At 41.5% G+C, this 144,179-nt stretch overlaps 5 protein-coding genes and 1 pseudogene across 6 annotated transcripts in view; 2 read left to right on the plus strand and 4 right to left on the minus strand.

The window, feature by feature from the left end:
• Positions 1-15,775: 15,775 nt before the first annotated feature.
• LOC117448267 (tripartite motif-containing protein 16-like) lies at positions 15,776-17,574 on the plus strand. The gene has a single exon (XM_034085475.2). It carries the CDS (start codon positions 15,791-15,793, stop codon positions 17,462-17,464), a length of 1,674 nt encoding a protein of 557 aa, XP_033941366.1. The 5' UTR covers positions 15,776-15,790; the 3' UTR covers positions 17,465-17,574.
• A 510-nt stretch (positions 17,575-18,084) lies between these two features.
• Positions 18,085-21,248, minus strand: LOC117448506 (RING finger protein 223-like; annotated as a pseudogene).
• Positions 21,249-25,111: 3,863 nt separating this feature from the next.
• On the minus strand, positions 25,112-34,180 carry LOC117447556 (overexpressed in colon carcinoma 1 protein). The gene is made up of 5 exons (XM_034084287.2): positions 33,833-34,180; positions 31,213-31,237; positions 29,970-30,005; positions 29,512-29,591; positions 25,112-28,272 (listed from the first exon to the last, which is right to left on the minus strand). Exons 1-4 carry the CDS (start codon positions 33,873-33,875, stop codon positions 29,516-29,518), a joined length of 180 nt encoding a protein of 59 aa, XP_033940178.1. The 5' UTR covers positions 33,876-34,180; the 3' UTR covers positions 25,112-28,272; positions 29,512-29,515.
• Positions 34,181-38,880: 4,700 nt separating this feature from the next.
• On the plus strand, positions 38,881-63,673 carry appl2 (adaptor protein, phosphotyrosine interaction, PH domain and leucine zipper containing 2). Its single transcript, XM_034084941.2, is given in 22 exon segments — positions 38,881-39,024; positions 40,826-40,924; positions 46,111-46,170; positions 47,346-47,417; positions 48,256-48,343; positions 48,628-48,669; positions 48,758-48,816; positions 49,191-49,337; positions 50,089-50,171; positions 50,425-50,577; positions 53,502-53,592; positions 53,594-53,691; positions 53,783-53,825; positions 54,056-54,112; positions 56,130-56,224; positions 57,365-57,517; positions 57,682-57,734; positions 57,905-58,079; positions 58,906-58,942; positions 60,383-60,538; positions 60,633-60,680; positions 61,198-63,673. Coding segments are annotated over 22 exon segments (1,995 nt in total). The 5' UTR covers positions 38,881-38,967; the 3' UTR covers positions 61,327-63,673.
• Positions 63,674-63,831: 158 nt separating this feature from the next.
• Positions 63,832-96,713, minus strand: tubgcp6 (tubulin gamma complex component 6). Its single transcript, XM_034085517.2, has 25 exons — positions 96,471-96,713; positions 94,990-95,828; positions 94,644-94,807; positions 93,906-94,119; positions 91,639-91,797; positions 90,265-90,386; positions 90,068-90,131; positions 89,857-89,966; positions 89,240-89,331; positions 87,325-87,464; positions 84,605-84,754; positions 83,716-83,797; positions 83,147-83,235; positions 82,551-82,666; positions 79,871-80,009; positions 79,658-79,756; positions 77,749-79,558; positions 77,098-77,223; positions 72,787-72,955; positions 71,618-71,759; positions 69,638-69,832; positions 68,914-69,046; positions 68,318-68,531; positions 66,574-66,767; positions 63,832-64,665 (listed from the first exon to the last, which is right to left on the minus strand). Exons 2-25 carry the CDS (start codon positions 95,806-95,808, stop codon positions 64,574-64,576), a joined length of 5,634 nt encoding a protein of 1,877 aa, XP_033941408.1. The 5' UTR covers positions 95,809-95,828; positions 96,471-96,713; the 3' UTR covers positions 63,832-64,573.
• Positions 96,714-99,796: 3,083 nt separating this feature from the next.
• Positions 99,797-144,179, minus strand: part of plxnb2b (plexin b2b) — a 123,974-nt gene continuing 79,591 nt past the window's right edge. For both annotated transcript variants that reach the window (XM_071203565.1, XM_034084681.1), the window contains exons 4-38: positions 144,068-144,179; positions 143,180-143,368; positions 142,695-142,820; positions 141,048-141,148; positions 139,779-139,905; positions 138,895-139,054; positions 136,125-136,236; positions 135,491-135,602; positions 135,028-135,129; positions 134,463-134,558; positions 133,780-133,867; positions 133,025-133,194; positions 131,584-131,732; positions 127,678-127,786; positions 126,414-126,550; positions 125,788-125,970; positions 124,297-124,390; positions 122,202-122,399; positions 120,806-120,985; positions 119,461-119,597; positions 118,359-118,459; positions 117,764-117,993; positions 116,372-116,553; positions 113,126-113,192; positions 112,353-112,499; positions 110,854-111,010; positions 109,868-109,968; positions 108,448-108,532; positions 107,898-108,049; positions 107,455-107,615; positions 105,005-105,152; positions 104,730-104,794; positions 104,527-104,602; positions 103,298-103,372; positions 99,797-102,764 (exon numbers count right to left, since the gene is read on the minus strand). The exon at positions 144,068-144,179 is cut by the window's right edge and continues 1,012 nt beyond it. In XM_071203565.1, the coding sequence (XP_071059666.1) occupies positions 102,660-102,764; positions 103,298-103,372; positions 104,527-104,602; positions 104,730-104,794; positions 105,005-105,152; positions 107,455-107,615; positions 107,898-108,049; positions 108,448-108,532; positions 109,868-109,968; positions 110,854-111,010; positions 112,353-112,499; positions 113,126-113,192; positions 116,372-116,553; positions 117,764-117,993; positions 118,359-118,459; positions 119,461-119,597; positions 120,806-120,985; positions 122,202-122,399; positions 124,297-124,390; positions 125,788-125,970; positions 126,414-126,550; positions 127,678-127,786; positions 131,584-131,732; positions 133,025-133,194; positions 133,780-133,867; positions 134,463-134,558; positions 135,028-135,129; positions 135,491-135,602; positions 136,125-136,236; positions 138,895-139,054; positions 139,779-139,905; positions 141,048-141,148; positions 142,695-142,820; positions 143,180-143,368; positions 144,068-144,179 (4,534 nt within the window). In that variant the 3' untranslated portion in view covers positions 99,797-102,659. The remainder of the gene's footprint in view (positions 102,765-103,297; positions 103,373-104,526; positions 104,603-104,729; positions 104,795-105,004; positions 105,153-107,454; positions 107,616-107,897; positions 108,050-108,447; positions 108,533-109,867; positions 109,969-110,853; positions 111,011-112,352; positions 112,500-113,125; positions 113,193-116,371; positions 116,554-117,763; positions 117,994-118,358; positions 118,460-119,460; positions 119,598-120,805; positions 120,986-122,201; positions 122,400-124,296; positions 124,391-125,787; positions 125,971-126,413; positions 126,551-127,677; positions 127,787-131,583; positions 131,733-133,024; positions 133,195-133,779; positions 133,868-134,462; positions 134,559-135,027; positions 135,130-135,490; positions 135,603-136,124; positions 136,237-138,894; positions 139,055-139,778; positions 139,906-141,047; positions 141,149-142,694; positions 142,821-143,179; positions 143,369-144,067) is intronic.

Genomic DNA, 144,179 nt, shown 5'->3' on the forward strand with positions numbered 1-144,179 from the left:
ACAACATAGTGGTAAGAGTGAACCAAGACAGTTAAATTACTGGGCAGATAACCAAGACACCGACATGAAAAATGCTATAAACGTCTGTAAAGCTGAGGTATAGCCGGAGTCAGGCACTAATTATCTGTGCATTCCTGACTTCTTGTGTATTCTATTTGTCTCCTTCCCACAAAAAGCTAAGAGACAGAAATATAGCAAACCTATGATTTGTTTTTCAATTTGGGTTAATTTACCTTTCAAGTTTGTTTTGTTAAACTCAAAAGAGTGGAGACATCCTCTTGAGTTTATACAATCTAACTTGATATACTGTACAAATGACAAATTTTAGTCTGTGATATTAGTATTTCTGTCTGTAAACGCCGGAAACATTTGAGAAACTACTCCTAAACAAAAGTTCAACAGGCCTTGATTGAAATGAGTCCAACACCAGATTGATGAAGAAGCCTAATCATCACATCTCATCAGGAAAATGTGCATCTGATAACTGTTAGACACACATCAAGACTGCATTCAGGAAATAGGAAGTGATCGTTTAGGGCAGCTGTGAACGGCAAATTGATTTTCTCCTTGGAACAAAAGCGTAACCAGGCTGCTTGCAAATGTATCACTCCACCATTTCCGTTAACAAAGAGCAGATTAAATGCTTACAACTGCACGTACACGCTTAAACACACACTGAGAGCTAATTGCATACGTATGCATGTGTGTGTTCACACCACCATTCTCCTCCGTCAGCTTGACTTGATTAGCTGGTGCGGTGTGTGCAGCCGCTCTGCTCATGAAAGACAAGGAGCCTGATCTGTCACTGCTGCATGGGCATTACATGCACACCAGTTTACACAACAATGGAGCACCAACGTTGGTCTTCATTAGAGGGATTATAGTCCTAATCTAAACCACTGCTCAAGTCTCTCATCCCAAACCCTAAACAGCCTCTCTAGGGGGGCCCTTACCTCCTACACCAACCATAACATCTCAGACTTCAAACACTCCATCTGTAACCCCAACCTCTGGGTGCTATCCACTCTCTCATCGACCCCTATCTCAGAGCGAGGGCTTGCAAAGGGTGATGGACCCCATGTGATGGCGCAGCTGTGGAATGATTTATTGCTGGGTTAATTGTCGGATGAACGGGAATTTCGCCCATAGGCTGTTAGCTGTGGTTTGATTACGGGTTCACCTGCTATCAGATGGAAGCTTACAGTTCATTAGCCTACGACTGAGGGCCAAGGAGGGAAAGGTTAGAGTCTGGGGAAGAGAAGCTTTGCTATTGCTGTAGTTAAGGGTCATTCGTTTTGGACTTCCTGTTTTGACCAGCTGCGTGGATCATGTTGTCTGCATCATAAAGCTGCAATGATCAACTGGCCTTGAACAGCCTTCTGATGACTGTGACCCTCAAGCTTATTGTTCTGTCTCTCATGTGGCAAAAAAAAAAAGTTTTGCTTATTTACCGTTCTTGCTATTTGAACATGCGAATAGTTTTGATTTTATGCTCTGAAGGTGCTTGAGGTTTGGAGATTTTTGTTTTTACTGCTGCAAACACCAGAAGAATGAGGTGGTTGGAATTGTATTTGTGTGGCACCAAACTTAACTACATATACAACTCAAGAGGCTGTCAAGAGCCAACCAATTCAACAATTATTAAGGAAAATAATTGTGCATTTAATTACTACAGCACTTTGAACTACAGTGGCTCGCCCAGACAGATCAAAACAAAAAACAAACCACATCAAAACAATAAAATGATCAGTTAACCGCTGGAAAGCTGATTAAATAATGTGGGTTTTCAAACGTGATTTAAAGGTTAAACCAAGTCCAAAAAGATAGTGGTGTGGTACACCATTACATCTCGGGACACTCTCAAGAAACAAACTGTGGTGACCTTTGATGGAAATGTTGAAATAACCAACTACAGGCAGTCATATTGCAATATTATTGAGTATTTGAGAGGCTTTTATTGGTCATATGTCTTGGATGCTTCTTTATTAAGATATAATGAAAGAAACATTATTCAAAAACTTAAAAACAATATGTTTTTCATTTGAGTTCATGTATTGAGTTTCTTTTTTTGAATTGTGTGTTTCTGGTTATCTTCTGGTTTGTGAGTTTTTAAGTACTCTCTGAATGATATTAAGAATCTCTCATCTGTATCCCCATTTATCCTATCAACAAACATCACTAGATAAATGCGTAAATAGAACCGACTCATACAGACAAAAAAGGCAGTAAGCAGTAACGTCCATCCCGCAAGTAAATCAGCACCAAACTATCCACATGGCAACACCATCTAAAGCTGAAGAAACCCTTTTACAAAGAGATACTGTAGTAAGACAGAATGTATCAGCCTTACTTGAGACGGATAGAGAAAGTGACAGGCCGGATAGGCTGAGTAGAATAAGAGTTTGTATAATCGGCCCGGGACATAAAGCTAATGGACTGCAATCTTCTGTTTCCTGACATTAAGTACAATCAGCAGTCAACCAGCACTGCAATTCATGACCTTTATAAAAAACATTTCAGTACAGAACTTATAATGCAGTTTCTATTTCTAATTTGTAACCAATCCTGAAATTGATCTACACTAAATTGCCAGATTCAGGGTTATAGAAAAAGCAAATAAAGTATCTGCACTTCCTCTTGCTCATTAGCCCAAAATGCACTGAAGAAGTCATTAACGTCAACTCTGATTTATTTTGAAAACTTAAACCAGACAATGGAATCCAAGAGGGTGAGATAGAGACGGAGGTGAGCGTGCAAAGGATGGAAAATCAGCTGCAACACTTTTTAATGTGTAATTGGAAGGGTTTTGGCGTGGCCCTCATAACGCCACCCTGGAATTTATACATTTTAATTATTTCCCATAATGTGGGTACTGGCAGAAGCACACAGAAAAGGTATCCTTGTGAAACCATGCAATCTGTGAAGTAATCACCCAAATACGTCCTTGTTAGCCTGGAATCCAGTTGACACTCACTGGGCATTTATCCAAGCTAAAAATATGTCTCCTTTTCTTTTATCTTTCTTTCTGCATGTGCAAGCTTTACTGGGTGCTGCTGGTCCGTGGCCTAACTGAGGCCTAAAGCCCCCGTCCTGTAAAGTAGTGGGATGCCAAACATCCTCTGATTTACAGCTTGAAGCACACGCTATGCCTTAGCTCCTATGGGCTATTAAAAGGCAAATGAGAGTGTGATGTCCAGATCCCTCTTGCTATATTAACCTACATTCCTTCCAATGGAGTAGAGAGGCTGGAAGAACTGACTTTAACCACATGATGGAAACAAGCAAAGCTTCCAGGCCCCAACAGAGCGCTCACGTGAAGGACAGATGGAGGGTTGGAATAGCAGTCTGATCAAATCAGCTGCTTACTTGCTCTTGCATACTGCATACAGAGCAGTCAATAACATTCCTTTTCTGCATCACAACACTGACTCCACAGCCTTGTCTGGCCTCAAATCATATTCAATATTTCCTCAGGTGTTTAAGGCAGGAACACCTGGAGTCCTAAGTGATAAGAGGTCAAAAAGAAAAGTGCGAGTGGGATACATGTTCGGCACTTAATACGAACAAAACTAAAAGGATACAGTTATGCTAGCTGTTGTGCGAGGCTACTCCTAGCTTTGAGCTACATGCTAATATGCTACATAATGCTAACCCACGGATGTTTAGAAGTCATAATGTTCACTATTTTAGTACGTGTGTTAGATTGCTAACATTTGGTATTCAGCACTGCACAACGTTTAAGGAGATGGGTATACGTTGTATAGGTATTTAAAAAAACAAATAATTGGTCAAAATGATACGTATGTGCAGTTTGTAAAGCCCCTGATTTAACACATTTGCGACATACAGCAATATACAGTAAATATAATTGACTTGAGTTGAACGGATGATAGTTAACAGATCAGAGGAAAGTCAGTGGATCACTAAAGTCAGTAGTATACACCCTATTGTGACTACGCATGTTTGTAAAAAACTGAAATGCTTGTCTGTTGTTGAGATGTTCGCTTCAAGGAGCCATGTTGAGCCATGGCTCAAAATCAGGAACATTGGGGGAAAACAATAGAAATCTTAAATAAGGGGAAAATGAAGGGACATTTCTATCCGATCCTTGTAATCCTTTGATGCACAGCACATCGGGCCTCTGTTGAAGATGCCGCCAGGACCCTCAGCTGCCTTAACCCCACCCATTCCTCTCAGGATTAGCTTTGCTATGATTTAGCGTTCTTTCTCACTGGCCTCTGGAATGCGACGGATGACGGATCTATTTTCCTACATTGTTTCACCTGCTCTAAATGGAACCACATGCTGCACAGGACCGCCTCCCCTTTGTCTGTAATTGGAAGCACATGCACAGTGAAGCCAAGACTAAAGCGGGGCTGCCACAACCGACAGGCCCACTCCCTCCACCTCCACCTCTTACCCCCCTCCTCCCGGGTCTAGGGTGCCACATTTTGGTCCGGGCCAAGTGGCAGGCCACAGTGCAGACCCTGGAAGAATTCATTGAACTAACTGACCTGGCAACTCACGTCAAGTTCAGTTCAATGGGACGACTGTATCATATGTCCTGCGAGTCTTTCAAGCCCTTGGAGATTATTATGAGTGACAGTTGAGAGTCTGCTGAGGAAGGAGGCCTTGACATGGAGTCTGAGATGCTTTGAGAACGAAAGCAGATCTGTAGTGTTCATTCACCACGGTCTGTGATGTCTGGACGGGACAGGCCATGCATTCAGGGCAGCAGTATCACCAACTCTTACATCACTGCAAGATTGCCTAAGGGAAGAATGCACGATATTTATTAACCTCATCAGTCACGTTAATTTAACATGTCTGTCAATGATGTATGGGAGGAATTATTAAGATATCCAGAGGGAGACAAACATAACTCTTTATATTCAATGAAACCCAAGACTTGTTGACAGGGATTTTATAATATTATATAACGTATTTTCTGTATATTTTATATTCCAACATGAAGGACTCAATGCTTTTCTGCACATTTGTTTACCTGTCATGTCAAAATTGAAGTCCCATGTGCTTAAAAACATATTATTATTGAGTATAAATGACCTTGGCTGTTTTGAGCATGACTGTGCAGTGTGATGTATGAAAGTTACAAATATTTTCCTGTGCTATTTCTAGATTATGGATTGTTTCAATGAGGCAGATGAATAAAATGTAATATCAATTATTTGTGGAAAAAAACATATTAAGCACAAATCAATATTCACATTAATTGTATATGTCATAAATCATGTCTTGATGAGATTTGAAATATACTGAAGGAAAATATTCGTATCAAACAAAACACAAGGCTACTCAATCGAGACAGTAATCTCCGTCATGTTCTTAAACCCAGTAGAATTCCAATAAATAATACTTTCTGGTATATTAATAGATACATGTTAGCTACAGCCCTGCAGGTAGAATAATATTATGGTGAGTTTAATCATTAGCGAGGAAGAGTTTTTTCTGTGTCCTATTCTTTGTGAGCCAATTTGGAACATTAGATGAGAACAAAAGGCATGCAGTCAGGGGTTAGTACTTCTGTAAATACCGGTTGTCTCAGTACAAAGGCCAGATAAATCATTACCGGGAATAGTGGGCAAGCAAAACAACCTTTTTTGCAGGTTTTAGCCTCATTATTGTTGAAGCCATAAAGTAGTGTTTGTGATTGAGCCTGACATCAGCTGTAAACTCATCAGGGTAAAAAACTCAAGTGGGCCTCTAAGTGGCCTGATTGGCATGGAAAGCATGGCAATGTTTTTTCCCCCAAAACAGTGATTAGCACCCTGTTATAGTTATTGGGCCAGATTAGTGACTCCGGCGCCAAAGATTAGTGCGACCCAATTGGTTCAAAATGTGGTAAAGATTGTAAAAGCTGCTGGTGTTACTTTAACCATCGTATCACTCGGTGTGTGTGTGTGTGTGTGTGTGTGTGTGTGTGTGTGTGTGTGTACCTTAAAGCAGCTGTCGAGGCCATGGGTGCAGGAGAAGGACATGCTTCTCACTTTTCATGGATAACAGACGGAATGTAGATATCAACCAAACATGTTTGGGTGTCCTGAATCTTTCTCTCAGGCTGCAGAGTTAATGCCTGTGTTGGTGCTGCAGTGACACCTACTGGTGAGTGTGAGTCACAGCTACAGTTTTATGAGAGGAGCTAAGTTTCTGCACAAACTGCAGGTGGCTGAGAAGTGCAAACGAGAATTACACTTTAACAAACATTTTAATAAACAAAATTATATTAGCTAAACACAACAAAGAAAAACAATTTTATAAAACAAAATGACATTTTATAAAAACAAAATTACATTTTATAAAACAACAACAATTACAATTAGTGAAACACTTTTACGAGAACTGAGACAAATTTACAAGTCCCGAAACACTTTAACAGACTAGAGAATCAAATCGGAAAGGGAATGTCCATCATACCAGAAGTGACGTGCAAGTGATTGACACAAACTTAAGTTTGTTTTGGCTGATAGACCACCGGTACCTGGACGGTCACGGTACAAGTGTGTATATGGTCATTAAACATATTTTGTCCGTTCTGTGGAAACCATCTGGGCCAAGTAACATGGTTTTCCTCATCACGATATACTTTCTCGTGCGCACGAAAAAGTTACCGGTTCGCCAAGTAGGAAATGGAGCTGTGCCTTTGCACCGCCTTCGCTGTGTTTACCTTCATTAGAACAGCTAAAGAGCGACTGCAGGCTGCTTCGTTTTAACCACACACACACATACACACACACACACACACACACACACACACACACACACACACACACACACACACACACACACACACACACACACACACACACACACACACACACACACACACACACACACACACACACACACACACACACACACACACACACACCTCCCTGCTGAAAAAAACCCAGCATAGACCAGCATGACCAGTGGTGTGGTGGGCGTTGGACACGGGGTACGCTGTACCCTCACTTATTTGGAGCATGATCTTCTTTTAATAGTCTAATAAATATAAAATCATTGCCAGTGTTATTAGTTGCAAGTGTGTATTTATTGTAATAATGACAAAAACATAATACATTTTACAATATATATAAAAAACGATTTGCTTAAAAAATTATGATTCGTCATCGTGAGCTGGGGGTGTGTCAGTGACACACCCACGGCGAGTCAACTCGCCGCCCCCGCCGATTTTGCGGCAAATATTCCCCTCAAGAACGCCAACGAAAAAGCTCTATAATGGCAGGCAAACATTTTTTACTTGACTTCTTTTCTAAAAAGAATATAATTCACAAGAAGAAAGAGGCTAGCAGCACCGAAGCTACAAGTGAAGCTGCTAGTACTACCTAAAGATGTGGATAATGCTAGCACTAACGTTAACGTTAGCTGCGCTAGCAATGTTCCCCTGGCTAGCTCAAGCTCACCTTTCCCAGAGGTATGGACGGAGGAGATGTGGCGGAGGAAAGAAGAGGCATAATGGATACAGTGGCGCCTCCAGAAATGTTTCATAGGGGTGGCCAAATGGGGCCACTGAAAATCTCGGGGTGGCCCACCAAAACCAAGAATTTAATTGTTGTAAAAGTATAGACTAGATGAAAACAATGGCAAAGAGAATCACCTACTGATATACTTTGGTTTCTTATTTTACATTTTCTGATACTATTCATCTGAAGTGAATATAATACGGATAGTTAACATTTTACTTCAAACAACATTTAAAAGAACAAGAACCTTGTTTGTGTTATGTATACATGTGTTGGTGATTTATTGTTTTGTTTTTTATATATGCTAGTTGTTCTTTCCTTTTAAAAAGAGTATCAGAGTGGTGCGCGCGAGTATCAGAGTGATGCGCGCGAGTATCAGAGTGGTGCGCCGAGTATCAGAGTGTTACCATGGTAGCAGAGGGAGAGGGAGGGGCTGCAGTATGAGCGTTGGAAGCTCAAATCAAGCGACTCGCTGGCTGTGTATGTGTTGTTAAATATCAGATAAACTACTTGTTGTGTCTCGTCAGATCTGTTAGTATTATTTCTCTGTGAGTCTATATTGTCAAGTCCGTGTCTGCCATTTCCTGTTTTACTTTGTCATTTCTCATTTCAGGTAGTTCTTTTCCTACCTTGCCTGTTTGTCCACGGACCTGATTACCTGCCCCGCCCTTATTGTTTGCACCTGTGGAGTCCCTTGCTTTTGTATATATTCTGTGTGTTCCCTGTGCCAAGTGCCAGATCGTTTTGAACCTTGTGAATGGATTACCTTGCTTATCATCACAGTAAAACCTTTTTTTTTAATCATCTTTTGTCTAGAGTCGTGCATTTGGGTCCTATCAGTTTTTGTGTGCTCCAGTCGTAACATTACGATCTGGCCAACAAATGGACTCAGCCGACTCTCAAACCCTGAGGGCAGCCCTCTGCTCTCAGGCTCAACGTCTGCGGAAGCAGGAGGAAGAAATGAAGGACATAAACCAGGGAGTAATGACCCTGACTAGCAGCCAGAGTGAGTTTTGTGGCGTAGTTACAACACAAATTAATCACCTGGCTGAACAGCTCCATAATGTACTCACACGGTTGGATAGTGTGCCTGCCGCTCCTTCCAACGTGGCTGCCCCAGCCCCAGAGCCTACAGCTGTTTTTTCCATGCCAGCTTCCATGATTCGTCTTGCTCCTCCAGCGAAGTTTTCGGGCGAGTCCGGTAACTGCAGTCCATTCCTAACGCAGTGTGACCTACATTTTACCTGCCAGCCTGCTGCTTTCCCCAGTGATCTAGCCAAGGTGGCGTTTGTTGTGTCCCACCTCACGGGAAGAGCGGAAGCCTGGGCTACGGCGGAGTGGGCACGGGAGTCTCCGGTGTGTAAATCTCTCCAACTATTCACTGAGACTATAAAAAAGATCTTTGACCGAACCACACCGGGGAGAGAAGCTGCCAGAGCCCTGACACAGATCTCCCAGCAGAATCAGAGTGTGTCTGACTACGCCATTGATTTTCGTACTTTGGCCACGGACAGTGGTTGGAATGAAGACGCACTATACGATATGTTTTTGAGTGGACTCAGTGACTCTGTGCGGGATCTTCTTGTTCCTCTTGATCTTCCGCCGGATTTGGACAGTATGATCGCCTTGGCTATACGCACAGACACTCGGCTGCAAGAGCGACGGAGGGAGAAAGCCAGGAAAGCGCCACCTCCTGCACGATCTCCACTACGACCCGGATTTCGGACCCACAATTCCTCTACTACCGTGAAACCTGCTTCGGGGAACACAGAAGAGGAACCCATGCAGCTCGGAAGGGCCAGGCTGTCTCCAGAGGAAAAGCAGCGGCGCCTCCGGGAGCGTTTATGTTTCTACTGTGGGAAGCAGGGACATTTCCTGGGAGCCTGCCCGTTAAAAGACGGGGCTTACCAGTAAGACGGAGGGTGCTGGTGAGCCGACTGACAACCGCAGATTTCCCTTCACGATCCATGACCCAGGTTGAGGTTAGTAATAATGAGCACAGCATAGCTTTGAAAGTACTTGTAGATTCAGGGGCTGACGCTAATCTTATGGACTGGGGGTTAGCTAAACGGTTGAAAATTGCCTCCGTGCCATTGACTCAGACACTTGAAGCTAGCGCTCTGGACGGTACTCTCATGTGCAAAGTGACTCATAGAACCATGCCTCTTAAAATAACCATTGATCATGAACACTCAGAGTATATGACTTTTCATCTGTTTAATTCTGCACAGCATGCAGTGATTCTGGGATATCCCTGGTTGTGCAAACATAACCCTCACATTGATTGGCGGACTGGTAAGGTTTTGGGGTGGGGAAGCGAATGCTCTCATTCGTGTTTCAGGGGCAAGACTGCTGAAATTGTCAGAGAGCCCATAGACAATGACAGGGAACATGAAAATAATCAAGACTCAGACTTCCCTGACCTTTCGAACGTACCCAGCTGCTACCGAGATCTCAAGGAGGTGTTCAATAAAACTAAAGCGACATCCCTTCCTCCTCATCGCACCTATGGCTGCGCCGTCGATCTCCTGCCTGGGATCCCCCTTGCCCAAGGGAAGACTGTACTCTCTCTCAGCTCCAGAGAGAGAGTCTATGAGAGAGTACATAGACGGCTCTCTCAAAACGGGTCTTATCCGTCCCTCGTCATCTCCCGCCGGAGCTGGTTTTTTCTTCGTTGAGAAGAAAGATGGATCCCTAAGACCTTGCATCGACTACAGCCCCCTAAACGACATAACCATCAAGAACAGGTACCCCCTCCCCCTTATGACCTCAGCGTTTGAACTGTTGAAAGGAGCTAGAGTTTTTTCAAAACTTGACCTGCGTAACGCTTACCACTTGGTGAGGATACGGGAGGGGGACGAGTGGAAGACTGGTTTCAACACTCCAAGCGGACATTATGAGTATCTGGTAATGCCTTTTGGTCTAACAAATGCACCTGCCGTTTTTCAGGCTCTCATAAATGATGTGTTGAGGGAATTTTTGAATCATTTTGTTTTTGTCTATCTTGATGATATCCTGATTTTTTTCCCGTGATGAAGGTTCACACGTTTCGCATGTTCGGCTGAAAAATGTGAGTTCCACGTCAGTTCCACTTCATTTCTGGGTTTCATCCTGGGTCCTGACCAGATAATGATGGATCCTGCTAAAGTGAGCGCTGTGGCTGAATGGCCCACACCCTCTTCCAGGAAAAAAGTCCAACAATTCCTTGGATTTGCTAACTTCTACAGGAAGTTTGTTAGGAATTTTAGTTCTATTGCCGCTCCTATGCATGTACTCACCTCTCCTTCTGTTCAGTTTGTGTGGACCCCACAGGCAGACCAGGCCTTCCAGAAGTTGAAAAAAGTTTTCACTACAGCTCCAATACTTACCATCCCGGATTCCCAACGGCAGTTCACGGTGGAGGTGGATGCCTCCAACGAGGGCATCGGGGCGGTCCTCTCACAGAGGGCAGAGAAAGACAGTAAGCTCCATCCATGTGCCTACCTTTCCCGTAAGTTGACTGCGGCTGAACGGAACTATGACGTAGGCAATAGAGAGTTATTAGCCGTGAAGGTAGCACTGGATGAGTGGAGGCACTGGCTAGAAGGGGCAAAACAGCCATTTATTGTGTGGACAGACCACAAACATTTGGAGTACATACGCAAGGCTAAGAGGTTAAACTCCAGACAGGCACGATGGACCTTATTTTTCAATAGGTTTAACTTCACTCTCTCCTACCGTCCTGGCTCACAGAACGCCAAACCAGACGCGTTATCCAGGCTTTTTGACCCAGAGGCTCTTTCCAAGGAGACAGAGTCCATTTTACCGCCCACTCAGGTGATAGGAGGGGTGACATGGCCAATTGAGGCTAAGGTAAATCAAGCTTTAGAGGGAAAAACGGTACCCAGTGGTGGCCCCCCTAACCGTCTCTTTGTTCCCCCATCTGTCCGCTCTGATGTGATTCACTGGGCTCACACATCTGTATTAACATGTCATCCAGGTATCAGACGAACTATGTACATGATAAAGCAAAGGTTTTGGTGGCCTAAAATGGAGAAGGAGGTTGCTGAGTATGTGGCAGCCTGCACTACCTGTGCTCGGAATAAGACCTCGACCCAGTCTCCTATGGGTCTACTGCAACCTTTGTCCATTCCAAGCCGCCCATGGTCTGACATCTCGCTGGATTTTGTCACTGGACTGCCGCCCTCTGCAGGTAACACCACCATTTGCACTGTTGTTGACAGATTCACCAAAATGACTCACTTTATCCCCATGCCCAAATCTCCCTCTGCTAAAGAGACAGCAGAAGCGCTCTTATCTCATGTTTTCAGGCTGCATGGATTTCCTCGAGATGTGGTGTCAGACCGTGGGCCGCAGTTCGTTTCCCAGTTTTGGAAGGAGTTCTGCAGCCTGATAGGAGCCACTCCCAGCCTCACATCTGGTTACCACCCACAGGCTAATGGTCAATCAGAGAGGATCAACCAGGAACTGGAGACGTGTTTACGGTGTCTGGTGTCCCAGAATCCCACAACTTGGAGCAAGCAGCTGATATGGGTGGAGTATGCCCACAACACCCAACCTACATCTGCCACGGGTCTCTCCCCTTTTCACTGCGCCTATGGTTACCAACCTCCTCTGTTTCCAGAAGTAGAGAAGGAAGTGACTGTACCGTCAGCACATGCCCTGGTGAGGCGGTGTCACAGAGTCTGGGCAGGAGCTCGCCAGGTTCTCCTGAAGAGTGCTGCTCGCATGAAAAAGACAGCAGATCGACATCGTCGTCCGGCACTTGCCTACAAACCCGGGCAGAAGGTTTGGCTATCTACAAGAGATCTGCCCCTGTGTGTGGCCTCCAGGAAGCTGGCTCCGAGGTTTGTGGGTCCGTTTCCCATAACGAAAGTTGTTAACCCGGTGGCTGTTCGCCTGCGCCTGCCCAGGTCCTTGAGAGTCCATCCGACCTTTCATGTTGCCAAAGTCAAACCGGTTCGGGAGAGTCATTTGGTTCCTCCATCCAAGCCTCCTCCTCCCCCCCGGATGTTAGACGGCGGTCTGATATATGACGTCAAGAAACTGCTAGCAGTCAGGAAGAGAGGACGCGGCCGACAGTTCCTTGTAGACTGGAAAGGATACGGTCCAGAACACAGAGTGGTTCCTGTCTAAATACCTCGCTTACAAGAGGAGGAGTTATCTGCGCCTGCCTTCCAGACCTCCGTGATTGGCTGCCCAAATGATCATCAACACCTCACATCTTAAGTTCCCCAATCCCAGTAGCTCAGCTTCATTATCTCCTAGATCTGAATTGACTGCATGTTAACTCCTCACCTTCCCCCCTTCTTCCTTTGTCCTCAAAAAACCACATGTTCACAGGCCCAAAACCAGCTCAGTTTTCTACACAAATCATTTTCCCCTTTTAAGCTTCTTCATAGTTTACTAACATGAATACATACAAATATTTCCTTACAGCGTGTGTGTGTGTGTGTGTGTGTGTGTGTGTGTGTGTGTGTGTGTGTGTGTGTGTGTGTGTGTGTGTGTGTGTGTGTGTGTGTGTGTGTGTGTGTGTGTGTGTGTGTGTGTGTGTGTGTGTGTGTGTGTGTGTGTGTGTGTGTGTGTGTGTGTGTGTGTGTGTGTGTGTGTGTGTGTGTGTGTGTGTGTGTGTGTGTGTGTGTGAAGCAGCGCTGTCTGCTTATTTGCAATGTAGGCTAGGCCTAATCAGAATAATTTCAAGTCCAGATTCAATGTTGTTTGCATAAGTAGGCTATATTTTTCGTTTCGTTTATTTAATAAGTTAATTTCAGGACAATTTTGGGAATTTTGTTTGTTGGTTATGAGTTTTAAACAGATTTTGAAAGTGGAGATAGAGAGAGAGAGGCTGCTTAGTTGCAATACTGTAGCTCAGTGGGGGGCGGCATGACAGGGAGGGCACGAGAGCACACTTGCCAACCTTGAGACCTCAGAAATCGGGAGGATTTCAAAACTACCGCGGGGGGAGGGTTAGTTAATTCGTAACATTAACTAACATGCTTATTGTAGTTAAGTGCACTGCCTTGCGGCCTGTAGTTACATCCTTGATGGAGCATATGTGTGGGCTGGACCTGTATTTTACAGGAAAGGAGTGAGCAGAGGGTCGAGTTGTCCATTCTTGTTCTGTTTTCTGTGACTCTTCCTCACCCTCTCAGACTTTCAACTGCGCGGGCTACTAAAGAGACGCGCTACCATGGAAACCAAACAATGGTGTAGCTGTATTAAAGTCTGAGTGGAAACAGTCCTGAGTAAATCTGATTTTGTCAGAAATCGGGAGAAATTCGGGAGAAATATGACCCCGGGAGGAAACCGGGAGAGGGCAATGAAATCGGGAGTCTCCCGCGAAAATCGGGAGGGTTGGCAAGTATGCGCGAGAGACCAGGAGGAAAAATGGTTATTAAATTCGAAAATAATATGATACAGTACTATTACTTCTGGGTCTCTGTGTTTCATTAAAGCTCGGCTCTGTGTGTGTGTGTGAAACGAGCCATTTTGTGTGCGAGAGAGCGCACCGGTACCGGAGATCGTTGATGTTAGCTTCTGGTGCTAGTGAGCTACGCTAACGGATATAAGGAGTTTTTTTAACAACAAAGTGGAGGAGAGTCCTCTCCTGTCAGACTGAGAGGCTCAGTGAGCTAAAGGACCAGGCCCGGTTCTACGGGGGTGCATAAGGGTGCATTGCACCCTCAGTTGAGTCGTTATGCACCCTCATTTGAAAAATGAAAAGTAAAAAAAAAAAAAATGAAAAGTGAAAAATATTACATTTTGCCTACTATTACTAACAATAGTAGTAGTAATAATAATAATAATAATAATAATAATAATAAGAAGAAGAATTTAGTTGAAATAAAATAAATTGTAATTGTGGTTAGATAGCATTGTCTGCTGCATTTATTTGATCAATTTAAACGGTAAGTAACGTTATTATGTCAGGTGCGCGTGACCTGTGCCGCTGCGCATTCATCATCTGCAAGGTGCTTACACAGCAGTCAATGATGGATCAGAAAATGGTTAAAACAACCAGCCCTTATCCTCAGCATACACTGCATCTACTGCAGGTAATAACAGTTCAGATCATGGGGACATTACGTTACTGTCGTGGACACTAACGTCCTCCTGCCCGACTCGCCGGCTTTGCCCGCCTCGCCCACAGAGGCGGAGCAGCCACAGCTGTCTTCGTTGCCCCAAACACCGCCACCCCTCGGCGGCCCGCAAGTGCCAGAGGACCTCTGCAAAACAGAGCCTGCCCAGGTATATTGAAAAAAGTACCCAACTCGCCTGTACAGTGGGGTGAGGCGCTCATTTTGCAGCTCATGGTTTCAAAACAGAGATTGGCTGGAATATTCATGTAAAAAAGATGCCATCTTCTGCTATGCATGTAGACATTTCGGTTCAAGTAAGTCAGATGCCTTCACCACAACTGGCTACAACACCTGGCGCCATGCTCTTATAGGCTGCTACGTGATAAGGGACTGGGAAGGCATAATCAAGCAAAGAGCACATAGATCCATAGATCTCTTAATGTTGCTCTCAAAGTGCACCAGATTGATGGTTTTAACTTCAATATTTAAAAAAAAAAAAAATCTTCCCGGGGGAGCATGCCCCCGGACCCCCCTAGAGGAGGTGAGGACCCCACTAGAGGGTGTCAGGTACACTCCCCACTTATAAAAATAGCACTTTACCACTGCACCCTCTCTAATCTCAGATGCACCCTTAGTCATTTTGTTCTGGAACCGGGTCTGTAAAGGACTCTCTCAGTGTTATCTCAGTGGGTCTCAATCGTTTTGGTCACCATTAATGTAAACAATTATTTCCCCCCCCACACACACAAGTAAAATACTACTTTACAGTAAAAAACGACTTACTGTACAATACATTCAACTATCAATCAGCTATTTCAGGACATTGAGGCTATACATTTACAGTGGAGGAAAGAAGTATTTAACCCCCTTCAGATTTTGTAAGTTTACCAACTTATTTTACAACTAAAAGCTCTTTTCAAATGAAGAGGAGGTTGTAACCGAGGCTCTAGCTCAGAGTCTGAGCGCTGCTCCTCCTCCTGCATGAATCAGAGTTTGATAAGCCCTCCCTCTTCTTCCTGCTCTCAGACACAGCCAGCTCCACTCTGTATTTCCTGGTTCCTCCCCTTCAGATCCACACTGAGGAGGAGGGGTGTAACCAACATGTGGGTAAAGTACAAGAGCTGATAGGCCACATTCACTGCACACACACACTGTTCAGATCACAGCTCACATAGTTTCAGCTTTCAGGAAGTGAAACTCACACACTCACTGCTACTGAGAGGTGAAATGGCGCAGAAAGGAGTTCAGCTGGATCGGGAAACCTTCTCTTGTTCGATCTGTCTGAATCTACTGAAGGATCCGGTGACCACTTCCTGTGGACACAGCTACTGCATGAAGTGTATTAAAGTTTTCTGGGACGGAGAGGATGAGAAGGAGATCCACAGCTGCCCTCAGTGTAGGCAGAGCTTCACACCGAGGCCTGTCCTGCTGAAAAACACCATGTTAGCAGCTTTAGTGGAGGAGCTGAAGAAGACTGGACTCCAAGCTGCTCCTGCTGATCTCTGCTATGCTGGAGCTGGAGATGTGGCCTGTGATGTCTGCACTGGGAGAAAACTGAGAGCGTGTAAGTCCTGTCCGCAATGTCTGGCCTCTTACTGTGACCAACACCTCCAGCCTCATTACGAATTGCCTGTTTTTAAGAAACACAAGCTGGTAGAGCCCTCCAAGAAGCTCCAGGAGAACATCTGCTCTCGTCACGACGAGGTGATGAAGCTGTTCTGCCGCACTGATCAGCAGAGTATCTGTTATCTCTGCTCTGTGGACGAACACAAAGGCCACGACATGGTGTCAGCTGCAGCAGAGAGGACTGACAAGCAGAGAGAGCTGGAGGGAAGTCGACAAAACATCCAGCAGAGAATCCAGGACGGAGAGAAGGAGGTGAAGCGGCTTCAGCAGGAGGTGCAGGCCGTCAATGGCTCTGCTGATAAAGCAGTGGAGGACAGTGAGAAGACGTTCACTGAGCTGATCCGTCTCATGGAGAAGAGAGGCTCTGATGTGAAGCAGCAGCTCAGATCCCAGCAGAAGAGTGAAGTGAGTCGAGTCAGAGAGCTCCAGGAGAAGCTGGAGCAGGAGATGGCTGAGCTGAAGAGGAGAGACGCTGAGCTGAAGCTGCTGTCTCACACAGAGGATCACAACCAGTTTCTGCTCAGCTACCCCTCTCTGTCAGCCCTCAGTGAACCTACACACTCCTCCAGCACCAACATCCGTCCTCTGAGCTACTTTGAGGACGTGACGGCGGCCCTGTCAGCAGTCAGAGACAAACTACAGGACGTCCTGAGAGAGGAATGGACAAACGTCTCACCGACTGAAGTGGATGTTTTACTGTCAGCAGCAGAGCCCGCCACCAGAGCTGGGTTCTTACAATACTCACAGGAGATCACTCTGGATCCAAACACAGCAAACACATGGCTGGTATTATCTGAGGGGAGCAGAAAAGCAACATACATGACACAACAACAGTCTTATTCTAGTCACCCAGACAGATTCACTGGATATTATCGTCAGGTCCTGAGTAGAGAGAGTCTGACTGGACGTTGTTACTGGGAGGTGGAGTGGAGAGGGGGAGGAGTTTGTGTAGCAGTCGCATACAAGAATATCAGCAGAGCAGCAGGGGGGCTGCAAAGTGTATTTGGAAACAATGACAAATCTTGGTACTTAGCTTGTGGCAAAAACAGTTATTCATTTCGTTACAACAGTTTCCCCACTCCCGTCTCAGGTCCTCCGTCCTCCAGAGTAGGAGTGTACCTGGATCACAGAGCAGGTATTCTGTCCTTCTACAGCATCTCTGAAACCATGACTCTCCTCCACAGAGTCCAGACCACATTCACTCAGCCGCTACATGCTGGAGTTTGTCTTTATTCTAGTTATGGAGACACTGCTGAGTTTTGTAAACTCAAATAGCCTGAAGTCATTGGAGGAACTCTTCTACCTCTTAAACTCACCGTGTGTCCATCAGAGCTGATTGTCCATGTCTTCACTGCACAGATCAGCTGTCAATCAAACGTTATGGGATGTGCTTCAACATCTTCTCATGAGTTCTGTAGATGTTGGACTTTCTTCAGGCTCCTTCCTGTGTCTGTTTAGCCATGGAGGCTGTCACTGCTCAGGAGGATCCTTGTTAACCTGAACTGATATTTTAAACTTTGCTCTAAATATGTGTTGGATATTTCTTTTGATTCATGTTGTTGTTTCTCTTGTAATGCACGAGTCTTCAGAGAGAAAGCAGCAGAGCTTCTTTTATTGTACACATTTTATTCTGGCCACTTTCTAAAACAATAGAGACATTTATAGTCACATGTATTATTTTGACAGATTAAATGTTATTGTTGCCCAAATTAACTAACACATGAGTTCCCAGATGGTTATAACACTTATTTCATCATAACATGTTTATTTAAAATGATATTACTTACTGTCATGATCATAATCAATAAGTACATCATTTATTATTCTCCTGTAAATAGCTTAGAGTCTTTGCTTGGGAAATACATTGTAAAATATTACAGTTATTGTTTTGCACACTACTGTTGTTGTTGTTGTTGTTGTTGTTGTTGTTGTTGTTGTTGTTGTTGTTGTTGTTGTTGTTGTTGTTGTTGTTGTCCAAATAGAAGGTGGGTACTCTGATGTTTTATAGAACATACAACATTATCATGATGATAATCAATAAGGAAATCATGTATGATTCTGTTTGAAATAGCTGAGATTAAACACATTCATGGTGTGGATAAAGTGAAACTGATCATACAATCATTGAACAGACTTTACTGATGGGATGTGTGATCAAATTAAATGTTTGTATCATTAATAAAGGTTTGTCTTTCAAAAACAAAAAAAGGATGTTCTTCTTGTATTATGTCCAAGGTGCCATACGAAGCTGATGGAGAACATGTGGAAGTGATCTGAGACTAAATGAAGCTCAGCGCGAGTTCAACCAGGAAGACCGTCTTTACTCATGCATTTACTATTTCCATGTTACTTCTCTCTCTCCTCTCAATAAGTGATCGGGGGCGTCACTCCCCAGCTTAACCAATCACTTCGCTCTATTCTCACAAGCCTATCATAGCGCTCCGCTAACCCTTTTAAGTCTGCTCTCCCCCCTCTGACAGCTGTCATTTCAGGTGACTCTACGCAACCCTCCTCCAACCCTTTTCACCTCCTGTCCCTCTGAATCCAGGGTCAGGCTGAGCCACTCCCCTTCAGACCGAACCCAACTATCCCTTCACCACCACCAGTGTCTAGACCCCGGGGGTATGTTTTTATTCTTCTTGCATACATATTGCATTACAGCAGCACAATCTAGCGGCTCTTAGTATTGACAAATATGTATTGAAATGTGTTGCTGCACAGGTCACCTTTAGCTCTCTGAAGAGATGGGTGATGTCATGTGTGTACTTCATTATAACTAAGTACTTTGACTGTACTTACAGTAAACAGAATTCTAGGGTATCATGAGTACTTTCTGCTGTTTTATACTATATTTGAATTTGTTGGTCTGAACACCTTGTTTCTCTTGTGCATTAAGAACACTTGTGTTAGGGCATGATTTAACAATAAATAGGTTTTATATACAGTATAAAATACCACGTACTGTCCGCCCTCCCATGCCACCCTGGCATGACCTCTTGCCCCCCCTTTGCCACCCCATGTAAAATATTCTAGAACCGCCACTGCGTACACTGAACTTTAAAACAACTTACCACTATTTAGGAAAGGATCTGATCATAAGGGTTGACTAGTAGGACAGCGAAGAGGTGGGGAAGGTCTCTGTCATGTACAACCATTGGTAGATGTGACACCTGAAAGAAAGATAAGGAAATAAGAGAATGCAAACATCCTCTTAAGTAAAAGACCAAATCATGTCAAGCTTTAACTCTTTCCGTCTTTACAATGCGTTGTTGGAAATTACATTCCAAAGTCTAAATTCAACCTCAATACCATAAATAACTGGGTACCTGGGTGCTTTACCTGATAGAACACGTTCTACATGGAGCAGCAACCATCCGGCTGGGCCTTTTGCTGCATATCATCTCCTCCCTCTCCACTGTTTCCAGTAGATCTCTACTGCCTCTGTCCAATAAAGCAGAAATGCCCCAAAAAAATCATATTAAAAAAGTTAATAACATTAACTTGCTTTTGGCATTGAAATGGATTAGCATCTCACCTTTTTCCTGGATGTCAGGAAGGCCAGGAAGTCGTTCCCTTCAAGTCCACAATGTTTGTATTCTTCAGTTGTTGTCCTTTTTCTTCTGAACTGTAATCTATTTCCGATGAATGAATTTCATGGGTTTGTGTCTGTGTTTCTGAACCATCTTGCTCTGTGGATAATCTAGATTTTTATTGTATTTCACTTTGAGAATTTAGCGTGAATTGTCCTATCATCGATGCGTCACAGGTGAGGTAATTGGAAAACCCCCCAATCCAAACGTTTCCTTTATCTGACACACCTAAAGCAGGAATAAATATAAAGGCACTTCCTTCCTTCCAATCTGAAGGAGGGGTTGTCTTTTATGGTTTTTGGTTTAAGGGTCAGATCGGGAGGAAATAATAAACAGCGCTCTGGGAAATGGCACCTATTTTTGAATTTGAGACACCTGCTTATCATACAGATTAAACCACTACCTAACAAAGTGCCGAATGTCATGAAATGATCCTAATCTAAATAATGAGGCATCAAAGTCTCCTAGAAACATGATTCAAGTTAAAGTCTCCCTTTTTATTATGTTCTGTAAACAAGGCTATGACGAAAGGCACACTTTGAAGAGTTCATGGTGGCACATTGAGTTAACATTCATTTCCTGTTTTGGGACCTTACGGTAAACTTGACAATTTGTTGAAAAGAAATCCATATATTTACAAATCAATGTTCAAAATAATGTTACTTTTTCATTTGGAAATACCTGTTTGTATGCACATGCACATATCAACCCACTCGTGCTCTGTCATCTGATATCCAGTACGCTCTGTAAATGTGGATTCTGTCAATGTCTGTGTCACTGAACACAATTCAAGCCACAGGGCCTGTCAGATGTAATCTTGCACCACTGAGTTTCGAAGCCTAAATTCACATGTAATGACAGTTGATAAGGATAACATATTTTTTTATTTAAATACGACTCAGTATAAATAACACAACCACGAAGAGCAACAGGTAGAGCACCGGCAGCAAGCCCTGCAGCAGCAAGCCCTCCAGCCAGTTTGGCAGCCTGTTCCAGTCCGCCAGGCGGTCCTGCAGCCCATAAGTCCGGGGCCCCGTCTGGATCGGAGCGTCTATCGCCTTGCTGGCCCCAATGTCAATGCAGATGCAAAAGGCCGAGGGGCTTTCAGAGGAGCCCAAGCTGGGGTCTTGCTTGGCGCTTTTGTAGGACAGTTTCTTACCCTCCAGCCACACCGGCTCCTCTTGCTGCTGGTGGCTGAGCAGCTTGCAGAGGACCTCTCAGTTGGTGGTGAGGGTGGGGGGGCCCTGCTCAGGTAGCGTGGTGGGGTGGCGGCAGAAGGGGCATAAGAGGCGGGGGCTGCCGCCGCAATCCTCCTGGTCACTCAGCGAGACGGCCATGAGGCGGGAGAGGCACTTCAGGCAGAATGTGTGGGTGCAGTCCAGATGCTTGGGTGTTTTGAAGACATTGTCGTAGGTGTTGTAGCAGATGGAGCACTCAGGCAGGCTCATGATTGTCACCTTCTTTTTCATCTCTCCAGGAGAGATTTAAGGGGAAATCTGCGGTTCCATCTTCAGGAATATTTAACCCTCCTTTGTCGAGTCCCCTCTGGACGTGTCGGCTCTTTATTACCTTTTATTGATCTGTTCTTAACTTCTTAAGTTTTCATATCGAAGGAATTTTGCTGCTTTTATCATAAAAACGGCAACATAATCCCAACAATTAAACAAGATCTAGTCCATCATTGCACATGTTATGAAGCCCATTGTTACCCCCACATAGTTAACTAGAGAATTCAATTCCTGAAGAAATTGCTAGTGGGGATGCTTTATGCTGAAAAGCTGACGCTAAACTGCTATGCTGAAATGTAATGTGTAAAAAGAAAGTGAAGAATTTAGATTAGATTAGACATGAACACTGGGGGCTTGAATGTGTGATGAGAGAAGAAAAGAAACTAAAAAGGCTTGGAAAAGCAGCAGAATATTTGAACTGCAAACTTTTGAACTAACTTGATGGCGAATGATTTGTCGCCATGCCAACAGCATTTGATGACATCCCATAATACGCTTAGATGTGTTTATGGCTGCATCGTCACCAAACCTGTGAAGTTTTGGTCCGTTTGGAGCATTTTCACTGAAGTTGAAAACCGTGTTTCATGACGAGCATTGTGTTGCCATGGCAACGACATTTGAAGAAATCTCAAAACTGTGCCGTAGATGTCTTCACAGCTGGACTGTTAGCACACATGTGAAGTTTGAGCACTTTTTGAACATTTTCATAGGAGTTATAGCGACATCGTCTTTTATGGCGAGGGATGCGTTTCCATGGAAACGGCATATGATGAAACCCCATAATTGATGTAGGGCTGTTGAGGGCTGGACCGTTAACCATTATCTGAAGTGTGGTGCTGTTTTGAACCTTTTTCATAGGCGTTACGACAACATCGTGTTTTATGGCGAGGGATGCGTTTCCATGGAAACGGCATATGGTGAGATGTCAGATTTGACATAGAACTGTTGAGGCATTTAGAGGTGATATACAGGTGAAGATTGTGGGATGACCGGACCGTGTCCATTGGAGCTACAGTGACATTGTGTTTTATGGCGAGGGATGCGTTTCCATGGCAACAGCCTATGGTGAGATCTCAGATTTGGCGTAAAGCTGTTGAGGCATGGACCGGTGATATACAAGCGAAGTTTGGGGGACGATTAGACCGTGTCCATTGGAGTTACAGTGACATCATGTTTTATGGCGAGGGATGAGTTTCCATGGAAACGGCATATGATGACACCCCATAATTTACGTAGAGCTGTTGAGGACAGGACCATTAACCATTATCTGAAGTCTGCTGCTCTGAGCATGTCAGTTGGAGTTATGACATCATCGTGTTCCATGACACAGGTGTTTATATTTGAGCTAACGAGGTGTCCAGAGATCAAAGTTTTCCATGGTGATGTGCAGTAATCAGTGAGAGGAGAGCATTTTCATTGTTCTGAATGAGAGATAAACCTCTTACATGTGAACGTTTTGTTGAAGAACCGTAACAGATATCGGTGAAATTTCAAAGCGTGAAGCATGTCAAGGAACTTGAGCATCTGAAGTGTACTTTTTGTGTACTTTCGGGTTAATAATGTGGCCTTTTTTTGGCAACTAAACTAAAGGGCGAGGTGACGTCAACATTAACCTTTCTGTTGGTCACTTGTTAGCAGACAGTTCACGCCATGGCAGAGCGAACAGGTACAGGCAGGGCCCATAGTGATAGCCCTATAGTTTAAATCTACAACCCACAAATAAACATATGGACATGGGTTACTATTTAAAAAATGTATTTAGCACCAGCAAGACCATGCTGGTGTACCAGCCGATTATTCCCCCTATTACTCGTTTTATGAAGGAGATGTCCGGTCACACCAAGGTGTGTGTGTGTGTGTGTGTGTGTGTGTGTGTGTGTGTGTGTGTGTGTGTGTGTGTGTGTGTGTGTGTGTGTGTGTGTGTGTGTGTGTGTGTGTGTGTGTGTGTGTGTGTGTGTGTGTGTGTGTGTGTGTGTGTGTGTGTGTGTGTGTGTGTGTGTGTGTGTGTGTGTGTCTCTGCTCTGCGTATGGTTCGGTGTGTTTGTTTATGTCCGACATCGGCATTTGTTTTCAAATTACCATGAACAGTAATATACACACATCTGGCCAACTCCATAGGTATGTGTTCCCAAATGAAATAAATGTGTTTAATCTTAATCTCGATGTAGTGCTCAGTGCTGTCAGAGTGCACCGGAACGAACGACACTATTATAATATCTTCTGAAAACAAATTCCAGTGTCACACACACACACTTTTTATATCAAAGTTTTATAAAATGTTTTTGGTTTTATAAAATGTAAATTTGTCTCAAGCTTCGTTAAAGTGTTTCACACTTTGTAATTCTCGTTTGCACTTCTCAGCCAACGTAATTTTCCTCTGTCTACCAGAATCCACAAACACATGTCCTTCAAGGATTTTTGCTTTTTTTGTTGCTTTACGCTCTGTGAAAGTGGAACATATTCAAGTAAAATAGGAAAGATTAAAAAAATAAAGAAGAGGTACCATTTTATATTGGATGTAAGATCAATCTGGAAGAAGAAAAGTGCACATCTGTAAAAAAATAAAAATAAATGTCATTATATTATACATTTTGATGTGAACTGGGTTAAAGATGAAGCAGAGACAGGAAGAGAGGAGCAGATCAGTATCAAACGGCAATGTTGACTGACATGCTCAGCTGGAGAAAGAGCAGCTGTGATGTTGCTGTCGGCCAGATGCTCGGATGATCTGATTAAGGACGTGCTCTCTATCACGTAGCTCCCACAGTTCACACACACATTTATCCATCTCTAAGTGGCATGTTGTGGACATTTTAGTTTGCATGCTGTTGAGGGAGATGAGAACCATACTAATAGAATGATACTGTACATATCACACTCTTTGTATAGGAGCAAGTATCATTAAATATTAAAAACTGCATACCCTAGAAATTTGCATTGCTTAACGTCCATTTTCTTTAACATGTGTTCAGGTTTTTTTTATAATAAAATATAAATCTGTGTGTTTTCAACAGTCAATTGAGGGAGGCAAAAGCCCTGGATTCTTATCAATGGCATTTATTTAGGTGTATTTTTTCCCTTTAATGCCAATCCCACTTTAATATCTACGCATGGCAACTGTGGTTAAGCTTAGGGGAGGTTGTGGTTATGACAGAGCAAATATTATTAAAATGTGTTCAGGTTTAGGCATTACATCCCTTGAATGTGGTTATGGATAGATTGTCTTTACAGTTATTAAAAAGGACCAATGATTGGAGGTAAGGGTGGTTAATGCATTAAACCTTACCTTTAAACCCTGCTGTCTCCTTTGCATTATGGGGCATGTCACTTCCTGCATCGCCACTGAATGCTAGCATTGTAGGGTGTGTTTGTTATGGATGTTATCCCTGGGGACTGCAGATGGAAGCAGAGATCTGACCTGGACATACAAAACCACAAGAGGACGTTTTGATGATATGAATCTCGACATGCGACCCTCTGTCCCTTTTGACTTATTAGGAAAACTCTGATTTATATTTCTCAGTATGACATGAGCAGCCTATATTTTTCAGTCCTCACCCAACTCAAACAACTGCATAATCCGGGGTCACTAGAGGGGCTCAAACTGCTGCTGTGAAATGAGAGGAATAACATTAGTTAACATCTACATACCACCTCCTGTATCCTCCAGGCACTCCAGAGCTGTGATTGATCTAGCTGCAGGCGGACAAAGGGCCTCGGTTCAATAATGATAAATGTTCCCCTCAGCAATCCACACTTGATGTTGTCAGGCAGTCTGTCTATGAGACTCTCTAGGAACACATGTAATCCCTCAAGTCTCGGTTTATTGATTACAAAAGGCAGATACATTTCAACAAGGGCTGCAATCAATAAACACAGCAGTGCATGGATAATAATAATAATAATATAAGTCATACATAATAATTCATAACTGAATGAGATCATAATGAATGAGTTTCACTGAGGAAGTCACGTTTTCGTGTCCCAATTTGACTGTGTGTTTGAGAAGGAGTACATTATCACACATGAATTAACAACACAGAACATGTGAGATTGAAAATAGTCTATTAAATATGACTTTCATAGAACAAACTCAATCTCCTCTTGTATTACCTCTTTTATTATAACACAGCATTTTTAGAGACACAGGTGGGTTTTTAACGGCCACTCCATGTCTTTCCAGTGTGTGATAAGCATTTATATCATTACAACAATTCACAGCTATTCTGACCGCAAGTGGATTCTGTAATGTTCAGCAATAATGTGTACAAAACCTGAACGATCTGAACAAATATATAAAAGGACTTGTTTGACATTTAGCAGAGATATTGGCTTTCTTGCCAATAGTTAGATAAGATCAATAAGATTGATACCACTGTTATATCTGAATATGGTATCAATCTTCTTATTTAAGTTTGGGTAACTGATGTCTAACTGTTTCTTTAAAACATGTTACTTCTCTAAACACGACCAACCTCAAAAGACATGCTGTGTTGTACAGCTTTTTACAACTATCCAACATTGTGATTTTGTTATTCATCCACTTTCTGCCCTCTTGTCCTTGTAAGATTTATTGAATAGGGCAAAGGCAAATAAATCCATCATACAAAGGAGGAACAACCATAAAGGGCACAGAGAAGATGATAAAAGAGGGAGAGACACGCAGCACGACATGTCAAAAAAGCCAAAAGCCTCTGGTAGGAAAAATGAGGCAGCAGCAGAGAGGAAATGTAGACATAAAGGAAAAGGGACACCAATGTACTCTCTGGCTCGGTTCTACATTAACTTGGTGCTGTGGTGTAGGCATACTGCTATTTATATTATTGTGAACTACACTGTAGCAGCTCTTTGTATCTGCAGTATATAATGTCTCACCATACACTCTGTAAACAGTGAAAACACTGCGAAATTCAAGCAAAAAAAAAGGCTTAAAATTAAAATGCACTACACAAAATCCCTTATGTGGCGACACAGCTCCGCAGCTAGTGGGCGTCATTTTGACAAAAACTAACACGAACAGTAAACAGTAAGCTGGTGTTCTGGCATGGTGAAATAAGTCCCTATTTTTTTTACGTTAGTCCAGGCAGTCAAGGCTCCAAGCACAGGCAATTAAAGCGTTTTGTATAACACAGAGAGAACATCTCTTGAATCTCTATGGTCATGGTGAATGGAGGATGTTGTACATTCATTAGAAAGGAGAGATGTCAAGAGCCCGGTTGACAAATTACCTTGGCCCCAAATGCCCACCCAGCTGTAATGTGTTTTATGTGGACACTATGCTGGATATATTCTATAAGTGTCTTATTGTTGATCTCATGACGAACCCCCCACCCCCAATACAACAACATTGAATTAATCCTACTAAATATAGACAATCCTTAGTCAAAGCCTGATATAGCTTCTTCCTCCGTACCTCGGTCCTCCATTGTTGTTTGGAAACAGAATGAGTCACAGCGTATTGAATGGTGACATGTTCCTTCATTGTGATGAACGTTAGCAATATTTTCAGTCCCACATACACTGTACTGCTGCTGAAAAGAATCCCCAAATGTGTATTATTTTGAAGCCAGTATAGCCACCAAAATGCACTATTCACTGCTGTTAAAGTGACATTCGCTAAAAAAACCTAGCGCAGGTGTTTTAGGACATAACTGAGCCTATGTAAATGAAATTGTGTTTGTGAGATGTTTTCGGGCATTTTCATTTTCAGTAGGATACAAAGACCTTGGTGATGAGATGGACTCTTACATCTTGGCTTTTGAAGTAGCAGTTTGATTATTATATATGACAATTGAAACCTACCTGCTATTATGTGACCACAATTTCATACTTATCTCCATGACAACCAAACTACTCTATCAGCTACTGAAGGCCGCAAGATTAATTTGTCTTTTCATTGGATTTCATGACAATAAAAAAAGAAATACAGCACAGTACCAGCTTTGTCCTTCAAGGATTATACACATACGAATAATATTCACATATTGTGTGATGAATGACATAAAATAGATTGCAATAAATCACTTACAGATCAATGTAGATAAACTGTAAGAAGAAATGACTTCGACGTTTCCCTTTTCACAACTTTTTTGCCTCTGAACATAATTTAATAACATGTTTTTCTCCTACTCACTGGATCATACGTTATGTTGTGAGATGATAGGAAACTGTGTAACTATTCTGCTTATGATAAATATTCTAAGAGCTGTGTGAAGAATCTGAGCTCTTCAGCGGAAAAATGAAGATACTGCAGAAAGACAGAGAACGCAAGAGAGTTTGACCTTGGTTACACACACACATGCACGCACGCTCAGACGCACACACACACACATTCTTTTTATATATTTTGGATAACTTAATAACATGTTTTTCTCATTCCACTATTGAACAGTATGATCCTTGATGCTTGTACACCTCACATTCATTTAGAATCAGAATAATAATCAGCTAAATCAGTTTTCCAGACTCCTGTTGCCTCAGGTCCCTGATTGAAATCAATGCTATTTATTTTCTGTGACGTAGTAGCAGGAATGTGTCTCGTACTCTCTGTTCACACAATGAATCATTGATGGCTTCTAGAGACGTTACTGAGAAGTGATTATTATTGCAGAGGGCTTTCGGTATGTGTGTGTCTCAGACAGTTAGTGAGTTTAGTCCCCCGTCTCCTCCTGAGAAAGAAAGAGAAAGTTCCAGTGATGTGACCGTGGAGCCAAGACGGCTGTCACAAATCCCGTTGAGTGGGTGCTTGTCCGTTTCAATGTACATCTTTTCATTCACAAACTGAAGGGTGATGATGGATGGCGTATGTACACTTTCATTGTTCATCCCGTTGTCGCTGTGCCCCCCATGACCCCATGAAGCAGCGTCCTCAGATACCGGGAAAGCTGTCCACATATTCGCTTAATGACAGTGTTAAAGCCTGAGCACTTACATGCTCTCTGCTTGTAAGGTAAGTGTTTCTCTGGGAGGATGAAAATGCACGATCCTGTGGAGACAAAGAAGAGTAATTTGCTTTGATGTGAGTCTTTGTACACGCTTCAATTGATGAGACAGAAGTCAAGAGAGCAAGTGGTGTTAAAACACCTATGTTTGTTCCCTTTGGGATCTGCTATTCACAAAGGTGCAATGGTGGAAAGTAAGTCAATTTACTCAAGTATTGTAATTTTCTTCACATATTTGTACTTTACTTGAGTATTTCCATTTAATGCTACTTTATACTTTGACATTTCAGAGGCAAATATTGTACTTTTTATTCCATTATATGTATTTTAACACTCAGAGTTACTAGTTACTTTGAACATAGAGACATGAAAGGCTAACATGGTATAATAACATACGGTACTTCTAATCTAGACAGTATTTCAAGTATAAATATTAAAATGCTCCTACATGTTTGAAAACAGGATAACATAATAGCCATAATAATATAATACTGTGAAAAGATCCATTCTTCCATCACTGCAACGGTGGGAGTGAGACGTAATCAGTGATATTTATAGGACAATTGTTTGACAAGTTTCTTGTTTTTGTAATCCTGTCTCCTTGTCAAAACTGTGCTCAAAAAACAACCACGCACTCCACAGCAGCTTGAACTGGGAGACCTCAGTGAACAAAGAGCACGGACTTGCTGTGCCTGAGGACACGAACAAAACGAATCAATTCATTATCATGTTTAACCTCGATGAGCACAAGGACACATGAGAGGACCAAAACACAGAATGAACAGGGAGAGCCCTCAGGCCTGCAAAATACATCAGCAAGGTTCCAGGTGTTTTTATAAAACTGATAACCTTACAAAACATAATGCTAGTTTTTATATTGGTTCATAGCTCCAGACTGAGAGAACGAATAATGCTTTTGTAAGCAGTAACATGCAAAGGAATAGCAAGGCACAAATGAAGGCACATACTAACCCTAACCGTAAGCTAAAATAGGTGGAATAAAATACTACTTTGTCATGGTCAAAATACAGGTTGTGAACTATATTCATCTTCACACCTTTCAGTGTCTGAACTGTATAAGTAAAGGGAAAGCGTCTCATTGGGATTCAGTCAAAATAAAGGTCAAATATTCCAAGAATAGTTTAGGCAGAGAGGCCTGTGGTTCAACGGGAGGGGGCTCACTCCAGGGATTATTTCTCTCTACGCTCTGAGCTGCTTCACTACAAGATGCTCATTAATGTTCATGAATATAAAGAGAACAGTACATTGCTATGGCTGTTTACCTTTTCATGGGGTCTTTGACTGGCTGGCGGCCACATCGGCCATTTCTGCTGGTATGCCTACGTACACGCCACCATAGTTCCTGAGAACAGAGGAGAAGAATGTAACATTTAAAAGACAAAGGGATTGAGTTAGTGGTCGTTCTAAATTCAATACAGTTTCTCCTTTTAGCAATGCATTAGCTCTTTGAAGCTTTATAGCTGTTCTTGGAGGAAACCACATTACATTACGCTTTCCGTGATGTTGTCAGGCATTGATGAAGAATGCATGGATTCTGTTTGTCTGATTTTTTCCTCTTGATATAAAAAGTGACATTGAGGATGATTAAAAAATAGGAGTTGTAATCGTATTCTCACCGTACAAATATATTTATATGGTTAAAATGCACCCAACCGCAACCTCAAAAGCCTGAAAGAGGAATAAGACATTCGGAGGAAATTTGGAATTTTGATAAAATTACCTTCTTTTCTCATCGTCTACCGGGAGATCTTCTGTCCTGATTGAGAGAAGAAGCACAGGTCAGGTCAGCTCTTTTGGGGACACACAGATTACATAAAAGCAAACACACACACACACACACACACACACACACACACACACACACACACACACACACACACACACACACACACACACACACACACACACACACACACACACACACACACACACACACACACACACACACACACACACACACACACACACACACACACACACACACACACATTGAGAACTCAACTGAGAGAGTGCATTAGCTCAGTTGAAGAATATTGGATGTATCTTTTTGCAGGGGAATTCTGCTTATTCTCATCTGACAACTGAATTGACAACTTTAGTTTCATCCAACTTCCAAGAACCTCCCCAGCTTGAGAAAATAATTTATATAAAAAAAGATAATAATTGTGCGGATGTATTATTATCACCTGTTCACATACAGGTCAAGGGTGTGTCTTTGTGTCTCTGTGTTTGTGTGTGTGTGAGTAATATAACAAAGTACAGTCCTAGGAAGCTGTGATTAGCTTCAGTGAGTCAGTGTTGTGCTGCTGTCAGCTCTCATGGGTCCTGTGCTGGCTGCTCAGATGGTTATCAAGGACACACACACACACACACACACACACACACACACACACACACACACACACACACACACACACACACACACACACACACACACACACACACACACACACACACACACACACACACACACACACACACACACACACACACACACACACACACACACACACACACACACACAACAACAAAAACACACACGCAGATTCCAGGAAATGCTTTGGACATGCTGCCCCTCCCAAAGCTTTGATGAATGATAACTTTTTAAGGACAAACTGTCCTTCACATGACACTACGCAGAAACATGTTGGATTTGTATTTACTAAAGCAGGAACAAGCTCATACTGTATGGCCACGAAGCACAGCGGGGACCTGGTTGTATGGTTGAGTATCTTTGCTTTTTTCTTATTGACTAGTGAGGTCTTTTTTTTCGGTCAACTATGTATGACTACAAGCTTTAATTAATATATTTTCCAAGTCGGATTTTAGACACCTTGTTTGAGACACCGTGTTCACCTTGGATGATATAGTTATTTTCTTCATGCATTCTTCAAGTAATGCTTTGTAGAGCTGAAATAATACATTAATATAATACATTTGACTAATATGACTAATGTACTTACACATCTTTTGACACGTCTGCTGGCCCTGAAAACAGATGAAAAGGCCAATTAATTGTATGAAAATTATCTAAGGATGTATGCGATCATACTAATAAATGCCTTCATTCAACAGCCATAGGATGTGAATCATAGGCTTTTATGAATAAACAAAGACATATTAAGAGTGGTAATTTTATAATACATCACATTTCAAAAGAAAACGTATCTAGCAGCAGTCTGGTGAGGTTTTTTTTTTTGTGGTTTTCAGTATACAGAAACACTTTCAAAAAACATTTCACAACTTGTCTCTGAGGACATGTTGCAAACGGATAAAAGGCATGCTGTTTGAATGCCTCTAATTCCAAATTACAACAGCTCATCCCAATGCTGTTTGACACGTCTATGGTCCAACAACAGCTCATTCTTTGCTGAACCACATGCAGTCCACTAAGCAGGATTTTAATCTAAATGAGATCACAGTGCATTCAGTAGGAGGATAATCATCCTGCCTGTACAGTATCACAATGACAACAGCGGAGGAACAACCCCCTCAATAATACCCTTTATTGGGTTTTTAATGCCATTTTGTTTTAATGTAGACATGTACCTTCAAAAAGAACACTCCACATGTAAGATGTCTGGGCGGAAAGAGTAGAACATTTAAATTACTCAGAAAGTCAGTAAATGTGATCCTTGTTAAACCAAAGGAGGGCTTTTTCACAGTAAATGTTTAAGTCAGCTGACATGACACAGAGCCTATTCAGTAGCCTGACAAAAGCTCATTCATACCCACATCTGGGTGCATAAGACTAGGGATGAGCAATGTGATATAGAGGCGGCCATTTGAGCTTGGTAAGTTTTGAATTGAAACATTCTAGTATGAATTGGAAGCTTACAACTTAGAATAATCATATTTGACTTTAACCTTGCTATTTAGGATTTAAAAGGCTTTTTTATTTGAGTGCTCTCATTTTCACGTTTTAACATTGTATTAATGAGTGAGAGAAAGAGTGTTGTGACATGCAACGAAGGTTTAAAAAGTGGAAGCAAACACGGGATATTGCGGTTAAATGGCAACCACTCAGCTAAAAACACGCTCAAGGGAATTCTTCACCTTTTTAACATTTACTGTCTAAGCAATATTAAATCAGAACAACTGGGTAGTAACACCTTAAAGCCTTATAATCATACGGCAATTCCTCAGTATGGTGCTTACATCATAGTCTTAGATAGATATAACGATTTTTAAATGCTTTCAAATGTACAGTAATTGTTAACGATTATAACATGTCCGATTAAGTCATGTATTATATATATAAATACAAAATGTTAATTATATTGTTATCCAATATTATTCACACATAGGAAGACTTTTAGCTTTTTTTTTTAAATGCCTCAATTTTGCCTCACCTACATCATAATTAGTGTTAAAGGTTTAGTTACTTTGAGAGACAAATGTGAGGTTAATAGCAATTAAACACTTAAACATAAAACATAGATGAGTTGTGACATTTTCCTTTTATTGAATATAATCTTTACTACAGAAAATAACAGTGTGGGGAAACAATGTCCTTTGATTCTGGCCCGATGTCAACTGGCATTGACATATAAGTGCAACCATAAGTCAAAGTGACAGGATGTCACACGTTCTTGACATTGTGCCGACCGCTGACCCCTAAGAAGAAACGGAAAAAGACCAGCTGTACACAACTGACCACAGCTGGTGGATTCATGGACAAACAAGCCACACACACAACAAACTCAGACACCTTCTCGGGTGTTGTTTACAGAAATTGTAACCTGAAAGATGTATGTAAAGGAAAAAAACAACAACCCTGGATCACATTTCCCAGTAGCTGGCTGTGGCTCTGCTAACGTGCCTGGCAAGCACTAATTAGGTACCTGCACGCAAACACACCCATTTACACCAGCATGAACAGACACCCTACTGCTTTTAATGGCCTTTGGTGGTGAGGTAATCCTGCAGATACTTAAATCTAATTTTTGCCCCAATTTGACCATGGTCCCTAGAGATTTGTACAGTATAATTTAAAACAGGTATTCTATCAGGGTGAATCAACAGAGAGAGATGTGTGTTATTTGAGGACAAGACATCCAGACTTTATACAAGAAACCTGCTCAATGGTCAAAGGCACTAAAGCTGCTTGTCTTTCATACTGTAAATCCATGGAAACAAGGACAAACATACCAGAGAAAGAAACACAATTCAAAAAAAAATAAGTGAGAAAAACACATTAAAACCTGTTAGCTATGGAGGACATCCTTTGTGTGAATATAGACGTTAACATTATAATAACAGTATAGGGTCATAATCACTATCAAAGCGGGACATTCCTGAGGCTACTTCTCTGTTGTTCTGTCAATGGCTTTTTAAAAATACATATTTTTCACGATGAGACACACACATACATGAGGATGCAAAGGTTGTCGATTTTTTATGAATGAAATCAAGGCATTGAGAGCCACACACAGACACGGGCATCTCAAGACAAGGGTAACCCCCCACACACTTCATTTACATTCAAAACACTCTCTCTCCTTGGTGCAGATACAGTGACAACTCTCCCTCACACTCTCCCTCGTTTTCATACAAACACACATATTCCCTAAAAACACTCACCCCCTCCTGCCGTGTTGGTGCCTGCGGAATTGCCACAACCCATTTTGCATCGATGCCACGGTCCAACAATGTGTAGACGTTTAAGAAGAAGAAGAAGGAGAAGAACGAAAGAAGGGAACCCCAAAACACATTGGGGAGAGGGGGGAGAAAGTGAAAGAAGGTCAGAGAAATGTCTCCCACTGACTGTAACACAGGGATCTCCTATGGTCGTATCCCCTTCCTCTCTTTTCAGTCTTGTGCCTATCCTCTCTGCAAACCAATGGAGAGCTGAGAGTGAAGTGAAAGCATGGAGAGAGAGCCTTTTATACACACACACACACACACACACACACACACACACACACACACACACACACACACACACACACACACACACACACACACACACACACACACACACACACACACACACACACACACACACACACACACACACACACACACACACACACACACACACACACACACACACACATACAGTATACACACACACTACAAGAGACGATGAGAGAGAGAGGAGAGAGAGGAGAGAAAGATGCTATGCCCTCACATGATTTGCTCTTTTCCTCCACCCTGACAAGGTTGCCCGGGAAACCGGGGGAAAGTAGGCGGAGGGTGGGGAGACACTAAACCAATAGCAAGCTTCCTTTTTTTTATATAAAGGTATAGGGGAAAATGAAATACATTTAAGGGACATTAATATTTTGTGCCTTTGTTTGTTTGTGCGTATGTGTGTGTGGGAAATCTTGCAAAATCCTACATACCTTCAAAACATATAGGACCTTTATTCATGCTTTACACAAACACAGACACAGAAACGGCTCACTTTTTCGAGCAATTATAGATAGCAAGGAGCTGAAAACCCCTCTGTCTGTAATGTAACCATGAGGGTTAGCACAGGTCAGTTAAAAAGACCCCAACCAATATAAACTCAATCTCTTCTTCAATCGAGCCATTGTTTGCTCTTACAGGAAGAGGGGAGTCATATGGATGGAGTTTAGACGACAGGATGCATTGCATTATCACAACGTTGCAGGGGAAACAATTCTCACACTCAGTCAGTGGTCTTATGGTGTTACATAGGTGTGGCTGAGAGTCAAGATTTTTACATTGAAAAAAACATGCTTTTTCTCTTTCAAAGCCTTCAAACTAAAAATCTGAGTTTCCATGTAAGCCCTATTAAATTGTTCTCTCATAAAAGTCTGCGCACAACAGTAGACATAGCAACAGGAAAAGCATTTTCTAAAGGAAGTAATTTTTTTCACAGTATCAGATTAGACTATGTTTAATATGGAAGCCTGTTTGCGCCACAGGAAAAAAAAAAAGCTATCTCATTATATTGACTTAATATCTCATTATATTGACTTAGTTATCTCATTATATTGACTTAGTCATCTCATTATATTGACTTAATATCTCATTATATTGACTTAATATCTCATTATATTGACTTAGTTATCTCATTATATTGACTAAGTTATCTCATTATATTGACTTAATATCTCATTATATTGACTTAGTTATCTCATTATATTGACTTAGTTATCTCATTATATTGACTTAATATCTCAAATCCGGCCTCCCTCAGTAGACACACATTTAGGTGGCGCAGCGTATGTTTCGGAGAGATGTGGGAGTGGGATAGGCTTGACGTGTTATTGAGCTCAACCTTGTCTTCTAAGAAGGTAACAGTAAAAACGGAGCCTACTTCCAGTGGAGCCACGAGGGGTAGAGCGCTGGTTTGTCCTTGCTTCCTTTTTGTTTTGTTTTCTTTCATTTGAGCCACCGTGCCACATTAGACTCGAATAGTTTGCCATCTCCGTTCTCCACGAAATATCTTCAAAAAATGAGCTGATGTAGTTTAGCCAATTGTTTGCAAGTGTTTTGATCGAACAGGAAAAGTTGCCCTGTTGTAGATATTTGATAGTGTGTATGACGTACTATGCAAGAGGAAACAAGCCATCATCAATAGCCATAGTGTCCATTATCGCCCACCTCATTAAACTTTGTGGAGTCCTCCCTCTAAAAAGAAATTGCACCATATATTTGATTTCACATTTAGTTTTATGACATTTTTAAACTGAGGCGCAGTACAGTGTATGTAAATCAAGAAGTTTGTATATAGAGAATGAATGATTGTAACTGTATGATGGTCTGTAGGGCATTATACTGAAACACATTGCTTATCTGAAGACTTGAGACAAATCTCTCTTTTCTCTCTCCTGACGTTTGTTTGGCCTCTCAGTCAGACTCTTTCTTTTTTTTACGTTTCCTTGTACCTAGGCCTTCTCTCATATTTGGACATGTTATATATTGTATAATCTACACCTGAAGCACTATGATATAGCAAACTAACACAACAGCTGATCAATGTTATGTGTAATCTATTTAAAGAGGCATTTATAGACACTATATAATGAGATATTAAGTCAATATAATGAGATATTAAGTCAATATAATGAGATACTAAGTCAATATAATGAGATACTAAGTCAATATAATGAGATATTAAGTCAATATAATGAGATAACTATGTCAATATAATGAGATAACTAAGTCAATATAATGAGATATTAAGTCAATATAATGAGATAACTAAGTCATTATAATGAGATATTAAGTCAATATAAAGAGATAGTAAGTCAATATAATGAGATAACTAAGTCATTATAATGACTTACAGGATTTAAACAATGTTTTTCCTGTGGCGCAAACAGGCTTCCATAGTTTAACCTACCTTAAGGGACACTTATTAACTTTCTGGCAGAGAGTTGAATGAGTAGATTAATAAGCCTAATGCAACAGTATGTCAGTTAGCTTAGTTTAGCACAAAGACGGGAAACAGGGGGATACATGCCCAATAAAGCCCTGCCCACCAGCTCCTCTAAAGCACATATCACACATTATCTGTCACGTTATGTTTAATTTGTACAGAAAACAAAACCTAAATATTACTATTTTACCAGAGGTTGTGTGCAAGGCACAATGAGCAGAATGTAAACAACTGTAACAAATAAATGTTGGCATATTTCAAGTGGATGGATAAGCACAGAAGTTACCCCACAGGATGAATCCTACAAACTTTGATGACTTTACTATGAGTTCCACATTCAGTCTTTAACAACAACATGTTTCTACTTGTTGTCGTTAGGCCTACAGTAATTGACTTACATAATGTTCAGTACTGTCCCAGTCACAAGATGTTCACCCTAACAATTCTTTGAAAGTGTGTTTCCCTGGTCAGCTGAATCCCTGTTTTGTTTCAGAGTTAGTTCCACTGATGTTAATCATATCTTTTTATAGGCCAGACTTAGCCGAGCCAGCACACAATTAATTATAAGTCAGTACTGACAGGGCTTATCTAAATTAGAGCCAGAACTTACCCAATTAAAAAACACAAGCCCATTGGGGAGGAAAGAATGTTCTCCTGCTCAGGCTGCCTAGGAGCTTGATGATCAGGGACAATGCTTGTCACGGCTTGCCTATTATTGAGACACATAACAACAAGACATGACAATCCTAAAAAGTCAAATAAACCTAAAATGTCTTGGATCAAGTCAAATAAATTAGACAACTTCAAAGTTATGTCCCTGACAACAGGCTATTGTTGTTCTCATAATAGACCATATAACATGGGAAACCAATGAAGTTATATAGTTCAGTTCTGAGATTTTTTCATTTAATTGGATTACATTTTCATAATCAGTAGAACACATAACCACATTTGTATTGGAGTAGCGACTATGATAAGATAAGCTTTGCTCATCAAAGTTATGTAGCATTGGAGCATTGGAGGTGAATGTAACCATGGGTTCTTACAGGGCACTCTTTATGGTGGCAGGTACGAATTAGATGAAATGACATGAACGTAAAAGAGGAGGCATGACATTTAAAAACACAGTCTGTCAGAATATTTGACATTTCGAGAGGAAACTGCTTATTTTATCATCCAGCAAGGGATCAGTCAAGGAAGGGATTTTTCCCCCGGATGTGAGCAGCCTCTGCAGGAAGGGTGACATAATTAGAGAGCCAGTAGCTTTCAGTTTATTCAGTACATTACGTGCTCTGCCTTCAATGGACAAATCAAGACAAGAGGTTTTTGATAAATCCATTGCTCATTGTTAAAATAACAACATTATTATTCAACCTTTTGTTGAGAAAAGTTATCAAGATGCATAATAATCTACACAATAGGCTTATCTTTTGAAAGAGTCTCATTCTCAAGTGACAATATGTCATTTTTCTATCATTAAAGATTTGATTAAATTAATTTGCAGACACATCTCACTTAATTGGACTATACAGTACTCGAGAATACCCATTTGATATACTTAATGCTTGTATTAGTCAACATTTTAAAATGATTTTTATATGTGTGCTCGCACTGTATAATTTACTCTAGACTTTTCAACTGTATATTAAAATCTATTATCAGTATTACAAATATAACAATATAATATATAAAAAATATAACGAAATGTCTGCAATTTTACTATTTACACTATAAGTAAATGTTACTGCTGATATTTATTATATTCAATTTACATTTTGACTTGCAATGGAGTGTTTAGATTGGAAATGTAATAGCAGAGTATCATTTTAGTTAACACATCAGTAAAGATATGTAGTTTCACAGTCTTTCCACCACTGTAGGAATAGAGAGTTCCCACTCTTTTAAACCTTTGGTCAACCATTAACTTAAGATATATTTTACCTTGAAATAGTATTGTATTGTTGTGATGTTGTGCATTCAGTTATTTTGTAGAGTTTTTTCAAGGCAGTATTACATATTGCAATTCTTCAAATGTCCACAAGAGGTCCCTGTTGATACTGAAATTGTAAAAACGTTAACCTACAACTCCGTTATATTTTACGTAAACAACTACTATGAAGCTCTGCTATAAAACAGATCACATGGTAAGAAAAATAAGTAAGTCAAATATAAAACAATACAAGCATACACTAATCAAAGTTCACTGTTTTAAACTATTTCTCACTAGTTGCTCTCAACGGCTGTGTGGATGAGACTAGGGCCGCCTCCAACGTCTTCCACTCCCCCGCGCAGTGCTCTCTGGGAAACTGAGTCCACTCTAAATAATTCAAGCTCCCGTACCTTTTCTTCGACCGCTAACAAGATGCCGGCCGTACATCACAAACTGCTCCTGGAGGACGCTTTGCAAGACAGTCCTCAGGTAGGCCTGTGTGGGTATTATCACGTTTAAAGACACGACTGTCACACGACAAGACGTAACGAACAATGAAGCTAGCTTTCTAGCCCAAACAATATCATGTTTCCGGCGTAGCCTCTTTCCACTGGTCGATGACAGCTCCTAATTGACACTTTGTTGTTGAAATGTAATCCTCTCACAGTCGCCTTCCTGCTCTAAACAAAGTTCTAGTTTATACTGCTAATCTATATGATCGGTGTGTATGTGTCTTTGTTGTGTTTACAAAGCTACCGCTCGTCCCAGTGCTCTTCTCTACGATATGATGTTGTGCATTTACACACCTCAATATGTTAGATGTATGGGCCATAGCTGAACCAGAATCCCTCTATTGCAATACTTTTATTTTTCCGATGTCGTATGAGGTTGGATTTTGGGGCTAGACCCTGTAGTGGAGCCGAACTGGGCCTGATTTACAGGATGTGGGAGGGGTTTCCATTATCGGACTGCACTAGAATTAGTCAATAGCCTGCAACAGGGCAGCAGTGGTGGCTCTCAGTGGTAAATAGCATATGTTGTTTAAAGCCCAAAAGTCTAGGGTGCAATTTCAAAGTTACAATCCATTAAATCCAGAACAGTCCTTGCTTTAATGCACATCTAATGTAGCCCGTAATAAATGCTGTCTTTTGCATCATTCCTTCTCAAATAGTGCTACCCTGTTTGATGCTTAAGTGCAACCCATGCTGAAGGGTTATTTCCTTCTTCACGTTTTTTCAATTCCTACAAGAAATAGGCCTGGTGTCATTGCTACATTAAATGTAAACACAGCCAAAGTTGTCAATGTTCCAGGTAATCTGTTGTTGGTGTGAAATTGTTCACTATCTTTTTGTGGCAAAAGTCAGGTGGAGTAAACTGTAAACAGACTTTAGCCATGGGTGTGCTTCCTCTCAGCTGTATCTGCCCTGCCTTGCTGCACCTGTTTGGATATAAAACTACACCCAGACAGGATTTTCTCAGTTTGCATAAATTAAATTATGTTTAGTTTGACTTGGAAGCTTCACTTTCATAAGCCTCTGCATACTGCAGCTACTTCCCTCAGCCCTCTTTCCACCACCAGAAATATTGTATACATCTATTGTTTGTGTTTCCACCAAAACTCAAGTTGTGTTTTTTAATTAAGGTACTTAAGTACTACTTGTTAAGTACACTTCGAAAATATAAAAAGTAACACTTGACTCAATTTCAATATGCCCAGCTCAGCCTGAATTGTCCTGATGTAATAAACACATTTTGATTATCATTTTGTGGTTTTAACAGATGCTTAAACTCATTTGAATAATGAGTTGTTGGCATAATGCGACTTCACACCTCAGTATGATTTACGGTTAGGGCTGCAACTGACATTTATCTTAATTTTTGATTAATCTGCTGATTACTTTCCTAAATATTCAGTTAATTGATTAATCGTTTTTTAAATATTGGAAAAATGCTCAATTTTCTAGAGCCCTAGAGGACAACTTCAAGTTGCTTTCCTTTTGTGAAAATAGTCCCAAAGCCCAAAGATATTTGATTTGTAGGAGAAAGTTTTAAACAAATTCTTCTTACCCAAAATAACTAATACATTTGTGTTATCCCTCCAACTCAAGTTTGTTCTAAAATGTTTTATATCAGGAAGAAGACTTTTTAAAATCAGGCTGCTAAAGCCTCATATAAACACCAGATTGTATTTGTACATAGCATCCTTTTAATAATTAATTTAACTAACCACTCGTCTGTTCAACCTGTTGTCATATTTACCCAAAGAGTGTATGAATGTTTTGTTCCACAGACTCGCTCCTTGCTCAGCGTGTTTGAGGAAGATGCTGGGATGCTTACTGACTACACCAACCAGCTGCTGCAGTCCATGCAGCGTGTGTATGGAGCGCAGGTACTACACACACACACACACACACACACACACACACACACACACACACACACACACACACACACACACACACACACACACACACACACACACACACACACACACACACACACACACACACACACACACACACACACACACACACACACACACACACACACACACACACACACACACACACAGTAGGGGCTTGGACTGGGAGCTGTTCAAGTCCCAGAACAGACCTAAATATGCAGTGTGGACTGCTACTTGGAGAGGTCCCAGTTCACCTCCTGAGCCCTGCCGTGGTGCCCTTGAGCAAGGCACCGGGCAACCCCCCTCACCCCCATTGCCCCCCGGGCGCTGTACAATAGCTGCCCACTGCTCCTAGTACTAGACTCCTGGTACTAGGATGGGTTAAATGCAGAGGCCAAATGTCACTGTGTGCTGTGTGCTCTGCATGTGTGACCATTGAAGAGGGTTTCATCCCCCCCAGTCTATCTATCTATACACAGATACACAGACTCCGTTTCCTTAACTGTGTTTGGGTTGGTTAAACAACCACACATGTTCAAACATAATTTGTGACATAATACAATTGGGCGGGTGTATGTTGTTTTTTCTTAACGGGAGTCATAACATGTATTTGCTTGGCTGAAGAGCATTTGAGGTTAATAGTTAGCATTATAAAACTACAGTAGAGCATTGTATGGTTTACACTGAGGGGAAGATGCTGCTTCGGAATACACCAATGCCAAACTAGGATTATATATGCAGCTGCATGCAAACTGAAGAATAAAACGTCCTGAGAAACATTACAATTTAAGTGTTGTTGCTTTGACCAGGAAATAGGACATTTGCACACTTTCAGTGTAATGTGCAGTAAGTAATATTATTGTGCTGTTAGGTTGCAGATAGTTTTGAGCTCACTTCATTTCATTTCATTTCAAACCTTTATTTATACAGATAAAATCCCTCTTTTCCAAGGGAGACCTGTTCAAGTAGTTCCACATGAAACATAAAAGCATAAACAGAACAACAAAAGGACATCATACAGCATCATTTACAAAATTATCCATATAAACAGGTACCAATAGCTTCTGATTGATTAGCATCCAACCGAGCTTTAAAAATATTTAGTGGCACCAGATTGTTCAGTTTCCATTTAATTTGCAGACTATTCCAAGACAGAGGAGCTGCGCTTCTAAAAGCTGTCTTCCCTAAGACAGTCCTAGCAGTTGGCACATTTAATAAAACCACAGCATTCGATCTCAGGCAGTAGCCACTTACAATTCTCCGTGAGATCAGGGAGCAGATATAAGATGGAAGTTTCCCTAGCATGGCTTTGTATATAAAAATGTACCAGTGACTGAGCCTCCGTACAGTTAGTGAAAGCAAACCAGCCCTTGCATACAGGGTACAGTGATGGGTTAATGCTTTACAGTTTGTCACAAATCTCAGTGCACTGTGATACGCAGCATCTAACTTGACCAGGCAATTGGCAGGTGCATTCATATAGACCAGATCCCCATAGTCCAGCACAGGTAAAAAGGTCACAGTGACTAGCCTTTTCCTGGCCTCAAGCGAGAAACAGGACTTGTTTCTGAAAAAGAACCCTAGCCTAACCCTCAGCTTTTTAAGCAGGTTATTGACATGAAGTTTAAAAGAGAGACAATCATCAAGCCAGATACCAAGGTATTTGTAACAGGTAATAACTTAAAGTTTTGTTCCTTGCATAGTTACAATATCTAAAACAGGCTCTGGTGTCTTTTTTGCTTTAGAGAAGAGCATTACCTTGGTTTTATCCACATTTAAAAGAAGCTTTAATTCAGAGAACTGAGTCTGAATAATGTTAAAAACAGCCTGTAATTTAACAACAGCCTCCTTAATGGTGGGACCTGCACAATACATCACAGTATCATCCGCATACAAATGTAAAGTAGCTTCATCCACATTATCACCTACGCTGTTAATTTATATGGAGAATAAAAGTGGTCCTAAAACAGAACCTTGTGGTACACCATTAGAAATGTTTAACCACTCAGAAGAGAGCCCATCAAAATGAACACATTGGGACCTTTCAGAGAGGTAGTTCACAAACCACCCCACTGCAAGGCTGGATAGGCCAATACTGAGTAGCCTCTGCTTTAAGATGAGATGATCAACGGTGTCAAACGCTTTGGAAAGGTCAATAAACAGAGCTGCATATTATCTAAAATACTCGTAATGTCATTTACCACTTTCATTGTGGCAGTGATGGTGCTGTGTTTCTTTCTGAAGCCTGACTGATGTTTAGACAGGATGTCATTTGTACATAAAAACACCTTTACCTGTTCACTCACTAGGCGTTCAATAACCTTAGCCAGAACTGACAATTTAGAGATTGGCCTATAGTTATTTAAAATAGTTGCCTCCCCTTCTTTCAGTAAAGGCAAGACATAAGCAGACTTCCATACTTTTGGAATTGTATTTGTGCTGAGGGAGAGGTTAAAAAGAGAGGTAAGAGGTGGAGCTATAAAGTCTGCAGCTATCTTTAAAAAGAAAGGTTCTAAGTTGTCCGGGCCAGCCGGTTTCTTAGGATCTAGCTTAGATAAGGCTTCATGAACAACATCAACAGTAAAAGGGGTAAAACTGAAAGGGTTTTCCAGACCACGTTGTTCAGAGTCACAGACTGTGGTGTTTACAGAAGCAGAGTTAGTCACAGAATCAAATAGAGAACCACAGGACACAAAATGCTCATTAAAGCAATTTAGCATAGTGGCCCTGTCCGATATAGGGCCAGATGCTGTGGTAATGCACGGAGGTAGCTCATTACGGATCTCACCGGTTGATATCGATTTTATTGCTTTCCAAAATTTCCTAGGATTATTTAGGTTTTCTGTGGTAACTGACAAATAGTACTTCGACTTTTGACATTTGAAGTGAAGCTATTCCTTAGCTGCCTAAAACGCAGCCATTCTATCTCTGAGCCTGATTTCCTAGCCTTTGCCCAGGCCTTGTTTCTCTCATGAAGGAGACTAGACAGCTCAGCAGAAAACCAAGGATTGTCTCGTCCCTTTACTCTAAATTTACGCAGGGGTGCATGTCTATCAATGATCTCCATAAAACCAAGATAAAAATAAGACCATGCGGTTTCTACATCAGCACACAGATCGATTTTACCCCAATCAAAATCAAACAGATCATGAACAAAACCCTGCTCCACAAAATGTTTTATGTCTCTCTTGATGATAATGCGAGGTTTAACCTTTTGGACCTTAGTGTCCCTAATTGTGGCTACAACACAGTGATCGCTCAGATCATTTGCAAATACTCCCACAGAAGAATATTTATGGGGAACATTAGTTAAAATGAGATCAATTAGGGAGGATTTATTAGGGGACTTAATATTTGGGCGAGTAGGACTGTCCACAATCTGAGTAACATTCAATGAGATACAAAGGTTTTTAAAATCCTCTGACACTGCAGTTAACCAGTCCCAGTTAAAATCTCCAAGTAGCACCATTTCCTTGTAGTCGAGTTGTGATAAAAGATTTGCTAGTGAAGACAAGGAGTCTTTGACAGCTGAGGGGGGTCTGTAGCAGCCCACCACCATGACCTGTTGACCCTTTGCCACTTCTATATTTAAGGCTAAAAATTCAAATTGCTTACTGATCGATTTGGAAACTAATGTGGTTACACTGAACTTATTCTTAACATAAATTGCAACGCCACCACCTTTATTAGGCCGGTCGGTACGATACACATTAAAACCATTTAAGGCAATGTCAGAGGCCAAAATAGATTTATTTAGCCATGTTTCAGATAAGACAATGACGTCAGCGTCAGTCGATTTTGCCCAGATACGGAAAAAATCTAGTTTACCTAACAGACTGCGCACATTCAAGTGGATGAAACCCAACTCAGACTTAGCTTTAAAATCAGCAGGAGTAGCGATCTGACTATTACTACTGGGCGGACCAGGGTTAGGTTGTACATTTCCTGACAGTAATAACAAAAAAAAAAACAGGCATCTTTTCCTCTTAAATGACACACATACATTGTCATCTAATTTAGAAACACCGGAAAAGTCTGCGAGAGTGTGATTAGAGCTTAAGAAGCAGTCCTGAAGAACCATCATCGCAGGAAAATAAAAAAGACAAACATATTTTGTCGAGCAGATTGACTGTGACAAGGTAACCGGTAATTGTTTGAGCAACACATCCGAACCTTTGCAGGGGATGCCCACTGCAGATGGCAGAACAGACCTGAATCCAGTAGTCTTCTCAGAATAGATCTTCTCATAGTCCAAAACAGTTAACAGGCACAGCAGAATCCCGATATGGGCCATTTTCCCAGACCAGCAGAGCATCCGGATAGGCGTGCAAGCAGGCCCGAAATGTGGAGGCGCTCCGTTCTCCTCGCGATATCCCCGGTGCAGAACCTCCTCAGTACAGCAGGATAGGCGAAGCAGGACCAGCTCGAGGCGTAGAGGCGCTCCGGTCTCTCAGCGATATCCCCGTGGTAAAACGTCCTCGGCACCGTAGAGCACGACAGGTGGAGCAGGTGGATACAGGCCTCCGCTACAGCAGGTGTAAAGCAGGCCGCAGCCCGAACGCGAAGCCGCTCCGGTCTCTCCGTTACGCCCCCCGGGGTAACATCTCAGCCAGGACAGCAGCACACGACAAGTGGAAGCAGGTCCCTGCCACAGCACAACTGGGCAGGTGGAAAAAGGGGGCCCAAACAACAACGTGCAGCCGCTCCGTCTATCCGCGACTTCCCGGGAAAAACCTCCCCACAACAGCACAGGTAAACCTCCTATCCACGCCGACGGAAGAGAGGCAGCCCTGCCCCTCACTTTCCACGCTCCGTGAGGCGGATGAGAAAATGTGCTCCGCTCGCGAAAATGCGCTCCGCTCGCTCTGTCGACGAGTGTAGAGTAACAGACTGTCACTTAGACAATGATGCCTCATTGAACAAAACGCAGTCACAATAAATGCTTCATTCTTTTCACAGTAAACAGACACAACTTCTAACATGATGTAATACCTTCTCTGAACCAATAATGGCTCCCCGTCTGTAAAGCTGGCATTTATGTGACCCTTGTGCTTTTTAAAGGGATTTTTATTTTCAACCCTGGCTCACCTGTTGACAATTTATTTTCCTTAAAGGGCTTAAAGAAATCTTGTCAGTTTTAAAAATGTTTTCCCTTTATTTGCCCTTTACAGAGTGAGATGGGACTGGCCACAGAGCAGCTCTCAAGGCAGCTCATTGATTATGAGAAGAAAGTGAGTATTGTTATTATAATCAAGAGTATACTTTTCAATGGAGACAGGGGGTCATTGTTCCAGGTTTATTTTACTACTGCAGTCTCTTAAGACTGAATGATGTGTAATTGTTGTAAATGTAATTGTGCATGAGAATATTTCAGGAATTTTAGACTGGCCAGCCACCATTATCCAGAAGAAATAAGCGCATAAATGACAAAAAATAATGTTATATTTGTTTAACCACCCAATAATAGTATATATGTAATTTGATCTTTCTCTCCATGTGAGTTTGCATGTGTCTGCCACACCTAGTCTTTGCATGATCTGTGCATGAAAAAACCTTGAAGTAGAAGTGCCTCTCTGTTAGTTATGTATTATGGGTTCTAAATAATGCATCCAGCATGAACTCAAACATAGTGTATTTGTTGAAGTTGACGGAGCAGCTCCATTAAATAATAATGACAAATACAAGTATGTGCATCAGTCGCATATATGGATAAACGAATCTGGGTTGTGGTGTGGATTGATGGATTAGCATAGGGTTTAGTAAGGCAAGGCAAGGCAAGGCAAGGCAAGTTTATTTATATAGCACCTTTCAGCACCAGGCAATTCAAGGTGCTTTACAAAAATGAAAGACATTCAGACAAAGGCATTTAAAAACAGTAAAAGATAAAAGAAACATTAAAAGAAAAATGAAAGACATTAAGAAAATGGCATTTAAAATCAGTCATTAAAAAGAAAAGCTAATAAAATAAACATTAAAAGATAAAAGTTACAGTGCAGTCTAAGATATGAATAGTTCAATTATTTCGGTTCTTAATTTTTTATTTATTCACAGAACCTCCCTTTGGAAATCGGAACATTTCCGTTCCGATTGTTAATTTAGACTGATTGTTTTCACCATGTTATGCTCGCATGACATCCACAATCGGACCCTCAGGAGGGTGTACTAGCCCCCTACTCTGCTTTGCGTTCCATAACAAAGTCTTTAAGTGTTACCTGAACACCCCGTGTTACCAAAACACTATTCTTCACCCGTCGGTGCTGTGATACTTGTTCCTCAGTACAACTCACCTAAAAACTGATCGTAAACCCTAGTAGCCTATTTGGCTTAATTAGGAGCACTGTTTGCTAAATCTGCGCTATATAATGCAGTTTCATGGTATAAACTGTTTCCTCCTTCTTTCCTCTAGAATTTTGCCCTTGGGAAAGGTGATGAAGAGGTAGTGCTCACACTGAAGAGCTTCGCCAAAACTGTAGGAGAGGTGAGTTTCAGTTTTGTTGTTTTATGGCTGTGTATTTATATGCATGTGCTCACAGCAGCAGAGAGCTATGAATGCTCGGTTAGTAGTTGGTTATTTTATGATGTAACAATGGAGATTACACCTGTGCTCCCAGAGCATGCTGGTAAAAATGACCTTAAAGAAAAGAGCTGAGGTGGATACTGCGCCGCATGAATGGACAGCAGTGGGGGAATAGATTGATGGATGAAGGGGTGTGTGTAAGCTCAGGAATATAGATAAAACAGATGGGCCTGTTTCTGTCAGACACGGGGGTCCACAGGCATGCTCACTCGGCACTCAACAGGATTTAGAACACGGCAATCCACACGTACACGCATGCTGTTTGTTTAGAGGACACAGGTATATTGTGTGCTTGACCTTTACCTCCTGATTTCAGAAGAACACTTATGTCACAATGTCAATCAGGCATTTAGCATTTAGCCTTTAGCATTGGCTAAACTCAGATTAACCTGCATGTCCTCCTGTTAGACGCTGGAGTGCAGCTTGTTGATTAGCAAAGAGAATTATCGCAGGTTTGCTGGTGTGTGCGATGCGTGTTCATGTTTCCAATGCTAGAGTTAACAGCAGGTTTTATTATTCTCTTCAGGAAATGTACTGTTCCCCAATATGGGCTTGTTATGATTTAGCAGAGTCATTGTCTGCAGTTATGCACCCATTTAAAATATGACTTCTCAGCTTGCTGCAGGAACAACCGGGAGCAAATATCACTATTCATATTGAAATTAATTGAAATCCCTCAAGATGTTTGCGGAGAGAAAATTTTCTGTTTATGCATTTGTCCATACATTTTGTCATCCAGCTGAACTCCCTCCACTCGGAGCTCGCCCACCAGATGGCCGACAGCATGGTTTTCCCTTTGATCCAGTTTCGAGAGAAAGACCTTACAGGCAAGGCCACACGCACAAAAGACAGAACACTTTTCATATTTTATTTATTTGTCATGCCTGCCATCAACTGTCAAGAGATGAAAAAAGGGGAGATGGAATAACAGACAAAAAAGTTAATGGTCGGCGCCTTTACCACTAAACCACAAGACCCCATCATTGTCACGTTATGAGCGATAACTTATCTGGTCATTGCAGATGTATAGCTAGATGTATCATTTATTTTATTTGCTTCATTGTTATTTTTATATATTCTAACAAAACGTCCTTTGCTCTGAATGTTGCAGAGATAAGCACGCTGAAGGAAATATTTAGCATCGCCACTGATGGTGAGTACACATCCTGACCTACTTAAGAAACCAATAACACTGACCAGTTACTTTTTGATCCTCGTGTCCCTTCTCTACTCTCCTGCAGAGCACGAGGCAGCGATGGTCAAATATAGCCGATTGCCCAAGAAGAAGGAGAATGAGAAGGTAGAGTGACTGTGAAGTGCTTCCTCTCTTGAAAAAGCTTTTTCTCATTGAACTTCAGAAGGCCATACGGTGCATTAATGCTGTGGCAGTGCTTTGCTTTCATTCAAATATTCCTCTCCAGCCACACTGCAGTGTTTTAGTAAGAGTATTACAACACCATGCACTATAATGGCTGCTCAGATAACAGTCCTGTTATTGTCTCCCGTTGAATGTGTCAGCATGTCCTCTTGGACGTACAAGATAATGCATCTTTGTTGCTTATTTGTATGTGTGTGAGACGAGGAAAAGTGTTTGCATATGTATGAGTGTGTGTGCAGAGTTTGATAGTGAGTTTATATACACATTTGCATGCTTATCCTCTCCTTCCCGGACAGGTGAAGTCAGACTTGGTGAAGGAGGTGGCCTACACCCGGAGGAAGCAGCACTCGGCCTCGCTGCAGTATTACTGCGCCCTCAACGCCCTGCAGTATCGCAAGAGAGTCGCTATGCTGGAACCAATGCTAGGCTACACACAGGCACAGGTACTGCCCACGATCTGGGTCAACACACATTAGCATATCAGTATTCAAAGTCCTTGGGTATACATCTCCTCTTTGGAACTGATTAAGTTAATCAAGAACAATTGTTAGCGTGCAATATATAAACCACGGGGGGAATAAGTATGTTATTCTTTTTACGGAAAAAAATAGATTATCTACTTTTTCTGTTTCAGGCTTTTCAGTAGCTTTATTGTTTCATATTTGATATCAGACGAAATATCTTTGTTTATACAATATTTTCGTTCACTATTTCGCATTTTATAGTCAAAACAATTAATCTAGAAAATGAATGGCAGATTATCTTTCAATTACAATACTGTTAGTTGCAACCCTTCATGTGACCACATGCAATCTGTCTCTCTACATTTCTATTGCATACTAATCGAATTGTAAATGTTTAAAGGTCCCATGTCATGCTTTTCTGGTTATTACCCGTCCCCTTGTGTGTTATGTAGCTTTGCATGCATGTAAACGGTCTGCAGAGTCACAAACCCTCAAAGTACACCCTGTAGCGAGTACAACTCTAACACAGAACAGAGTAGGACAGAGAGTGAATACACATACTATACAGTACAGAGATGCTGTATGAGAAACCAATGTCAGTTTGGAACATTGAACAATGTAAATCTATTTTAGTAGACCTCAACAATGGAATTATGATCAGTAGAAATGGCACAACATGGGACCTTTAAGTAATTCAAGATGAGTAGCTCATTATTATCTCATCACGCAGATCCGCTTCTTCAAGAAAGGCATTGAGCTGGTGTCAAAGAAGATGGACAACTTCCTCTCCTCTGTGTCCAACATGACTCAAAAGTAAAGTCTATCTCATTAACAACCATGTTCCTGTGTACAGTAATGTGATGAACCAAAGCTTTAGTATCAACAGTGTGTGAATAGTTGTGTATAATCCTAATAGTTATACTCTGAACTTCTGCAACACTCATCACCCTTTTTAGGCATGGTTTTGCAGAATAACACTTAATAATGTTAAGCATCGAGTTTGTTTAAAAGAAACTTCTAAATGTTCTGATGGAAATGCTTGTATTGATACTTTGTCGGCCATTAGTATCCAGGCCCAGCTGGACTCGGAGGCGGAGGGCATGCGTGCGGCGCACAGGGAGCTTCTGTCTGTGGAGGACACGGTCTATATGCCAGACATGGACACCGAGCCTGTCAATCGCACGCTCATCCAGAAGGCCGGCTATCTCAACATTAGAAAGTAAGATTCATTGCCCTCATCATGGCGCTATCTTAAATCTGAGGACACCTCATATTCACTTAGCGTTCTTTTTTGGTCACAATGTAAATGTGTGTCTTGGTAGGAAAAAGTCTGAGAAACATGCTTTGGATGTGTACCATTTTAAACATGTGACAATTCAATGACTTGGTAGATGATTAAGTCTGGCACAATAGATCGTGCAATCAGTATACAGTGGATATATTAAAGGGGCCCGTTTTCCTTTCCTGCAGTATAGGTTTCTGTGCATGTGGTCTGCAAAGGCTAAAATACCAATTTCCCTCCAGAGGGAGTTTCTCTCCCACACACTCCCCCCTGCCTGAAACGCCTCAATTGGACTCTTTTGTTTACTTCCGGAACATGACTCATGCTTCCATGGATAGCGTTACAACAATTTGTACATGATAGGCTAAGGGAGCGGGACATCTCTAAGCGGTTGATCATTACAAAGCCGGCCAGCTAACCAATCAGAGCAGACTGGGCTCTGGTTTCAGACGGAGGGTGAAAAGAGGTGCTGCAGTACAGGCAGTATGAGAACAATAAAGAGCTTTTTGAACATTACATCATGTAAACATGTGACAGTAGAGGCACATGACAATAATAATATGAAGCAACACATTTGCAAGTTAATGGGCCCTTTAAAAGTGCAGTCAGCGATTCTGGAGAAAGTGTGTTTATATTTGAACCTCTATTTCTTGATTTGCAATTGTCAGAGCCAGGGCTGTGTATTAATGACATACTGTATGTCTTCTCAGTTCACACACAGAATGGATATCTATCTGTGAGATGTTTCACTGTATTCAACTAAAAAGTGTATTTGATTTGCTGACTTCACCTTGAAGTTAGAAATAATCAAACAAAAAATGATAAATATGACTGCAGTAAACATAAGTCAGTCACAGCCGACACGTCGGGTCAGGCAACATGTTGACAGTGTGCGCTGTCAGCCTTTTGCTGAGTGGATGTATGAGAAAGGAACGTCCGTAATGGCTCCGGGAGGTGGAACTGCAGCGATGTGATTTAGTGAAATGTCAGAGCTGTCAAACTCTGTCTCTCGCTCATATACATCCAAAGTGTTTGACAAATGTCTGTGACACCAGGGAAAAGGTTTCCGCAGAATGTCATTCTGTTTAATGACACACACCGCCAGGAGCCTTTTGAACGCTTGTCAAAAGCTGAGTCCACAGAACATTTATTTCTCTATATTTCTCAATATTAAGGGTCTGCGTCACCCACAGCAGCATGAGCCCTTCACTGTGATATGAATCAAAGGAAGTGTATCTGCAAATATTTTTCTAACAGGATGTAGAAGACGAAGGCCATTTCAATGAGTCATGCAAGTGTCTCTTTGTTTTGGTGAGTCAGAGTTAAAGGCCATTGTAGTCTACTTTGTTGTTTATGCACAGAAAGTGATAGCCAAAGCAAATTCAACCAAAACAAAACAGCTGTTCACCTTCACAAAAAATACATGTGAAGGAGAATACATGTTTCCAAGTGTGAGGAAAAAGGACAAAACTAAAGTATTGGTTTCTAAGCTGATTCTTTTCTTCAGCTCAATTGGTTGTGACATATAAATTCCCAAGCAATACCAAATACCTTTTATTATAAATTGTACTATTGCAGAAACATATATCTTACAAAAAAGAACATAACATAATATTGTCTTTATATTTTAAAGACGGCCCGTCAACACAGCGGCGTGCGTTGACGCTTGCCGGCGGGCGTGTCTGACACTCGACCAACAACCAATCACATGAATCTCCCGCCCCTGACACACAAGCAGCGGTTTGATTGGCTAGAGCTTGTACTGGCATATGATTCGATTGGCTGACGCCTCTGCCGAGGCGTCAAAAGTTGAACATTGCTCAACTTTTGCAGCGAGCCACGCCAGCAACGCTCCGCGTCGCTTCCCACGATGCAGTTCGGCTAAAAGTGACGTCACCCCATTCAAAGTGAATGGGCAGACGCATTGGAAGCTTCAACGCACGCCGCTGTGTGGATTGACTACACCAGGGGTGTCAAACTCAAGGCCCGGGGGCCACATTCGGCCCGCGACTTCATTTTATGTGGCCCCACAAGAGCTTGCAAAGAATATAATATGTTTATTATACGGTTACATGCTGCAGAAGCACGTTGCCCATAAACTACATGTCCCACAATGCATCTCAAATACGACTTTTTTCTCAGAATTTGCCTTTTTTTCTTCAAAATATGCATTTTTTCATAGAATTCCTTTTTCTCAGAATTAGATTTTTATTTCAAAATGTCACTTCTATTTATTTTTTCTTCAGAATTTGGCTTTTCTTTTTAAATCATTTTGGGACATACGCACTGAAAAGACTTGCAATTATTAGCCCTAGACTTCTGCTTTCAGACGTAGTTAATTATGAAGTTATTACCCTATCCGATGATAATCCAATGCAGAGGCAATAATATAATACATTATTTTGTATATTTATATATGTATTTTGATATAGTCTTAACGTTACAACCGGCCCTTTGAGTGCAACCATAATGCTGATGTGGCCCGCGATGAAATTGAGTTTGACACCCCTGGACTACACGTATATCATAATGACCTGGAGCAGTTTTTTTTGTACAAACGAAATCACCATTATTATTTATAAATTTTATATTTTTCCTAGTTCTGGTGAAATGTTTGTTTGTTTTAGTTTTAAAAACGTTAACAAAACTTTTTAAGGAGGAAGAATTAGAATCTACTTCTTGCATATCTTTATTTTGAACTCATTTTTAAGCCAGATCCTTAAATCCCTGCCATTCTTACTCCTTTATGAAGCCCTCGTCACTTATAGAACGTTCTATTATTCCACCAATAAACCTTTAGAAATGTCATATTTGTGCCGACTATTATCCACTCTTTCTCCCCCTGCTTTTCCGTGCTCCAGTAAAACCGGCCTCGTGACCACAGCCTGGGACCGACTGTACTTCTTCACCCAGGGAGGGAACCTGATGTGCCAGCCGCGGGGGGCGGTGGCAGGGGGGCATGGTGCTGGACCTGGACAACAGCTCCGTCATGGCTGTAGAGTGTGAGGACAGACGCTACTGCTTTCAGATCACCTCCCCCTCAGGAAAAACGTAGGGACACTTTTCCACATGTCCAACAATAAGAGTAACGTGAATGAGATGCTGGATGTTTAATTCTCTCCCTTTTCATCACTGCCTGCAGGTCAATGATTCTACAAGCTGAGAGCAAACGGGAATATGAAGAAGTAAGTTTGAAAGATGCCATTTAAAAAGCTGTGTGATCTTCCTTGTTGTTTTATATCTCCATTCAAAAGACATCTGCTGGTTCAAGTATCTGTCATATTGTACTGGAGGAGCTGTCAGGACCTATCTGCGTCATATTTCCTTTTGTGCTTTGCCACATCGGACTGGCCTGTCACAGCTGGTGTCAGTCTGGTTCAGAGGAAGCCCTAATGATCTCTTTGTTTCTTTTTAGTGGATTTGCACCGTGAACAACATTTCCAGACAGATCTACCTGACTGACAACCCAGAGGTAACACACACACACACACACCCCACACACACTGCAAGTTTAAAAAGGAACCAACTAAACCTACAACATCCTAACTTTAGTTGGTAATATATTGGTGGATTCAAAATAAACTTCATTGTAAAGTTTAAGAATCAGAAAACCTTTATTAGTCCCACAGAGGGGAAATGTGCAGCGTTACAGCAGGAAAGAGCCACAGACGGCTTAGTGTTGCATATCTTACATGCGTTAAAAAAGTACTAAGTTATAATAAACAAACAACACAACAATATGCTAAAACAAGTACTAAGTTATAATATAAGTTTAAGTTGAGATGAGAGATACTAATCCCCCCGGGGAAAGTCAGGAGTTTAAGCGGCCACAGAGTGAGATTGAAAAACATGACGGTACAGATTCACACAAGATTAATAAATTAAAGATTCAATTTAAATGAAAATGATATACAGGTAAATAACTGTTAAAATAAGAAATTAATTAAATGAACATAGAAAATGCATCTGCCCTTGCTCCTTCATCCCTTAATAAGAACAAATTAGAAACAACAACTATAAATTACATCTACAATAAGCATTCAATCTGTGAGTTATTGAAAGTGCTTATACATTATTTGTGTGTGCTCGCTGTTCAGTATTTGTACCACCTTGGGGTGTAAAACTGGTATATGAGGTGTTTGCACCGAGCTCTGATGCTTCGTAGGTGTATCCTGAGGGAAGGAACACAAACTGAACGTGTGCAATGGGACGGCCTGAGGTGTTCATCTGAATCTGTGGCGATGATGTCCGTATGCTTTTATTAATCTGTACTGGCTTAGCTGTGTTTGGACTGTCAGAAGTACGCTAACAGTAAGGATGCCCAAACGGGGAGAATTTGAGTTTTTGTGGACATTTCATATTTTTTGAAAGCATTTCAGAAAGTATACGGTTTTGATTTGATCTTGTGGAGAAAATCTATTTGTTGTTCTTCTCTGTTTCAGAGGCATAACATATACTGTAATGGTATTGTTCCAGTGTTGTCTCATGGACCCCCTCCCTCTCTGCTCTCACAGCTGTTGTTGCCTTAACTGCTTTTGAAGCAAAGCATCTTGCCTGTTTGCAGGGGGGTTGGCTCTGTGAAAATGTTTACTCAGACTGTCGCTGTGTCTGAAATATCTCAGTTTTTGTATTTTCCCTTCATGATAATCCCTAGGTTGTTTACCATAGAGTAAGTGATGATTACAGATTTCAGATACTAATCATCCTGTTGTGTTACTAGTGGAGCAAAACCGCAAATGACACGCTTGTCATCTCAAGATGTGTAGGAACCAGTTGTGTATCTGTACGCGCTATTAAAGCTACTGTTAATGTTTTGTTCCTTTCGTGGGGGATTTCAAATCTCTATAGAGCTGTGGTCTGATTTCTAGGTGCTACAGAAATCAGACAAAAGCTGGGAAGTAAATGTTGTGCACAAAACAACAAATCAAGAATGTTTTCAGACACCTTGTTTTGTTGTTGTGAAAGTTGTCAGTGCGGAGATGGCCCCCTGATGTGGGTGTTTGTGCAAAACTGCATAGACTCATCCTCATTTGCATACAAATATATACTTAATGATCTGTGTTCTTCCTCCTCGTCTCAGATATTCTCTTTCTGAACTCTGTTAATTGCTTTGTTGAAAAGATAATTGCGCATTCTTCTTGTTGCCTCTAATTAGATTAAAACCACGATATGCAGAGAGCAAACTTGCACCTCAATATATCACTGGGTTTTTTCTTGTTTTTTGAAATTTAAAGCATTAGTTAAAAATGAACTTAATGTATTCAAACTTCAGGTTCAGGTTATTTACTATTTATTTAAGGTTCTTCTCCCAAAATTACAACACAGGATATACTGTATTTGTTATTGCTAGTAAATCATTGTACACAGAGATCATGTAGAGAGTATGGGGGAGATAAGAGAACGGTTAACATTTTGTGATGGTTTTAACCTTTTAGGCACTTAATACTGCTCTGATTTGATAAATAAGCCAATTTCTTGTTTGTTTTTAGGCTGTGGCCATTCGACTGAACAAGAGTGCCATCCAGGCGGTCACCCCCATCACCAGCTTTGAGAAGAGACCGGAGGGCGAGGCCAACCCCGACAGGTCAGGCTCGTCTAACTTTCCAACCGGCATCCTCTTCTGGAGTTTATAATTAAGTTATTTAAAGGTGGCTTTTAAACTGCGCTGAACTGGGTTTTTGATTTGTATGCGACTTGCTTTTTGCATTTCTTATTGGATCTTTATGTCAGTATGTATCTCAAATGTTTATATTTGTGTCAGTGCAAAACGCAATATCTTTACATGTAAATTGTTCACGGTGTCAAAAGAGATTGAGAATGTGATTACATTTTCCCTCAGTAGGGAAGGAACAAAATGTCCGCCTATGATAACTGAGGTGAACCGACATTATGCATCTTGTCACTTTCTGCTAAGTTGCATACCGCTTAAATGTTCTCCACGCTGCGAATGAGCAATTATAGCTTGGCAACGGTAACTAGGCTTGTCAGGTTAGAAGAAGAAGAAGAAGACTTTATACACTTTATTAATCCCTTACAGGGACATTTATTTCCCCACTCTGTTGTGTTGAGGATATACATGCACTCACACAACCACATAGGAGAGGCTGCCAGGTACCCGGCGCCAAGGGAGCAGTTTCGAGGTTGGATAGTTGTTCAATTTTAAACCTAGATAAATGCTCAAGGGCACCTCGGCAGTGGCGTTGGAGGTGAACTGGCACCTCTCCAGCTCACTCCATCTTTTTTTAGTCCGATCGGGACGTGAACCGGCAACTCTTCAGTTCCATGACCAAGTCCCTACAGACTGAGCCACTGCCGCCTCAAAGATGGACTTTTATTAATCCCTCGTGGGGAAATGGTTTCTCTGCATTTGACCCATCCTGTGTTAGGAGGAGTGTGCTGCCATTTTGAACGGCGCCCGGGGAGCAGTGTAGGGAACGGTGCCTTGCTCAAGGACACCTCGGTAGCACTTGGTCTTGCCGGGACTTGAACTGGTGACCTTCCAGTTGCCAAGCCAACCCCCTATCGACTTCGCCACCACCGCCGCCGCCGTTAGGCTTTGAATGTATCAACATGTCGAAGTTGTGCCAATTGTTAAAAGAAATCCTAAAGCATCTGAACTCTGAAAGCATTATTGGTTTATGAAACTGTTCTTTTGAAGTTGAGTTTTCGGTGTTTTGTTTATTCAGTTTTTTCCAAATAACTGATCCGCTGTTTCTCCCTACAGAGCGAAGCCAGGAGGGGTCCATATCACCGGTGGTTCCCAGAAGACGGAGGCTGCTCCGGAAGCAGAAGACCTGATCGCCCCCGGGACCCCCATCCAGTTTGACATCATGCTGCCAGCCTCCGAGTTCCTGGACCAGAACAGAGGGGGGGGGAGGTGGGTGCATGTTAGTGAGAGCAGAGCAGGAGTGATTACAGCTGCTGGTGGATCATTTCCTGAAAGTCTATTATTTCATTTCCAGGAAGCAAAAATGTTCGTAATGGCTCGATGCAGAGGTTTAAATGCTTTTTTTCCGTGTGTGTGTGCTCCCTTCCTGGCAGACGCACAAATCCGTTTGGAGAAACGGACGATGACTGTTCTACAGAAAGCGACGGTAACCATTTCCCTCATCTGAATGCAACAAAATGCTTCTGCAAAGCCTGGCTTGACCTCGTTGTGTGCCTGTTTATGTCCCTTACCTTCATACCTGAACCAACGCTTCTGTTGCTGACGCGATTGTTTTATGCTGCTGACCTGTTTGTGATGATTGTATGTTTTCCGCAGACTCCCTCCTGCAGCAGGTGTTCGCCGTGCGCTTCCAGGGTTCGATGGCGGTGCGCTGCGGGAACAATCAGGAGGTGATCTACGAGGCCATGAGGCAGGTTCTGGCCGCCAGAGCCATTCACAACATCTTCAGGACCACAGAGTCACATCTCATGGTCACCAGCAGCAGCCTCAGGTACCGTGTACTGCATATTTGTCAAGTTGTACATGAATACCAGAGATTTGGACAAACCTTTCAGAAGTTTACTTCCAAAGAAAATAAAACCTTTTCTGCAGGTGGAAAATAAAATTGATAGTCCTGTACTGAAGGTAGAAATAAAAGTGATAGGTATTTAAAATGCTGTTTGTGTTTTCTCAGCAATCTTTTGGTCCTTTTTCTCTGTTGAAAACCCAATAGTACTCTTTAATCTTCCATCTGCCACACAGCCTCACAATCTTTTCTGCTACAAGTTATATTTCTTTTTTTGGTTGGGAACTGTTGCACTCTTGTTTGGAACTTGGTCACAGCTATATTAAATAGAACAGCCTCCTACACTGCACAACACAAAAAGCAACATCAATTTGAAAACAAAGCATCTGAAACGTATTTCCAGTTTTAAAGTTGTGTCGTGCTGCACAGGAAATTGTTTTGTAAAAGCCCGGCGTTGTCACTACAGCTGGTTGTGTACACATCTCGTCATTACTAGCAGGCGGCAGAGGAAAATGTGATGTCCCGTAAATCACTGCCTGAACAACAAAGACCTTGGAGCAAGAACATTCTACAGCACAAACAATCACAAATATCTACGACAAACAACTTTAGTGGATGCGAAACAAACACAGAGATGTCTGCAACAAGTTACATGTCATAAAGCTGTTGTATAATAATAACCCTTGGTGTATTTTCCCATTGATAAGAAGCGTCATCTCATGGAAGCATTGTTTCGAGCTGAAACGAAACAAGGACAAGGCTGTTTCATTGTCTTCATTATTCACAAGTGTCTCCTTTGTCTTCACAATAGGTTGATTGACCCTCAGACTCAGGTTACAAGAATCAGTGTGAGTATGAAAAGTGATTGAGTCTGTGTTAATCAAGGGCCCTTTCTCTTCTTTGTTCAGACGTGAAGATTTAGTCAAGGTTGCTAAAGTTCCGATAATATTTCGTAATTAACGAGACCACGGTGAAATAAAGAGTTGTTTTTCAAATCTCATACGGAGATTTCATTCATTTGCCTCACTAATGCCCCTGAACTGCAGTCAGTGATTTCTTTCTTTATACAGTACAGTCTAAAGTCAAGTGCACGGAAGTTTATGGAAACTCGTGGAATTTGAAATGGCACAAATAAATAATTTAATACCAAGATTTTAACCAAAAAGTTACTCGACAGGGTAAGTAATTATAATTTGAGTGGACAGTTTAATTTAGAGAATTATTTTCATACAACAGGTATATGGGGTATGTGTATTCAAATTAAGAAATAATGAGGTCATTAGGAAACTAAGATAATGCATATTTATAAGCATAGAACTATTACAATATATTTACTTTGTTAGGACTTTTTTAAGGTATACTTTACTATACTACTTAGACCACGTACTATACCATGACTCTTGATTTGTTTTCAATGATTTGCCGCACTTTGACTTGTTAGACATTTAGCTTAGGTGACTATATGCTGGTTAACGGAAGTATGGTAGGCTGTGGCTCAGTGGAGAGTGTGTTGGACTTTGAATCAGGGGATAGCAAGTTCAAACCCCACTGCAGTCAGCATGTCGTTGTGTCCCTGGCCAAGACACTTCACCCCAAATTGCTCCTGTGGGGATTGCCCACAGTATTGAGTATGTAAGTCGCTTTGGATAAAAGCGTCTAACAAGTGACACGTAATGTTATAAGGATAATAACATAATTGAGTGTTTTCATTCATTGCTGTTGAGATCTTCAGATAATGTACTTACATGTAATGTATGCAAAAACAATGTATAATCTATGAACTCAAGCAATATAGTCCAAACTTTCCGTAAAGCATGTCGTCCTTTGGTTCAGTGCTGCAGGGGGGGGGGGTATTGTGATGACTGCACATGTGATGAGAGGATGCACTGTGAATAGAGAGGGTGGTAATTCCACTGAAGTCTTATTTAGAAGACGTACTTTATTAATCCCTCGCAGGGAAGAGTGTATGCTTGTAAACCCGTCTGCACATGTGATGGAAGAGTGTGCCAGCGCGTGCAGTGAATGGGCACCATTTTAATAAATTGACATACTTGTAAAGTCAAAATAACCCATTAGACCTGGCATTGCTTTTTGATACGTATTTTCCCACTGAGAGGTTCACTGTTTAAGCAGTCAGGTACACATTTCATTCTGAAGCTGTACACAATGTTACAAAATGAACTTCCTTTGGCCATTTTTGTATCCTTTGCAACCCTAGCCATGTCTCCTGTAATCCACTCCGACCACGTGTTTCTAAATCTGTATTCCGCTCCCGTCTCTTCTCTCAGTTCCAGCTGGGGGAAGTGACTCAGTTTGCGGCGCACCAGGAGAACGGCCGGCTGATGGGCTTCGTGGTGGAGGACAGAGACTGGAGTGATGAAGACGAGGAGGGGGAGCCTTCGTTTAGCACCTTCGTCTTCGAGAGCAACACAGAGGGCGAGAAGGTAGATACTGATAAAGCTTTACCCTGTTTTAAGAAGGGTGAAATGATGCATATAATATGTGTATTAAAGTTGATGTTTGTGTCTTTATTCACAGATATGTTACACCATAAGTTTGGCGAAGGACATTGCCGAAGCTAAGAAGGTATCATCAATAACACAATCAGCTGATTTCTCCATTACCTCATTGATGCCTGTTTAAAGTTGGAAGTCATATTTTAAACAACCCGTAACTCTGGAACAGTCTCCCTGCAGTAAGCGTTAGAAAATGAAAACGTATTGCTCATCTCTTTAAATGTGTGTGTGATCATTTTATTTGGTTCTGTTTTACATCTCTGGAGGCCTTTCTTCTTTTTAATGTTCTCTAGTTACATCTGCCTTTTTATTTGTCTTATTTTATCTCCTGTGAAGCTCATTTTATTGCATATTTGTGTACAAAATGTGGTCTATCAACACATATTTATTATATTATTTATTTAGGTTTTATAGTTTCACAACACTAAATTAGAGTGGTATTTATGAAGAGAAATAAGAAAACAACTTCTACTGTACTTTCCATAGTTCATCATAACAAGTTTTATTGTCACGACTTGTGGATTTGAAAAACAAAACAAAAATCACGCTCAGGTGCAATAAGCATTCTGTTGCGTTTGTTTTCTCAGGACCCAGACGCCCTGGCCCAGCTGTTGAAGAACATGCCTCTCACCAACGACGGGAAGTTCCTGCTGCTGGAGCCGGAGACGGGCGACACGACCAACGGAGCGGAGGAAGACCTGGAGTCTGAAGCCTAGTCCCCATCAGGACCAAAGAACCACCACGGTCCATCCTTTGCCTCGGAGAGAAGTTTCTCCTTGAAGGTGACGCCATGACCAGCTAACCCTAACTCTGGTACTCTAACACCCATAATAGAGAGTGTCGGTCACTTCCACTCGCCCTCTGTCATAGAAGACCTGGAAGGAACAAAAAGCAGATCTGATGGGTTCTCTATCAGATCTGCTTTTCTGTTGTAGCACAAGTCTTTGGATTTGGAGTTGTATTTACACCCATGTGTGGTACTAAAAAGGGAACAACAGGTATCGATTGTGTTTCTAATATCTCTGGCCATCTAACAGAAGGTGGTGAATGACTTTGTTTTAGGTTTACATTCATTCTTAGGTTTACGTCGTTTGGAGAGTTCATTCCTTTGCTTTGTTTACACGTTAACTTGTACGTTATGCTCTTATGCAACTATTTTTGTGTTTATTTTGTTTGTTCGTGTACAAAAAAAGTTATTGCACTTCCAAAGTTAATATCAGTTTAGTAATGCTTGACGGCTACAGAATGCACTTATTAAGACATTTGAAGGATCTTAGACTTTTAAGACAACGAAGGACTTAAACATGGTTTAATTAATGTCAATTCCTTTAATCTTTAATCAATGACTGGTCAATTCCATATGATTAAAACTGTGTGGGCATGTGAGGCATGAGCGATTACATTAAGCATCTTTGTTCTTCATGCACTCTTACACATACGGTGGTCTTAAGCATTCCTACTAAACTGAATTAATGTCATGTTTTTTGTTATAACCACTACCTATACAAAGCAAGTCTTAAGATGATCTGTATGCAAGGTTCTCCTCAAGCAGCCAAATAACATGTAGTCAAATTAGTATGTGGGGCTAGGTTTCTTGAAGCCGTTTGTAAATACGAGCCGTGCGAGTGTCTACAGTATATGATGTTAAATCAGTCGGCTGCATTAAAAGCTTTCAGAGTCAATATGCTAGGACTGATGCGGTGCATGATTAAATGATGGCGTTCTCTCTCCGTCCCGTCGCAGAATATTAAAACTCTACACTGAGCGCTGAGCTGTAATACTAAAATAAATGTCACGGTGACGCATGTAGGCAGTGGGGTATAATGTACTTATACGTTTGAATACAGGATGATTAAAGGAAGGCAGACGACCCGTCCCCTTTGGATCCATGTTCAGTTTTAGTCCATTTCAGCCAATTTGAGCTGTTATGATATTAATGGGTGGTGGTGTTGAACGATGCAAGTGTTTTTGTACCTGTAATACAGACGGGGTCATAACCACTGACTTGACGTTGATCGTGAAAGTTACATTGTGTTGACCAGTGAGTGTCTGCTTGCTTTGTTTTTTACCCTTCATCAGATTTCTTGGCGTCATCACATATTAAACAAGGAATACGTGTGGATATTTCCTCAAGGACTTCTGTTCTTCTGGTGAAACCATTAATGATGAGTGTTTTGTCACTACTCATTGTAATCTACCGAATAGTTTGACATTTGGGGAATGGATACATTTGCTATGTGGTGTTAGAAGAAAAGATTGATATAACAAAAACTAAAAACAGGTGTTAAAAGCTTTTGAAGAGACATGGAGCGTTACAACATATTCCGATCAATAATGGAAATTGAAGTTTTTTTTATTTATCTCCTCAAACTCTTACTGTAAGTATAATGAAAGTGTCCCGCTTTAGTGCTGTTCTCGTGAAGGCAAGAGAGTACACCACTCTCACGGCACAATGGAGACATGTTCATATATTCAAGCCTCTCTCTGTGGTCTTTGCCTGAAGCTTTTGTGAAGCCTGCTCATTCTCATTATGTAACAGTAATTAACCTTGAACCACGTCTCAGACTATTTCCTATTGGGTCCTTCAATTTGAAAATAATTGGACCGGGGAGTCCTTGAAAAGTGAATACATTTGATGATTACGGTGGTGTGGTACTCTTAATGAAAATGTTGTTGTCAAAGGGTCACAGTATCCATCTTACTACACGAGAAAGATAATGAGCGTGTTTCCCTAAATGTCAAACCTTTGCTTTAAGGTTAACCATTTCTCTTCCTGTTGCCTGGATGCGTATTGGCAGGTCTTCTGATGCTTTAAAGAACAGTTTATCCATCCAGTATGTTTGCCCTGTTCTTCTTCAGGTGCTGGTTGACACGCTTCAATCACACCGTTAATAAAACTAAAGCTTTGCAAACTAACCTGCAGTCCACAAGAGCCTCAGAATTTCTTTCCTGTTCGACTTACACAAGCTTGTCCTATTCCTGATTTATGAATATGATAACGTTTTTTTAAACTAAACCATCCATTCAATAAAATAAATCCTCTTCTTGCTGCAGCCCATTAAACGTGTTACTGCCGTGCTGCTTATTCTTGTTGTATGTTTGCCCTTGAAAGTGAAAGCAACATCAGGAGAACTCTGGGTACTCATGGTGTAGAAAATACATTTCAGTTATACAGTAAATACTGCCCTCTACTTTTATGAATAGCCAAGGTTGACACAATCCATTACCCATAATGCTTTACACCTTATTTGTCCTTGTTTTCTTAAATACATGCTAACATGCGATCTTGAATAAATACAAGTAGCTTTTTTTACATAATGTGTTTTCTTCACAAAAGTACTTAAGCATCAAAACTAGCAAGAAAAAAAGTCATTTTGTTTGTGTATTTACATAATACATAATATATATGCACTTATATTCTATACAGCTGGAAGAACACCTGAGCGGAGACTTTACAGTCGGCATCTTTACAAACGTTGGCAGCATACAGAAGCAAAGCCATTAATCAAGCGCAGACATGTAGTTCAGATCCTGCACATTCATTACTTAAACTGGCTTTAATGTCATGCTCTAATATAAAGCACCGGTGGGTTTTGAATATATTTTGAACAGTGAAATGAAGGCCAGAGGAACTGCATTTATCACACACGTCTGATTATGTTTCCTTTTCCACATTTCAGGGATTCTAAAAATGTAAACACACGGTACACGAAGGTTCATTGGATAAGTAGCTATGCCTACAGCTCTCTCACACTCACTCACTCACTCACTCACTCACTCACTCACTCACTCACTCACTCACTCACACACTCTCACACACACACACACACACACACACACACACACACACACACACACACACACACACACACACACACACACACACACACACACACACACACACACACACACACACACACACACACACACACACACACACACACACACACACCAGAACAGAGCTCAGGAGTCTTTGTAGTAGTTGTTGAAGTTGATGCGCAGCAGGAAGTCCTCCAGATGAGGCTGGTAGCCCCGGTTCACCAGCTTGGTCACCACTGAGGAGAGAGGAAACATAAATCACTTAAAGGTTCGGTAGGTAAGAATGGAGAAACCAGCTCGAGTGCGCTAGAATTTGAAAGTACAAAAAATAAAAATCTGCCCCTTCCTTCAGACTTCCTTCCAGAGCCCCTCCTCCAACACACACGAACGCGCACATGACCAATGAGGGCACGAGACAAGTTTGTGCACAGATGGAAGGCTGACAGGCAGGTAGGCCATCCAGTTATTTTAGCCGGGCCGGTGAAAATGATTGGTCGTGCTTTTTACAGCGCCACGGCTTCTACAGATGAAATGTTTTTGTATTTATTGTCAAAGCATTTAATATATTCATTGCTATCGGGACGTTAAGAGCATTCCATGGAATATAACAAAAAGGGTTTCTGAAGTGAATTACCTACCCCACCTTTAATGCATATGTTCTATTTTTAACAAGAAGTTACCACTCCTCTGTGGTTCAGTTACAGAATGATTTGTGGGGATGTATAATGCGTCAGTATTATATACACGTAATGTCAGTGATGGGGGACAACATCCACTATGACTTACATTGCTTTAAGAAATAATCCTGTAATAACAAGCACGAACAGGAAAAATCATGAAGCCAGAAAAACTTAAAGAAACCGTAGATAAGCTTTTTGTTTGTTATATATTTATACAAATAAAAACTCTTATTGTTACTTATTTATCCTAATCATATGTCTCTCTCTCTCTCTCTCTCTCTCTCTCTCTCTCTCTCTCTCTCTCTCTCTCTCTCTCTCTCTCTCTCTCTCTCTCTCTCTCTCTCTCTCTCTCTCTCTCTCTCTCTCTCTCTCTCTCTCTCTCTCACACCTTTTGTTAAGTTTTGTTGACATTATTTCCAAAGTAATGACCTGTTATCCAGATGCTTTACTCATTATCCTCAGGGCATGTTAATCAAGGGTAAATCTAACTTCCTCCTAACACATCTTTCTTATTGCCTCATTATTGCTAAAAGGGTAATACTCAGATACAATACGACCTACTCCAACAAAAGAGCTGGATGACTAAAGTAATCCCTTACATTCATTTGAGATGCTTTAAAAAACAAACTCTAAATTTGACATCATTTGGAAACCATTACTTACATTGCGGGTTGAAATGAAAAGACTAAATACAGTTTAAACCATTTTAACATTGGGCAGGAGCATCTGGTCTTCATGGCCTCCCTCTCGTCTTATCAGGTAGACATTTCTTTCTGATTTAATGTCAAGTGGATACTTCTATAACACATCATTTGCAAACAGAGCAACAGGTGAATCAAGCTGCGTGATGAGCATATCAGAATCAGAATACCGTTATTAGTCCCACAGAGGGGACATTGACATTGTTACAGCAGCCAAAGACAGCGTCATGTAAGACGCATGCATACAAAAGTATTAAAGATAACAACAATTAAGAAAAAATTACAAAATAGACATCCTGTAATAGTTCTGAGGATTTAGCAGCCAGGTATATATTGCACATAGTTGGTTGGTATTTAACAACAAGGGGTGTAATAGTGTATATGTAAAGATGTTGTATCCTGACTGTGGCAGAAACCCTTGTACACGCCTTCATTACATCCCGTCTGGACTATTGCAATGGAGTCCTGTCCGGGGTTCCCAGCAAAACCCTGGATAGGCTCCACTACCTCCAGAACTCTGCCGCCAGGCTTCTCACCCACAGCAAGCCATGGCACCACATCACCCCCACCCTCATCCACCTACACTGGCTGCCGGTCAAGTCCCGGATTCAATACAAAACCCTTTCTGGTCCCCCGGCGTCCTTTATTTATTTATTTGGTTTGATTGTCTGTTTGTTTGTCCACCATGTACAGCGACCTTGGGTCCCTTGAAAGGCGCTATATAAATATCATTTATTATTATTATTATTATTATTGTCCTTACCTTTGAAGAGGAACTGTGAGTAGTACTTGAAGGTGTTGTAGGACTGCTGCATGGCGATGAAGCTGGGGTGCACCGCCTCCCCCTGCTGGCTGCCCCAGGGCTGTGCGATCAGCTGCGCCCGGAACTTCAGGATGAGGCTGAAGATGCTGTGGATGATGTTCATGACGGGGGCCGCCTTCTCCGTCAGCAGACCCCTGGGGGGACAGGGAGGGTGCAGAGTTTAGGAAACATGACAAGGAACTTTGAGATGACTTCTCGGAAGGGCTGGCATCATACACGGGAAAGTGTGATACTTACAACCTCACCTAATGAGATGAAATCATTCATCAGGTTCAAAAGTTAACCTCCCATCCGTCTGGAATTTTAATTAAGTTGTTACGAAGAGGGTGAATTAATTGTGTATGAAATGATGGGCGCAGAGTGCCACTCCAACTTGCTGAGCCTGTACAGAGCCCGGAGAAATGATTAATCTCCAGTGAATTTTTCTGCATTTTCTTCCATGTTGCGTCCTGAAATCCTGATGGTGTGTAATATATATATATATTTACTGTCTACGTTAACATTCACAAAACTTAGAACACCGATAAAAAAACGTGTAATTTTGACTGTATTTGAAGGATAAGGGTTCCCCAAAAAATGCACCAAGTTGGGCTGCAATTATAAATCTGCAATCCATAAGTTGATTTAATGAGTTGAGCAGAAGACGTAAAGACCAATCATTTCTAGTTAGGTTGATTTGAATATCTTTTAGTTTTGGACTGTGGATCGCACAAAATAAGACATTTGTTTTCAACACATTGAGCTCTGCAAAATATTGATGGACAGTTTTAATTATTTTCTGGACCTGAGCCCAAATAAAAGTGTTTTTCTCGGGAGGCATCCATCCAACCGTTTCTCTGCCAATAATCACCACATTTCAAAATCTGCATACCTTCATACTGTAAAGTGTCAATAAAAGATCAGACAACTGTAAAGAAATCTACATTTGATATGAGAAAAACCCTCAAATCCTTACTTATGTGTTACTGACTTTGTGCTAGTATTTATCATTACATGTTAGACGCTTTTATCCACAGCGACTTACATACTCAATACCGTGGGCAATCCCCACAGGAGCAATACGGGGTGACGTGTCTTGCCCAGGGACACAACGACATGCTGACTGCAGTGGGGTTTGAACCTGTGACCCCCTGATCCGAACTCCAACACACAACCCACTGCACCACACGCAGTATTCTTTTATACAACATTTTGACAATTTGTGTAACTGCTGTACATGTAGAGATGTCCATCGGCCAAGCACTTCCATATAATGCCTTTAAATGCACGCAGCAGATTCTATCAATCCAAAGCGTTACAGTTATGCTACCAGGCATTTGTGACTTCCTGTCGAGAGGACTGCTTTGTGACTCATGCATCTGTACATCTATGTCCACAGGTGACGTGTTTAGGTGTATTCAGCATGTGTCTATTCATGTTCTTTATGCATGCAGTCTTTGAGTTTACAAGGTGCTCTGCTCTCACATGGGGTGCACAGGCTAACAGCTGATAACGCTGAAAGCTGTGATCGCTCAAAAATACTGCAAAGTGGAACATGTGTTCTTTCAAGGGGACACAAGGACATTTGATCTTGGTCCAAAGTGTTTCCTACTTTGCAACAAATTGAGGAAACATATCATATCATCTACTTTGGGGATGGAGGCAACAGCTGGTATGATATTGCACGTGTAGCTCCAGGCCTCACCTGAAGATGGCTCTGTTGAGGTAGTCTGCGTGCGTGCGGTGGATGGCGTCCAGGTCGTTGGCAGTGGCCAGTTTGGCAGTGAACTCCATCCAGGACACTTGGAGGATCTGGTTGGTGATGTATCCCTGTATCACTTTAACAAAATGCTGCATCTCATGTCTGTAGAGCTGCAGCTGATGAAACTGCACCGAGCGGCCCGCACCTTTCACCAGAGCTGAGGGGAGTCGGATGGAAACAAGTCAGTGCTGCGGGGAAACATTTGCTGGCATTTAAATGTGGAGATTTACTGTGAATAATATTGTTTCAGTGAAGGCTACATCCCTCGTACACCTTAACACTACGTTTTACCCCTTCAGAATATCCATTTAAGTAGTCTCTGCACAGGCTCCCACTGATCAATACTATCCGGCCCAGTGAAGCACACTGTTTTGACCACAGTCCCACTGCTATGAGACGTATAAATAAAACATAAAGGAATCACAGCATCCCCCTCAATGAATATTTTATAAACAGTTGAAGCACAACGGGAAGAATTGTAACTCCTTCTGCTCAGAGGTGAAGTTGAGTCTGAATGTCAGCTCCCTCCTCTTCCTCACCTGTCCTCTTGAGGTGGAACCAGACCTCGCGGAGGCTCCACACCATGTGTTTGAGCTGCAGCACGAACGAGAACAGACGGTTGTACTTGTTCATGCAGCTGTCCGTGATGATGATGTTCAAAGGCCAGTCCACCTGTGAGATGACGGGGAGGAAAAGAGACGGGGGGTGAACAAACAGTGTGTGAAGGTGTGAGTGTGAAGAAGGAAACGGAAATTATGAAGAACAGGTAAAATGAAGCGTGACAAATTAGGTGAGGGGAGGAGAAAGGTGTGAGTGCAGAGATGTTGATTGATACAGGAGGTGAGAGGATTGTGAAGGGAAGGCAGGGTAGTGAGAGATAGGGGGTGGGAAGGGAATGAGGAAAATGTATATGGGGAGAGAGCATAGCAAAGAAATGAGAAGCAAAAGATGGAGAGGGAGGAGATTGAGGAAAGGTAAAACATGGAGATTCAGCAGGAGAGGGAGCCGTGAGGAGGGAGAAAACACAGAGCAGAGGACAATATGTGCGGCATAAGTAACTGTACATGTCATCCGAAAGACTCAACTCCAATCAATCTGCAAGGTTCCACCATTAAGTGCTTGATAAGCTCATTTTCCACACCCAGAGCAGTTTGTCAAAACATGACAGGTCGTCACATTCAAGCTGCCACTCACGCTGCGACAAGCGCACTCATGCAAGCGCTCGCACTCCGTTACTCACTGCACTGAAACACAGCGCCTCACCTTGTAGCGCAGCTCCAGACAGTTGAGGGAGTCGGGGGCGTGCGGGTGGAAGGTCTCTGGGAGGAAGCGCAGGGCGAAGGTGAAGTTACCCGCTAACGGTGTGTCTCCGTGTAAGCTGTACTGCAGGGCCTTACTGAGGATGGAGTTCAGGACGAAGGGGGTCAGCAGCTCCCCGGGGGTCTGCCCACTGCCCATCTGCAGGGACGAGACATTTGTCAAATAATTACACAAAATGTAAAGGTCACCTATTATGTAAAATCCACTTTTTCACGTCTTTTATACATCAACATGTGTCCCCTCTGTAAAGAGATTCTGAAAGTCTCAGGAAGAAAGACCCCCTCTCTTTTTGTCCTGATCCATTTATATAAAAACCTGTCTGAAAAAGAGCTGATCAGATTTTGGCCACTTTATGATGTCATAATGTTCTCTTGCCTTGTGTAACCATTAGCCAATCACCAATCAAGGTACCCCCCCCCCACCCTTATCACCTGAATCTCCTCCTAGAGCACCATTGTGTTCTTTTTAACCAAATATCTCTCAGAGGCGCGTGGGGAGGGGCTCCTTATTTTTCATCTAAAGTAACAGACACAGGGTGTTTCTCAATGTCGAGGACGCTTCCTTGGCAGCACATGTCTTCCGAGTCACTTCCTTCAGAAGCGAGGCAAGAATCCTTCCTAGCCTTGGAAAACGAAGAATGGCGGAACAGGCTAACAGGTGTGCGTTATACAGTATGCGAGGCCCCGCCTTAAATGGAGAGCGATTTCCGCCAAAGATTTGGAAATTGGTCCGTGCGCAAAGCATTGTGGGGATTTTAAGACCGCGGGGGATACACATGTGCAGCCTCGAAATTTCTCGCTATGAAGGACGCCTGCCTCGGTAGAAATCCAAGGAGCCTGGACATTGGAACAGTCCTTCGGCGGGACTCGATGACGTAGCATCCTTGAAATAGTGGCTCTGGAGCATCCTTCCTTGACATTGAGAAACACCCAGAGAATCAGCCCTTTTGAAACAGGGCTAAAACAGAGGGGTTTATGGGATACTACAATGTTTGGTGTTTCGAGGCAAACACTTCAGAGACATGTTTTGAATATATCCGAGACCTATACTATATAGATGAAAAACAGTATAATAGGAGACGTTTAATCGTACCTCTTCCAAGTCTCCTCAAATATGCAACCAAGGCCTAAGAGTTGGCAGCGTTTTCGATGCGTGTAGTCGATTACAGTGATTAGCTGGCTTTCCGGTTGAAGGTGTGCTAATCAGTGAGATCAGCTGGTGTAGTGTTTGGCTGGAAACAAAATCCTTCTGTCTGATGGGCCTCATGAGACGGATGTACATGAATGTTTGTGCAGAACAACACCGAGGTGCCAAGGCTGTGATTGTTATATCGCGGCAGATAGCTTCGGGGTCTGAGAATCTAAGCAGGGAGTCCATTTGATGAAGCAAAACAGCCACTGAGACGTCAGATATAACATATTCTTAAATTAAATTGTAAAAATAATGTGTCAAAGCTGTACGCCCAGACAATTATCACCTGTGTCGGCAAATACAGCTAAACAGCAAAAAAGCTTGAAAAACTGGGTGACTAATAACTACAAATTTCACATCAGAGGATATGAACACCGACACAAGACATTCACTAGGGAATGAAACAAGAGTCAGGTACATTTAAAAAAAAAACAAAAAACGTCTAAATCTGTGTACTGGAGTGTTAGTGTATGCCTAGGGTATTACTCAGGATGTACTTACTGTTCATGCACAAAATCATTTAGTGTACAAGGTGACCTTCGCCTGCTCTCAAGCTTCGCAGCAGTTAACACTGAATGCATGCAGTAGAGAAAAAGTGTTTGTTTAAAATGTATTGCATTAAACTGGAGACATTAGGCCTTGACCAAGTTGTCCTTGCTCGTCCTGTGCTAGAATGCAATAAATACATCTCCCTTATTTACTTGAGATATAGGAGTTATATAAGAGCTTCACCTTTTCAAAGAGCAGATCGCTGAGGGACTGTGCGAACTCGCCATCCTCCATCAGCAGGAAATGGCGCAGCGCCTCAAAGTGTCTCTCCACCCCTAACTCCACAAAGAAGTAGTCCACCACTGCCTTGTTCACCAGAGAGACACTGGGGATGGAAGGTGGAGGGGACAATTAGCAAAATAAGAACAGTTTACATTCAAGAATGAGGGTAAAATGTCAACAAAACGTTCACATGTAAGAGGTTTATCTCTCATTCAGAACAATGGAAAGGCTCTCCTCTCACTGATTACTGCACATCACCATGGACACCTTTGATCTCTGGGCTCAAGCACAGGTGTTTCATAACGTCGTTAGCTCAAACATAAACACCTGTGTGATGGAACATGATGATGTCATAACTCCAACTGACACCAAACATTACATGATGGTTAACTCTGTGGCCCTGAACAGCTCTACATTAAATGTGGTGTTACTATGGCAACACATCCCTCACCATAAAACTGCTGACTTGCATATTTAATCAGCTCTGGAGAAAGCTCAGGGAATATACTGGTGTTTCACTTTTTGGATCATTCCTGATTACCATTGCTTTAAATGATTCCTAACAAGTTGCCATTTTGTTTAACAGTGCGATAAGGTGAGGCTCTTTTTCCAGAAAAGTCAGCGGGGAAGATATGAAAATAGAGTGAAAAAAACTGCAAACATCACAGTGCCGTCTACGCATGCTATTAAAAAGTGTTAATACAAGTGTAGCGCTATACTGCTAAATATACTGCATCCCCTCTGTGTGCAGATAGGGATCAGAAAGCATTTCTTTACACACAAAGGCTAAACAGCACAGTGAGCAGAAACATTTCAGGTGAAGACTGACAAGCTTGTCTGGAGCTGTGATGGCATTTCAAACAGAAAAAGGATCCTACAAAGATAAAAAGAATATCAATTATTCCTCTAACAGAATGTGCACTCAACTACAGTTTAAGTGGATTGAAGTAGCAGAAAGATGACAAGAGATCAGTGAAAGCCTCACACCTGCATTTCTCTTAAACAAAGTAGTCCACTTCAAGTTGATATAATCACGTTTTTCTCAGACACTCAAAACTAACATTTATAAAACTACCATAAAATCCCGACCACACTTTGCTCCTGCAGCTTTCTCTCAGTCAGACACTTACTGTGTGGTGAGCGGCGTGGTGACGGCCTGTTTGATCAGAACTGGCAGTGAAACCAACTCGCTGAGCTGGACGGCGGTGGTGTCTGTGGCTTTGCAGAGCGTGGGGTCCATAGGGAAACCCCAGGGGCCGCGAGTCACCTGCTTCAACAGCTGACACTCAGGGGACGAAGCTGTAGGAGAGGGAGATCAAACTGGCATTGTAAAAAGAGCAAAGGAGAAATTATTTGTATAATCAAAGGAAAGATATTATCTTAATACTGTAATATGATGATAATAAATACTTTAACAATTCATTAAATGATTAAGCTTAGGGCAGATACAATTAGTCAATTTAATCAATGAAATTACATTTATTTGCAACTATTTAAAATAAAAGATTAAGAGTAATTCTGACCAAAACTGTCCGTTCCATTGTTCAAATGCACGTGTTCTTTTATGATGTTAAAGGTCCCATGTCATGGCCATGTCTACTGATCATAATTCCATTGTTGAGGTCTACTAAAATACATTTATATTGTTCAATGTTCCAAACTCACATTGGTTTCTCATACAGCATCTCTGGATTGTATGTGTATTCACTCTCTGTCCTAAACGGCTTGTTGGAGCTCCTGCCCCCCCTCCCTGTGAGCCCAGTGGCCGTCTGCGAGACAGCGAGACACAGCGAAACCCAGCCCCAAACACACACACACCCGCAGCCTGGCTGGGAGTTTGTGTGTGTGCCCAGGCTGAGTTCCGCAGTGTGTGTGTGTGTGTGTGTGTGTGTGTGTGTGTGTGTGTGTGTGTGTGTGTGTGTGTGTGTGTGTGTGTGTGTGTGTGTGTGTGTGTGTGTGTGTGTGTGTGTGTGTGTGTGTGTGTGAGGAAGTCTGCGGATTGGTCCAAACGTAATGGCTCCGCGGACGTAACGTAACTATACCCGAAATACGTCACTATAACCACAAAGTAAACAATGGAAAAAGAGAAATCTCCAACGAGGCGTTCCGGGGCAGCATACACAGGTATTTTCTGTGTTAGAGTTTTACTCGCTACAGGGTGTACTTTGAGGGTTTGTGACTCTGCAGACCGTTTACATGCATAAAAACCTTCATAACACAAAGGGCGGGTAATAACCAGAAAAGCATGACATGGGACCTTTAAAGTGGATATCTTCAGGTTTTGACTGATACTTGCACAAAACCACACATTTGAACATGTGGGGCTTTTGATATTTATTTGATCCTTAATGAAAATAATGGTTAGTCCTACTCCCAAAACTAAGATCTTTAAATGTGTTCCTCTATTATAAATACCAGGTTTTTAGTTTTTTTGAATATGCATACTGATCAGTGTTTTCATTAAATAACAATATATTGCAAGATGTTCATGTCATTTTGGCTAACTTCTATATTGATAGTAACACTCCCTGAGTAATTACGGCTGCTGACTTTGATCAGTAGTGTGGAAGATGTGTTCGGCTGACTGATTTCACGGAGACCCTGGGAGCCGGCATGAATAATAGCAGCGGAAAAGACAGGATATCACTTCAGCGAACCATGATGCATCCCAACCAAACATAAACCAGACTTAATACCCTTGTGAAATATCACTGCTTTTTATGCAACCACTGTGCATGCTGATGGGAGTAAATATTTAACAGCCTCTGGAAAAACATCATCCTGAACATGTCAAAAGATTGGGGTTGATTTACATGAAGTAAACTCAACGCTGTAAGGTGTATCATTTTTATATCTCAGCAATTTAACATAATGTTTTGCTCCATTTCACAAGATGTTTCATTTATCATTAAGTTATTTAGAAACATCAGGTAGCTAACTGGCCGCACATACTGTCCAACCATGTAGACATGCTCATATTCTTACATTTAGAATACAGAATATCACCGGAAGATCAGGGGGGTACAATATTATACCAGAATGTTTATGTAGGCTGCAACCGTTTTGTTAGGAAATGAATGGCTAAGGCTTTATTTTAGTGTTTAGTATCATCTCATTTTAAAAAGGTAGCAGATTTAGAGTATGTGCTCCCTCGCACAGTTTTAGTCATTCCGGGTATAAGCAGGAATCCTGAAGTCAAATGTAAAACCTTTTAAGACCTTTTTTAAGACCCTTTCCATACATTTTAAGACCTCATCACCACTTCGAGTTTTAACCGGTTACCTTGGCGACACACTTTACCTCACATTAACTATATACAGTATTGATTGTCCTTCCTCCTTGTCTTCCAACCATTTGGACGCAGACTTGCATTTCCCCATAACGATGTTGTTTAACAACCGGCGTAAACGGACCTTCGTGCGCTATCAAGCAGTGAGCGTGCGACGTCCTGTTCAGATGACGTCAAATCCAACGGGATGCCATAAATAAACTACACAGAATCAGACTACACACCTACGCCATGATTACATTCAGGCACACTGTAGAATACAACCTCTTTGGGGAATTGATATACTTATTGAAAACAAGCTACAAAATGTAATACCTTGGAAAACGCCCTTTAATACTTTTTAAGACCCTGCGAACACCCTGTCATTATTTTAAAGCAGAAGAGGTACAATTATTTGTATTATATTAACAACCAAATCATTTTAATTGTTTTGATTTGATTTATGCTTGGAAAACAGTTCCTATTTTATCTAATCAATAACTTTAGGCCATTGCTACTTAGATTATTAATACCAAATATTCACCTTTAGATAAGTTTAGTTTAATTTGTAATACTAATTGGCCTTAAAACTGTAACTCACTAATTTCTTATATAATTGTATTTTTATCAAAACGTTTTCTGTTAATATACATCAATTCATATCCTCTCCTACAAAGTCAAGCGGAGTTCCTCAAAATCTCGTTTTTGATCCACTTTGTTTCCTTTTTAGATAATAATTATTTGTCACTACATTGTATCTGGAATTGTAGCCCTTCTGCCCAAATGTCCCCTAGCACAGGAGTGGCCAACCAATCAGAGGTAAAGAGCCAATCATATTACTGTGTTACTGCAAAGAGCCACATCATACACGCAGGCACACATGCTGGGTGTATGTCCCCGACTTCTCTCTTCTGTTCTCAGCCTCTCTGTGTGCTCCCTCACTCTCTTCCTCTATGTGTCCCTCTCTATCTCTCACACGTACAAAATGAAAATCTAAAAATGAACAATAATTGACACACACACACACACACACACACACACACACACACACACACACACACACACACACACACACACACACACAACACACACACACACACACACACACACACACACACACACACACACACACACACACACACACACACACACACACACACACACACACACACACACACACACACACACACACACACACACACACATATACCTCCACTCAGCCAGATTTCCTATGAATGTCACAGTCCATGATATTGACAGAAATGGACTTAAACCTCTCCTACCAGTATTAAGACCAGAGGCCAGTTATAGTCAACCATCAATATTGTGTCTCACACACAAACTCTCAGTTAAAAAACATTTGAAAAAAGTTGTTATCTTACTATGCATGTTGCTTCTTGAAACCTGCAGAGGATGTGGAAGGGGCTCAAATGCATGAAAAGGCACATTTGCAATCTTTGTTAATCATTTAATAAAAATATGCCTGGCCTTTATTCTGTCTGTATCTCTCACACACATTCATGACAGTCATTTAAAAATAAATGTAAATAAATAAAGTGTATATTTGTTAATTCTCCTCACATGACATCTCAACTTTTACCTAACCCTCTGACTGACAGAAGCTCTGCTGACAGAGATGCACTTTCTCTCTTGTTTATTTCTTTACCGCGAATCATCAAATTCGGGAGCCCTTCTGTGTCAGTAGCCAGCTTTCCGGGGCAGGCCTTCTCACATACACATATACCACTGCCAATTGTTACCATTTTGATTTGACAATATTGAGTTATTACGGTTTTATCTGAGTTATATTTCTGCCGATCGGAAGCAGATCTCTCCCTTCACTGTCACATCGCGAGTGCAGTAAAGCCCGCCTCCAGTACTGCAGGATCTGCATTCTGATTGGCTAAAGCACTTCTTTGTTAAACTCTGTGTAACGATTGGGCTGGAACTTGTGTGTTGTTAACCCTTTGTTAACTGGGATACATATGGGCAAAAAAAAAAACACAATTCAAATTCGATATGAACTGAGGAGCCGCATGAGACTGGGCAAAGAGCCGCATGCGGCTCGAGAGCCGCGGGTTGGCCACTCCTGCCCTAGCATGTACACAAATGCTAATGTCTTGAACATCATAGTGCTCAGATAAAATGTAACCAGAGAAATGTTTTAACTAACCCATCAGGTTGTAGCAGTCTTCGTATTGTTCCACCTCGTACTGAGCACACAAAGCCAAGAGGTATTCCTGCTCAGACTTTTCTCCCGGAGACAAACTAAAGCCGGCTGCCCAGGACTCTGTGAACCCTGAGGAGAGATGTACAACAATGACTTTAACATAGAAACACAATCTGTTGGTAGACACAACAAACACTAATGCATCAGAAACAAAAGGGAAACAAATACAATCGCTGTATTTCATAGAATGTCTCGAAAAATTGAGTTTTAAATGAAAAGGCAGAGTCAGTTGATGCAAATTCAATTGTAGAGAACAAAACCATAATAGTGTTCAGTGGAAATAGAAAACTAGGCTTTGTATGCCAATTGCAGAAATGAAAAGAAGGGTGTTTTATTGAAGCCCTCAGGCATTCATTTCAATAATCAAATGTTTTCATTATCTACTTGTTGTGAACATCTATTTGAATGCATGTTTTTCTGTTGTCTTGAGTTGATGCAATAAAATAAAACAGAATGCAAGAGTGAGTTTATTGATCTGGAATATATTTGGATCAACGATCGTAACATCTTACAATACTATCCAAAGATTTCTAAGTGGCACTTAAGCGTGGCCTCACAGCTGCAGAACTATATCACTTAAATATGATTCATTACCTTTACCGTCTTCATTGTCTTCTGTCTTCTGCTGATTCAGGATGCCATCACCCTTCACCACACACCCAACCGCAAGTGAAGAGTCTGATGAGTGGCCATAAGTGCTGCCTGGTAGTACAGAGGGTTGCAGCTCTTTTCCTAAGACCGCGCAACCCCCCCCCAGCGTCGAATCCGAGGAGTGGCCGTAGGCGCTGCCGGGTACCAGTGATGGAAGTGGTTCAGTTTTCAACACAACACATCCACTGGCTATATGTGAATCTGAAGCGTGACCATGGGCACTGCCGGGTATAGGGAAACGCTTGGCCTCGTCTCCTGAAACTACACATCCAGCCACCAACCCTGAGTCCGAGGAGTGACCAAAAGTGCTTCCAGGTAGTGAAGGAGAGGTGGCTTCATCTCCAGATACCACACAGCCTGGTCGAAGTATACCATCTGATGCATGCCCATGTTTACTCGAACGAGGTGTTACTTCGGTCACGTTCGACACAAACTCACCCACTTTTATATTAGCATCCGAGGAGTGACCGTGGATGTTGTGAACAGGAAGTGGTGCGACAAAATCTGAGATGTTTTCTCCGACTTTAATGTGGGCATCTGAACTGTGACCATGAATGTTGGGGGAGGGCAGAGGGGCGTCTACATCTGAGACATTTTCGCCGACTATAAAGTGGTCATCTGACGCATGACCGTGGACATTTGGAGAAGGAAAAGCAGCGACAAAGTCTGAAACATTTCCCCCGACTTTAATGTGTGCATCAGAAGAGTGACCGTGGACACTGTGGGAAGGTAGAGGGGCTTCAACTTCTGAAGCATGTTCTCCAATCTTCATATGTGAATCTGATGCATGCCCGTGGACATTATGGGATGGAAGAGGAGCAGATACCTCTGATACAAGCTGTCCGATCTGTATGTGGGAATCAGAGGAGTGGCCGTGGGTGTTAAGTGAAGGCTGCTGGGCAACCGCGTCGAAAACTGGCTCTCCAGAGACCTGAGTGTTTGGCAATGAAATATTATCAGCTTTATTTTGAGCGCTTCCATCAGGTAGAACAATCCTACCACAATCAGAAAGACTTGTCTCTGCTTTGCCACTTAGCTCTGGTTTGTAGGTCGGCAAAGCATCAAACACATAATCCTCGACAGATTTAGCGTTTTCTTTATTTCCCTCTACTTTACTTTCTAAACTCCTTGTTTCAGTCTTCTGTTCTGACATAGACGCAACTTCCTCCTGCTTGTTGTCAGTCATAGAGCCACTCCCATCCACAAGCTGCACTGAGGCTTGAGAGGGATGTCCATAAATGCTTGCTGTAGATGCAGATGTTTGGGGCTCTTCTGGGGTGTATTGGCCCAGAGGAAAGCTGGATTTGGAGGCTTGGCCAAAGGGGCTGGCTCTGGGGACGCCATCCTGGACTTGAGAAATGTTCTCTCCTATTGGGATGTGAGAAAAAGAGGGATGGTTTTGGATCATGTCAGGCTGGCCTGCAGGTCCCCAGCGAGGCCGGGGCTGGACTGAGGCTTGGCCAGTGATACCCTCCAGTGGACTAAAGGGGGCACTGAAGTCATAGTCTACTAGCTGTGCTGTAGGACACACTTCAGGTAGCTCAGAGCCAATCTCCTGTAAGGCGGAGTCCACCTGCTCGCTGGAGGCATTCGATGACTTGGAGAGGAAGTCATTGATGTCGATATTTTCAGAGATAAGGGCAGGGTCTGCTGTGCGGGGGGTGGCTGAGGATGGGTGAGGTGGTGGTGAGGCAGCATGAGATTCTTGAGTCTCCGCTGGCTGCTGCTCAGGCGGGTCCTGAGTGGGAGATTCCTGTTAGGAGAAGATGCCAATGAGCATTAACTTCCAAAAAGCAGAATTAAATAAAGAAAAAAGGATTTAATTTGAAGAAAAGACTGTGTGTTTTTATACCAGTGCTGGTTGTGGTGCAGTCTGTTGCACTGAGGGAACAGCTTGAAACACTTCCATGGGAGGTCTCTCCTGGCCTAAAGGATATTTCTCGAGAATTGCCTGGTAATAATTCACAAGAGCTTTTTTTAATTACTTCCTTTAGCTTAAAAAGTCTCTTTGAACAATCTTCACTTTTGTCTTTTGTTGTGTTTTCTATTATAATTCACGACCCACCTGAATCTGCTGCCTGTCACGTGTGACAAACTGAGATCGGGCTTCATCGAGTCTCATTCGCTGCACCCGCCACATGGCCCGCATCTCTCTGCGAGCTGCCTCCTCTGACAGACGGCTGTACTGAGCTATCAGCTCTTTCCTACAATGCACAAGTGGTAACACACAAGTAACAATTAAAAACATTAGCTGAGGGTTTCATGGGGGGGGCAGTAACTTGCTGTAAAATGAATGTATAGGAAAAAGTCCAGGTCATATAGAGTAGTGTTAATTTCGTCAGCTATTTTTTTATTTAGTTTTAGTCTTAGTCCTGTGTTACATTTCCTTTTTAGTTTTAGTCATATTTAGTCACCTTCATCCTGTTTTTATTTAGTCAAGTTTTAGTCGACTAAAAGTCTGAGCATTTTAGTCTTATTTTAGTCGACTAAAACAGTAACTATTTTAGTCACGATTTAGTCGACTAAAAGTCTGAGCATTTTAGTCATATTTTAGTCAAAGAAAACTAATTATTTTAGTCTACTTTTTGTCAATGAAAACTGTTGATTATATATTATTATATATTATATCAGATTATATAGAACATTTCAGTCAAACTAGTCTAGCCAAAACCAATAATTTGTCATTTTAGTATATATAAATAAATAAGATTATATCTTGTCCTTATTTGATGAAAAACACAGGTTGAATGATTAAGCAGCTTTGCAGAGAGTATCTGCTCAGGTTTGTGGTGTTTTTACCAGCTGTGTTTTGGCCACATTGCTTCCCTTCTGATGAAACAATGCATTCGCTTTTTTTCTCCGCCTCATTGTAGCGAAAATGGGCCCAAATATCACATCGTTTATTTCTCCCAAGCAGTGGTGGCTAAATCCATAATCATAATCCATTATTACCCGTCGAGTGCACAATGTATCACTCACTCGCGCTGACGGGGGGGTATTCGGTTAACGCGAGTGCGACCACTGCTCCCAAGCCCTGTTGTTGCCATTTTATTTTCTGTTAAATAAGGTTAGTTAGACCATGAGTTAGACCCGAGTCTTCCTGACAGTCCACAGTGTGCCGCTGCCCGGTGTAATTCAAATGTACCGCCGCGCGCAGCACAGAAACAGCTGCTGCTCTGCCGCAGCACCGGAAATGGAACTGCTGGGAGAAAAACTGACTATCAGAAATGTAACGTTATCTTTGATAATATTTCGTCTCCTCATTTTTCGTCAACGAAAGTAAAGAGAGATTTTGGCAGTTTTTATTTAGTAAACTACATTTTCGTCTCGTCACTTTTCGTCAACGATATTGCATGATGATTTTGTTGCCGTTATTGTTTACTGCCGTCGGTGCCGTCTCGTCTCGTTTTCGTCATGGAAAAAAAGGTCGTTGACGAACATATTTCGTCATAGTTTTAGTCAACGAAATTAACACTAATATAGAGATGCATATTATCAAGATTTTCATTATATAATCTGTTCTCTTGATTTACGAATGAATCGATAGGTCTAAAAAAATTCCGAAAATAGGAAATAATGCCCCAGTTTCAGGGCACATTAAAGGGGCCCTATTCTGCTCCTTTTCAGGTTCATATTTGAAGTGTGTGGGAGACCTTTGGTGTGAACTTTGGGATCTAAGCCTTTACAAACTATTTACATGCACGAAAACCTATATAACCTATATAATATATAACACACAACAGGCAAGGGAAAACCCCAAAAGGCATACTAGGGCCTCTTTAAAATGTCTTGTTTTGTTGTGCAATAATGATTTGAAACATGGCTGTTGTGGATCCGGAATGCAACCTCAAATTTTACACAATGTTATTTTTCTCCACATCGCTTGTCTGCAGTTTCTTATTAGTACTGAACATAGATATGAAGAGGCAACATATTCATATTCGCTACTCATCCTAAACACAGATTGGCTGACAAGTCTGATATTCCATCACACTATAAATAATATGTCTTATTTGAATACCGAATCATTTCTATTTAAATTTGAGTGCAAATCATCCAGCAATCAGTGTTTCTTTCTACCCTGCAATGATAAGCTCTCGTGTGCATGCGCTCATGGGGGACACTGATAAGCGTATTGGTCTGCAATAAGCCTCAGTGTGAATGTGTCATTTCAGGCTCTGTGATGGCTTTGAATTCAATTATGAGCAATTTGCTAAACCAATTGTAGGCCACTTGAATGATCTATAAATACTTAATCAGTAAATGCCTGTGAAATATGAAATATACATTTTTCTTAAGTGGATATGGTATATTTTCACAGCACATCCCATATAATAAGGGCCTAAAATGATGTAATAAATACTCCTGCAAGGCAGTAGGGTGAAGGAAGCCACTGTGAATGGATTAGTTAAGGAGCTATAGGGGACAGGCACAGGTACACTCTGATTTCCAACACCTCTGAGCTAACTTTTCACTATTTTAAGGAATTCAACTTGTACTGTGGTCGTATAACAGGCTCTGACCACATTTTCTCATGCTGTCAGGCATCATGTAGTTATCCAAACTGCATGGGAAATTCATCACATCACCAGCTGCTGAAATACCACGCGCAGATGGAATTAATGTCCCATCATGTTTGCACATTCTCGGTTAATATAGTCTAGATCAAATAAGAACTTTACAGAGATTAAAAAATCATCAATAAAACATGGCAGTCTCTAGTAGGGGCTGTAAAGCAGTCAGACCTGGCTCTCTGCTCCAGTTGCTCCTCCAGGGCCTGTAGTCTCTGCTCTCTGTCCCTCAGCTCTCTGGCAAAGCTGAAGTCGTCCCCCTGCTGCCTCTTCACAGCAACATTTCGCCACTGGTGCCAAACACACACAAACACACACATGTACGATTGCTTTCAGCTTCTAAAATGGGCATCGGAAGCTGTGGGAGGAATGTCTGGATCCAATTTCTGTTTACATTAATGTGTCTCATACATTTCTGATCTGAAGTTATGATTTTAAAGCGGCTGTAATTGAGATGTATCTAATGCAATGTGAAAGGGGTCGGCTTTAGTGATGAACCTACAGAGGAATATATCTGTTTTACGGTGAGTTCAGGATTATTATTTAGCTTTACCTTACAGTCTACGTAAGGTACGTACACGTACGCGCACACACACACACACACACACACACACACACACACACACACACACACACACACACACACACACACACACACACACACACACACACACACACACACACACACACACACACACACACACACACACACACACACACACACACACACACACACACACACACACACACACACACACACACACACACACCTCTTGCTCCTGCTCCAGGTGCTGCTTCAGCTCATCAAAACGCTCTCTCTTCTTGGCTTCCTCAGCCAGACGTTGTGACACCTGGCGCCCTACAGGAGCCGAGAGAGATAACAGTGTGCTGCTTACCCCCCCGCATCGAAAAGCACGTAACAATTCTGTATTTCTCTGTCACACACACCATCTGCCTCAAACACCAACAAATACACTGAGACACCCTTCTAGCACCAGGCCAGACTGTTCACACCCCTCCCAAACTCTGCCACACATCTTTGATGTAATAAATCATGTGGAGAAACTGTGCGAGCGATGATTACAATCCGCAGCCTATAGAGCAGGAAGCTATTCAAAGCATCGCTCACGGCTTTGGCCTGTGTGCATCTCTGCTGCTCCCCTGAAGGAGGAATGATTGTAGCTGAAGGAGACTCTCATAGTCAAGAGCAAGACATTGAGTGTGCTTTTTACAGCGGTGTGTGTGTGTGTGTGTGTGTGTGTGTGTGTGTGTGTGTGTGTGTGTGTGTGTGTGTGTGTGTGTGTGTGTGTGTGTGTGTGTGTGTGTGTGTAACACTAACCGCGGATGCTCTCCAGGGTTTTGACTGCCGACTCTCTGACCTGATTGATCAGCTCCTGGCGCGCCCGCTCCACTCTCTGAGCCTTACGAAAGACAGACAAGAAATCATCATTACCAGAGATCTATCCGGCTGCCCTGTAGCTCACCTCTCCTCCTCGGGCCTCTGCCAGTCAGCACACACACACACACACACACACACACACACACACACACACACACACACACACACACACACACACACACACACACACACACACACACCACACACACACACACACACACACACACACACACACACACACACACACACACACACACACACACACACACACACACACACACACACACACACACACACACACACACACACACACACACACACACACACACACACACACACACACACACACACACACACACACACACACACACACACACACACACACACACACACACGATATAGGTCACGCACACTAGGCTGTTACACTAAATCAAGCAGCGTGCGTGCCCCAGACTTCAGCTGCATCATTATAATGACTGCGATTCTCAGTACTTGAGGGGCAGTGTCACAATCATTGATCATTTTATGTAAAAAAAGAAAAAGAAAAAGGGAAAGAAACGCCTCTGTCTTTCTTAGGGGGAAATTCCTGTGAAATGATTTTTCTCACTTCAGGTTTCATGAAGTTTAGGATTCCCTTGATATTTAGAACTCCATTAAAGTCAGCTAGCAGAAGCAAAACATTGTCTTATTAAGGTAATTCATGGTAATATATTCTTATACTGTATCTGCCAAACCTCTTGTCAGATTTAACTGAGTAACAGACTTTAGAAATGGTGTAAAAATCAATCACAGTTAAATGCATGAGAACAATAAGCCCGAGTGTCAGTACCTGCTCCTCCCTGCTGATGGCGCTGTGCTTAGCAATCCTCTCCATGCGCCCTCGGTACACAGCACAGTCCCTCTCGATCACCTCCACCTCCTGGAGGGAGAAGGTGACGGCGATGCGAGGCACCGGAAGCTCCGACCAGCAGATGTAGTGCTGTGGACACACAACAGGAAGCATGTACTCAAAAAGATGCTCATTGTTTTAAGTGTCCTATTTTGGTGACTTGAAATCATGCGTTTTCATATATTTGACCTTTTTGGACTTTGCCTACTATGAGCCCAATTGTTCTTTGATTAGTTGATTGGTCAATTAGACATCAGGAAGGGGGTGAAAAGTGTTTACGCTATTATACAAGACAAAGAAACAGTTGGCATTTCTGCTTGAACAATTACAATAATTAAATTACAAAAATGGTTGATTCATTTTCTTTTGATCAACCAATTGATTATAAGACTAACTGTTAAGGCCCTCACACACCAAACTGACACCAAAGAACACGTCCCGACGGACCCGATTGTTGTGTCGCCTCACGTCTGCTGCGTCTAGGCCAGTCGCACTGGAACACACCGCAAAGACTTCAGCCGACGGCCAAGTAGCACGTACGCACTGCACATGCGTGAGTGGCAATAACTCTCCTTACCAGCGGCGGTAGTGTGTATTCGTCATTCAAAAGAGGCAACCGGAAGACAGAGTGTGTGATATATACAAACAACAAATAGCGTGCGTTCCATTTTGACTCTTGTCCATCAGAGACTGTTTCACATAACGACTTATAATCGAAAACATGTTTAGTGCGGTACCGTAAAATGAAAAATAATAGCCGTCTGTGTGTGCCTTCTTCACTTCCGTTTCGCTTCTCATGCACTGATTCGCTAAGCTGAACAGCCAATCAGAGTGAATTATTTTGCCGACAGGCTTTTGCCGACAGACAGGAGCGGAAGATGTTGGCACGGCCGAAAAGACACGACGGTGCGGGACACACCAATCTGAGTAGGGTGACAGGACGCTCATCGACGGCCCGACATCTATCGACGGCCGGTGTGTCCGGGCCTTTACACCTCGAGCACCTTTTGTAACAAAAAGACTTAAAGTATCAAACTGTAGCAATGTTCACTACAAGGCATGTTGCATTACAAAGTCTGTTGGAAAATGAATTCTAATAATAACTACAGATCAACCCACATTCTATTTGGCCATTGGTTGTTTAATTCAAAACAGTTTCTTCCGGCATAAATCCAAATTTGATTCTCAAATGTAGCACAGACAAAATGTCTGGGAGAAATCTTGCCTTTTTTTAACCAACAATGTTATTTTTATTTCCTGAATGTGCGTACCCTAGAAACTGTCTTTGTTCAAGGCATCTGCCTGAACATCCTTTTTTCACAGCCAACCTGCACTTTGTCCAGGATATAATAACCGACCCCCAGCCCTCATGTCATTAGCATACGGAGAAACACTGTAGTTACACAATACCAATTAGTCAGGAGCATGGGCCCTGCGGTAAGGTCAGGTAGGTCGTGTCATAAAAAGCATTATATCAGCAGGCAAGTCATAAGAGAAGTAAGGAAATGAAATACAATTAGATTACATAGAAACGGCTACACTTCACTTACGATCCATTTGTCTGGCATGCTAAGCTTCCTGTCATTAGGACAAGCGGGGGGTCCAGTCATAAACAAAGGCGACTCAGGGGTTTTCTTTGCAGGCGCTTTGCACTCTCATAATTATATATTGACTATATTTAGAGCACAAAACCAATGATTTTCCTTTACAGGCAATTATGAGCTATGTATGATTTTGCAAGAGTATCATTTAGATTTTAAACAATTAGCTGATTAGACCATTGACTAAAAACGTATTAGGCAACCATTTAGTCGTTTTTAAAGCAAAAATTATTCTGCTTCTAAATGTGCTGCAACATTATAGTAAACTAAACGTTGGACAAAACAAAAAGCACTTTGGAGAAGTCCTCTTGTGTCTAGAAATGTGTGATGGACATTTTTCAACATTATCTGATGTTTTAGAGACCAATAAATTAATCAAGAACAAATATGTGCATATTAATTTCCTAGTTGCAGGCCATATATCACCTGATCCATCTAGGGCTGCATCTAATGATTCCTTTCAGAAGCAGTTGCTAATGTTCTGACTACTTGATCAATTGATAGGATTTCATCCAAGAAACAACACAGTGGCACTTTCCCATAACAGGAGAGTACAAGGCAATGTTCTTGTTTTGCAAAGGAGTAAACCTGGCCAATGTAAGCAGTGACGGAGAGTTCAAGTGACCGCAATAAATTATCACAACACCTGTGCCTCAGTACCACAACACTATTTATCCCAATGCCGAGGCACGTGTAGTGATAACGCTTTGAAAGAACCTGTGTCCCCATATGTTGCTGTATTGATTATTTGTCCTTTCTGCTTTGAGCAGTATGGATTTCCAAATGGGTAGAAACATGTTGTGGCAGGTAGATAATTGTAGAGTGTGGATTTTGTGGATTGCAGAGTCGATCTGTGCACCTTTTTGCCAATACAGTACACGGAATGGCTTTTTACAGAAAGAAAAACAGATCAAATATGGTGGGGTAACAGTAGAATATTCTCTTTGTACCGAATAAATGAAGACTGAATAAGGTTACATGCATCAATATTTTAACACAACATTTGGATGCATGAAATCCCCGTATGCAGTATGAATGTGTCTGATTTGCAGAACCAACCTGTGGGCAGCAGATCTTGAGGAGGTTGATTGTCTTTCCGCAGACGTACACATCATTGCCGATGTGTCTCAGGAAGACGGGCACACAATCCTCCACATCCTTGGAGATCAGAGTGTAGCCTTGGACCCAGAAGTGTTTGTCTGCACAAATTCAAAGACACCTTTTACATGCCGCTCCAATATTTAGTTTGGCTGCTCCTTTATGCCTCTGACAACACTCCACAAAACAAATAGTGGTGGAGTTATACTCAGCCTGCACTGCACCCAAAACGTATTAGTATGACTTACGGGCCATGGCAAAACTCTGGTTGCTTGAATTAACACTTGGAAATTGTTAGCGCTTAGCCCAGTGATCCTAAGCAAAAGGCATAAGAGAACATGAATGCTCGGAGCTTCCCAAGCTCTTTACAAAAAGCCCGCGGCTTGCCAAGAAAGCTTAGCTGCTGATTGCTTCCATGGCCGACGTACTTCGAGGAGAACAATGACATTTGTGTGTCCTCCAAAGAGCAGGGGCGAGAAGTGCAGAGGTTCACTGCGAGAGTTGATGAGGTGTAGCCGATGAGCAAATGAACCTCAGAGCCAGACAAAGCCGAGGTGATGGTCTGACCTTGAATGGGGTGTAGCATGACATCCAATATTTGGACAGGCTATGATGATTCAAGCCATATTTATGGAGCACTGTGGAAATGAACGGATACAGTGGGAACTCGTTTGGGGAACAGACTTGGCTGCAACCACCAATTACTATCAAAGGATTCTTCTGCACATTATTTTTCTTAATCAATCACTTTGTGTATAAAACATTATATTCTAGTTGTTCCAAAACCAAAAGAGAAAAAGCAACACATGTTTGAAAAGGGGGAACCAGACCACAGTTTGGGTAGTTTTAGTGAAAAATTACAACTTTTTTAAAATGTATTATCAAAATAGTTGCAAATGAATTTTCCGTTGATTGATTGTTTCAGTTCTATAATATGTTTAGAACTTGTTTTCAATTACAACAACTTAACAAGGAATGGAATCTGTAACAATATAACTTTAACATAACACACTGTTTGTAATGTCTCTAGAGCTGCAATGATTAGTCAAATAGTTGCTATGCGAATGTTTTGAGATCCAACAAAAACGTTTGAAAGGGAGTTAGGGGAATCAGGACAATTTGATGCTTTTCTTGGTGTTAAATAACACTACATGTAATATTGGGATATCATATTTTACATATTTTTTTAGGATATTGTCACTTTTTGATTTCTTCTTATGTTTTTTAGACCAAATGGTTAATCTGTTAATCAAAAACATGATCAGCAGTTTAACAGATCATAAAAATAATAGTTAGTTGCCACCATGATGGCAATCATCAAATTACAATTTTGACTTGAAATGAAACAAATACAAATCTCTTCGAATGGCACAGTAAATATGAATCTTTAGTCAGCCAGTCACTTCCTGCAGAGTACAGATGGGTTTGTATGTATCCGCTGTGCAAGGATCATCTCCTGTCTCAAATACTCTTCTGCTCTCCTTAAAGTGTCAATAATTAGAGTAGCAGAATGAATAGAGTCAGTTAGATTTGTCCGTGGCAATTGCAAGAGAAGAAATGTAAGAAAAAACTAATTGAATTCAGGAAATGTTTCAGCCAGCATGGTGTACCGACTGAAGAGAATAAAGGAACATTAGTTGTCTGTCCCTGTGGCTCGCTGAGCAGAGATGGCTCTGCTCTCCAAAGCTGTGGTCGCTGATTTTGTTTCCCACTGATTACCATCCAATAACTTCATGACATCCTTTATAGACACAAGGACAAATCCAACTGGGCAATAAAGGCTGTAATGAAATCTATTTTTTTCTGCTAGACAATCTGTCGGGCACTGAAGGCTTTTTCATTTTTAGAACTGGAGATGGGATGCGTGGCGGCTCACCTCTGCAGCCCAGATATTCCTCATTGACTTGTATCATGAATTCTCCATAAACATCACGGAACACGCCGCTATACACCCAGTCAGACACAAACCTGAGGGAACAGTAAACACAGTCACACTGAGTCCTCACAACAGCAGATAATGAAGTGCAGACATGTCCTTGGTTTGAATTGTTTTGTTTTAAAGAGGACATATTAAACTCATTTCAGATTTATATTTGTATTTTTGGCCTCCACTGTGACATGTTTACATGCTTTAAATGTTCAAAAAGCTATTTTTCTCATACTGCCTGCCAGCACCTCTTTTCACCCTCTGTCTGAAACCAGAGCCCAGTCTGTGATTTGTCAACCGCCTACAGCTGTCCCACCCCTTAGCCTATCCCGTTGGAGTGCAAGCCAATAGAAGTGCAAGTGTTACATAGTGATGTCACTATGTTACGGAAGAAACATAGAACGTCCAATCAAACAGTTTCAGGCAGGGGGGAGTGTGTGGGAGAAACTCCATCTGGCGTTAACTTTGCACACCATTTACATGCACAAAAACCTATATAGCACCCCAAAAAGCATAATAGGTGCCCTTTAAATAAACTTGTTTGAATGTGCAGCGCCGCGACTGACCGTGTGTACGGCTCACAGCTGCTCTTCAGCAGCGACAGCAGCACCGGGTAGTTCTCGTTGCTGCAGTTATTTTGTGCCTCGTTGTACAGGTAGGACATCAGTTTAACCCCCTGAGGAGAAACACATGGCACTGAGCTGACATTCCATCTGATCGGCTGAACACCGCCGTGATGGATGACATATTGCAGTTAGCAGATAAAAGAGCGCTCACCACGGGGAAGGTAGTCTGGCCTGCACCTAAAGGTCCGTCCACACAGCACAGCTCTGACAAATACCTGAGATTAAAAGAAAGCAAAGGTTTTTGAATTAATGATATTTTGCATCAAGGTCCTCTCGGGACATGAGGTTGAGGTTCAAAAGTGTGTAATTAACCCCCAAAAGGCAATTTAAAAAAAGGTTTAACCTCACCTTAGTTGGCGGCCCACCTTGCGGAACAGGAAGCTAATAGTCAACAGGCTAAGGGTGGGGGGAGTGCTGAGAACACAAGCCCTGTAGTAATGCAGATACTTCCGCAGACCACCTGTAAAAGCCTTGGAGAGAAACACAATGTTCTTTCATTGATTTCATAATTGAAGGTGTAACAGTGGAATGTATCACTTAAAGTGGACCTATCATGCTATATTTGAATAATATATTGTAGGGCCATACTTATATAAAACATGTCTGTGAAGTTTTTTTTCAAAATACCAAACAGATAATGCATTTTAGCCATGCCTCATTTCGCGCTATTTGCTCTTTTCCAGCCCCATTTTTGCAAGGGCTGATTCTGTGATGTGGCTTTAATGCAAATGAGCTGCAGCTGACCACGCCCCCCTGCAGGAGAGGGAGATCAGCTGCTGGGCTCTCAGAAGAGGGGGAGGAAAAGAGAGGCTCCGTCCTCCGTGTTTTATTCTTATATGACTATATAGAGTCATTATTCATTTGTTTTAAAGCTCAATAAATTACAAAGAAGACCTTTGACCAGCACTTTTCTAATTTTTTTCAGAAGATTTCAACTTTAATGGACATGTTGATGGGGGAAAAAAAATCGAACTGAAACTCTGCCGCACGGTCCCCTCGTTCCTTGGAAGAGGCGGAGAGGTGGGTGTTTGTCATCTGCTGGTGGCAAACTGGAGAGAATTACAGCAGGAGCAAACGCTTGCCTCGGGGAGGGAGAAAAAAAGACACAGCGTCCACAGCGGAGAATAAACAGAAGGGCAACTATGGCAACCATGCACGGGAAGTCTTCTTCGCTGCTTTTGTGGCAGACTACAGCGCCACTTACAGGCCTGGCATATGTACTACAGCGTCCCCAGCGCTTTCGAGCGGTCTCTCATTCCCCTGGTAGGTGGAGAGTTGCCCATATAGGCGGAGCACCCCTTTTCTGACGTCAGAACAATTCAAATCTGTATCAGCTCCGTTGCAGCCCCGTTTTTAGAGATTTGGGTATGGAGGAAAAGAGAGAGGGTTGTGTTTTCTGACACTTGGTGAGTTCCCTGACACACCGGGGACACATATTCATGTATAAAAGACGTACACAAGTGCATTTTGCATGATAGGTCCCCTTTAAGTATAGAGTGATAAATGGACTTTAAGTTGTGTTTTTAGATTGTTTGTGTGGATGAATTGTTGACATATTTGTCTAATTTATTACTCAAATCGTCCTTTAATGAAAAATTATAAATAACTAAATTGAAGTTCCCAACAGTGCTTACAACAATAGTCCCATGCAGAGTAAGGGTAGAAAAAGGAGGGGTAGAACGAGCAGGCCAAACAGTAATTATAACGCTTACACAAACATACCTGAAAGACAAGGCCTTTTTTGTCAGCACACTGCAGAGAAAAGCGACTTAGCCTCAGGTAGTGGGTGCCGTAGTGGGCCAGCTCTCCCAAGAGACGAGACACACTCTCTGGAGATGCTCCGGACACACACACACCCGGTCTGACGTCAAACTGAATACTCTGTGGAGGACATTGCATTTTTAAAGATGGCGGAAAAGGATAATGAATAACCATCTAATAAGATCTAATAAAATCGCCCTGCAGCAAAGCTTATAATATTGAATTGTTTTTGAGGCTGTTAGCGAGACACCTCCATGATGATATCGGAAGGCATGGTTTGCTGTGCTATTATATTAGACCGCAATACATAATCAGGTGTTTGTTATGTTGTCCTTCCCGTATTTATTTATGAGAACTGGATACAGACAGGACCCTTCAGGGGGGACAGAAATACCAGACAATATTTTCCAATCTAGCAAAACACTACCACAAACCACAGCCTCAAAGATTACCTTCGAGTTTAATAAACATCTCTCTGACAGTCTCGACATGATATGGTTATAAAACCTTGCTGGAGTAGCATCTGATGCAAGACTATTGTATTAAATTGTTGAGGTGTTCCTGTTAGTGTGCACCTCTTCTAGCAGCCTGCGTGTTAATGAGGAAGTCTGCTAGGCAGCGAGTACACAAGGTGCTAAGGGAGTTAAAAAAAAGAAAAGAAGATGGATTCAATTTATGTAGTAAATAACTATAATCTTCTGGAGATATAAAAAAGTTAATGTGAAACAATAAAGCAACAAAAGAGCACTCGTTTTTTTGGAATTAGGAGTATTTTAATTTATTTCCTCATCATTTAATGTAGTCAGGCGACTAAGGCTGCGGCCCCACGAGGACGAATTCGGTCGTTTGCGTTACTGTTTAGTGTCATATAGACCGTTCGGCCACACGAGGACGACCGAATATGGCACTAAACGACTGAGGAAACGACAACGGGTCCCAAGGTGGATAGAAATGCATACGCCACTCTCTGGGGGGTCAAACAGCTCCGTGTGTGCGCCCTATACGGACATTTTCAGATCACTGATAGTGATTGCGCAATAGCCCCGCCTCTCCCCACCTCTTCTGCTCACCTCCGCTTACCCCGCGCCAGTGCTGAAGTGTTTCGCCACCAACAACAACAACAATGGCGGATCGCAGAGTTGCTATCGTGCTCCGGACGCTATTGACCATGCTACAGTTGTTTGTGCAACATCTACAGCAATAATGATGAGGCAATAGCCCCGCCTCTCCCCACCTCTGCTGCTCACCCCCACGTCAAAGTAAACTGCATCCTGAATTCAGATTATTTATCTTTCTCTCGCGAGTGAAGTCTAATCTGACAGGACGGAGACACGCAGCTCTGCCCACCTACAGCTCCTCCCGCTGCAGCAAAACACACACTTCAAGTCAGATCATCACCCTTAGCTATTTTAATTACCTCTCAAACTAGTTATAAATATGTTTATTTTTTACTGTCGGCCGGGTCACTCATTACTGGATCAGCTGCTGCATGAGACAGACACTGACGCTGTCCGAAGAGAAGGAGGAAAAAGAGAGGCTCCGTGTATTTTATCATATATTATATAGAGTCGTTATTCATTTGTTTTAAAGCTCAATAAATAACAAAGAAGACCTTTGACCGGCACTTTTATAATTTTGTCCGGAAGATTTCAACTTTAATACACGCTGACTGGCGAAAAACTCTGCCCGGTTCCCTCGGCCCCCACCGCGGAGAATAAACAGAAGGGCAACCATGACAACCATGCTTCTTCGCTGCTTTTGTGGAGGAAGTTACAGCGCCACGTAGAGGCTCCTGCATATGTACTGCAGCTTCTCCAGCGGTTGGAGCTAAACGGAGCGGTCTCGTGTGGGCAGACACTATCCGGATAATTATTGCATGTGGACGGAAGCCGTTTGCGATTGCGTTTGCGTTAATCCTATGCGTTTAGCCGTTTTCGTCCTCGTGGGGCCGCAGCCTAACTGTGCTTGAAACTGTCACGTTATTTCTTTTCGTAGTTGTTTTGTATGCTAGCTTTTGAGCAGTCAATTGGGTTTATTTATGTCACACATGCACAAATGGTCCATTGATTCGGCTCCCAGTTTCTCTTCTCTGAGTTTTTGGGTAATTGCATGCTGTCACGATGCTTTTATCACTATATTTACTTTTATCACCTCAGTCTGACAGAACCCTAAAACAACTGCATTTTACTGCATTTAAGGGACTGATAAATAAGGGTAATGAAATGCACCTGGTTGAGAGGGAAGGTAATGGAGGCCACTCCGATCAAGACGTTGAGGAGGTCGAACACCAGCTGGGCCTGAGTGTCCAGGGGCAGAGGGAGGAGAGGAGAGGGGGTCGCCGTGCTGACCACCCTCATCTCCCCCTCCCACAGACGATAGAGCTGGTCAAAGGACTCCCTGCCTCCCTCTGTCAGATAAAGGGACTCTCTTTTCCCCGGTGGGCTAGTCGAAAAAACACAAGGAACAATATGTGAAACTCTAAAACAGTGTTAACTTTGTAGACTATACTCCATCTGCTACTTTGTAAACTCTCTTTGTGTGTAACGTTGGATACCATAATTAAGTCAATCAACAACTAATTATCCACACGTCAAATTCCTTGATCACAAGTCATTTATCAAGCAGAAAGTGTTGAATCTTTTTTTTAAAACGGCTTATCTCAGTTTAAGATGGTTGTAAATTACATATCTTTCGAAGGTCTGACATACAAACACATACATTACATCCCTCCAGATCATGTAAAGGGTATTAACCATTTTCCAATATATTTATTTTTTTGAGTAGATGATAGATCATTTAATAAAAAATGAATGAACTATTAATGAATACAAATAGCAATAATTCTAAGTTTTAGTCCCTACTTCATTGAAAACATGTGTTCTTTAACTGTTTCAAATCTAGATAATAGTGAAAAGTTTGTATGCTTTAAATCAAACTTGAAACACTGCACTTTATGTGTCACATACCAGCCAACAGACTCCCAGCAGCGGCGTCTCCCAGGCTCGAACGTGCGGAGAGCCTCCCATATATCAACATCTGGAACGGGGCTGGTCTCTGACTGAGAGTCTGGGGTCATGTTGGAAGCTGACTGGAAGCCCTCATCCTCAGACTGATATAAACATGAGGGGATCTGCAACAGAGAACAATAAATCCCAACGACACGATAACATTACACTGGGGTTTGATCCTAAATCAAACACTAGTGTAAACATAAGGTCACTGGAATGTTAAGTGAACCTGAAGTGACCCACACCTATTTTAAAACTCAAATTAAAGAGCATGGATTAGCTTAAATAAGAAGTAGTGTTGTACCTTTAAAGCCAGTCCAGTAACATCAATATTACTGGGAACAGGAGGGAGGTCTAGTCTTATGTCAATGTCTGAGGTGCGAGTGTGCTGCAGCGCTCCAAACAGTGTCATCCTGGTCTCCCTCTCAAATCTTTCTTCCACTTCTAATTTAGTTCTCAGAGCCAGCAGTCCTGTGCCTGGAGGAGCATCCATCAACCTCTGATTTCCACACAAACTCTCCAAATTCCTCCATTCCTCTCCACACACTAGACCCCACGACCGGGCCTCGAGCCTCTGCAGCTCCTCGCTCTGGTAGCTCCAGGGGGGGGGCCTCCGCAGCACGGGCCTCTCCCGTCTCATGTAGTCTCTACTGAAAGAGGTAGGAGGTGGAGGTGCAGACCCGGCAAGATGTACCAAGAGCTCAAGGACTGCGTCTACTTCCTTCAGTCCAGAGGATTCTCCCTCCATCAGCATCCCCAGTTTCTCTTCCAACCTTTCCGCTTCCTCTCGGCACCCTGCTACCCGCAAGTCAAAACTTATCATGAGGATTTTGTTTTTGGCCGGTGTATTGGCTGTGGCGCTCTGGGCTCCTGAGGCAGACACTTTGGTGTCATCCTGAAATAGCTTGGACAGCAGGGCGCCGTAGGCACACTTCTTCAGAGCTCGGCGGAAACCGTCCCGTGAGACTCCACCGAGGGCCCGGCGTTTCCATGACACCCCAGACAGGCTGCTGTCACACAGGGCCCCCAGCAGCTCAGTGATGCTGCTGCTGCTGCTGCTGCTGCTGCTGCTGCTGCTGCTGCTGCTGCTGGACTTCATGCGGTTGTTGGGGCTGGAGTACATGGTGGCAGTGCTACCTCAGCCTGTGTGAGTGGAACACAATCTGGTTATTTGGTATAGTTTTAAGAACTGGAATTCATAGAGCACAATAACCAGAGTAATATAATCAAAATTCCTGTATTAGTCCAAAAGCGGGGACATTGACAGTGTTACGGGAATAGTGACATAGCAGGTAAAACAGGCAAGCAATAATAAAGAGTGAGCTAACTTGTTAAATATAGAGGGAAAGCACACATAAGTGATACATTAAATAAAGACAAATTAGTACACATCCATGGCTACAAATGACTAGCAGCATTAAATAGCTAAATGAACATATTAAGGAGATATAACAAATTATGTTTTGCACATCAAAAATATGATGATTATCGCACAGTAGTATTGCCAAAAACAAACCAAAAAAAGTGTATATATTGCATACTATAGGTTTATTACACAAGATGTCAACAGTATAGTCTGACTACTGCTGCTGTAATATCTCATCGGAAAATCTAAATAAACTTAAATACACAGTAACGTTAGATATAAGTTAGAAGAATTGCACTAGCTAACGGTAAAAAGCTAGCTAAGTTAGCTATCAGTAACCTCTGTATATCAAACTGCATATTGAAATAGCCAGACCTTTTCAATTCAGAGTTAAAACAATGCTAATCGTGATTATTTACCCTATCGAGATGATGTTTTTAGTTGATTTTTGACAGTTTCAATCATACATCCTTCCAGCACATGCTAGCGTTTGTTATTAGCAAAACCCCACGGATGAACTGTATTTTCTTCTTAGCTTGTATGCCAAGCATGCGGAACCCAGAAGGTGCCCCGGAACGTCTTTATTTGTCTGGGGTTTCTTTTTACAGCATATTAGCGCCACTAAATATGCTGTAATGTTGTTGTCACTAGCTAGTTGCTTCATTCACCTACCACGGTGCCAAATTAGAATCTGCCCCTTCAAATGTGATTGGACAGTATGATTTTTAGACTTCGGTGATTGGGTAAGGATGTTGAAGAACCTGCGCTGATTGGTCAGTGTTGTTTGTCAATCATAGGACATGCTTTGCTGCATTCAGGGGATCCCGGATCCCGGAAAAACAGCCTTCGGTTTGATATCCACAGAACCCTAAACATGAACTGCGAAGTTTAGCTCGTTTTGGAGGGAAATAAAATGATTTCATGTATCCCTCTATTAATTATTATGTGTATAAACTGTAATTCATAAAACATTAAGAAAAACAACCAACGCGTATGGAACTCATTCACTCGGTTCACATCTATTGCATTGTCGCTCCATTGTCTTAAATGCAGCAACTTTCAACATTGAGAAACAGCGCGAGATTTAGAAAACTCGTGGAAACCTCTTTCGTTTGAGCCTTTGTATATACAGTCTATGGTTTGAGCAGAGATGGATAACTTTTCTAAACCGTCTTTCGTCTAAATTATCTTTATGCACCCATGTGGTCGTCACACCATAGCCTATACATATAAGATTCACACAAGATAAGATACATAATTTCACCTTTTACTAAATACATGTCGTATTTTAATATAGGATACACTGTATCCGATACAGTATTTGAATACCTCATACTGTATTGTTAATTATCAATGTCTGGATAGTTAGGTAGTTAGTACTTCAATATAATTATCTTCAGACATGAACAGCTACAAACACACTTATGTATTTATATATAACCTCCAGGCACAGGAAGAGCTTGTTCCCCGAGCTTGTGACTCTTGTTGAACTCCTCTCCATTACTCACAAGCATCATTGCACTCACCTGCACTGATTAAACGTACTTAATGGACATGTTATTTGCACAATCATGTTACTGTACATATAACCATTTTTTTTTTTTTACAATATTACTGTTTGTACATACACTCTGCACTCGCACTCTGTTAATACTCTGTCAATACTAAGTTATATCTGACTGTATATTGTAGATGTTTTGCTCATTCAATGCTCCCTGTATTGTTCCAGTTTTTTTACAATATGCACTTTACTATATTTATTTATATTTAGCACATCTTGCATTTCTGGTTGGATACTAACTGCATTTCATTGGCTTGTAGGCCTACTATACTTTGCACAATGACAATAAAGTTGAATCTAATATATATATATATATATATATTTATATATTACGTACACTCAAGCTTTATGCCACCTGTAGCCTATTTGAGTTTTTAATGTGGAACCAATATATTATGTGTGTGCTAGAAATGTGTTACATTTATGAGTCTTACTGCGCTTACTGATGTGCACAGGTCTCTATGAAAAAGAGAGCTGGAAACTTAAGAATGTAAGTAATGGAAAACATGTTATATGAATTGTACTTCAAGTTACTTACTTACTGTAGTTACTAAGTATGTTGTCTCCCAAAGCACAACTTTTAAAACAATATTGACAGGATATGTTATCATCTAAATAGTTAGGCTTCTGTTCTGTGGCTTGTAACTCTACACCTCCCAGAGAACCGTTTTAGTTTGACAAGTCTTCCTACTCTCTTTCTTCTCGGCTCATTAAACTCAGCTGTTAATAGAGATGCTTTAGCTGATTTAATGTCTGCTGAAATAGCGTTGGCTGCTTTGGTTTGAATTACTTACAATTCTAAACACTCTCAAATCATGTAGTTCAAGGTCTGTTAAAAATGCAAGCTAACCTTGTAAGTTATTTTGATTTGCTCTAGGGTTATTAGAGCTTAGCAAGCCCTATAATCAGTTGTGAGGTTTTAAATTATTCATCAGAACAACTGTTTAAAATGACACCACAGCATCATTGTTTTTATTTTCACCAACTGTTCTTCATCCTCCTCCTCCTCTTCCCCTAAGGCGGTGGAAATCAAAGCCAAATCTCATTAGAAGGTTTGAAACGTGGATGGGAAATGCATCCTGCTGGCAAACACAACCATCTCCTGCTGAAGGAGAGGCTGGCTGCTGTGTGTGTCGCATCTTGGGCAGGAGAACAGAAGCCAGCAGCATGCAGATTTTAACCCAGTTTCTTGTCAGAAACCCTGCATGGACGTAAAACTGTTATTTGTCAGTGTGCTGTATCATTGATTGCTAGACATTCAAGGGCATGGTTGTTTATAAATCTTATCACTAGTACACTGCATGCTAAATGTTGACTCCAAAAAATATAAGTAAGATGCATGTCTTGATATAAATAAGTACAGTATTGCCCTTTATTTTCCAGCAGTGATCAAGGATATAGTGTATAAGATGCATGCTTGCGATAAGTAATCACTCTTGCCTTGGCAGCGGCCCTTGAAGTTTTTCTATCAATTGCTGCATCAATGATCTGCTCAGTTAAGAGGATGGCCTGCGCAGGCCTCTGGTCGGTCTTTGATATCCCCCACCCCTGCGTCAGGGTTTGTTAAGCAGTAAGATGAGGCAATTTTGCCTTTCATCTTTCTTTTCTCCAATTTCATTTTTAGCTGTCAGTACTTAATTAATGTTTTCGCAGCAAATGTTCAACCTTCACTGCCGATGACAGAGATGCCGTGCGGCTATTTACAATATCAACTCGTTTCATGAAGCCAGACCTTTGCTTCTCGTCTGTATTCTGAGCAGGTTGACAGGAACCTGATGTGGCATTTGGGGAAAAAGGCGACAGCCATCATTGTCATATGGTGTGCTGCACTGATGCTACCAAAACAGTAGTTTAGGGTCATAATATGCACGAAAAACCTCAGAAAAACTGCCATGTTCAAGCACTGGGCCCTCTATTTTGTAAAGTGATTTGTTGGTTTGATCAGAGATCATTTTCATGAACCCACCGATTACTGCTAAAGCTCCTCTGTGAAACTTAGGGGCATGTAAAGAGCTGCATGAACACCAAAGACTTACAGCAAGGATTTATTTGACTTTAACAAGAAACTGGCTACCAGTGGAATTCCGTCACCCAAGGTGATAGTGACTCATGCAATATTCATGAGAGGTGAGTGTTCAATTGAAGCAAATCAATATTGTAAAAGAGAAAGAAACACAGCAGATATGAAGGGCGTATATGTCTCTGAGTTTATTCACGGAGTGTATGAGGAAATCTGTGGGTAACTGCTCCGTCCACACACAACCTTTGTAAAATTAAGATCATCCAGTACAACAAGATCAGGTACAAGTGCGAGAATCTTCTGAGCTGCCTTGGATGGAAAGGATTGTGGCTTCCATTAATGGTCCTGCACTGAAAATGGAGTGTCCCAGTTTCTTTAATCATTACAGCACATTCACAAGATTCAAAATGGGAAAAAGTCTCGACAACTGCACGAACAACTTTTTTTCTCTTTTGTTTTTTTTGTCCCAGGACTCAATGCATAGGATTATACAGTTAGAATACAGTATTTCAACATGTTTTACAAAGATTTATATGGTATAGGAAACAAGAAATAAAAAACAAGAACTGCACAGCAGTAAGAAAAGTCATTTGTCGAGTATAGATAGTCATTTATCGTACACACTGTGGAACAGCTTAGAAACACAGGGCAAAAAAATGTACACCGTTGGAACAATTTTGCGCTATATTCGATCTACATAAGGACACCCTTTTGATTTCAGATTAATTTAGAAATGCCAGACATTTTCAAGGGAAACCCAAATCACATCAGCCATATTATTTTACATTTATTCATTTTGGAGATTTGCTTTAGCCACCAAAATCCTACTAAGCACACGCCACAGACACCCAAAGGAAATGCACACATCGAAACTGCAACCATAAAATAAATCATACTGAAATGTCTTCAGCCTATTGGCACACACATGGCTGCAGCAGGGCATCTAGCATTTGAGACAGCACACATAATATCACAAGTCCAAATACATTGCTGTGTCTATAGCACTATCGTCATCATAATCACCTAGGTTACCGATAGAATAATTTAGAAACAATATATATGTATTATCCTATTCAATAAGGCACATTTGTGGTTAAAGAAAGGCTCTGAAAGAAGCGTCTTGCATCAACTCTGTCAGTGAGGGAGGAGTCCACAGCAAACAACAGCGAGGAGGATGGAGTCTGCAGTCGGCACGCAATTAAGATCAAAAGCCTACCCTGCTGATTCCACTATAGTGAGAGCCACTCTGCACTGCGCTGAGTGGGCAGTGCCAAGTGCTGTTGGTCGGGATGCCGGGACGCCACACTGAGACAGCAGGCAGGCGGCAGGCTCAAGGTCTGTGCAAACCTCTCTCTAGCCAAGGCAGGAATCGTTAACATTCTGGGGTCTCTGGAGCTCGTCATGCTCTGTCAACTGCACGCATCCACCATCAGATAAGGGAGGACAATTAAATCATCTGTCAACAACAACACCTACAGTTTAGGGATGACGCGTGGCAGCGTTTAATGGCCCAAGAAATCCCAAACCCTCATTCCTACCCTGTCCACACCTCGGCTCTGATACTGACATATCAACATCTCAATTAGTAAAACAATTATGTACATGATTGAATCTGACCTCCCGATCATCACACAAAGGCTAAAATAACTTTAATTTGTTCAAAACATACCATTTAAGTACCAACTGCTTCTCTAGCAGGTAATTAACATCAGCAACAGGCGATTTCATAGCTTTAGAGGCAGAATGCTTGATGACTATTTGGAAGATAACAAGAGTAATACTTTAAAAGAATGGCACTAAAAATCATGAGCACTAAAAAATGCGTGAATACATTTGGAAATCTCTCTAAAATATTGCTGAATTGCTACTGTGTGAATAAATGGAATTAGTTAATGTGACTGTTGATTGTGGCTCATGTTATTCTGACATTATTGCAGTGCTAATATGAGTGAAATGGCTGAAAGAAATTGCTTTTTGATGACACTTAAAAAATAATATTATCTGTAAAGGGTAATTAACTGAAATGTTTTAGAAACCCTTCTGAAATGTCCTTCTGTGCTTTAGTTGAAGTGGAATGTATCATGGCACTGTACAATAAAGGGAGACAGACTGTGCTATAATCGATTTCCACAAGCACAATTGGCGATCCAGCTTGAAACAGATCTGAGTCAAAAGCAAAATGATTTAACTCAAATATTTCTGAAACTACTGGAGGCCTATCAATCATATGAGCCTGTGCATTGCTAGATAAACCAGTGCCCTTGTTAGGACCCTTTGGTCTCTGTCAAAAAGCTCAGAGAGAGCGTAGGCTCCAGTGTGTCACTGGGTACGGGGATTAAAATGACAGAAAGCAGGCGTCTCCTCGCCCTCACGCCTGACAGTAGGCATCCTGTGTGTGCACACACATTCCCACACATTCACACACACTCAAATGTGTACTTCACACAGACATCTAAGCACACACAGGCTAATAAAAACACTATCCGCACCACAAGGTGATCCATTTAAAAAGATAAGGTTTTTTCCTTATAAAGCTTTCCGCATAAAGACTGCACAATAAAAAAAATATATAATACAATTCGTTAAACCTTTTTCTACACAGAAAGAAATTGAACATCTGATTATCGCCTGTGCCATTGCTCCACGTAGGGGCTTAATTATCAGAGAGAGGTCTACCGCACTGCATTGTGGGAGCAATATTCAGTGAAGCATGAGTGAGCGCGCAGACCTTTAAGGTTTGGCAAGTGAGCTTTAAGGCGTACCTATGACAGTGTAACCCATCATTTTCTTCCCCTTTTTTTGCTCTCAATCTGCATTTCATTATCCCTGTTACTCCACATCACGGAAAATTGTCCCAGGGCCAAGTTGTACAATATACACGACTACATGGGTCTCTTCCCACCTTTCCTTATTTCAATGTTATATAATCTGAAGTAAGAAAAAGCCCCTGTAGTCACTGGAGTTATGCTATCATTCCCATCCCTCCCTCTCTCCATCCCTCCATCCCTCCATCCATCCATTGGTGGGTTAGAGATCAGTCACTTTGTTTTCCAGGTCAGCTGCTATCTGCTGGAACCGCAGGGTCAGCTGTTTACTCTGGGCAGCTGGGTCCTCTTCTAGGGATGCGATGATCTGAAAGAGGGAGGGAAGGTGAGAAGGACAGAAATGATAAGCGAAGAGAAGAAGGAGGAATAATTGGGCAGAGGAGGACACAAGAGGATGGTCGGGAATGTGAAAAAACAAGGATGGGGGAGACGGAGTGAGAATGAGCACAGGACACAGAGGAAGAAAGAAGGGCGGAGAGTGGGAGGAGAGGATAGTGTTATTTGACATTAACAGTCACGTCATATGAGCTGTTATTGTTTGCGGGCCACACTTAGGGGAGACTGACAGCCCCATTTGTTTATCCAACTTGTTCATTAGGTTTTGTTTATCCCCTTTTCGTGACCTCAAGGGGCAATACACAATGGACGCTTACAAATCAATTCCCAGAGCAATTTTCCAATTCACATCCCACAGAAATGCTTTCAATTAAAATTGCATACAACCACTCTTCTGGCATATCAAGAGTGAAAAAAGAAGCAAAACCAATAATATAGTGGCCAGTAGTGCATTCAGTGAAATAGCCTCCTTTGGGTGCGATAGGGAAAAGAAGAGCCTCTTACCCCATCATAGTATTTGCTGGCATACTGGTAAAGCTGATGGAGAGCCACTTGGGTGTTCAGTGTGTCTGTGTGAGCCTGGAGAACATGAATCACAATTTAAAGGTTAAGGAGAAAATGCAAGGAACTCATAAACTATAGTTAAATGGGCTATATAAACACTTTCTTTCAGGTTTTAAAGAAACTAAAGGGAAAACAATCCAACCTCTGAAAGATCACACATACATTTAAATTATAATTGATAACATTTCATGAAATAAAAACCTGGGTTTTTGATACCATTTATGCATTTGTTCAGCGAGGGCCACTCAATGTGTTCACGTTCTGAATTCACCTCTACTGTATAAAGCATTTATTGATAGTGGTGGAGCCCTTCCACACTGTATGTAAATTGACTTTCTATCCACAAGAGATTGACAGGAAACTATCCCATTTAATCTCATTGATATCAGCCCAAGTGTTCACTCTTCTACTTCTGAATAGGAACTGTATTACATTTCAGCTCGTACAATCTGAAGGCTCTGGCTATCCAATTACAGCTAGTGTTCAAAGCATTCAACAGGAATTTCCATATACGTTTGGCACACATTTAAACTAAACTTTAAGATGAATCAGCAAAAGGAAATGCAAAATAGTCTGCATTTTAATGTACTAATGTTACAACAACTACCAATACGATCATGTATTAGGATTTGTTTCATTGAGTAAGCGTTAAGGTGGGTTGTAGCTAATTCTCCAGTTGGGTGCCATTAAAACCACTTCATCATTTATGAAAAGTGTGCAACATGATGACAAACATATTTCCAATATGTCTGTATTTCACTAAGTGTCTTTACACGCAAATAATAATGTGCATAATAACAGGTGGATGCAGACGCACTCAGTTAGCTGTTAAATGAAGTGTTGCAGTCCCCAAGTTGCACACCCTACTACTCACGAAACATGAATCACAGTTCCTCGTGGCATGATGGGAAAATATTGACAGACTTCTCTATAAAAACAACATGACTTTGTATGGTCGCACTGCAAATACATGCACCATCTGCTTTTCCATTTTCTTTCTCATCAAGTAGCTGCTGAAGGAAGAATGCTGTAGTTATAAACCTCTTTTGCTTGCCGTTACCCCAGTAACCACGGCTGCCACTTAATCAACACGACAGAAATCTTAAGGATTAGAAGTTTAATAGCGGAGCAATCCAAGTGGCACAGAAAATGACAGCAGTGTTGCTCACCCGTGACACCTCTGCCAGATGAGTGTTCATGTCCTGATCACTGACGGGAACCATCTGCCGGATGCCCCCGTAGTAACTACACACAACACAGACACACAAAGAGGAGACAAGAGGTGTTAATAATCACATTACGTGTTATTATACATCTTTTAAAACTGAAATGAAAACAACAAGATCGAAAGAATATTGCTTAAAGGTCTTACTCATCCACCATCTTCTTATATGAAGAGATCTCCTTTGCATAGAGTAGTTTGTTACTTGGAGAGTCCTAGAGAGAAGGACAAGTGGATGGTAAAAAAACAATGGCACTCAAGATTGATTGACCTTTGGCATCCCTTCTTCTCAATCCTTTTTATTTCTCGTGTAATCCTCTTTGTTCTCATCAGCTCTGTCTGTCTTCCCATCTTCCCTCTTGATCTTTCACCTCCACACCCTCCCCCCTTTTCTCCGTCTCCTCCTCCTTCTTGTTTTCACTCACCCGGCTGAGTTTGTGCTCGCTCTTGGTGCAGGCATCCATGAAGGTCTGTGCGATGACGGAGAGCGAGGCGTCCACCACTTCAGACACGTGCACGTCGAAGGTGAAGTGTGGATTCTTGAGGATGTTCACCCAGAACCGCAGAGGAAGGCTGCATGGGGGGGGGGAAAAGGCCATGAAAGCGGTTCATCACTGTGGCTGTTACCGCTTCTGAAGGGGGGAAATATCATCAACCACATTACATCTATGAATTCATTTGAGTCAGAGAGGCATTCTATTTGGGAGAGCACTTGCCTGAGGTGCAATTGAGAGCAGTACAAGATAATAACAGCGATAGAGAAAAGCCTTTTTTTGTTGGCGTCAGTTTATCAGTACAATACCCTCGATCACATGCGTCAAACTCAAGGCCCAGGGGCCAAATCCGGCCCTTGGTGGATTTAATTTCAGCAAACTGAGTATAAATGGATGTTTCCTTTTGCACTTTCTCTTGCGACAACAGGACATGTTCGTCTTTTTCTTTGAGGAAAATTGTTTTTTTTAAGCTGTTGTTGGCGTGTGGAAAAATGTAATCATAAGAAATGACTCCGGAAAAGCTGCAGATCGAGCCATAAGAAATGAATGCAACTGATTATTTAATGTTGTTTTTTTAGGCAATAATTTAAGCTTTATTAGTTCCAGGTTTAATGTGCAACACGTTCATTTCAATACGTTTTGCAATAAACATTGAACCAGTCCGGCCCTCCACTAGTACCCATTTTTTTATGTTGGCCCACTGTGTATTTGAGTTTGACCCCCCTGCCCTAGATTGTCAGTTTATATTACTACTTCATATGATACTGACCTCTCTAGGAATCATTGCTGTTAAGTGAAAAAGAAAGAAAGAGAATACAAGAAGACTCTCTTTTCTTAATAACAAAAGGGATCTGAGCAAGTCAATGATGCTTGCCTTCTGCAAGCCACTAGAAATGCTCATGTTACAGCAACTCTTTGACCTGATCTGTGTGTAACAACCTAAAGCGCCGCCTACATAATGTAATGCTGTGGAGCACGCTTGCTAATTTCCCTTCTGAACAGTAAAACGCACACTCCATCTGTTTCTTTTCAACCTCATGTTAGTGAATTCAAAAGAGCGCCCAAAATACAGAAGCTCCCCGAAAACCTTCTTCCCCGATCGGTGCAAACACGGCGTCTTCTGAGACACGAAGCACACGCCGTGTAAAATTCACAGTGTGGTTATATCTCCGGGGAAGGCTGCCGTGAAAATACAATAGAAGCATAAAAATAGCAATGTTGCTATAATCACAGAATTAAATTAGCTTGGGACATCATTACCATGTTTGTTTGTTGTTGTGCCTCATACACACATTCATATTTAATACATTGCCCTCCGTTGATTTGATAAACAGAATGGGTGGATGCCGAATGTGGTGTGGAGTGTAGCAAGTAATTACATCGCTCATCTCCTGTCCTTGTGTGGATGCTCTCTTTCCAGTCTTGTGTCAATCACTGGCATCTACATGCAACACGTCGTCTTGTATGCTTGAGCCAACGCGACACTAATGTATGCACTTAAATGTCACATGGGAGCAGGGGGATTGCAAATGCAAACTAAGTGAGCAGGAATTCGGCATTTGTATTCAGCTCTTTAAGTACGTTTTATTTCTTGGAGAGATACTGTACCGTAGGCAGCGCGATGTGTGGTATTGCTCAGGCGACAGCGTTTGTGCAAGTGGAGATTTTAGCTTAGTACATTTAAGGTACTTGTACTTTCCTTCAGTAAGTATTTCCATTTTATTGTACCGTACTTTTCGGGCTATAAAGCGCAGCTGCATATAAGCCGCAGCAGCTAAATTGTCCGTCTGTCTTGCTCTCGTTCTGTCTCTCGGTTCCACTTTTACTTTGGCGCGCTACCTGTCTCACTCTTTTCCGGCCTCCAGCTTTTCCTGCTGGAGCCCGCCGCTTAAAGCTGGCGGGCGCGGACCGGTCATAGAGCCCATAGTGTTAAAGGTGGTTAATTTGACCTGTAAAATCCATAGATTTAGGAGGTTCCCTAGTGGCCGTTAGCTGTACAAAAAAAATGGGGAAAAAAGTCGCGGCTTATAGTCCGAAAAGTACGGTACTTATACTCCACCACATTTCAGAGGGAAATATTGTACAATTCACTTCACTTGATACCATTCATAGATAGTTTCCAGTTAAAAAGATAATCCAGAAGATTTAACATGAAACGCTATATTTCTTATTATAACAACACACTATTAAAGCGGTTTCCAACCTTCACAGAACTCAGATGTCAAGGACTTTTTAGCAGTTCCACCAATTAAAAAAATCCTCGAACATCTTCTCCTTGCCTTGTATTTTAAACTTAAGTAGGGGTCTGAGTACTTCCTCCACCACTTAGTATATACAAATACAAATGTGAGTGACCATCAGTGCATGCAGGCGACCAGTACCTATTAGTCTTCCAGATATGGATGGTCTCCTCATCCACGTTGTTGTGTTTCAGCGCCTGCTCATCCAGGAAGTCAAAGAAATATTTGACCGCCGGGGGCACCACTGTCCCAGAGCACAGCACGCTGCGGAAGAAGTCATCCACAAACTGCTGCAGTGTTCCCTGAAAGAGTCCACAAAGAGTGTGAGACAGAGAGCAGAGAGCAGAGACAGAAACATCATAGCCTCGAGACATAACTACTTGCACGCAATGAGAGTGGAGTTATTCAGGTTTCTTCTGAGAGTATTTTTGCATTTTCTGCCCTATTGGAAACCTAGAAGCCATCAATTTAAGTTGGCTTTTTAACAGAAAACTATTCCTGGAAAAGCATATTTGCTTTTCCGCCATGGTCAGAGAATTAGATAACTACTTAACAAATATCCAATTTAGTAAATGTCTTTGTACCTTGACGGAAAGGAGTCGTGTTAAATAGATCTCTGTAATGGCTTTGGTCATCGACTTGTCCTTTATGCTTCCTCGTTTAGATTTGATCTCATCCATTTCGTCCTGCGGCCTCACCAAGTGGAACACCTTGTCATCTTCCAACAGAGCATTTCCTATCAGAGGGAAAAACAACACTTACAAAAAAAAACTTTCTTCCAATAATCCAGCTTGTTATTTATTCATGCACACTCTCACAGAACATATTCAGATGATAAAAGGGGGGTGGGTGTTTGAATGTGTATGCAGTGGAAATGCTAAACAATAAACCACTCTGAAATGCACATTTTGAAAGGCAGAGGATAAAAGTGCGTGTTATTGGAGCATAATCTGAAAGTGTGCTATACATAAAACAACATGTATTAGCATGTTTAATGAGAGCGGGGATGTTGACATAAGCCCCGGGGAAAAAAACAAAGGCAAGCATTGTACTCAAGTTCACACACCTGATCTACGCTTGAATCTACAAGTGTGTGTTTGTGTGTACAGTATAAGGGTATTGAGAGAAACATACGCTCTTCATGGTTTTCCTGGTTCTGGTCATAGTTCTGCTGAATAGAAATCACTTTGGACAACACTAATGTGGCGTTATCCCGCACCTGAAATGCACATAAGAGTCTTTTGATGGACAGAAAAACACATCAAACACAACACTATACAATTACTTCACACAAGTTGGATTGAATAGGTACTGCTACTGAGGTCTCTTTTAGCGCCCCAGAACTAATTCATAATCAATGCGATTGAGTGGACAGCAACAGTGGGCCTTTTCTTTGGTGTCAACCCATTATTGAAGCCACAAATACTGTGATTAGCACTTCTCTGACACAACCAATGAATCTATAGCAGCAAAGTTGTCCTCTAACAACAACCATGAGGTCATCAGCGTGTAGCATGAACAAAGGAAGAGAAGTACCTTTGAAAGAGGCGGATTTAAGTGACCGAAAAGCAGGACAAGAAGGGGATATTTGCAAGTGACCTTTATTTTCCGAGGATCGATACAGTGCCAAGAAGATTTAGTGGCCTTCTGTCGACATCGAGAGCTGACAAGAGCAAACTAAGTCCAGGCAAATTCAACGGGCTGGGGCTGAGAAATAAAAAATGGTAGGCATGTTTCTAAACTGACTAATGCAACCAGTGAAGGAAAATGGCTGTACATGTTGTTTTGCATGTTTGACTTATGGACACAAACATGTTTACAGTTTTGCTTGACGAAAAGGCAAAAGAACAAGAAAACAGCAAGAGCAATTCTTTAACAGTAGCATAAAATGCCTTCCAGCTACTGTGAAGTTCATTAAATAAGAGTCAGGGCAGCTGGTTCCGTCTGTTTCCATTATTTGTGATGCAGCTTCATATTTAACAAACACATGTGAGAGTGGGCTCAATTTTTCTTCTACTGTAACTCTCTGCAAAAAATCTAATAAGCGAAGTACCAATATGTTAAAATGTTCTTTTGAGAGGAAGTCATAAAGAGAGATAGGAGGATGATATGCAATAAAAATCCCGAGCTGGACTTGAACCAAGACGTTAGGATTATGTAGTCAGCAGCTTAAACCCCTTTGTCACTTGGGCATGTTGGGAATGTATTCCCCCCAAAAAGCAAGTGCACAGTATACAGCCAGTTTGTTTTTTGAATGCCGCTGTCATGTTATCATCATGCGAGTCGGAAAAAAACATATTTGTACACATTCACAGATTGATTTGTTAGTTAATAGTATAGACATTAAACATTTAGGAGATTTAGATTTCATACATAGCACTGTGACACAGGATGTAAAGCTCAGCCTCTGGCGTGAAAATAGGCAACCCCATTCCCATCCACACGCCCACGTTCAGCTATTTCCTTCCTCTCTGCCTCCTCACACCCCCACTCTGTATAGTCTTGCCTTTTTTTTTATGTTTCATCAAGACGCTGACATTTAATCAGTACTTACGTTGTAGTGGGCCAGAGTGTTGATGCGTTTCCACCTGCCCTCCTTCTGGGAAGTCAAGTCCAGATCTGACAAAATCTGCCCTGTTGAACCCGGACGCCACTCTGTGGTGAAGGCAGGAAGAGAAGTCACACAAATACCCCGGCTAGGTGGAGGTGTACAGCAATGTCTGCCAATAATTGTCACTTTTTGTGTTCTTTCTTTCAACACGTATTGCATTTATTTCATCATTGGTCACTGCTTCCCTGAGGTCATTCTGTAATAATGTGGTCTGAAATAAATCCCGCTACCCATCCCACTGTCTGCTCGCTCGCTCGCTCTCCTGAGATTTACTGACACACTCAAGTTCATTTTGGCTGAGAAAGTGACAGATAAGTATTTTCTGAATAATTTCAATCTTTTCTTAACAGTGATTTGCACCGCAACATTTTCAATTTAGAAAGAAATTCCAACACCATTGCAAACCTGAGCTTAACTCCCTCCGTGACATTTGATTCATTTACGAGTACTACCAAATATAAGGGGGTTATCTTTCTGATTCACCATGGAGGAAGACGGATCTCTGATCTACAGCCTGCTTGGGAATACAACATGGCTTTGATGTTAGAAAATGTCTATAGAGCTTTTGCCTTTCAAGTCAGTCCCCAAGGTTTCTAACTACAGTAGCGAGCAAAACTTTGTTTAGGGATGAAGGCTTTCTTCATGTTGCTGACACTTAACAACTTTGAATCCTTGGTTAAGCTTTTTATTGCACAAACGGAGAGAAAACATCAAACAAATCTATGAAATAAAGTTGGAGTTAAATAAATAATCAATTATCTATTTAGACGAATGCATTCTTGTTTAATTTAAAAGGCATTTCTGTCAGGACTGAAATAGCGACTGCGTTTTGACAACCTCACCACTCCATGTAAGCCTTACATTATCTATCCTTGTTCTACGTTTTCTGCTTGGGCTCACCCTCCTCCTATGTGCCCTCATTTACTCACCCAGTTTGACACTGTCGACCTTGGGCCGCAGGGTGTACGGCAGGTTCTTGTACACCTGCTCTATGATCTTGTCCTTCACCTGCGAGATGGTGTCACAGGTTAACACCTTGACGGGCGTCACATCGGGACCCTCGCCGTGCACCAGCACTTGCAGGGTCTGACGAAAAACACACAAACACAAAAAGAACACACATTGAGCACCATGTGGTAATGGCAAATATACATGCAATCACGCACACAAGAGACAACTATGCAGAAATAGTCAAACGGGGACAGAGGACCCAGCCATCAACACACACCAAGTCCCTCTGTCTGGATGTTGTCGTCATGGCAACCGGATTTATGTAAGCACACCTCCATCCATCTCCACACACACACACACACACACACACACACACACACACACACACACACACACACACACACACACACACACACACACACACACACACACACACACACACACACACACACACACACACACACACACACACACACACACACACACACACACACACACACACACACACACACACACACACACACACACACACACACACACACACACACACACACACACACACACACACACACACACACACACACACACACACACACACAGGTGACACCTGAGAGGTCTCCTGTCACCTTGACCAGTTAATGGCCGAGGCTCAGCAGGAGCAAGCTGTGACCCACCTCTCCTCCCACACTCAGTCACTCTGTCAGGAATAACTAACTGACCCTTGACAGATTCAAACAGTGGGCAGGCAATCCATTTGCAATGGCAACCTCAGAAGCCTGTCTGCATTTGAGTTGAATGGGAAGAGCACGCTGTGAAGTAAAGCCGATAGGAAACACTGTGTCTGACTGTGAAATCTAGCTCTTTGCGTCTTCTCCTCCTTCTGTAATTCAATCACAGGAGGCGATCCATCACGGCGGGAGACGTGTAATTCGGGCTAATTTGGTAATTGTCCTCGACAACGCCATTACCCATGGGTCTTTTTATTTTTGCTGACTTTTAACAGAAAACAGCTGTGTTCACATTAGCAGCCATTATTGAAACACGATACCACAGCTTTACCTCACTGCCCAAATGGATCCAGAGCGGGCGCAGGTTGGAAGGCCGAGGAGAGGTGGAGCAGGTGGCTGTTAGTCTGCGCTTGTAACGTCTTGTACTACTTTCACCTAAGCCTTGCATTTCAACCTATATGGGAATGTGTTGCCTGATACGCTTTCGAGCTGAGAACATTGACACTGAAAATGGATGTCACACAAAAGCAGGCAGTCGCCTTGGGGGTTTTGGGTGGTTACCATGGGAACTGCCCTTGTGTGTGACTGCGTGCGTGTGTGTGTGTCTGTGTGCATGTTTTTGTTGCTCACCAGGCACAAAACACTATGCAATTTCAAAGCAGTGTGTGCAGTTTTTATGACACTGATTTTAAAAGTTTGTACAGTTGTGTGTGTGTATGCGGTGTGTGTGTTGTGTGTGTCCATCTCACCAGGACGGAGTACTCTACATCGTCGCCCAACAGGCCCGTGTCGTTGAGGGTGTACTTGGCTTTCTTCACTCTTGCGTCCACAGGCCCTTTCTCGATCTGGTGCTTGATGGCTCGGAACAGTTTGTACAAGGGCTCGCCTGCAGAGTCCTGACACACACACACACACACACACACACACACACACACACACACACACACACACACACACACACACACACACACACACACACACACACACACACACACACACACACACACACACACACACACACACACACACACACACACACACACACACACACACACACACACACACACACACACACACACACACACACACACACACACACACACACACACACACACACACACACACACACACACACACACACACACACACACACACACACACACACACACACACACACACACACACACACACACACACACACACACACACACACAGAGCTATTCAGAAGTTGTCTCAGATGTTGTCAAGGAGCTAATTGTTATGATTAGCCATTGAAAGGACAGATATATTCACATTATCAATACCCGGCACAAATAACAAAAATAGAGAAATCAATTAACTGAGCCCAGTTGAATTCTGCTGCATGTCATTACACCAATGTTCTCTATTAGCGATGTATTTCAAACATAAATGTATAATTATCACTGAATAAATCCGCCAATTTACTCTGACTAGAATGAAGGAAAAAGTTAAGCTTACATATTGAAGTTGATACATTTAAGTAATAATACATTCTTGTTACCCTCAAAAACTGGTAGAGGCAGATAGACATCCAGTTGCAAAGCATCCTTTCCACCACTGTCTCTGATCTGGAAAGACAGATTTAATTAACAGTTTTTGAAAGCCATTATAAGAATGAAATTTAACCATTGTGTGATATATTGCTGCATGTTAATAAGTAGTACAGACATGACACTCGATTATAGAAATTCAAGAACAAAAGTGACATATATCATTAGCACTGTTAATATCATGACATCTAAACTCAAAAAGAAATTGAAAGCTAAGAAACTCTTAGAAATCCTCACCCATACTTTATGTGAGCCAATGTTATTGGGTTTTAGCACTTATCTTTACATATTTATGAATATATTTTAAATATTTATCATGGTTTAGGTTAATGTCTCTGGACTGTGTTGAACCTGGGAAAGTTGAGGTAATACTTATTCAAGCCCATTTCCATGGTATTTCGTTGGAAATACCAGTACAGCTAGGACAATGTCAAACTAGGAAAATTCTGCACAACTTGTCAAAAATCCTGTCAGTGGTCACTTAGCGGATCGCCCACTGTAATGTCATACATCCACTGGTGGCGCCGTCGTTAACTGCTAGCATGCCTAATTAGATGTCTTGTATATAAAGAGGCTTGTGTTGGCACAATGGCCTAATCAGCATAATGAGCCTCTCCATTGGGGGATAATTAAGATGTGTGCTTGCACAACAGCCAGTCACAGCGTGCCACGGCACAGCAGACAGTTCAAATCCCAACCCCCCCCAGCAGTGATGAGCGACTGTACTGTCAGACAAGTGGCTCCTGCTGAGGGAGTGCTGGCTGCCATCAGAGGAAGATTTGACCTTGACATTATCGCTAAGGTGTAGGCGGGAGTGAAAAACATACAATGCTAATATTGGGGATTGTTTTTTGAAGGCTATTTACTTCGATGAAATTAGTCAGCTGAATGTTTACAAAGGAATTATGAGATGATGCCAAGGGAGAGAACACAGAGCAATTCATACTGTATTATGCAATAGAGAAAAAAAAAGTTTCACTATGTGGCAAGATTCTAAAAATACCAATTAATTTGTTAAACTAAAATAAGTTAGAATGTCAAACCAATTACAGCATTGTTGTAATAACCAATTTATCTCTTTTCTCAGTGAAAAGGGCAATGATTAAAATCTAATTTGGGTAAGATGGTGGCTGCAGGTGATTTACAATTCAGGTGATGAGAGTTTCTCTTGATTAGGATTAAGAGCTGGACCTTATTTATTCAATAAACCTGGCCCAATATTTGGTATAAACCTCATTTTATTTTTTGGAAATGTCTTTTGAAAAAGGTTCCTGCTTTAGAACTATACTTGCAGAAAGACAATATAATGTTGCTTATGTATTCAAGGCAATCAAAAACAGCATGGATCAAAAGTAATTAATTGCCATGGTCAGAGCTATAGGATAAGAAGATGAAGAAGAAAATGATGAAGGGGAACAGCAACAGAATGATCACACAGCACTCTGTGCTTGGACTCGGAGTGAAGAAAACCAGAAGGAGAAACAGAAGGATGAGGACTGGGACAGATCAAGCAACAGTCTGGCTCTTGATGGACAACAGCAGTCAGTGCAAAAATCACCCGGAAACATGGCAACATAATGAAACAGTCCACTGCCTCTTGAAGTGAATCCCAGTCCTCCTATGGTTAATTATAATGCTGCCAGGGTTTAGATACAGTATGGTGTGATTCTGATTATAGAGCTGAGAAAAAAGGATATCTTGTGATCTCAGGGGCAAAGGTTGCTAGACAAAATTTCTCTGTGATGATGTGGGGACAGTTAACATCAGCATGCTAGCACTATCCCAATGACCTAGATCAGTGTTTTTCAAAGTGGGGGCCCCGACCCCCCGGGGGGCCGCCAGGGGGCACCAGGGGGATCACGCAAAGTTTGAGGGAAAGGGGAATGTTTTTCTTTTTTTAAAGTTACATTTTTTTTCCTTTTTTTTTTTTAGATGTTATAAATAACTGCATATCTATCGATCTATGTGTCCTTTGATGCCAATCTTCTAATATTTTTTATTTATTAATATTTTATTTTTAAATCACACGACCGCCCTTCAAGCCAATCAGAATCGAGCTGCCGCTACTGAGAGTGAAACTGAGTATCTGCTCAGCTTTTAGAGCTGAGAGCTAGTGAATATTTCGCTCTGCAGCTGGATGAGAGCACGGATGTAGCAAATATTGTTGTTTATATATATGAATATACATATGTTTATTGTTAATATTACTGTTGAATATTATATATAAATAGCTTTCAAAAATGCTAAAAATATATGTTAATTGTTCATATTACTGTTCAAAATTATATATTATAAAGACAGAAATCACTTTAAAATATGTTTACTGTTGATCTTACCGTTTAATATTGAGTTAAGAATGTTTATAACAGAAGACACAATGAATGACAAACAAAATAATACACAATTTTTTTTGAAGAATAACTGATTATTAATTATTAATACAAATATATATTAAGAAAATGTATTAAGCTGTATGATTAATATTTTCCATCATAATGTACTCATCATTTAAAAAAAAATTGCAACAGGGGGGTCCCCGCCAGAGGATAATGCTATATGGGGGTCCTTGGCATGGCAACGTTTGGGAACCCCTGACCTAGATAACATGCTGACTAGTTATGACATGAATGCCGGGAAATATTTTTTCTGAAATCTATCAGCTGACAGGATATTTGACATTATGGTCTATTGGGAGCATAAATGTCAAACTTAGTGCGAGAATCCATCCTGTAGAAGTAAATAACTGCACAAGTGAAGCCTTTAAAAAGTTACATGTTCAAAACTGTCTGTAGGAGTTATGCTGTATTGCTTCGTATTGTGAGACAGAATTGTGAACTTGTTGCACTTAATTTCCATTTCTATGCTGGCATCCCTCCAGTCTTATTGATTTCCGTGGAGGAGGGGAATTGCATTTGCCCTAACCACTCACTAGAGAGCATTGTATCCGCCTCATAATGTCATTTTAAGTCGACACGGTCACATATAACCAAACAAAAATAAACTCAAACAAACTACAATATGATAGATTTGTTTTTCAAACCAAGAATGATGCCAGACAAAGCAATCTGCAAGCATGGTTAAGTAGCATTCAAGTTATGTTGTTGCCATGATATTTTAGCATTTAGACCACTTAGATATTAAACTTGGCAATGGAACTTTGTTATTGTATGTTTCTGCATGAGTGTGTCAACTCTCACCTGCGCAGCATGAGTTTAGGGTTCTTGCTGTGGACGTATTCCTCCATGAGCTCCAGCAGCAGCGTCCTCATAATGTCGGTGTAGTATTCCAGTTTCCCATGCAGGGCCACCGTCAGCAGAGAGGCAAAGTACACCTTCGCCCTGGCGTTGAAGTCATTACTGTGCTCCAATGTGCGGATAAACTACAAACACACCAGCACACACAAAAAGAAACAGGCAGGAGATTATCTTGATGAAGCCCACACACATAAGTAAATCAAAACACAATATGCTTTTGAATTACCAAAAGACTAATGCCTGTGAAAACAATAGCTATCGAGGTAAATTCCTTTCTGCCTCTTAGCTCACGCAAGATACCAATTAGTGGGAGACGAATCACCCACACATTCAGCCAACACCTCAGAGGCCGTTTCTGCGCCAGCACTATTGGACCATTAGTAATCTTCACACATCTCTTTCTTGTTTCTCGCTCTCAACACTGTACTCTGCTAACTAAAACATCACAAAGTCCTTGAATCAGAAGGGAGAAAGCCTGCATTTCGATGGATCGCACCGCTATTTAAACACATAAAAGAGCCATATTGTTGCATTCTCTTTCATCATGATGAACAAGGGCCGCTCTAAATTAGAGAGATGTCACTGCAGATGCTCAGGGACGTGGTTCACATCTTTATGCTACTTTACACATTTGATGAGCTTATAGGAGTTGGTTTAAATACAAAAAAATGTAATCTTGTCAGTTTTTACCAGCAGTTTTTGTATATTGCATGCTATAATGTCTAAATGTTTGTACCATTTAAACAGATACAAAAAAAACAAGATGGCCATGCTAGCTGCTAACTGCTAGCTATGAGGCATTTGCTACTGGCCCGCCATACTTTGATCTTAATGCCAAAGTTACAATTACAATGCTTACATTGGCAGGTAATGTGCATTAGGACCCCAATTAGCAAGGCGTGCTAGCATGCTAGCAGGGACTAATTAACACAAAACATAAAGTTTAGCTGGTATAAGATCATAACAAAAAGTACTGAACAAACTTTTTGAGCTGATTATGGCGCTACAGATAAAGTTAGTGGATCACAAAAGTTATTAGGATACATCGACTGAGAAACAAGTGTGTCAATATATTATCTGAAGGCAATATAGTCAATAGTTGGTGACATATTTCAGTCTGGACTATTGGACTGAACAACATCCCTAGAGCCCTTCTCTAAGCCTGGCTGAGAAGAAAGAGTAAAACACTGAATGTGTTTTAAAAGAGTCAGGCATTATTTGCTTGAGGAACTTGTTGTGTTGGACATCTTTTCTGTAAACCATGTGTATGCAGATATTACCAGTGTGAGACCACAGCCAACCATTCATAGTTGCATGCATGTGCAGTATAATTACATTAAGGAGGAACGTTTTTGAGTTCAGGAGGTTGGAGAACTGGTTGAGCGCCTGAGTCACGACGGCCCGTCGATCCTCGGGGATGTTGAGCTTTCCTGTGATCATCACATCATTGGCTCCGTCCTTCGAAGGCAGGAAGAAGACGCGGTCGGTGTAGGTTTTGTAGTCCAGGAAGGGGATTCGTCCCTCACTCTGATCGTTGGTGTGGTCCTCCATCTCAATCATCAAGTCTGCAGGATGAAAACAAGACGACACTTTCTCATTCCTTTTTCTAATAAACAGCTTTCTCATTTGCGTGCTGCTCGCCTTTATCATTATTGTGCGAGAAGCAGACAAGGGAACTTTCTCGGGGGAAAATTATTGCAACAATGAAAAACAGTTTTCTATTACTGTTGCTGCAAAACTGCTTCTCGTAATGATGATAACACGATGTTAAGCAGGAGGATTTATTTAATTCACAGCAGGACAATACATCAAAGAAATGTAATCAGGGCTATGAAACACTTCATTACTTTATAGCTTCTTAGAAACATCGATCCTTTGAGGAACATTAGTGAAATTGCCAAGCTTTTGCACAGCTGCACTTGGTTGGTACCTGTGAATTCTTTCTTGCATCGGTCCCGTACGCTCTCCTCCAAATTCTCCAGCTGATGTTTCACCTTCTCGTACTCCCTCTCTGCCTGTTGACTCTTTCTCCTGAACACATTTAACAAGCAACACGTGTGTCATCAAAACAAAGTTTGTGAAAGAGAAGGATTTTAACTTTGTTTTGTAATTTTGGAGGTCTAATTGTTGTTCAAAGACCCGAGTTTGAGCCGGCACAATTGGCCACACTTGAGTTTCCCCAAAAATATCCCATTAGCACTGGAATTACTCCGTCTCAGTGGATTTGTTGTTCGTGATGTTTTATGAAAATTCAGCAGGAAGTCAGCATGTTTAATTGATGCATGACAGCCTGTGACAAAATGATCCTCGTGCAAACAAATTTCCTTTTTTGGAAGGACCTCTAGGTAAATTGACAGAACTGTTGAAATTAAACACGGTAAAAACGAGGAGGATCAACTATAAAACTTTACAAATACGACCTAACAATATGTACGATTTAAGAAAATACAGAAGTTCCAAAAATAAATCTGAGGGCTTAAAACATTATTAAAATAATAGGAAAGACAAAATATTTCTGTATCTCAAGTATGTTGACGCGTCTGTGGGAATGTGTTTCATTGATATATTCTTTATTCTGAATATTTGTTTAGTGGCACTGGAGATGCAGGGACCTTTCTAACCACGAAAATGTAACAGAGATGTTTAAAACAAATATTTATCAGATTCATATTTGACAACTTTTATTATTTTAAGCTATTTGCTTCTTAACATTGTTTTCAAACTAATAAAATGTTTCAAAAGCCCACCATGGAAAATGAAACATTACTTGTGTGTTGGGTCTCAAATACTCATTAAATGCTATTATCCAATGAATAAAAATAACCTCATGCAAGAAAATCTAAAATGTTTTCATAAGAAAGTCAATAAAATGTTTTAAAAGGCCTTAACCAAGTATGTTTTATTTAACCGTATGGACAAGAAGCTCAGATAATAAACGTTATAAATCTCCTCTACTAATCAGATATGAATTAGTTAGATGACCTCATTTGAGTAACAGTGAATGTGACGTTAACCTTAATAAGTCGAAATACCTGTAGCAGTAGACAGAGATAGCGATGATGAGCAGCATGGGCACAATGACAGCGGGGATGATGATGTACAGTTTCAAATCATTCTTCTTCTCATACTCCACCGAGCCTACCACCCACTCCCCTTTCCCAAACTTGATCTGTGGATAAAGACAAAGAAAGAGAGAAGGAATCTTATTATCTGCACAGTATTTTAGCCAGAGATGTATTCAGGTAGGTGTTGATGACAAAGATTCTCCGGAGATGGAGAGAAAACTTGGACGGAGGAAAATCTACATAATTGCCCACGGTTCTGCAGGACCTTTCAGTATTTTCTAAGTGCTCGGGCTATGTGGTTGTGGGCCCATATTAACTGAGCCAATACATAAGTGCGTTGAGTTTGACACATAATAATTAACCTTTTTCTATACAGGTATTTTATTGATAGTCAGAGGCGTTGCTTCTTTCTGCAGCGCGCAGACACAGGAATGAGACAATAGCTCTCTTAGAGATATTACCCAGAGGAGAGGTTACAGTATTCATCCCAATTGTGGCTCGGCTATAATTACATTGAATTATAAAAAGGGCTTGTAGCTACATGAAAACTGTTCAACCGGTGGAAAAAAAATGGTATGTACAGAGGACACGCCTAGAAAAGTACAGTAAAAATTCACGATGCCTGCAGTGTTTCACCCGTCTGTGAAAGTACATTTACTCAAGCACAAATTAATTTTATTTTAGTACTTTTTTTCTTTCTACATTATACTTCTATTTAACTACATTTTCAAGGGAAGAAAGTATGATTTTATTCCACATGTTACAGTTTTACTTTGTAGTTACTTTACAAAATGGGGATCTTTGGATTTAGATTAAGCTATCCAACAGTATAAACAAGAGGAGATGGAAAGATTAGTTAAATGGTAACTACTTTCATAATCATTTGAGTCATTTTGTGATGTTTCCAGCTCCTAAAATGTGCTGCTTTTACTCTTAATAATTTGAATATACGTTTAATCATTTTAAGAATTGGACTATTGGTTGAACATACCAAATTTGATATCATTTTGGGCTCCAGTAATCAATTTAGGGAGAATAATAAATCAAGACTAATACACTGAAATGAATCATTAGTTGCAGTCCTATACTGTATACACTTTTAACATTAGTAATAATATTCTAATGATACTGCATAATATATAGTAATATATAAGACTCATTAGGTCATTGTTCTGCTTAATTTACATGTTTACATTTTCCTGATTATAGTTACATACTTTTAATGGAGTACTTTTCATTGGGGTATCGGCAATTAAAGTAAAGGATCTCAATAGATGGAAGGATTTGTCCGTCTAACTTTATCTGAACTGACTGTTAAGTCGAGCAGCTCGGGCCGGGTGTCTCTGCGGTGCCGTCTGGAGCGGGCGCTGGGCGTGGTGGAGGGCGGGTCCAGGAACAGTTTGTCATCCTGAAGCGTGTTCACCAGGCAGGGAACGTCTCCCACAAAAGCTTGAGCCTCTTTGGCCGTCATAGCTTTGGAGAATCCCCAACCCTGAAGGAAAAAGACAGACTGGTATGCTAAAAGTGTTGTGACTTAACTTTATGGGGGAGAAATTAATTACCACATTTGACACAATCAAGTATGATGAGTATTAAAAGTATTTTCATTAGTATTGAAAGGGAAGTTTATAACAGCTCATTGCTGTTCCACTACGAGCGCCAAAAGTAATTAGAAAGATTAAGATTATTTTCTTTGTAAGCACATTTCTAAATGATTTATTGGTTAAGACACTGTAGGCACAGCTCCAGTCAATCCTACAGTTCTGGCATTGCAATAAACACTTTGAGATTCTGCAGCACGCATCTGTATCTACAGACATGCTTTCAATTATTCTAATGCAGCCTGCTGTACAAGGAAGGTGAATTCGCTTAAGGAAGCAAGTGTTAGAGTAATTGAAAAGGATTTTTTTTATTTTTTGCAGATGTCTTTTTGGCTCATTTATTTACCTTAAGGGCACCTGTTCAAGGAAACCTCAAAGGCACTTTGAAACTGACAAGAAGAAGAAGTAGAAAGAGAAATTCACTGCTGTTGCTGGACCTTTATCATTAACTTTTAATTGTTGAGGTAATTTTTGAAGCAAAAAGGCTCAACTGTAATGGTAACAGCAAAGTTCTTAACCAGAGAAAAACAGCATTTCTAAGAAAAACAGCAATTTAAAGAAATCGCCTTGGAGTTGGTAAAATAAATGAACATTTATCAGCATTTTTTGTTTGTTTTATAGATAAAATGCCTAATGAAACGTATAACTTGTGACTAATTGCCCGGTTGCAACACTATTGCAGTGAGAATGATCCTTTCAGAGACTATGCCCACTCAGAAATAAACTATAATATAAATTGATGTTTACATTAAGTATCTTACAAGATAAAAAAATGGTGTTATCTGTTCTTAAAGGTCAGAATACATTAATGCTACTAGAATACTATGCCTCAGTTCATTTAACTTTCAAAACAATCCCACCCCTGAGCTGAAATATTAAATGTGTTGCCGTTTGCATAATGTGTGTATGCAAAGGAGTCCATCCATAACAGAAGCAGCTAAAGATTGTAAATGTGTTGCAGCCACTGCAATTCAGCATATTTTACGTTTTTCCCTTAAGTCAGAAAATAACACCATTTGTCATTATTCCATAACACAGGACGCTGATTCTCAGAAACACTGTGCTGTCACTGCAACATTAAAGGGGAAGTGAGCACCCTGCACTCACAGTGACGATGATGATGCTGGCCACAGTGATGACCCTCTTGTTCAGTTCGTTGAAGCTGGGGTCCGGGTAGTAGTCGAAGGGCTTCAGCTCCTTCTCCATGTTGTCCAGCTTGATGATGGTTTTAAAGGGCTGGTTCAGGGAGCCGTTTACTGTTGGAGACCGAAACTGGATGACCGTGTCGTTCTTCTCGTGGGCGACCTAAATGTAACGTAGGGAGAGTCAAATATCAGAACTGGACAATATAGGATTATTTGTTAAAACATAATAAGCGACACAAGACGGCATGAAGAAGGGTACTCCAGTTTTCAACACGGAGAAAAAGGAAAGCAAACGGGATGTTGAGGGATTTTTCATTAATTAAGAAGCATTGAATTCATGTTTTTTGTGAGTGTTTCGGGGGTAGGAAGACGGCCGAACAAATCCTGGTAAGGAAGGTACAATGATGTGTCTCTTTTCAGTCATTCTATTAAAAACCCATTCTGCCGTCGTGGAAAAGCAGCCTCTGATTAATCACAACTCTGAGTCATTCCTCCCAAGGCTTTGTTTATTTGGTTTTGATTAACTGGACGGATGGTGATATTTCTGTCAGTCTCTGATTGTTTCGATGCAGGGCTGACAATACTGCGTGACAGCTAAACCCTGCAGTCCTACACACAACTCCAGTATGTCAAAATGACGAGGCAAAAGGCGGAGGCTTCGTCAGATAATGCCTTGAAAAAGTCACTCATGCCTACTATAAAGTGTGAGACTGGTTGTATTCATTTAACGTCTTTTCATATACAGCTCAAGAGTGAATTTGTCTTCCTTTAAGCTGTGAGCCAAGTGTAGATTTGAGTCTCATTCGAATACAGTTCATTGCTCTTTGTTAAAAGGAAAGGTTTAGAAGAAGAGAAGATTTACACCACTCTCATATTTGACCGTTAAATATGAAGTTAGAGCCAGCAGCTGGTTAGTTTAGCACACAGAGAAGAAGGTAACACTATACTGTAAATCAAAGTATTAACACATTCACAAAGGAACACTTTGAGTTATTACAACAACAACCAAATCTGAACATTGTGCTCGAGGAAAAGCCAGGAGGCAAAATACTTTACTATGTAAATCTACATCTACTACTTATTTATATTAAAACTAGGCTTATTTTGACCTTAGAAGCAGCTGGGGTTTACAATTATCAACAAGAGTGGGAGGGTCTTAACAGGAAAAAAAAAACCTCACCACTTTAAGCCTCTAACCTGACCCACAATGTCATCAGCATGTTTTCACAACAAGCCAGCAGCCAAAAATATGTGGGTCTAGTTCAGTGGATAGACTTAAACCAAAAGAAGCTTATGAAGTTGACCAGCCAAGGCCTTTCAGATAACACCCATACATCGTGCAGCCAGGAGTCCCTTCAAATCTCCTGTCCCGCAGGATGGCAGGGGACCAGGGACGAGGCCAGGAGTGAAGTGGTGAAGAGCGGCGTGTTCACATAATCTCCTGCAACCTTAATGCTGGCTTTAAATGTGGCTTTATAAATTAAAAGAACAAATTGCTAATGCTCCACACTGCCCAGTCCACTGAAGGGCAGGAAGCAGCACAATGTGGCAACGCCTTCAAGTTCCCTGGTGGAATCAATCCTGCAAGATTAAGTTGGATGAGGACCATAGTTGTATCTCAGTGAGGGCAAAACAGTGCTGCTGCTATCTGCAATCTTACAGGTTTTAAGGATTTATGGCCTAAGAAGTGAGATGAAGTAAGACGGGCTTATGGACTCCCACTGATCAGGGAGAGCATGGGAAGTGGAGATGAGTGAATTCGTTGGTGTGTGTGTGAGCATGCTTGAGAGTGTTTGAATGAATCACAACTGTGGTGTGTGCTCATGAGTTGTGAGGAGATCAATGGACGGTGTCGCTGGAATGAGGGACAAACAGATGGAAATGTAGAAACTCTAAATAAAAATGGAAGCAAACAGCAGCGTAGGAAAGAGAGTTAAGAGAAAGAGTGAAGCGAGAAAAGGAATGATGACTACAGTATTACGAGGAGGATGATCAAAAGGCTGATGGGGAAAATGGGTATAAATAAAAGGATATAAGAAAACAAATGAAAGACATACCTCAAAAGCTTGCGACTTGTCTCCTTGGACCTTCAGAACAGCAGTCTGAACGAGGTCAAAGCCCGAGCCGGTCACCACAATGTTCCTCCCTCCACTAAAAACAGACACAGACGATTACAGATAACCCAGTCACACAAAAGCAAGTTCATAGGGACTGTTACGGGAAGACAGACACACTTCTTAAATTGCACCTGGGGTAATTTTCACCGGAGATGGAACCAAATTAGTTTAGCCTGCGAGCAGTGTATCTGTTGTCTGTTGTTCTAGTCTGCGTGCCTAATCACATGCGCCTTAGAGCTTTCTATTGCACAGATAAAAAAGGTAACTGCCTAATGCATCCATTTTCAGCGATCATAAGGCAGTTTGGTACAACATCAAGGACTAGCATCGCCCACAGCAAACAATAAGTAAGTATGGAAACAATGTCTGCGCACAAACACAAACAACAGGCCAACTCAGCAACTCTCGGAGGACAAATGATACTTTAAAACAAGTAAAAGGGTGTTGGTATTAATAACCTTTACTAAGGTTTCAGACAGATAGAAGCCTGGAGTGCAAAGAACAACGCAGGTTTCTAAGTGTGCAATTTTCTATAACAGTATGTCTCTATAAGCCCTTGTCAACAAAGCTGCTTTTTCTTTTCATTGTGCCCTCTCTTCTTATAAAACAAATGTACAATGCAAGCTATTTGAAAGGCAAATTCATCTTCCGCATTATTCTGTATTTGAGTTTTACTCAAACTGGAATTTTCTTCACGATGTCAGTTCATTAGATTTAGAAAATGCAGAAATGAATGACTTTAATAAGGAGAGGGAGAGTGAGCCTCCAACAGCTTTCCAAACAAGGAACCCAACAGCCATGCTGATGATGCTCAGCGCCAGTATGCTAATAACAATAACATCGCTAACATGCTGATATGGAACAGGTACTATGTGTATCCTAGTTACAATCAGAAGTTAGAGTGGCATTCGTTGTGTGGGTAATTTGTAATTAAGCAACGTATTGGACACAGTTAAATCTTTATCCGATATCGGTGCAAGATAAAAAGTCAAAGAATCACCAAATTAAAAACAATTCATCCTTGGGTGGACATCAATTTCTGGACCAATTTTCCTGACAATTGAACCAATGTTTATTTACAAACTGTCAAATAAGAACCTTGAGGTGGCATAACATAAAACTCACAGTAAATGGGATTGAATCATTAAATAACATGGCAATACATCGTACAAAATATTTCAGTTTAATTTAAATGAACGGATCCTTCGCAGCTAAACCTTAGATCTCACATTTTAAACATTAGTGTTTCAGTCCTTCTGAAGGTAACAAAAAAAAGCATCCCTATAGAGATGGCAAAGTTCTCAAATCTCTAGAAAAGTAGAGTCAAATGTGACAAGACATGGACAAAAACATGAAAAGCCTCAAAATCATTTTTCATTCAACATTATAAGTTTTCACGTGAAATGAAAACATGCTGCCACTTATACTCACCAGACAAAGCTTGATTTGGGTTGGTGGTCCGTCAATTGGGGATTGTCCAGGAATTGGAAGGCATTATGGACGTATGTCACGGTACTCTTTCCATACATCACTTTGACGGAGAGAAATAACGAGGGCACCTTATCTGTTCGATATTCTTCTGTCCTGCAGGTGATTTCTTCTCCAAAGTGCTCCCTGCAAAGACAAGGACATAACACTAACTGGCTTGTGGAGTGGGGGTCGCACGAGGTCACTGTGCAGTCGAAGCCAGCATGGCAGCAACCTGACAGCTTGTTAAATCTTGGCTTTGCTGCTCCTCTAGCTCGTTATTTCCCGTTACCTCTGCCTAAAATGTCACCACGGACTGGGTTTGACAGAACAATGGTGGTCACAACAGCCAGGCTATCGGTGAGAAAAAAATAATCCTGCTTGGAACACTAGCGTTAAGGTCAATTCCATTTTTTGCTTCAGGAATATAAAAAGAATCAATTTATTGGCTTCAAAGTGTTCATACTGTAGTAGTTGCATATAATACAATGTCGGAATAACAAGTAGAACCTATCATATGATAAGACTGAATTGAAAGAGAATTGGGCTTTGGAAGGGAATGACAATTATTGAGGGAGGAAAGTGCTTACACAGTGCAGTCCACCCCTCCGATGGTAACCTGGACATCATCCTTACTGCCTGTTTCCAGAGAGTGACCAACTATTGTAATGAGGGTGCCCCCAGCTTTCAGACCTCTGGTGGGTTTCACCTCTTGGGGAATCGGGTCCTGGTGAGGGGGGAGAGGGGGTGAAGGGGGCACAAGATACAGCATGAATACAGAAGCTCCAACCCCACATGATCGCTCACACAATGCTGTGTCATGTACACACATCTCCTCTTAGCCCGCTTGTTCTCATATTCTCTATTAGAAACATTCACACACACACACACACACACACACACACACACTCAGACAAGCACCACATCTGCCTCAATTTGCTGAGCAAACAGTTAGGCGGAGCACTCCCCAGTGGGGGAGCTTTAGCGGAGCCGGAGATATGAAAAGCCCGTTTAATACTATAACAGGCTACCGCGTAGCTATTTGAGAGGAAGGGGGCGTACTGCATAGCATCTGGTTAAAGAGGAATGCATACACAATCTGTAATGGGACAGCATCTCGGCTCTACATTTGCAGATACATTAGGGTCTTGTATTTGACCATTCCACATGAGTGGCATAACCTTGATTTGTTCGGTTAGGGGTCTCTCTGCAGTGAGGAAATGGAAAAAATACCAGAGACTAACGAATAACCAAATCAGATGAAAGCTTTTGGATGAGTTTATTTTCTGAGTCGGAAGTTATATGCCTCCATACTAAGCAGAAGCTCAGGAGAAGGGAAGATAGAGTGTGTGTGTGTGTTTGTGTGTGTGTGTGTGTGTGTGTGTGTGTGTGTGTGTGTGTGTGTGTGTGTGTGTGTGTGTGTGTGTGTGTGTGTGTGTGTGTGTGTGTGTGTGTGTGTGTGTGTGTGTGGTCTAGCATTACTATACTTGTGGGGACCTAAATCTGTTTACATAGTCATGTGTGGGGACTGGCTTCCCTTATAGGGACAAATTGGAGGTCCCCATGAGGGGAATCATTAATTTTAGGGTGAAGACTTGGTTAAGTTTAGGGTAAGGGTAAGGGTTAGGCATGTGTTGGTTAAGGTTAAGGTTAGGATAAGTCTCCAGGAAATGCATGTAAGTCAATGTAATGTCCCCTGAAGTGATGTATACATGGTGTGTGTGTGTGTGGTGTGTGTGTGTGTGTGTGTGTGTGTGTGTGTGTGTGTGTGTGTGTGTGTGTGTGTGTGTGTGTGTGTGTGTGTGTGTGTGTGTGTGTGTGTGTGTGTGTGTGTGTGTGTGGGAAAGTATTTACCCTGTAGGTGAAGTACATGGAGGAGGTTCCTGTCTTTCCCCCCTTCACTTCCACCTCGACCTGGCCCCAGGTTTTCGTGGGATCAACAGGGCCGATCTCACACACCACGCTGCACATGACAATGAAGAGAAGAATGAGAAAAATACAAAAGAATGGAGCTGAAACTAACAATCATTTAAATATCCGGTTTTCTATCTTTTTTTCTATAAAATATTGAAAATAGGGAAAAATTTTTCCTGGAGACTCAAGGGGAGATTATACATATTGTTCATTACATTTTAAGTTTCTGCTTATTCCAGACTTCAGTTTTATCTTCATCTTGGATCTGCTCCATTGAAAAAATTGCCTCTGCATCAAAATGTTTTTATTCAAATGAGCTAGATATGAATATTACAGATATTGGCAGACATTGAATACTGCGTCTTGTTTTAGTTAATTGTCAAAAAAGCCAAGGTAATTAAATAAAAGCTACTTCATCTGACTATTTAGCACATATAAAACCCAGTGTGATTTGAAATGCCAGATTGGCTGCTACAAGCGTCTTAGAAATTGAGCCCTTTGGGAATGTTAGCATAGTGCAATGTGTGGAGTTTACATGGAAACATGGCATATACAAAACACAACATGTCCTTGCGGAGAATGTGTTGCTGATGAAAGAGGTCAGCATAAAATGGCAATCCTTATTTGGGCCAACATGGGAGCCAGGAGAAGACAGGATAGAATGAAATATCACAGTTGAAAAGCTGTCAAATCTCAGAGCAAGTGAGAAACAACATGCTGCAGACCGTAGAGGACAGCTACCAACTTGATGAAGACTCAGCAGGGCTGTGAGCTCCAGAAGTGGATGATTTAAGGGAGAAAAACAATCCATCTGGTCCCATAAATCCTGCTGTATGCCTCATCATGCAGATGGTCGGGCAAGAAGTGGTCATAAAAGTGGATCCTGCCAGGTGTCAACAGCTCTGCTTAGTGGCTGTGGGGCTACACTGTGGATTTTTTTACTTTTCACGGACTACTTGAATGAAGTGAACACCGCGGTGAGTGACTGAAGTGTATTTGCAGGAGTTAGGTTTATTCCAGTGTTTTTTTCTTGGTGGGAAGGGACCGACAGTCCCTTCCCACCAAGAAAAAAACAGCATGGAGAGACCACCGAAAAGCTGTGGCAAATGTGTGATAGCATGAATCAGCATTTGGTGAATTTATAACTCCAATGATCCAGGCTGCAGTGCCCATTTGTGGCTGCAGGCGGTTCTAAAGATCATATTTCATCAGAGACCCAGCAGTGGTAGAACATTAACTTGAGTACAGTAGTTTGTACAATATGAAGTACTTTTTAGTACTAGTTTCTTATTATGTTTCAAGTGTCTGCGTGTTTTTAGAAAGTTCCACTCAGGACCAGTGTTGGGCAAGTTACTTCCAAAATGTAATATATTACATATTACTTATTACTCTCTTTTGAAAGTAATAAGTTACATTACAAAATTACTCTCTCTGAAATGTAATGAGTTACACTACTTTAGTTACTTTTCTAGTTACTTTCACCAAAATAACCGCAAAAGAATGGCTGGGTATTTTAAATGCTAAAATGTAGTTTAGTGCAGCTCATTATACATCCAATGAAGGGCAATGTGGTATAGCATAACAACTGTGTAGGCCCTTAAGGCTACTAACAACTTGTATTACACGGCTTAGTTGAATACTCCATTCTGATTGTAACTTCTTAACATGTGACACGTTGTTAATAGAGTAGTACAGACCACTCTCAAGGACTATAACGAAGGTTGCTAAGGAGGATCAAGAAAGAGAAAGGAAAAGAGGTTAAAAGACGGAGCGCTGGACGTCAGATAAATCACCAGAAGAAGGCAGACAGGAAGTAAACACTGACAGGACACGGAATGGGCTCTGTAGTGTGTTTAGTATATGGCCGTGTACAGGCCCGGCTCCAGAACAACATGACTCCGGGTGCCTCTGAGGTCACAGGGGCGCAGCAGTAGCAGGTTTACATGAGCAATAGTGGCCGGCAACAGCAATGAAAAATAGCATTGATGGTCCCCAATGAACAGATTATAGCATTTGTTATGTTTTGAAACCAAGCAAGTGAGAACATTTCAAGTGAGTTAAAAGTGCAATCCTGAAATATCTCATACAGTCCAAAGTGGACTGTGGCAAAGAAAAGCACCAAAGCTTCAAAACTGTACTGATAAAACAAATGAGAACATTTTGTAAATCAAGGCACATATTATTTGAACCAGCTCATGGTTTGAAATGGCAAACATTGAAAAGCAAAAGTATTATTAAAACCATGTAGCCTACTAAACATCACCTTGGTCCCATCATATACTCTGGGAAGAGAATATTTACTGTGCTTGAAAACTGGTATCACGTCATCATGTGAGGTTGAATTTGTGACCTGGAGATCATTTCAGCTGCAACATTAGCTCGTTGATAAGCTTGGGATATGAGATCTTTGTGTAGCCATTCGTGGTGAAGGCATCTGTGCTATTGTATGCATTATTTTTGACCCAACATTTCTACAGGCATGGCAGAATATGGCCCTATTTTCACATATTCTAGCCCTTGTCTATTTGTATACCACGAGCTGCAAAATGACCACCTAACCCCACTGTACAGGCGGGTACTTGTTTAGATATACCTGGGCAGGCTCTGTTTCGCCGTGGTATCCTGGCACCTGCGGGCCGCAGAGGGGCGGCGGTGTTTCGGGCGATGAAGAGTGCTGCTCCGGGGTTGAGGGCGGCGAGTCAGGCGGGAGTAAGCTAGTGTCCACAACGGAGGGTAACGTGATGTCCCCATCTGACCTGTTGCTACGGTCTGCAGTAGATGCAGTGTTGCTGGCGTTTAGTGATGGTTGCTTTAACAATTTTCGTATAAATGATTATCCACAGATGTGTGTCACTGCTGTGGAAGCACTTTGGAAATTATGCACGCGCAGCGGAGCAGGTCACGCGCACCTGACACAATTTGTTGTTAGTATTTTTCGCTCCGTTCTCTTTTTTGAATAGATCCCGGCGCGAGGCCTGAAGGGTAAACACCTGGTTTACTAATCTACTCGCACGTATGTCTGGTGTCGGAATGTCTCGCTATGTTAGTACATTGTTAAAAAACAAAACACCATTTAATTTCGGGTTAAAATGTGTTGTAACTGCGTTACTGAGCATTGTAACGGGTAATATATTACCCACATTTCATTAGTAATGCGTTACATTACTTCGTTACAGCAAAAAGTAATATATTACTGTAACTACGTTACTTTTGTAACGCGTTACACCCAACACTGCTCAGGACACATTTTTCATTTAAACCTCTCAGTTAGTTTTACATCAAAAGCAAACATGTGTGTAGCAGAGCTTAGTTTCTTTATTCTTTCCGACCACATGAATCATTTCAAAACCCCAAACTGTGTATATAGTTTAAATCGGCTCCTCCCTGACCGACTACAGCAGTAAAATAATATTTACACACTGATGCAATCTTATAATGGTGTATATAGTAATATATTAGTGACAGGGGCCGTTTTCCTGCACAACTAGTATTATATTTTTTGTATGTTTTGCCGATAATACATCTGTACGAAATTGGATTCTGGATGTGGAAATGTTACTTGTAATGAACTATTAGAGTGGTTTTACTCACAGAAAGGGATCAGAACACCTCTTTCACCCCTGGTACTCAGATTAATAATGTAGCATAATGAGCTAATTAAAACATGCACCATGGTTACTTTGGGGAAAAGCAAAGCTCACCTAGGATGATAAGGTATTCAGAAGTCAACCAAAATACTTTTTTTTAAACCCTGCCCAGACACAGTTTGACAAACAGCGATCAATAGAGACAGTGTGTGTGCTGCTCATATATTTGCATACATGAATCAGAGTGTGTGAGTTGTACCTGGTGGAGACAGAGTACTTCTCCTTCTGGTGGATGCAGGGCTGCCCGACCACACTGATGTTTTTAATGTCTTCCTTGTGAATGCCGAGGTTGGTGCCGCGGATGGTGATGGAGATTCCTCCCAGCATGGGGCCGAAACGAGGGATGATCTGGATGGGGGAGAAGCAATGGGGGCGGGGGGTGGGTGTGCGTGTTTGTAGGAAGAAGGGATTTGAAATGGATTTAAACAGATTAGTTGTGCAATAAGAAATGTACAAGAGATGTACATAGTCTGTTTCAGTCAGCTGAATAGTTTACGTGTTTAATATTCACCGCCATGGTTTAAAAATAAATCCAGAAGAGTAAGAGTCACGTTTGCATGTACGTGTGTATTACAGCCCAACTAGCCCTCAATAAGAAGAAAAAAATGACCCGATATATGGGATTTCATGTAGAAGTATAAGAAAGATCATTTACAGCTAGATGTTAGAAATGGAATCTAAATCATGTTAAAGGTGGGGTAGGTAAGTTTGAGAAACCGGCTGGAGATACACTTTTTGTTATATTCCATGGAATGCTCTTAACATCCCGATAGCAATGAATTTCTGAAGTGCTTTGACAAAAAATCCATAAAAAAATTTCATCAGTGGAAGCCGTAGTGCTGTAAAAAGCACGACCAATCATCTGAGCCGGCCCGGCTAAAGTAACTGGATGGCCTACCTGCCTGTCAGCCTTCCATCTGTGCACAAACTTATCTGGTGCCCTCATTGGTCATGTGCGCGTTCGTGTGTGTTGGAGGAGGGGCTGTGTAAGGAAGTGGCAGATTTGTTCCGGTTGTGTATTTTCTAATTCTAGCGCACTCGAGCTGGTTTCTCCAAAATTACCTACCCCACCTTTAACTATTCACTTAAAATAAAAAATAAATGTGAGGTTATCAAATGTACAATAGAAAAGTGTCTACAGCCATGCGAGCAGCTCCCCAGAGTAAAAATTGCATAGGAATCTATCTAACAGTTGTTTAGATATTTCAGTCACTAACAACATAACTGATCATAGTCATAAAAATGCATGCAACATCTTGCCTGCGCACACACACCGACTGCGATTGATCTGGCGGATGTGCCTGTCAGGCTGTTGTATACCACTCATAACCTCTGTCACATTGACATCAGCACAATTACTGATGGATTTTTGTCAATGACAATGAGGCACAAAGAATTAGGTGAGCAGAGAAGGAATTGATCCAATCTAAATGTGCTGCAAATCAGCACAACACGACCTCAGGAGAAGAAGACTTTCAACCCATCCGTGCACTAGGAGGACGTGGAGAGGCCAATAAAGTGCTGCGATCAATAATCCAATCACAGAAAGTCGCTGCTTTCACAGCCACAAGCCTTTCAGGCATGTAATGCTACCAGTTCAAATATTAACATAAATATATGAAGGCATTGTAAGAACTCACGTCAGTTATCTGGGGGGCGGGGCACTCGGTGCTGAGAGGGTCTTCGGGCTTGCACAGCTTCTCGTACACACACGCCCTCTGCTTGGCGCACCACACACACTGGTACTTTGGGTCTGCGTTCTTACACAGACTACAGTCCTCTCGCCCCATGGAGCAGTTGTACAGGGTGACTGTAAAGGGGAGACACAAATATCAAATGCTTTAGTTTACTTGTTTTGTTATACTTAAAAAGTCCCAAAATGTTTCCTGCTCATTCTAAGGTCCAGATCCAAACCCAACGGGGGAAAGAGCTTTTGCAGTCATGGCGACTGGACTTTGGAATAACCTGAGGGGGTGTGGGATTGCTATTATTTATGTTTTACTACTTTCTGTTCCTCTGTGTTTTATCATGTGTTTAGCTGCTGATTTAACAGTTCAGTTAAATGTGTTCTGTATTAATGTAAAATCAATTTGTAACTGGTTGAAAGGTGCTGTGTAAATTAAAAAACATTATTATTATTATTCATTAATGAATAGTGTGTCTTCTAATGACTTAATTTACATGATAACGAAAATGTAAAACCTCACAATGACTCTTGATCCTTAATATTCTGTAAAAACCTGTTGGTGATACTTGTCATTACTGCGTCATTTTATGATAAATATTCAATTAAAGATTAAAGGCAGCCTCCGCAGGTCTAATGGAGGCCCCACTGGAACTGTGCACACACAGGGCATAGAAAATAAGGTCCAAATTCAAATGTGAGCGATTGTACCGTTCAGCGTGCTGTCCATCCTCTTTCCCGACTCCTTGTCCTTCATGTAGAAGAGAACGTTGGTCTCTGGTGACTTGTCGTAAGAAAACTAAGAAATTAGCAGAAAATGAATTATTAATAACCATCCAGTGATTAATGGCACTTAAGCTCCTCTCAGCAAACAGTGTGGGCTGCCGCTTCCTCGTGCCAAAGAGAAGAATGGAAGGGAAACAAATTAAACCCAGTCTGGCGTATTTTCAGCGGAATAAATCAATGTTGGGAAAGAACATAGCTGAGGGCTAGGTGCTGTTTGAGCTTCCTCATCACAGCATGGAGAGTGGAGAAGGAGCTGAAATAACAGCGGAGAGCCTGTCCATTAGAGGGAGCTAGAGAACATTCAAAGTGGATTGCTGGAGGCTGATTTGATAACCCTCCCACATAAAGTCAGATAGTGTAGAGTTGGGAAATAATTTGGCAACTGAAAAACATGCAATCAAGTAGCACTCACAGAATCAGGGTTGCTCTGTATTGCAATATATTAATCCACAAATCAGCTATAGTTCAAAGAGCTGTGGTAAGTGGGAAGCAAATTGCTCAGACAATTTCGGGGGAAAGGCACAAAATCATCAGTTCATCGTGGATACAGGGACACGGTCGAGGGTCTACAAGTCAATGTCATGTAACCAGAGAACCGCTGTACTCACATCAAAGCCGCTGAAGGTGTAGAACGGTCCTTCCTCAAAATTGACCTCCTCTTCTACATTTTTCATCAGCTCAGTGCCAATCGTGAACACATGACCCTGGAGAACCACACAATTAAACATTTAGAAACATGGTGAATTGATTTATGTAGAAATATAGAAATATTCAGTTTGCAGAATGACAGCCTCCTTAATTTATTCTTGCAACTGCTATTTATAATGTGTTAATAATTGTAAACCAGCTGTATGTATACAGCTGCATAAAGAGTACTGACATTCAGTGACACATAGGTGTATGCATCTACCTGTGAATTCAATAGGGTTTGTGAACACACCGTACCTCCTTTCTTTTCATTGATCAGTATTTGTGATAGTCCTGAATGCTGAATTACACGGTCCGTAAGGTGTGCTGATAATGGTCCTTTAACCAAAAACCTGTCACCTTATACATTGGTTAAATTGTGACCAATCCAGTTCACTGTTGGCCAAACGCCATACTCAATAAGTGTTTAAAAGCGCCACTTAGTTCCCTAGAAATGCTTTAAATTATGTGTCAGTGCCACTTTACCTGGTAGAGGTCCAAATTGATCCCCTCAAAGCTGATTCGAGTCCTGTAGCCCACTGGGATCAGCACAGGGTCTGGGTTCTCAAACTGAGGACACTTTGCTCCCTGCGAAGGCATCAAAACAAATCAGTTACCCTCACTTTCTATCATTTACATTTTTAATATGCCAAACACTTAACAGCCAGCCTCTGCGGGGATAGATAAGTGTATCACTGAAACATCTGCTGACTTCGAAATTGATATCCTTCACCCCTAAAGTATTTGTCACGCAAGATGGTGCCAGCTGATATTAGGTTTTTGTTAACTTTCGGAGGAAGTTTGGATCGTTCAAGCATTCCGTCATATGTGGTGATTAGATAAGAAAAACAACTTCTGCTTGACTTTTTCCAGCATTTATCAAATGCATGATTTCAGAGAAAAAAGTCCTTGACATGCCAATGATGTGATGGCACTTCAGAAGACTCACTTGACGGTGCTTTATGATGTTGGTAGTGACCGCGGTGTCGTCCATATCGCTGCAGGTGTGGTCCTTAGTGTTCCACTGGCAGCCCCAGGAACTCGTCACACATGACATGCACCTGAAAACACGCGCGGAAATAAATGCACATAAACACCAAAGATACGAACATGCTTTTTGCAAAAATATAATAAGCAGGCCCACACACAAACAAAATCTTAAAACATGCAAACTCATCAAAGAGTGTCCGGCACAAAAATCCATGTTGCTGACAACAAAATGGATCTCTGCAACTTCACACAGGCAAAGCTCGTTCATCACACATCCCTTGGCATGAAAGAAATGAAGAAAAAAAAATAAGGAAGGGGGGAAAGAAATGGCGAGATCGACTTTCATTTTTTGATTAATGAAAAGGAAACTGAGGCAATTTCCTCGGCTTGGTAATAAAAAGGAGGGGAGAAAATGCAAAAGGTGCATTCCAAATTACCATACATCACAATTTACCAACAGAGCCTTGATCTCTCATCTGTTTATGCACGGAGATACATTTACATCAACGTTGTCGGCGGATGCTGCGTTGAGTGTCACTGTGTATTTTCAGTGAGTGACAGAGCAGAACTGATAGATTAAGAGTCTGACTTACGGTGTGTTTTTAGATTTCCTCACTGTGGCGGCACAGTTGTAGAACTTGAAATCTCGTGTAGCCAACTCCACTGTCTCATTGACGAAAATCCTGACCGGGACCGCCACAAAATCTGATGACACGGCAAGGGAAAGGTTAACATGTGCTGGTTTTAGAACGTAGTTTTAAACATATATGAAATGGAACGGTGTCATTGGGAATTATTCTGAATATTCCTCTTCTCATGATGAGACAAAACAACCCCAAGGACGAGGCATTCTGACTCACAAGACATGACTTTTAAATAATTTGTGACAGAGCATTACCTCAAATGCTTTTATACTGATTATGTATTAATGCAACGAGACTACAGCAATGGTCGTGGCTGAGTAGAGCTCTACTTATGCACACAGTGCTTCGAAGCGAATCCTAATGTCTGCTAACGTGCTCACAATGATGAAGTGCTAAAGATAAACAGTTTAAGTTACAACCTGGAAGATCAACGTTTCCTGGATGTGTAACAAACAGTATGAACACAAATAATAAACCTGTTCAAACTGGATTTTGCAAATGAAGGCACCTCGAAAAAATTGGCCACCAGATCAGGGAATAATGCTGGACCCGATTAAGTTGATCTTGTCTCATTAGCAGTGTTGGGCAAGTTACTTCCAAAATGTAATATATTACATATTACTTATTACTCTCTTTTGAAAGTAATAAGTTACATTACAAAATTACTGTCTCTGAAATGTAATGAGTTACACTACTTTAGTTACTTTTTTAGTTACTTTCTCCAAAATAACCGCAAAAGAATGGCTAGGTATTTGAAATGCTGAAATGTAGTTTAGTGCAGCTCATTATACATCCAATGAAGGGCAATGTGGTATAGCATAACAACTGTGTAGGCCCTTAAGGCTACTAACAACTTTTATTACACGGGTTAGTTGAATACTCGATTCTGATTGTAAATTCTTAACATATGACACGTTGTTAATACAGCAGTACAGACCACTGCCAAGGACTCTAATGAAGGTTGCTAAGGAGGATCAAGAAAGAGAAAGGAAAAGAGGTTAAAAGACGAAGCGCTGGACGTCAGATAAATCACCAGAAGAAGGCAGACAGGAAGTAAACAATAACAGGACACGGAATGGGCTCTGTAGTGTGTTTAGTATATGGCCGTGTACAGGCCCGGCTCCAGAACAACATGACTCAGGGTGCCTCTGAGGTCACAGGGGGGCAGCAGTAGTAGGTCTACATGAGCAATAGTGGCCGGCAACAGCAATGAAAAATAGCATTGATGGTCCCCAATGAACAGATTATGGCCTTTGTTATGTTTTGAAACCAAGCAAGTGAGAACATTTCAAGTGAGTTAAAAGTGCAATCCTGAAATATCTCATATAGTCCAAAGTGGACTGTGGCAACGAAAAGCACCAAAGCTTCAAAACTGTGCTGATAAAACAAATGAGAACATTTTGTAAATCAAGGCAAATATTATTTGAACCAGCTCATGGTTTGAAATGGCAAACATTGAAAAGCAAAAGTATTATTAAAACCATGTACTAAATCATCACTTTGGTCCCATCATATACTCTGGGAAGAGAATATTTACTGTCCTTGAAAACTGGATCACATCATCATCATGTGAGGTTGAATTTGTGACCTGGAGAACATTTCAGCTGCAACATTAGCTCGTTGATAAGCTTGGGATATGAGATCTTTTTGTAGCCATTCGTGGTGAAGGCATCTGTGCTATTGTATGCATTATGTTTGACCCAACATTTCTACAGGCATGGCAGAATATGGCCCTATTTTCACATATTCTAGCCCTTGTCTATTTGTATACCACGAGCTGCAAAATGACCGCCTCACCCCACTGTACAGGCGGGTACTTGTTTAGATATACCTGGGCAGGCTCTGTTTTGCCGTGGTATCCTGGCACGTGCGGGCCGCAGAGGGGCGGCGTAGTTTCGGGCAACGAAGACTGCTGCTCCGGGGTTGAGGGCGGCGAGTCAGGCGGGAGTAAGCTAGTGTCCACAGCGGAGGGTAACGTGATGTCCCCATCTGACCTGTTGCTACGGTCTGCAGTAGATGCAGTGTTGCTGGCGTTTAGTGATGGTTGCTTTAACCATTTTCGTATAAATGATTATCCACAGACGTGTGTCACTGCTGTGGAAGCACTTTGGAAATGATGCACGCGCAGCGGAGCAGGTCACGCGCACCTGACACAATTTGTTGTTAGTATTTTTCGCTCCGTTCTCTTTTTTGAATAGAGGGTGCATAACATTCAACTGCCCCGAATATCCCGGCGCGAAGCCTGAAGAGTAAACACCAGGTTTACTAATCTACCCGCACAATTTGTCTGGTGTCGGAATGTCTCGCTATGTTAGTACATTGTTAAAAAACAAAACACCATTTAATTTCGGGTTAAAATGTGTTGTAACTGCGTTACTGAGCATTGTAACGGGTAATATATTACCCACATTTCATTAGTAATGCGTTACATTACTTCGTTACAGCAAAAAGTAATATATTACTGTAACTCCGTTACTTTTGTAACGCGTTACACCCAACACTGCTCATTAGTGGTGCAAATTCCCTAATAAATCAAAACAAATGTAATTACAAAACAAAAACGGCCATGAAACATGTTGTTGGCCCCTCGGTGTCTGGGGCCCTGGGGCCGTTTACCAACATTGGTGATATCCAACCTTGCTTATAAGTGAGAAAAACAGACATTTGCAATGAAAAAATATGCATTAAAAAGCGATCAGGTTCATTATGAAGGCCGTACCTTGGTCCTCAGGTGTATGTGGAATAAGTGCAGGGCTGGGTAGATCGCAGGAGACCTGACCAGAGTCAATCATGGTGCCTTCACTGTCATAGGACGTGAAGGAGCAGCGCAGACGGTCAGAAAGCCCAATTGCAGGAAGAGATGGGATGCTGATCTTCACCTGCATACAAATTAAGATGTTAAGGGATTTGGAAATGGCTGAAAAGGAGTTTTTCTCCAAAAGGATTCATACCTGAGTAGTATCACCTTAAAGGAAATGTATGTCTCTCCACTTTGTATATTCAAACATCTCTGTGAAATAACAATATAAAGCATTGTTCCTTTTAAAGACAGGAGATTGATTGATTGCCTTGGAGGATATATAACAAGTGATTCAGAGAGGGAGTGACAGAGAGGTATTCACAATTGGAATACAAACTTGAGAGAGAAGGTGAACAAGAGAGGCTCTCCATCTACTGTATGTGAGGGTCTAAGGACAGAGGGTGTCGTTTTTCTCATACTGATATTCTGAACAATCTGTGCTGTTGTATTTACTGTAAAGTGTCTCTACTGTAGGCTAATTTTATTATATGTAAAGCACTTTGGCTCGACCAAAAATCGTTTATAAATGTGCAATATAAATAAAACTTGATTTAATTTGATTTGATCTTCAGGCTGCGAGCACAATCAGCCAGGTCGGTTATAATAAGTCAGTTTGAAGTTTTCTGGATCGGTCGATACAGACGCAGGAAGACCTAGAGCCCAAGGTCTCTGATTCACGATGGAAACTCTTCATTACTCAGGCTGTGCATGTTATTGTGACGTGCGTGCAAGAGGGATTGTTTTCGGAGCGTGAGAGCCAGAGAACAAAGACAGAGAGAGTGGGAATAGAAGCAGCACCGTACCTTCTGGGTCTTTCTACAGGAGAGATTGGGGGGATAGAAGGAGACGATCTTCACACATTGCTGCCTGGGGCTCCAGAGCCAGCCATTCTTCTCCTCCGCCCGGCGGCACTCAGACCTCCTGGTACACCTTCACATGGAGGACGGACAACTCCCATCAGCCTTTGCTCCATAACCACTCAACATTTTTACAAGGCCTCAAAAGAACAAGGCCTACAGAGTCTAAAGTATTTCCCCTCTGTTAATAAGAACGTCATACCGGGGTCTGTGCAGATTATCAAGTTTTATATAGATACGAAAAACACTAAATGGCCTCTGTGTGAAATGTATGGTATAATGTTTTGTGTAACAATGTGGCGTATTTGTCAACTTTTTTTACATTCTATAGACTAAATAATTAACCAATAAGGTTTATTTTAAACCGACCTGAAAAATCTCAACATTTGACAATATGCAGTGTGACTTAATAACATCTTCAGATTTCAGCGCTCTTTTGTCATCATCAATTGCACTATTCAAATTGGCAGTAGAAAGTGAAAACACTGTATCAGAGCCACACATGTCTTCATAATGTGAAATGTGCCAATAGAGAGGAGCACACAATATCATTTAGCCTCAGTTTTCAGAGGAAAATGATATTGATTAAATTGTTTTTGCAAGAAGTGAAGAGAGAAAAGCTAAGGATTATTTTCAAAGCTTCAGTTCTTCTCATGAAAAGTATTTTTCCACCCAAAGATGTTCAGATAACTACATCAAAGTTAGCAGCCGATATATCCCATTCAGCTGGAATCATCAAATGTTTTGTTTGTGCATTTCCGGAGAATATGATTAATCTGTCAATATGTGCACCTTCAAAACGCAATATAGTGTGTTTATAGTTTCTGAATACGTGTATCAACAACTTCCAGAGAGACAAAAACAGTTTTTCTGCTATTACTTTTCTCCTTCGCATTATTTCCTTGTAAAATACATGATCCATACTGCAACGTTTACCCTGCAGACCTGATAAATATCGTCTGATGAGAGTAAATGGCACAGACTGCCTTCGCTGTATGAGCCTGACAAACAGCTTTAATTCCTTACGGCTGCACGGACAACAGGAGATGGAATATAAACACCAAGGGGTACTAAAAGTGTCTGCAATAAAACACAGAACAAATACCCCGCTGTGTTTTACGGATGGAATTGCATGTGTGGGCGTTTGTGGTAGTCTGTCGCTGTGTGCATGCATTTAAAAGTGTCAATGTGTGCATGTGTGTGTGTGGAACTCACCTGCCCTCCAGGACACACCAGCCACAGTAAGGGTCCCTCAGTTCCACACATGATTGGCAGTCTGTCTTTTGGAGGCACGTCTGCACCGGCACCTTGGTGATCTGGAGCATAACAAGATGAAATATGATCAAACAGTTCACCTAAGGGGAGACACTGCACAGAAATACGAGGCATTTAAAGTTGGGCTAGACATTATGCTTGGTTTGTTGCAGGTGTGCAGAGGGGGAGCGAAACACGTCCTGTCAAAGCACACAGTCTCTCATGCCTGCGCCCCGTACTAAAACTAAAACAATCCCCTCTGTCGACATGCTTAGTGTTTATTCTACCCAGTGGTGGATGAATACAAAATGTGCGACTTTCATTTACTTTACGTGTGCTTGAGTGCTTAGAAATTGCTGGTTTTGCCAGGTGCACAGAGGGGTACAGAGGATATAAACTTTTCTTTAATATAATCTATTCTCTTTCCCCAACTATGAATCAGAATAACAATAGACTGAATGGAAAGGGAAATCATTTGCAATTTAGTCTCATTGTCACGTTACAGGTGCTTCAATCATCTTTCAAAACATGATAACATGTGCTACGGAATAAAGTATCAAACAATTCATAACAGTACGTAGTTTTTAGGCTCAACCACCTACAACATTAATCTGCTGCATATTTGTTGCATTGCAATTCTTGATTGATTGCAAGTGCTCATCTGCTAATAATACCTATGTAGTTTTTTATGCAAGGTTTATATTCTAATTAATTATTCTTACATTTAGTTTTATAACTATAACTTTTGTTGGGCTCCACTGATTGTTCCAGTTAGTCACTTTATGAATTTACAGCAGTCATTGACACTCTGCTCGTGACATACCGAGCAAGTCACTTCAACTTTGATCTATTAGAGCTCGAGTCATCTAGCCTATATGAACTTGATCTTGACTTTAGATTACTAAAACATCCAGATCTCTCAGGTCTTCAGGGACTGGTCAGCTTTCTGTCCCCAGAGTCAGAACTAAACATGGTAAAGCAGCGTTCAGTTATTATGCTCCAAATATCTGGAACAAACTCCCAGAAAACTGCAGGTCCGCTGCAACTCGTACTACTTTTAAATCCAGGCTGAAGACTTTTCTTTTTGCCGCTGCTTTTAATTGAACTATTCATATCTTAAACTGCACTGTAACTTTTATCCATGTATTTTTTTCTTTTAATGTTTATTTTATTATCTTTTCTTTTTAATGACTGATTTTAAATGCCATTTTCTTAATGTCTTTCGTTTTTTTGTAAAGCACTTTGAATTGCCTTGTGTTGAAAGGTGCTATATAAATAAACTTGCCTTGCCTAAAGGAAATCTATCTCTTCCTATCTGTAAAATCTCGTCAGACCTTATGGGAATAATACTCCCTTCTGTGTGTTAAAGCCATGTGATGGAAAATATACGCTTCAATTTCATCAAATGAGTCACTTTGAACTTTTTACACATGAAACTGTGACCTAAAGATTTTTCTTTCGGGTTGAAATCTATTTTTTTCCATCTTACATGACTACAGTGATTGTGTCTTGGACTCAAATTGCAAGTGACCTGAAAGCAGTGTACGCCTCCTGTAGACACGGGTTATATATTTGGTACGTGTTACCAAAGAGCCCTGACATACTCACTTTCTTCTCTGTGGTAATGTAGAGGTGGCTTTGACTTTGGTCAAAGAAAAGGTTCCTGTTGACCTTCTCTCCAATCGTGTTGCTAGGAGTCTTACTGTAAATGTATGTCTCCTCAGTCAGGTGAACCTGGAAAACAAAGAAAAGTTAACACCAGCAGACTTTCCTACAGTCCAAATTATTTCCTCTGTTTATATGAAGTAGAAGAATTCAATGTTTATTGTAGGCAGTGGTGGAGGAATCAAAGTCAAAGTCAACTTTTTTTGTCAATCTTTCAGTTTGTGTGTACAGACGGAGACAATGTGTGACGTTTATTTACTCTACATGTGCTCGAATGTGTTTAAAAAGGGTCAACTTGGCCAGTGAGCGTAGGGGCAGGATTCACATTTGTCTGTGACAAAATATATTCTCCCTTCCCCTGTTCCCCTCAGGTAGGACTGAAAAAGAAGTGGAGCAGAGAAGAGCAGCAGATCAGGAGATAACTCTACCTTAAAGACCTCCCCCTGGGTGTTCCCCAGGAAGGCAATGGTGTGATCATTCTCCACAGCGACGGCCACAGCGGTCAGAAGGCCAGACTTGGTCCACACCGGTTCTGGCTTTAAGGCGGATCTCGGCTTGCTGGCCAGAGGGGACGGCAGGAAATCTGCACCACATTTGAAGTTTTCCAACGTATCTTTCTGTAAAGAAATAGGAAGGTAACAAGAGGATGATGACACATTGTGAATCCTTTAATCCAAGAAATATGAGAGCGAATCCAAGGCCTTAAAAGTCTAGGTATTGAAAAAGCTATTCATCAAAGGTTCTCTTATTTTAATCAATATAAGAATAAACGCAATACAGAAGTCAGTCATTTTTGTAATTTGCAAGTTTGAGATAAGAGAGTTAGAGCTCATGTTAATACTCATTTAGCAACAAATTACTCATTTATGCAAATATATGTTCTGTGTTGCTCGACAAGAACCTTCGTTAATGGGATATACACACATAATGAACAGTGGCCTGCTTAATTATGTATTATTAAAAGTACTGTTCACATCACAGCAGCCTCATGGATTATATTAGATTTCACAAAGTCAAGTTTATAGAATCTACCTTTACTTTGTGTTTACATCATTATCTATAATAGATTTGTGATAAACATTTATGTGTCAACTTTGAAAGAGTATTTCCCCACTGCCGCCTTTTTGGTATTATTTTGGATGAGTTAAGGGAATTGGGAAAAGAGACATGAAAGATGTGTGAGACAGGAAACAACAATGAATAAAAGGCTGCGGTAAACACTGAGTCATTAAAGTAAACAGTGGCATATCTATGCATATCTTTTTAAACTACTTTTTTTAAATCTTAATTGACTGACGCAAAAAACAAACACTCACCGGCATTCTTGATGTGCAGAATTCATCAGTTTTCGATGAGTAGGGGATGTCCACAGCAGGAAACCCAGAGATTTTCCCCGAGTCGCTGTAGCAGGCGCTGATGATGTCCACC

The sequence above is a fragment of the Pseudochaenichthys georgianus genome, chromosome 6 (genome assembly GCF_902827115.2).
Source record: "Pseudochaenichthys georgianus chromosome 6, fPseGeo1.2, whole genome shotgun sequence".
NCBI lineage: Eukaryota > Metazoa > Chordata > Actinopteri > Perciformes > Channichthyidae > Pseudochaenichthys > Pseudochaenichthys georgianus.

What these genes read in the sequence shown, in the direction of transcription:
- LOC117447556 (XM_034084287.2), bottom strand. Translation starts at nt 33,875, where the DNA reads ATGGGTTGTGGCAATTCCGCAGGCACCAACACGGCAGGAGGGG. An exon ending in CACCAACACGGCAGGAGGGG is followed by an intron (nt 31,238 to 33,832) that starts GTGAGTGTTTTT and finishes ATCTGTTTTCAG; the next exon opens with GGCCAGCAGACGTGTCAAAA. An exon ending in GTAGACGATGAGAAAAGAAG is followed by an intron (nt 29,592 to 29,969) that starts GTAATTTTATCA and finishes CTCTGTTCTCAG; the next exon opens with GAACTATGGTGGCGTGTACG.
- LOC117448267 (XM_034085475.2), top strand. Translation starts at nt 15,791, where the DNA reads ATGGCGCAGAAAGGAGTTCAGCTGGATCGGGAAACCTTCTCTTGTTCG.
- tubgcp6 (XM_034085517.2), bottom strand. Translation starts at nt 95,808, where the DNA reads ATGTACTCCAGCCCCAACAACCGCATGAAGTCCAGCAGCAGCAGCAGC. An exon ending in GGAATATCTGGGCTGCAGAG is followed by an intron (nt 87,465 to 89,239) that starts GTGAGCCGCCAC and finishes GAATTTGTGCAG; the next exon opens with ACAAACACTTCTGGGTCCAA. An exon ending in GTCTGGAGCTGCGCTACAAG is followed by an intron (nt 69,047 to 69,637) that starts GTGAGGCGCTGT and finishes GTCATCTCACAG; the next exon opens with GTGGACTGGCCTTTGAACAT.